Genomic DNA, 120,661 nt, shown 5'->3' with positions numbered 1-120,661 from the left:
CTCTGCCCCCCTGCTCACGGCGCCGTTTCCCCTCCCTCCAAGCGAACCGTGCGGCCGCCGGGTCCTCGCCCAACGGCACGGAGCCGCAGCGGCACGAGGAGCGGGAGCCCGGGAGCCGCGAGGGCGAGCCCGTGCCGGGTCCTGACTACGAGGAGGATGAGGAGGAGTACGAGGAGGCGCCGCCCGTCCACCAGTACATCGTGGACGACTTGATCCGAGGTGAGTCGGCGGCGCTGGGGCTGGGATCTCGCAACCTGCGAGCTCCAACTTACGCCTTTTCTTTCTTGTAAACGCTGCGGTGCTTAGCTCGTGGAGTACGGAGCGAAGACGTGCTTGTGCTTGAAGCTGCTGCCTTAGAAATAGCTCTTAGGGGTGGAAACCCGGCGTGAATGTGCCCAGGGCGTGTGGAAGCTACAGGCCAGCAGGTAGCTTGCTGTGCGTAGCTGTATTTCTTGATAAACCTCACCGGAGGGCTCTGGTCAGGTGGCGACCACCTGCTTAGTGTAGAAGCATCAGTGGAGATTTAGGTGCTGTTTGGCCCTTAAGGTTTCTTTTACATCAAATTGTCTGTCTCGCTGCAAGAATTTTCTGGGTAATTCCTGATGGTGGCTTATTTGGGTTTGAGTCAACTGAAGTTGTCTTGGGAAAGCAGGCACTTAAATCCCTTAAGTGGCCGCAGGAAAGTTTGTTAAGCGTCTTTAGGCCAATGCTTCACTGTCAGTAGCTGTTGTGTGTATTTATTGTAATTTGCCTGCTTGCTGAGCTGTGAGGAGATCTGAGCAGTCCGCCTTACTGTGGGAATGGGAGCATTTTGTTGGTTCTGGGCTGAGTGTAGTTGCAGCACAAGCCAGGTATCTACAAGTGATTTGAACCTCAGTAGGTGTGAGTAGGCTCGTCCTGTTGCCTCCGGGGTGGATCTGACTACTGATTTTCCTGCGGAAGCACCCCGAAACTTGAATGTGGCTGAAGGACCTCTTAATTTAAGTGGGACCACGCTCTCTGTGGTCACTTGAGGGAACTGGTGGACTTCTGCTTAAGTTCCCCGTGAAGGTCTCTGGGGGAAACGCGCCTGTTGGTGCTGTCGAGCAGTTCAGCCTGTCAAACTGCTGGCTTGGTGGCTGAAGTGCTGTCTTGACTGCACAGAAACCAGGCTTGTTACCTAAGGTGGTTGGTTTGTAGACCAGCTCTTCTGCTTGGCGTGAGGTTTATCTGTGGATAAACCTTGAAGCTGTTATGATTCAGCTGTGGATGGCTTTCCTGGCCGTGCAGCCTGCAGACAGGGACACAGAGATCGAGCTGACAAGCTGCGCCTGGGAGAGGGAGGAAGGGAAGCGGCCTCAATTATGAAAGCGCGAACCTAAAGATCAAGTCAGACGGGACAGAGCAGGGGCCTTTGACTGTCAGCAGTGAGCTCGCACTTCCAGGCTCAGGAAGCCTTGCTGCAGGAGCTGTGTACCTCGTTTACATATTAATATAGCTCGTACGGTTTTAATCAGACTTCTGGTTGCTGAAGGCATTTTTGCTTTTAAGTAACTTCAAGCCAGGCTTGTTGCTCTAGAAGTGAAAATGATCAGCTGTCTAGACAACGGCGAGCTACACCTTGTTTCTTTGAATGGGCTCTCAGCACCAGAAATACAGGGTTAGGAAGTAGTTAGATCCAGTTGTGCCCTATTGTGGCGATTGCCTGTATGCATAGAGCTGTGGGTAAAATATTAGTCGCCCAGAAGTGATTTTCATTAGCTCTTCAGAGCACAGGAGCAAAGCTGGAGCTCTTTGTAAATAGCTCAGCTGTTTCCTAGGGCAGATTTAAATCCCCCGGGGTAACTGTTACTCCTGAGCGGCAGTGTTGCACTGCCAGGGCCGGTTTAGGGCTAGCAGTGCAGGGGGCGGGTTCTGCCCCAAGTCGTGCTCCCCCAATTCAGTCCAAACTCGTGCTGTTGAGCTTGGATTGCTGCGTGGGGCAGCTCTGGAGCTTCTGGCCCTCCATCAGGGGCTGGTTTGTTCCCCTCAGCGAAAGGAACGTGATTGCCCTCGCTGAAATCCAAGGGCTGCTAAGTCACCGGGATTTTAAACCACACTCTTCTAGAGGTTTGTCTTAATTGAGATAATGAGGGGCAGCAGTAAGCGGCGCAGTAAATAGTCTGACTGTGGCGGACTCTTGCCTTCACTCCTTCCCTGTGCTCAGCATCTCTCACAAAGCAGGAGAACGGGAAAGGAGCTCTGTCCCTCTGCAGACAGCACTGCAGGTTGTTTAGGAGAAACAAGTATGCCAACCGGGATAGCAAGCTGCTTTGCCTCGGCAAGTGCCCAGGACTATATAGCGAGTCCCAGCGCCTTTCATCAGTGATGCAAATGGAGAGTTAGGAGACGTGGAGCTGTTAGCCTTGTACCTGAGTCCATGTAACACTAGGGGAGGGCTTGGCTCAGCATGAGCTCCCTGTTCTTTACAGGCCACTGCTTGAAACTGTGCTGTTGCTCTCAAGCATCTTATGCTGTGAAGTGCTGCAGTCCTGCATCTCTGCTGCTCTTCATTTTTGGTGGCTCTTGGCTCATCTGCTTCTACTGCCTCTGGTCTGCATGGCACAGGGCTTAAGGGTTGCAGAGCTGTGCTTCAATGAGCTGCTGAGCTTGCTGCCTTGGTGCTGGGTGTGAGATGCCCAGCAGCGTTCTCGCTTGCATCCTGTGCTTCCTGGTCTCAGACTCTCCTGCGGTGATGGTCCTCCTGGCTCTCATCAAATTCTTCAATGCAGTTTTCTCAGAACTGTGCTTTCTAGCACTTGTATACCAAGTCATCGTGTCCTTTTTTCAGTTGAACCTGTGGTTAAACCCAAGCCAGCAAAGAGAGGGGGAGAGAAGAATGCTGGCAAATCAAGAAGGAAGAAAAACAGGGGGAAAAACAAGAAGAAAGGGACTCCCTGTGAAATGGAATACAAAAACTTTTGCATCCATGGAGAATGCGTATACCTAGAACATCTCCAGATGGTGACCTGCAAGTAAGTTACTTGTAGCCTGTGAGTTAGGTGTCCTTGCCGCGAGCCGGTGGCGTACGAGGGCTCAGAGGAAAAATCGGGTATCCCTTTGGTATGGGTCCATCTCCTGCCGTATTTTGACTGAGAATCTTTCTGCCATGTAAATTGAGTGATGATGGAATCCGAGATGCATAACAAGCCACTGAACTCATCAGTTGGTCATAAACTCAAACCAAAAGAATGAAAAGGCGTGTCTTTCTGGAACATCACACCCAAACTAATCTCGACTTGTTGAAATGCTGACAAACCTTGTGCTAGAGCGGTGACTGCATTTCACGAACCTGCTCTGAAGTGAGCACCTTGAGATTCATGGGAAACTCGGAAGATGTCTAAGTCAGGTCTGAGTATGTGTGGGTGTCCTTGGCTCCAGACAGCACAAGCGCTGATAAGAACTTGTGTTAATATTTACTTGCAGGTGTCATCAGGATTTTTTTGGTGAGCGCTGTGGTGAACAGTTCATGAAGACTCAAAGGAAGAATGATGTGGCAGACTACTCAAAGACTGTGCTGGTAGTGGTAGCTGTGCTGCTCTCGAGCATCAGCTTCATTACTGTACTTATCATTGTGATAGTGCAGTAAGTATTATCCTCTTTGGTGTCTGTCTTCCCTAAGTGTGAGTGGGGCCTGTGCCCGATAACCCCAGAATGTGCGTGGCTCATGTGAATTGCCTTTGTGAAAAGCAGCTGCAAAGGATGAGTTCTTATCCCAGCTTGGATATGTCTAGATGGTAGAAGCAAGGTCCGTGACCCTTATATTGTAAACCAAGAGCCTTTCTGCTCTTGCTACAGCCTGGGTAGTTAGAGCGCTGCAGAACAACAGCAGGAAGCCCAGGAGGAGCATGAATGCTGCTGCAAGACTGCCTTCCCTAATCCTGGTGGAGAAACCTGTAAGCAGCTGTGTGGTAGCCTCCTGCATGGCTATGAGCCAACAGCTGCATGCACAGGTGGAGGGGTAGGGCTCTGGAGTCCATTTGGTAATGGATGTTGCTGGGCTTAAATGCCTACATTTGGAGGGGAAGCAAGTGGGGAGGCAAAAGCTGGTGGTCCCAAATTCTGCCTGCTGTTAATAGGAAGGGAGCACTATTTCAGCTGAACCAGCTCCTGCAGGTCAGTGTGGTGGGGTGTCGGAATCTGGAGTCCTGGTGAGAGTAAATTCCAAGAGCTTTTCTGGCGATGTGTTTCAAACCATACGCCGAACCGAATATTGAAGCAGTCCTGCAGTTCTGTCACTGCAGGTCCAGCACTGTAGGGCTTGGGATATTATAGGAATCCAAGGTTCAGTCTAATTTTGGATCGTGATGAAGCACATCATCCGAGTTGGGTACGTGCTGTACCTTTTCCTGCAATTCAGGAAACAAGGTGCGCTTTGTCATTTCAGTGTTGCTTCATATTTAACTCTGAACTGGAGGAATGCTGGGATGAACACTTGCTCTCTGAACACTGCCTCATTCCTTGCTGCTAGGAGAGAGAACCAGTTCTGTAGTGCTCTGAGAGCAAATGATTATTGGTAGTTGATGAAGTGCATTTGCTTTGGGTTCTGAACTCTGGCAAGGTGGGTGCATGCTGATCCGTACCCTCATCCAGAGAAGCTGCTTGGAATAGTCACTAAAAAACACTGGAGAAATTAGGGGGAAGTCAGTCAGGCACTTCCTTATTATGTATCCAAGGGATGGGGACTGGATTTGAAGCCTGCAGGGCCCTGCTGGGGAGAGGAGGAAGACAGTGTGGTGTCTGCAGCTGTAAGCTAAAGCTGCTAGGAAGTCTGTCACCCAGAAAGTCTCCTGGTGCTTTGCTCAGTCCCAGCAATAACCTCTTCCTCTTGCTCCCTAATCTGGTTCAAGTCAAGAAGCTCTATCTCTGCGAGGCACGAGTGTTGACGTCTAGTTCAGGGGTTCCTTGATTTTTATCAGCAGATACTGCTTGATGCTCAATGCTTAAAAACTGTCTTGCTTGGAACTCCCTGGTGCCAAGGAGTTGCTTGAGGATTCACAGAACATGAGTCTAAATGCTGCAGAGGATGGGGAAGCTGGTGACAACCGGATGTGCGTCAGGGTTCAAAATCACCTCTAATGTGCCGTAATTCCACAGGGTCAGGAAAAAGTGTCCTCAGTATGAAGAGAAAGAAGAAAGGAAAAAACTCCGACAAGAAAACAGAAATGGCAATGTCGGTGTGTAAATGGGGAGAAAGCAGGTATGAATGCTGACTTCAAACACCTTTCAGTCCTTCCAGGCTCTATGGCAATTGCACGCTTGTTTTGCAAAGCTAGTGTTTGCTTTTTGTGCTGCAAGTGTCTTGAAACACATGGGTTACATGTGAGCAGCTGGCTTGGTTTTCTGGTTTCTCAAAACCCCCTTGAGTTGTACAAGTTGTTCAACAGCTCTGTTCAATTTCTGGCTGTGTTCATGACCAAGTGAGGATGGGAAGCTGTATTGAGATAAGTGGAGCTGTGAAGGGCAAGTCCTGAATCTCTGGGCAGAGGCAGCTGTAGTGCAGGAAACGGTGGTAGAGTTCAGTCATGGAAGATGGTGCCACAGCATCATCACATCTTAGAAGAAAAGTACTGAGCATTTTGATATCTTTGCTGCAAGGAGAGTTTCGGGGAGTGTGTGGTGCTCAGAAGCTGTGCACCAAAAGGAAGCTGTGAGTTCTGTGAGCACCTCAGCCTTTCAGTCAAGTTTCATACTTTCACAGCAACTGGGGCCCAAAGCTCCTTGGCATGTGGATTGCTTCTGGGAGTAATCTAGTGGGTTTTACTGAGCAGGCAAGTTGGTCTTTTCTGAGGCCACACGTAAGTAACAGCAGACACAAGGACCATTACTAGAAAGGAGTTAGGCTACAAGCTGAGGAGGAAGCCATACAAGATAGTCCTGAAAAATTCCAGCAGACCTGTCAAGTTCTGCTTTGCCACCTGTCAGCTGTAGATATTTTCTAGCGTTGTCCAGTGACGAAAGGAGGGTTTTGCTCAAAGCTCACTTGAAGCTGAAGAGTATCTGTCAGTGTCCTCAGGTGTGTGCTCATCCTTAAGCTGCCTGCCTTGCTTGGTGCTTTGCCATGGTGCTAGCACAGGGTGCTTGTGTCTCGGGTGGTGATTAATGTGCCTGGTCTGCCCGTTACAGAGCAATTCTGAAGTGGCCATGGCCGAGCTGCGGGGTACCTCTGGCTACCTGACACATCCACCTGGACACTCTGGGCTGGAGCTGTTGCCACCAAGCCCTGATTCATCAAGAGAGAGGCTGCTGCAAGGAGATGTCAACAGGCCACTTGCTGCTGAATCACTTGCTGGGGAGACCAGTTATCACTGCATCTTGGCACAGCCATGTGGAAGGAGCTGGCTCGTTGTGGGGACAGTGCCTGTTTTCAAGACCTGCTGGAGACTACTGCTACTGAGCCTTCTCTCTCTGTGCTAGAGCTCCAGTCTCGGCTGTTGTGTGGATGGACTTTGTTCTCTTAGCAAGTCTCCTTTGGCAGCTCTAACTCTAAGGGGGAGAACCTGTTGCTGCTTTCAGGACTGGATGGAAGGGAGGAAATTCCCTTCCTTCCCTCTACAAAAGTGAGAAAGGGCAAGTGGTTGGGATGGCTTGTCTCCCTAGACCTCAGTGGATGAAAAACCTAATTCTGTTGTCACTGTGCTCCCTGTCCATATTGGCCTCCAAGAGCTTCATCTGTAGTTGTGACTTGCAGGGCGTTGGTGACAGATGCTTGTCAGCCACGCCTGGGCTCTGTTACTGTGTGTGTGGAGGGAATCCCTCCGAGTTCTGTAGGACTCGTGGTGTGAGTGGAGCTATCCATTTGCGTGTGTGCTAGCCCGAGTTAAATTTAGTCTGCTCAGGATGCTGAGACAGTGGATGCGAGACCTGAAGCTTTGCATCTAAAGGAAAAGATCCGTGCTCCAACCGACTGATAAGGCTGGACCCATCTCTTCTAAACACAAAACTACTTCTGTTAAACAGATACTTGTTGCTGCTTTAAGCAGTGCTTAAATATAGAACACGTCACATCAGATCTCAACAGTTTAACTTGACTAAGAACCTGTTCCTTTGAAGAATCTAATTCAGGCACTGATGCTTGGCAAGCAGTGGTCTCTTGTGCTCTACCTTCAGGTGTGAAGAACTTGTCTTACCTCAATCTTTTCTGACCCAGGTGTCCTTGGTTTCTTAACTGTCCATGCAGTCTTGAGCACAGAGTATTATTTGAGTTCAGTTTCTTCTTGGAAGAGTGGTTGTGTTCTGTGTAAACAGAGCAGAATTCTCCTGGTAGCAGAGAAAGAGCATTAATTGTCAAGTTCTATCTGTAAATGTGTAAATATTTATTGCTGTATTTAATATTTAATGTTTCCATAACAAACTTATTTATTTTATAATTAAACTTTTTACATAACCTAATCATGGTAAGATTTGTTTTTCTTGCTCTCAGGAGTACATGTAAACACTTGAAATTAGAGCTTGGTTTCTCCTCAAAGCAAGAATTTCAACACTTGGGAGCGCAAAGTACTGCTGTGAAGAACTGCAGCCGTGTGTCAGGCATGGGCTTGGTGCTCTTAGAAGAGTGCAAACTGTTTGTAAACAAAACGTACAAATGCAAGTACCTGTTGGGGTAAGAAATCCATTTCATTCAGCTACGACGGATCTCGCAGCTCCTGAATTAGGCCGAGGCTAAGTCAGCCATCTCATTGGCAGCAACGCTTCGAGCTGAGGTTTGAGCACATGTAGCCCTTTGCACTGGAGTCAAGAGTTGGGATATTGAATGGCAAGAGCCTTTGGCCTCTGAGCAGTCGGACAGAATTTGGACAGCAGCTTGAAACCTGGTCTTAAATAAATGAGGAAAAGCAGCATAGCCTCAGGCCAGTTACTCCCTAAGCAGAAAGGGAGCCTTGGCCTCCACTGTCCGCTTGGAATTTCTTCTCTTCTTTGGTAATTATTAGTCCGAGTAGGTATTAATGCTCCCTCTAAGCACTTGTAGCAGGCAGCTGGGGTCTAAGTTCAGAGTTGCCTAAAAAAAAAATATATTTTCAAGGTGGAGAGTTTGGCTTTATATGATTAAAAAGAAGGCGATGGAGAAGATGGTTTTGAGGCCCTTTTTTCATAAGCATCTTCAAGAGGTGTTGATGGCTGGGACTTAACTTGAAGCAGAGCTGAAGAAAAACCCCAGCCATCGGTTTTAATTGGGATGCAGGTTGTGTATCCAGTGTAGGACTAGAGCTCAGTCCTGCCTGGAGTTGCTGAGATGCCTTGGCCTCCTGAGCTCACCGGGGAGTTCTCAGGCTCTGAGAGCAGCCTGTATGGTATGTAGCTGAGGTACAGGTAAGGTGTTGCAACACCTCTTGGGAAGATTGCAAGACTTCATTCCAGGGAACTTGCTTCATTACCAAAGTAAACAGCATTTCTCCAAGTGGCTTTTCCACAGACATTTGCTATTAGAGCTCTGGCGAGCAAAGCTGTTTCTGTCAGTCATGCCAAGATTTTTGCTTTGGAGTAAACAAGCTTGGTCTCAGTGGTAACCAAGCCATGGCCTAGTGAGACTGGGGATGGATGATAATTCCCTTTTAGCAGCCATTAGACTCTTTTCCAGAAACTTTACTCTCTCTAGTCTGCATTTTGGGGAAAGCAACAAGCTTTTTACTTGTTAAGCTAAACCAACACTAGCATGGAAAACAGAGCTGGTCTCCCTCTTTCCTCCCCAGCTTCTAAGCCTGACAGGAGGGAAGCTACTGCTGTAAGCTGTAGATTGCATCTGTTGTGTCCTTTTAATACCCTGGTTACTGAGTGGGCTGGAAAGGTTTTTCCGAAAATAAGGAGTTGGGAACTGGGGAGGCAGCAGTGGAGGGCCGACTTCATAGGAGACTTGGTCCTCCATAAGGGTTTAGGTTACAGCCAGGTTTTCTGAGAGGTTGTGCAGGCAGCAGCTCGACTGCAGAGTTCTTCCTTGTGCTTGGCTCTTGGTCAGTCACCTGCAGCACTGCTGTAGCTCTTGCTGGCAGGGCTTTGCTGTGCCTGAGAGATGGTGCTGTCTCATGCAGGGCAGGGAGCTGCCAGTGTTCCCGGTGGTGGCTTGTTGAGCACTTGGGAATGTTTTCTGTGCTTGGCAAACTAAGTGCAGGGAACTGAGGGCAAATCTCCCTGTCCGTGAATGGCAAAGGTAATTACAAGTCCAGAACTGATGTATGTAAGAAAGTAAAAATTCCCTTCATTATGCTTTAATCAATTACAAGTTCTGGCAAGCAGTCATGTGTTTTTTCTGCTATGGCCCTGGCTAATAACAGCCTGCTCCAAGCTTCTGAACAGGAGTGTGATGCACAAGCACCATCTAGACCTACAGTGTCCAGTGGCTCGGTTGCTTAAAAGAACCCACAATAGATGGGTGGAGCTGTGTGTCTGGAAGTCGCTTGCTGTCCAAGGATGCTGTGCTTGTGTGACAAGTAAATCTGATTTGCTGCAAGGCAAGGGCAAAGATAATTTTTACTGTTGATCCTGCACAGCCAGGTCTGCTCTTCAGGACGTACATCATCTGGCTTTTGACCTTCTCCCCTCACCATGGAGTTAGCTTGGTTTCACTGGGCATGCCTGGATTTCTGGTCTCACATCTTATTAACAAGTTAAGCCTCAGGTTTTTCTTGGCCTTCCATTGACAGTGCTACTTTGAGAGGAGCGCATCTTTGTCCTTCTCACTTGCTTCAGGTAGGACCTGAGGGAGGAGCCTGACGTGCTTGCACAATTTTCTGCACACGGGGCTGATTTGGCAAGGTATTTTTGATATCCAGATCAGTATCCAGGGATAATGTGATGGTCATGCCTTCTTGCACAATTCCTTCGTCTCTCCTGAACGTTTTGTTCTCTGTGACTATTGTAGAAAGAATGATAGCCCATCACGGTGTTACCTATTGTGCACTTAAAGGAACTCCCAAGTGTTTGCAGTTGTCTGTGCCCGGGGAGCTTCCTGTCTGCTTCTGGGCTCTGCTTCCCTCCTCCTGCCCACCTCCCAGTATGCCCGTTTTCCCTCAGAGCAGTAGCAGATGTCAGTCTGAATTTAGGAAGTTTTCCTGGATAAATTCAGATGTACAGGGGCATCTGTGAAGGCCACAGTTTGCACTGTCAGCGATCCCAGGTAGCTGTGCAGTGGCTTGCTTCACCTGCATTTGAGTTGTTTGATGCCATTTCCAAAAACCGGTGTAAAGGTTTGAACTCTGAGAAGAGTTTGGGTGTTTTTGTAGCGATGTACTTACTAGCACTACTGATACTTGAGTGAACTCACTGAGCAAGCACGCCTGAAAGCAAGGCTGTGAACTGGGACAGAGGCTTGTCTGTCTTGGGAGGGGGTTTCTTGATGTGTAACAGTATGTTCTGCTTCAGAGAGCAATGCTCTTGAGGCCTTCTTGGATAGGGAGCCATGGCTGCGTGTCCTGGGTGACTGCTGAGTGCAGGGAGTGAGCGTGTGCAAGGAGCAAGGGCTGCTTTTTGCTGTCACTGTTGGACTGTTCTCATGGGACACATCAGTGGACAGAAGGGTCAGACAGTCCTCAGCAAGCAAACCCAGCTTCCTTCTCATTTTGTGAGTAAAGGTGTGCATTCCTATCGTTCCTCTGCTGGTTACGCCTTCCCTGAGCCAGTAATCCTCGTTTGCTGCAGGTCTGGCTTTGTCCGTGACTCGGGAGTCGCTCAGCTGAGGCAGCTCCAGCTGTGAGTGTCAGAGGGAAACAGCTATTGTTTGCTTTCTCTAGAGGCCCACAGCCCAGGAAGCAGGATTTGTGCCTTCTTCAGCCAAGTAAGACCTCTGAGGTAGCACATTTTAGGTCCAAAGCGGAGAAATTATTTCAAAATGCATTTTCCTAGTAAGGGCTGTCAGCGCATCTTTTTTAAGCAAGAACCAGTTTTCGTTTGAGGGCTTTTTGTGTCATTAATTGCATATGGCTCGGAAAACCAATTCTCAGCTCAGCATTTTTTGACTGCAATAATGCAGTGTGTTCTCCTTACATATTGGGACAAAAAGCAAAGCTAAATAGTCTGGGAGTCTGATCTAATCCAGCATTTCCAATATGGAAATCTGATCTAATCCAGCATTCCCAATATGTCTTGACCTGGATGTGATACCCTCATTCCAACACCATGCGCCTGAAGTCAGAGAACACTGTTCTAACTGCGTTTGGGATCCTGCCTTTTGATGCTTTGTTCCAGACCTTGGAATATAGTTTCCTTCTTTGGATTTTCTTTACACTGCTGCAGTGCATTTGTATTTGGGCATCAGACAGCAGTTGGAGGCTGGATTGGTTCGTGGGTGGTGCTGGAAACGTGCTGTTCTTCCAGAGGATGAAGAAGTGCTGCTGATGTTGAGCCGTTAGTTACATTCTTTTTGCTTAGGAAAGGAAATATTTTCAGCACTGCAGATAACCAGTTAAAAAAAAAAAGTGGAAACAGAAATTACTTATAGAAGTTTGAAGTGAGGAATATATTTAAAATCTCTTTATTAGAGTGTCCACAGCTCCTGTCAGGAGGGTCATAGCATCTCAGCAAAATCTCAGACAGGCCAATGTCTTGTCAGGTCTCCCTTCCTCTCCTTGCATCCCTGCTGGGATGGTAATGTGAATTGTTGGTGATTGAGCAGGGGCTGAGCCTGGTAGCTGTCCCAGGTTTTACCCGTAAGACTGCCCTTTTCTTGCAGTATTTGCCTTCATGGTTCTAAGTTTATGTTCAGAAATTATTGGAGGTGCACACAGCAAATGCAGGTGAAGAGTTTCAAATGAAACTTCTAAGTGTAGTTTGGGTCGGTACAGAGTGAGCATGGCTCCCATTGATAGTTGTCTGCATTGCCTTCAGAGCGTATCTGGCTCCTTGCAGTTAAAAGGCACTTGCCTGCCCTGTGCCTGGGGATGATTACTGTTGGGGATGAAAGGCAGACGCCTCCTGGGTGGAGCAGAGCACAGCCAAACCAAACCAGGGCTTAGGGCAACAAACCTTCTGTCAGGTCTCGGTCCCCCTCATTTGTGATGAAAGCTTTTCAAAGACATGCACAGCAGTGACGTGTGTCAGTCCTGTGAGATGTTCCAGGGAAGCGCAATAGCATGTTGCCCGGTGAAGACAGCAGCAGCTGGGATTTCAGCTGGAAAGAGGAATGAGGTGCAAGGATAGGGTAGCAGGGTGGAGCAGAGTGTACCAGAATCAGGACAGGGTTTGAACCACTTCTCTCCTAGCACAGGCATAGCAAGGAATACTAAGGCATATTGAGACGTATTAAGAAATGACCCCTGTGCTAAGTGCACATCACAGTGCCAGTGCATACCAGTTCCAGGGCCTTTGGCAGGCTCAGCAGGAAGCCTCTCTTCCCTTTCTGCACCAGGGGAGACACTAGAGGGAAAACTGATACAGACAGAGTGCTGTGTGCTGTGTCAGGGATGAAGCCAGAAAGCATTCACAGACCTTTGGGAAGCGTGCCTTAGCAGCAGTAGGAAGAAAAGGATCCCCTTAGCTTGGCTGCACACTTATTTTTCTTGAGTCTTAGAAGGTTATGAGACATCACATAGGAAAGATGTGGTGCTGTTAGCTATGTAGCCATGCCTTTAAAAGATAAAGTTAAGATTTGAAAGAAGACATGATGTCCACAGACAAAAATGCTCATGGGTTTTTCAAACCTCTAATTAGGCGCACAAAAACTGCTTTTATAGGTGCAGGCTTGGTGACAGTACCTGCACAAAGATAGGCGGTGGGATTTTGTCTTTGGGAAGGTCTTTCTGCAGTTGTGAGGGGATTTCTGCTTGTAGTAGAAGATTAGGCAATGGCTGATTTTGTCCTTGGTCCTCGGTTTTCTCTTAAAAAATAAAAAAGGGAAAGAAGAACATTAGCACTTCTCCTCCGTTCTATGTCCATGCCAGCAATGCAAACTGGAATTGAACTGGTTTTTCTCTGGGCTGACACCATTTACATAAGAAATCACTGCAATGCTCATGAGCAAGCAGTGCAAGACTCAGCCGTGTGTGTGTGTGAGCAAAACTATCACAGGAGAAGTTTGCACAGGGGTCAAACAGTGATGGTGAGGTGCTTGGTCATCATCAGCCCAATCTCACCAGGGTCCTAGGAACATCAGCCTGGGTTTTGTCATGGATTTAGCGGGAACTCAAGGAAAGCAGCATGTTCAGAAGATCCCATCTTTTTGCTGGGGTCTGAAAATTCTGCTTAAAGACGTGACTAAAGCATTTCGTAGTTGTTTTTGTTGAGATGATCTTGGCTTGTGCCAAAAGGACCTTTCATTCAGAAGGCATCCGTAGGTAACTGAGGCCTTGTCGGCACATCGAGAATATTGTTTGAACCCGTGGCTTGCATTTGCATCTTTCTCTCTGCTAAAACCTTGCTTCTGGTTTTATCTGGTTCTGAGTGTACTTAAGCAGTGTTCACTGTCAGGCTGTTTGATCTTCAGGATGTGTTTCAGTCCCTGCTCTGGTGCAGAGCATGTGACATAAAGCTGTTACACACTGGATCTTGAGTGGGAGTAGGGTGAGTGTTGCCACTGAAATAACTCCGTGCTTTTCCGTCTCACGCCAGTGTTGCACAAGAGTCTCTAAATGAATCCCACTCAGACATCCCGAGCGATTGCACTACGGTTCAGCACTGTGATTCAACATCCACAGCCGTGCCGGTGCTGGGGAGATGCTCCACAGAACGGTCAACTCACAGCAGAACAAAGCAGCTTGTGCTTTCTCGGGAGGAGCCAATTAATAGCAACATGATCTTCGTCAAGCATCCCCACCTTTAATGAAGGCCAAAAGCCTCTTGTCCCCTCGCTCAAATTTCATCACAGCCATCCACTGGGCTCAGTGTGCAAGCCCGTCTGGAGGGAGCTCTTTGGAAAGCAGCCAGCTGGTCCGCCAGGAGATTGGATCCAGTTGCATCAGCATGGGAGCAGGAATGCTCCCAGGGCTGGCGGGACCTGTCCTAACTGGTTTCCAAAGCTCCTCCCACAAGAGCTCCTGCAAGGACATCCACTTACCTCACCAAAACCTGGGTGATCTGACCATCCTGAAAGTAGAGCACCTGTTACCTGGCAAAAGCAGGGCAGGTTAACCTTTCTCTGGGCTCCAAAGTTGAGGACAGCATGAAGTGCTGTCAAGCACCAAACAGCACAAAAGTGCTGTCAAGCCATACTGCCTTTACTGTAGGACTATCACAGACTAGCATCAATCAAAACAAGGATGAGCCAGGCCCTTGTTTAGTAGAAGATTAGATCAATTGGTCTGTGATGATTAACAGCTGATGCTGCAGATAATTTTATGGAAAGCGCTCCAGCCTTTCAGAAGGGCTGTCTCGGACCGACGGCTTTGTGCAGGGTTATCAGTGCTCGTGACTGTACTGTGAACCTTTCTATCAGCTGTGGTGCTTCAGCAGGGAAACAGTTGTAGCTTTTGGTCTTTTATATGAACGGTGTTTTGGCGTGAAGCTTTGTGGGAGCTTGAAGTTTTGGGTTTTTTCACTTGTACTGGCGCACGTCAGGTCTGAGTGTGTACGGTTGCCTGGTACTGTGAGGCACTCCCTTCAGGGGCCAGGCCCTGGAGATGCTTATTTACACCGAGGACTGGCTTCTGGCGTGGAGGTATGGCCTGGGAACCTGAAGTTTTGTGTACTTATTTGGAGCAAGGGCGTTTATGGCCCCTAGGACCAGTAGGGATGGAGGCCATGGAGTTCAGTGTATGACCCAAATATTACTATAAAGACTTTAGAAAATAGCAAGACTTAGCTTTATTTCCTCTCCTAATTTTGAGTCAGCATCATGACTGGGGAGGTCTGTCTGCCAGCTGTAGCGCGGCTTAAGCTGGGAGCCAGAGACCATGGGTGAGAAGTCAGCAGCAGCAGCAAAGTTTCCATCTCTCATCCAGGCAGCACGGGAGCAGGATATGGGCTGACATTCCAGCCCAGCTGATCTCGTGTGCTCTGAAGGAAGTAGGACAGGCAGCAGACAAACCCTCAGGCCTGTTTATGAAATATTCCTGTACAGTAGCTCCCAAAGTGAAGTGCAGGGAGACTCACACTTACCAGGGGAGAGGGGAGCAGGAAGCAGGGCTGGAGGGGAGGCTGTTAACTCAAGCCACGACCTATGCAAAAAGAAGCCTGACAATTGCTTCTTCACCCCCCTACCTCACTAATGACTGCTGGAAAAGCTCTCTCCAATGCAAAGCATCTGGGATGACTTTGTAGCACAGAGAACAGTGATTAAACAGATGGTATCACCCACGAGCGCGGCTGAGCACGGCTTGTACATGTCTCGGGGAGAAACAGGATATGCCACACAAGAGAGTGCTTTGCATTGGGTTGCTGTGCCCACACACCTTCTGCATGACCTGGCGTGGCGTGTCTGCCTGGCCTCCCAAAGTGCTCTTGTTCTCCCTTGCTGTGTCTCTCTGTGGGCGCTGTGTGTGTGAATAGGTGTTCCCCCCAATACATGTGCCCTGTGTTTCCTAAGGAACCCTGACCTTCTGCTTTCCCTTCCCTCAGAAGCTGAGATTGGTGATACTTCACACTTTTCATCATCCTTTTTCTCAGTGCCCCTGTCAGATCTATGAAGTGTGCTATGCTCTCCCAGACAATCAGTGCAGCTGAGTGCGGAATTCATCCCTGGCGCAGAGACCTGACACTTGCAGGATATCCCGTGAGCCTCAGGTCTGTTTGCACATTGCTAACTGCCGTGATTAATTTGTGGCCATTGAGAGTCCTGTTAGTGTAACAGCACCGCTCTCGTGTCCTGGCTCAACTGCAGCGGGAAGATGATGTCCCTCCAGGACCTCTTTACTTCAGGATAGCGCTCTCTAAGCTATTCCTGGCTTTTTATCCAAAGCTGTGTGCTCTTGGCTGTTGTGGTGAGGGATGTTTGGCTGGAGGTTCCAGCAAGATGTAGGCAGAGTCTTGCAGTGTCTGAGGCATTGCTTCTCCCTGTGGAGCCTTTCTTGAAGAGGTTGGGCAACCAAGACCTGCAACAGGAATGCTTTGTGACCTCCTCTCAAAGCCGTAGGAAACCAGCAGCAGGGCAATGACCATTGCCTCGTGCTTCTGTCAGCCTGCACGGCTCCATGGTGCTCATGGAATTCATAACTTTCAGTGCATAAACCAGCACTAGTCTGTCCCCTCTAAGCAGTATTAGGCTGATCAACTATTGAGCATTAAAGGTTTTTCCAAAAGAATCAGAAAATACTAGGAGTACAGGAGTTAGTCTGGAGATTTGACCTGGCTCTGCACGGCCTCCCAGAAAGGTTTCTATCCTCCTTTGGCCAGGTGAGAGCCAAATTCTCCGTTAGTGCCATGCCTTCAATCCAGAACTGCTTCTTCTCCAGCTCCCAGCAGCTGAGGTGTGAGCTGCAGTGTACAAAGGAGGCACTGAGCCAGGCTTGGGAAGCCGACCTCCCTGTTCGTATCGTCTTCCTGACGCAATCCTTCCTCCCAGTGCCGCTGCAACCAGAGCGTGCCTGCCTGCTGATCTGAGCTGTGTTCGTCACAAAGGCCCAGCTGCCAGAGCTGAGCCCCCAGAAGAGAGAGCCCAGGTGAAGGTCTCAGTCAGCTCCCCTGCAGCCCTGTGGGATTTTTGGTGAGTCACTGGAAAATGGGAGGTAAAGAGAATTTGCTCTGAGAAATGCCATGCAGTCATCTATTCCTAGCCTACTGCTGTGGGTTTGTTTCTCTCTGTGCTACCAGGACAATGTGTAGAGGCTCTGCAACTGGTTCTCACCCATCCACTATTTCAGGATCTAGGTGTATCTACTTAGTAGCAAAAATTTATATAGGTTAATTCCCACACTCCCAATGAATGAATCATTAAGGGAACAAAGAAAGGTGCCTCCTTTAAAGTATCACTGCCACCTGCATTATGAACATACGCCCAGGTTTACCTGTATGCGTTTAACCCCTTATCAGAGCGAGTGAGTGACAGTCAGCTCTGGCACCGGCTGCCCCTCTGTCGTGGATGGCCAGGAGGAAACCTGTTCTTGCCCTTGGAAGTGGTGCGCAAAATGCAAAAGAAAGCTGAAAAAAATCCTCAAGCCCATGTAGGGAGGTTGAGGACCAAACTACACCTGGCCAGAGATACGTCCCACCTCCCAAACCCTTTCCAGACGTACTGAGGAGGAGGAGGGATACCCTGCATCTGCTTCGCATCTGGTGAAACTGAGCTGGAAAAGTGCTCATCCCACTAGGAAAGCCTGAAAGCCTCCTTGATAGTAACTGAAGAGTGCTTGCTGGGGTGTAGCTGATGGTCCAAGCCAAAGGATGCAGTAGCTTCCCAGTAGGGCAAATTGTTTCCTCCTGGATGCAAGCAAGAACAGCATCCCCTTCAGCTGAGAGGTGCGTTTTGGCTCGAGCTGCAAGGGGGAGGAAGGGGACTGCTCTATCTCCTGTGTGTTTTTCCCACTTGGTTGGGTTGTCAGTGTACAGTCTGAAAGAGGTGTGCCCCAAGGATCCGAAAGGAGATAAGCTACTGAACTATATTAGCACATGAAAGAAAAAACGGTGGGAGCTTCCAAAGGATGGCAAAGGTTCAAAACTTGCTCACAGAAGCACATAGTTGTGGATGATTACTGCAGCACACTCCTCCAGCTGGAGGCGTGGCAACGTAGCATGAGATGAGAACGGAGCACAAAGTGATTGATGCCGGTGCCATTCTTAGTAAGGAATCCTATTTTTAGTACAGATTGGCTTGGAGTATGCACGGCCTTAGAATCAAAGAGCCACTGAAAGGAGAACCCTGGAAAAAGGCACCGACTGCAAAGATGAAAGTACAGATGACCCTGAGACGCACAGTGGCAGACGCTGAATGGTGTAGGGCCTCTGGTCCAGTGCTCTGTGCTGGTGCTGTGCCATTCCCCTTCCTTTCAGGCACCATTAGGGGTGGGATCCTGGGCTTCTCTTTTGGCCTCGGTGCTGTGCTTCTAAGGGACTCCAGCGCTCAGATAATAGCCGCAAAGCTAAAACAGGTACTGCCTCTCGCAGTGACTCAGAAACTGATAGTTTGGCTGATGGCTTGTATGTGTGTTACAGACGTGGCTGTGATTTCTGAAGAGCTAGTGCCCTGACTCACCTGTAGGACATCGAGAAATCCTGGGCAAATATCCAGAGGCCTCAGATTCTGCGTGGACACCATTTTCCAGCAGAAGAGGAGGAACAAATTGTGGAAACCCTGGGAATCAGTGGCACCTACTGTGCGCTAGCTGCTCTGACTGTTTCACTTCGCTGCAGTTAACCTGGATGTGACTTTTCCTCTTCTGCTTTTCTTAGTCCTTTAGCATAAAAACCAAAAAAAATCTCTTTCCGTTGTCATGTTGAAGCATGTCTGAGATGCAGGGCACCTTTGAGAATGGCCTTTGCTGCAAGAGCAGCTGTTTGGATGCTGAAGGTAGAGGCATCCCAGAGGTGGTTGGGTACCGCTCTGGAAAGTCTGTGGTGGAGAGGGAAGGCCTTGGAGTCTTCTTGTTTGGTTTTCTCTTTGCTGTACAATATTAGAGGTACCATTTGGGTTTTACCTTCTTTTCTAGTTTTGGGACATGGCACCAAGTTAGAAGCGGCAGCCACAAGGCCTGTAGGCAGCACAGCCAGTGTGCTGTGCTGCTCAGGGTTAGCAGCAAGGACCCCAGGTGACCTCCCTGCTGTCAGCGCGTGCAGCTGTGGGAGACAGCGAAGTTCACGTGAGAAGGTTCAGGTATGTGAAACGATGGGTGTGATCCCAAGGCTTCTGTGTTTGCTTTAGAGGTAAAGAAAAGCAGCTTAATGTTTGCGTTGTTTGTCTTTGATTATGATTAACACATCATCTCACAGGAGAAACTCTGCCCTAGGATCAGCAGTGAGGGTTATTGGTGAAGTACCTGGCTTTAGTAAAGTACCAGTGGCTGCTGGTCTGACTGTGATTACAGATGAGAGGTTTTTTGGGGAGTATGCTGCTTTTCTTTCATTGCATCACAATGCCTGCCTAGCACATCTGTGAAATTAGTCTAAAAAAGAAATGGTGCAGTAAGGTCTAATTTCAGTCTTTTCAATACAAACTCTTGTGATTATTTTTTAAATTATCAGGTTTTAAATGTTGTTATTTTTCATTTCCTGTAAAATGAAAAAAAAAACAAACCACTCACAGAGTTATTTGTTCTGAACAAAAGGTAACATTTTGTTTGACCTGGAGTTTTGTGTTTGGGAGTGTTTTCACTTGGCTAAGGTCACAAGAGAATAACTGCTGTGAGGTGAGAGTTCTCCAGGCTGCCCGGTGGGGACAGTGCACCAACTCTGTGTAGGCAGGTACCTGCCTGCTCGTCCTCTCTGCTCTGCACGTTAATGAAGGTATCTTTGTTTGCAGTGAGGTGACTTCGGTGCCTGGCTTTGTCCTTGCTGCTTACCCACCCAAACACACCTCAAAGTACAACGCAAGTGACTATAAATAGTTTGGGATCCTTTAAGGCAAAGTACAGGTGCAGCGTAACCACATCGTTTGGTCCGAGTTTCACGGATGACAGCAGGAGTCCTACTGAAATCTGCACTTGGTTTTCCAAAGCCAGGAACACACCCTGAAGTCACTAATTGTGGTGTTTCCCCATTGATCTCCACAGGGCAGAGCTGGGCCCATGCTGAAGACTTGTGAAAATGCTGCTCTGCAGCTGTGGATCTGGTGCCATCACCTCCTGTGAACTCACCGATGTCTCACCACTGTAAGAGACAGCAAGCTCTGGCAGCTCTGCTCACCTCCAGTGTAAGTGCTTAACAGATACCCAGTGGGGAACAATTATACAGCGTGGCTGCAGAAGGGGCCGCTGCTCTTACTAGCAAATATTGGCAACATTTCATCAAGTTGTTGTTCTCTGTTGGGGATGCGGGGAATAAGTGCACTCACATTTGGGTTTACCTGGGCACTTTGCAGCCTGCTGCGTCCTGGTGTTTGTTTGTTCTTGGTTTCCCCTGTGGTTGTGTCTGTGTGCATATCCCTGGGGTTTTTAAGATGTACTCCAGGAATGTGGTGAGTGAGAGGACCAAGCCTGGCTGGGAGGACCGAAGAAGTTTTTAATGGGCTCTTGGTTTCAGCAGGAGACAGTGAGGACCTGCCATGAGTCTGGGTGTGGAGGAAATGTGTCAAGATTCTGAGCCAGGGCTGGGTGCCACTGAAAAGCAGGGAAAGCAGAAGCAGAGTTGGTATGGTCTCGGTGAAGCCACCTGACGAGTCCATCTGAGGTGGAGCAAAAACAAGCACTGTAAGGCCAGCCTGCAGAAAAGGATAAAGGTGGTGGAGACGGCAGAGATGGGCAGAGTTAGGAATGATGCCTGTGCCTGCCAGTGCAAGGCTGCTCTCATACAGCCCAGAAGCTGGGCTTTTGTGCTGGCTTGAACTTAGGAAGTGGAAGGAGAAGGTGTTTTGTGTGCAAGCAAGCTCCACCTGTATACGCCAAAGCATTCAGTTTATGCTGAACTAACCTGGATGGATGTGTCAGTGTTGCTGAGGTGCTGCCTGACCTTGCTCTGCTCTAAGGGTTAAACTGTGCAGCCAGGCTGTTTCTGACAGTGCTGCAAACAGACAGCTGTGAGTGGTCTGAATGTACTGCAAGAAGGACATCAAAGGCTCTGTGTCAGCCCAGCTACAGTTGAAATAAGGCCTTGGTCCTGGTCATGCAAAACCATTTGATTGGGCTCAAACTAACCCAGACAAATATTCTGGGAACATTAGCATATTGTGAGGCAGTGAAGCAGTTCTTTGACTTCCTTTTCTTCTCTCCCTCCCTTGTCTATTTGCAAAAGAAGGTCTTACTCAGAAGAAAGGAATGAGGAACGTGTAAGCCATGATCTCCTAATATTAATGACAGGGCCCATCCTATAGAAAGACTCATGCTTTTCCATTGGAGAGCTTGTGTGGGTCTTGGAAGAATAAGATGGGGCTAGGCCAAGAATGAGCTGTGAAACCCCCAGCCCCTTTCCACATGAATGGGAAGAACCCAAAGCCTTTCCTAAGTTAGTGAAACATGTTGTGAAGTGAGAGGCTGTTGGGAGTGTGGGTGATGGAGCAGGCAGGCTGTGGAATGCTGTTTTAATGCAGGTCTGTGTACAGGAATGAGGCCTCCCTGCGACCTACCTGAGCTGTGCAGGTAGGTGCACTTTGCTGAAGTTACTTGCAAGTAACGTGTGGGTTTTGTTGCTGTTTTACTTTCCCAAGCCCAGTACATTCTGTGTTGGCCAAGAACTCTGCAGTCGTCCAGGGTTTGGGCTGTTTTCTCTTTCTTCATGTGAAATGTGTCTGCAGGGTACTTGCATGCAGTAGCAGTATCTCAGGATGCCTGCCTGCCCTCTCCCTCACGTGTCTGCAGACAAGACTTGTCTGTGTCACAGGCTGAACCCGGGGATGGAAAGGCCCTGTGTGCCCCGTAACAATGTGGACACTTGCCTTGTCCTGTCATGGTTCCGCTCCTCTGCCAAGATGCTGGCCTTGCTAACAGAGAATGAGCAGGGAGGTGTGTGGAGACGGGCTGGCCTCACCCCTCCAGAAGAGCCCCCAGGAGCCTCACAGAGCTGTTGCTAGCTCCAGTGAACCAAGTCAGGAACAGGTCCCTCGGTTCCTTTATCCTGTCTTTAATGAGATATTTCAGGCATGCATGATATAATGACAGTGTGCTGCAGCCCAAAGGTGTGGTGGAAAATCTGGTTAAGCACGCTGGCTGAGCTGCTCCGTGGATCCTCGGCTGGGACATGCTGTAAGGCACAGCTCAGCACAGTTAGCACAGGAAAGACAAGAGCTGCTCCTCTCTCACTTCAGCCTGAAGAAACCGCATTTTTCCATTTTGATTTTTCCATCGGCTCTTGCATCACTACCTAAGTGCTTGCCCGTGTGTTTGTATTTCTAGCTGTTAGGTGCTATTTCATGTTTTTACTACGGTCATCTCTTGAAGGCCCGTTTGTACAGATCCACTTGTCTCCTTCAGGGGCAGCTTTTGGAGGCGAGTCATTCTCTCTCAGCTGGACTGCCTCCCTAGGCTCAGGCTGCTGTGTCTCACTCATACCAACCTGACACACTTGGGTGCAAATCAATAAATATTAACCAGGTTTTCCCACAGCAGTACCTTGCTTTATGCGCCTTGCTTGCCTCCTTGCTATCCTCTCTGACCCGAGGCACCTGACCACAGCAGTCATAAGGTCCTCAAAATCACATGTTCCCATGCTGTACCTTGCAGAGGGATTGGCAGGGCACAGTCACAAATGTTGCCCTCCGAGGTGTATTAGGGATGATGGAGTTCAGAGAGAGGATTGAGGACTTGCCATGTTATTCAATTAAGGCCAATTCCAGCAGGGAAAACCAGTGGTTTAGTTTGCTCCATTGGGTAAAAGTTCAGAAAGGGGAAAAAACCTGTTTTCATCAGTTTGTGATTTTTGTGAGAGAATGACCTGTGAATCTGCAGAAACTGCATTTGCAATGACCGCTGCTAACACTGAAGGATTTTACATTTATAACCACTGAGAATTTCTGAACAAAGGAGAATGAGCGAAACAGAGAGAAGCTGAACCTTACAGCCCTTGAGCCTTGCAGTCTGACTGGGCGACTCTGATGTTTCCTTTCATGATGGCCGCAAGTGCAGCGTGGTTTGGTGTTTGATTGGGCCGGGGAGCGAGGCCAGCTGTGCCAGACACACCTGCCCCCTTTGCTGCTGCCTGCCCTCCACTGTCTGGCAGCTGGGGGCTCGTTCCCGCGGGGCATGGCGGAGGCGCATGGCATCCCCGCAGACAGGGCTGTGTGGGGAGATCAGAGCGACTCCGATAAAGATCACAGATAGAGCTGACTCCATTAACTTCCTTAGGCTTCTTCTAAAGACTGCTGGGTCTCTGTGGCTCTGTGTTTTTGGGCTGCTCCACCGTCTGGGAGTGGGAAATCCAAGCATCCTCTCTCCTGGGACTTGGAAGGAGTGCTTCTTGTTCGTGCTTGTGATTTTCCATGTACAAAACCCTTCTGGAGGAGGGCAAGCGCTACTGCCAGGCCCACTGGCTGGCATGGGTTTTATTACTCCTTTCAGCTTCCTTGTTGCCTCAGTTTCTGTGCCTGCAAAAAGAGATTAATCATCTTTGTCCTGTAAGCTTTTTCCTGGAAGAGGAAAAGGATGAGAGTGCAGAGAGGCGTTGGTGCTGGAGTAACACACCTGCTGTGCAGCAAGGATGCAGTTACTGCCAGAGGCTGTGCTGGGACACAGCAGTAGATTCCCTGTGCTGCCAGGTGCTGGTTTCATATCCATACCCTGAGAACGACCCTTTTTGCTCTCTTGCCCTAGGAAGACTCTCTCCCCCTCTGTAAACACCCCTAAGTGCCTGCATGGGGGAGAATGGCCCCCATCAGCATTCCTTACTGTGTGATCTTTCTTTAGACGGGCCTTAATATTTCTTTACTTTCCTCTTCTTGAGAACTCGGGGCTCTTTCCACCTGGGCACTGTGAGCTGTTCATGCAGGAGTGTTCATGCCCTTTACTCTCGCTTGTCTTTGCTTAAGCCAGCAGACTGAACCCTTGCGTGGGTGACAGGAAAAGGGAAATGCAGTACCCGAGCCAGCAAAGGAGGCTTGGAGGAGGACAAATGGGCCCACTTGGTGTAGCTCTGAATGCACACAGGCTGATCTGTGTTAGGGCAGCGTTACCTGGTACTGGCAATCAAGTGTTGTTTGCATTCTCCTTGGCAGGTGGAGCACACCAAAGGCAAGCCTCAGGAAGCCTTGGGAAACCCTGTTTTAATCGAAGGGCTTTGGCTCAGGCCCGACTGCAGCGTGTGACAGGGACTTAGAGCAGGAAAGGCCAAGGCCAGCGGTGCTGTGCACAGCCCGAGATTTGCCTGTACTTGTAGCTGGGCAGAAGTTTCTGCTAACGTGAGCAGCAGAGAGGTGATTAGTGGTACCAGCCTTGGGCTAGAGTCAAATAGAACGAAACCCCAGGGTCTTCATATGGATTATGTGCAGACAGGGATGTTTTCCTTAGCTCAGGTATTTGGAGCTAGGAATGTGCTTGTAAATCACCTACTCAATACACGGACAATTCAGCAACTTCAGCTATAAGAACTTGATTGAGAACACTGAAACTGTGGTATAACTCTGAGAAATTTGCTTGTGTGATGATTACAGGAGTGGCCAGACTGATGGACATCTGCTCCTATGTATTCCATTCTGGAAGTCACAATTCTCCCGTCATGACAGCCATTTCCATGGCACTGCATAAATGAGAGCTCCTCGATTCATGTTAAAAGGGAAGGGTATGAACATGCAGGCTTTTTACAACAAATCCTGTGAAACAAGCCCTCTGAGCAGCCTCTGGTAGAGCAGACACGCAGAAGGGTGGTTTCACAGCCAGGAGCTGGAATTGTAGCGTAGGAGCAGATAAATTCTGATCTATTGAGATAGATTTTCACATCTATTGAGGCCTTTTGTGGGTCTGCCAAGCCAGATCATTGAAGTTACTCTCTAACCACAGGCTTGTGTCCTAGTGCTGATGATCTAGCTGTTCCAGGCATGGGAGTTGTTCAGAAAAAGGGCTCATTTTGGGTGGGTTTCTTTTAGTTGAAGTTTCATTGAGGGAACAATTTGTAGGTGACTCCATCTCACTTAACTCATCATACAATGCCCAGGTACAAGGGGAAGATGCATGTGCTGCTTGTGACAAGAGCTTCATTGTATTATTTGCAGATGGCCAGGCTCAGGAACTCCTCTGTTGTTTAATTCTAAACTTGGGATCACTGCTTCCTCTTGGTAATCTTTACTGGGCTTAGCAAACATCCTAAAATCACAGAATGGTTTCAGTTGGAAGGGGCCTTGAAGACCTTCCAGTTCCAATTCCCTGCCATGGACAGTGACACTCCCTCTTGCCCTGTCACTCCACACTCTCATCCAAAGTCCCTTTTCTCCTCTCTTGGAGCCTTTTTAGGTGCTGGAAGGTCTCCTTGCAGACTTAAATCCTGTATCACTAGGAGGAATAGCTATTAAATCAATAACTGGATTATTATAGCCTCAACAACATGAGTTACACTTGTGCATGCAACACCAGTGTCATATTTACATACAAATGAATTTATGTTGTTTATATTGTGTTGTTATTTACTGTGAGCAGTGATAATTGCTAGGCTGGGCTGAAGCTGTGTGGGTCATTTTGAGCCTGGATCCTGGAGGAGGTGAGCCTGCACGAGTGTATTATCTGTCTCATCATTTATCAGCCTCCTCTTAATAACTTTTGAAGGCATTGACTAATTTCATCAACATTTGACACAGGGGCAGAGGTTTTTGTGGTGGGGAGATTAAGGGACAAAGGACAGAGGTACTTGATGAGCTAGAACTCATTAATTCCTCTGCTCAAATAACAGCTTGTTTGGAATTAACCTCAGGAAATGCTCTTTCACTGGGCCTGAACCTTCCAGCAATTATATGGCGATTATCACAACGTTTTACTGAAATCCTAGGAATCTTTCAGCTTGCTGGACAGGGATGTTTGTATTTACCTTCCAAAGGATGTTTTGACTTAGATGTTTGTTAAGTTTTGAGAAGCCAAATCAGATCAAATTGATGAGCTGCTTCAGAGAGGAGAGTTATGAGAGTTGTGCTCAGAGGTATGAGAGGAGGAACATCAGGAAGGACTTGGAGTCTGGTCTTCAGGATAGCGCAGCCACACAAACTCAATTTTGTCTTTAGAAACTGCCGATCCTGACTGCTGTTTGTAGTTAGACAGAAGCTGTATGGGCCCCATCCCTCCAGATCAAATGCAGTATTCCTCTTTGTCAGTTTGGAAGGAGCAGGTACTGCCGGAGCAGTGCTCCAGAGCTGCTCCCTGCAGTGGCTGTTGTGGCTGAGCTGCGTGATGGTGCCGTCCATGCCCTGCCCTCCTGGGCGTGGCACCAGCCCTTCCCAAGGCTGGCACCTTGGCATGGACAGGCCAGCTGGAGTGAGATGCCCCTGGATGTGAGTGGAGTAGCCAGAATACAGCACTTCATGTACAATAAAAGGTTTCTTTCTGTGGCTCAAGGCTTCCTTCCAATAGCTTGCAGGCCCAAGGAGGAGGTTCAGACCACATTGCAGAGCAATTTCTCATTGCAGATGAAGGGGGATCTACACGGTCACTGCTTGCAAGCTTGCAAGCCTTTCATTTCTCACTCAAGTCCGTGTAGCCTCTTTTCCTCCCGCTGGGTGTGGAAACTGTAATCCTTCTGCAGAATCCTTTGTGTCTGTAGATGTGTCAGATAAATAAGATCATTTTGACCAGAATAACTGTAGTGCATACGGTAACATCTCTAACAAAAACACTTCTTTCAAGAAAACTTTGATGCACACACCTGACATAGGGCCAAATTGGTTTGTTAGAAGGCTCATGACAGTGCACTGAGTAGTTCAAGTTGATTTTGTTCTTTCAAATTCAAAACATAAACTCGCTGCACATTTTTCTTTATAGCTGAGTGTCCTTGTCTCAATTTCCAGTATAACAAGGAGTGTTCCTAGATGGAAATAGCAGAAGACCAGAAAAGATTAAAAACGAGGCCAAATGACATAAGAGGGGGAAACAATTAAAAAAGAAAAAAGCTTATTTTCTTTCCATAAAAATATTTCAATGAAATGCTTTTCCCCAACATTAATGTGTTCCCCATGATGTGAGGCTGAAAGAAATTTTACAGGTAAAAATTATGTAAAATCATTTTTATAAGTAAAATTTATGTAAAATAGTTCTTCTTTATTATCTCGCTGCTGCTATTTTTGTGGGCTTCTCAAAGATGAGATTTGAATGGGGACCTGTAACTAAATGAAATCCTCCCAGAAGTGAGCCTTTGCCGTGTACTTCTCATCTGCCTAATTCCAAGGAGTGTGAAGTCTGTTATTTGACATGGCCTTGAAGGCAAAGTTTTATGCCAAATTTGAAGTAAAAGGCTGTGATCTATATTTCCTCCTTTTCATTAGGAGCAGGGAATGTGCAAATGAAACAGACCTTCCTGTTTCCAGTCTTCCAGCAAGTGCACGTTTCAGTTTGTCTTCCTCTCCCATTGCAAGAGGGGGGGAAAAAAGGATGCACTTGAAAAAAGATGGATCCTTGCCTTCATATTATGTCTGCAAGAATAAGAATGAAACATGTCTGGACATGACAGGATCTCAGCAAGGGCTTTGATTCACAGGTGGGAGCACTGTGTATTGGGACAGCTGTTGTTATTCCTGCCCGAGCTCCCAACTCCAGCCCTCAGAGGATCCCGCCTCCGCTGCAGGGGTGTCTCGGTCACAGAGCAGCTGAACTGCCACAGTTTATGGCCAGACGGGTTAAAGTAGCACCCTGCTGCTTTCACTGACCTCACAGTGTGACCAGAGGCACAGGACCTTCGTTAGTGTCAGATCTGCAGCTCATGAATATCCCCCTCAGCCTTCCAGCAGACACAGCTATTCCAGTTACACCAGGTGAGTATCTGGTGCTGGGGGGCCCACCTGTGACACCTACCACGAGGAACTATGCAGAAATCAGTTGGTGTAACTCATAGTGCAAGATGAGATTGTGAGAGAGGCAGTGTTCTCAGCTGTCTGCTTCTTCTCCACTGTGGAAGGCACGCCGTCGTGCTTGGCCTTTATTTTAGAGGTGGCTTAATGGTTGTAGTTCTCTTGGGTAAGAGCGAAGTGCTTGGACACTCAAGGTCTAAGCTGAGCTGCCCGGTTTTTGGAGTGCACAGAGACAGAAACATGAAGCACAATGGAGGGGCCAAGCCTTGCAAGGGAAAATTAGCACCAAATGTGACCAGGCCTTGTGATTGTCACAGGCACAGAAGCAGTGGGGATCTCTGTAGAGAGTGTCCTGCAGCAGCAGAGGATCAGCAGGGGCTCTTGGTGCGTTCAGGAGGAACCACAACTGATGTGCTGCCTCTGGGTTTTATTTATACCCTTTGGCACAATCCTGAGCTGCAGAGTTTCTGAGGTGATGTAGCCAAGCCCTCTGGGGTCCCCGCCAGGCTCTGGCCTTGGTGGCACATCAAGTATCACCTCTCAGTGGGTCCCACTGCGGCGTGTCCCACATGCTGCTGTCCTCCACAGTGCCCTGGGGCAGGCATGCCAGAGGCTGCCAGGCGCGGGATCCCTGCTGCTGCTTTGGGCCCATCCCAAGCTCCAGTGGGACGTCTGAGCCGCCCAGCCAGCTCCCGTCAGGCCGTGCATTTCGGTGCAGCCATCAGCAGCAGCATGGCTAATAGGCTGCTGTTTAAATGGCTGTAATTAGGCTTCAAAGTAACCATTATGATGAAAGGGGGAAATCTCACATTCCTCTCCACTCTATCATTTCAGGGTGTCTGGCAGCACCCCAAAAAGACAAAAGTGCATCACTTGATACCACCAGAACTGCCCAAGGTTTGCAAGGTACATCTCACCTCTGCTTTGTGAAGACCTTTTTTTCCAGGAAAAAAAAATGCATTCACTTATGAACTCAGTACTCTATTCTCTCCATTCCTGTGGGTTTTTATCTACCCCATATGTAAGCACTTTGCAAATATTTGACTGGAAATTACGAGAGATAAGACAGGTCTGCCCTTGCTGCAGCAGGCAAGTGCCTACCAAGCAGAATAGGAACTGCAGGCATCTTTTTCAGCTTATCATATCCTAGAATGAGTACGGTGTTTACTGAGAGACTGCCTCTTCCATTTGCTCATTTATCCACTACAAATTGTATTGGAATATCTGCAATGCTGGCATTATTTCTTGCACTGGTCCTCTTTGTCCCGCTTTCCATGTTTCAGACCAACTGGGTTGCGCAGGAGGAACGATAAAGGTGATGCTGCTGATGTCAAATGCCAGCGTGGGCTCAGCACCGTCTTGTTCTGGAAAAGGACCTCTCCCTTGCTGAGCCTTTCTGATCTGGGAGGGGAGCAGGTTGGGGAATCCCAAGTGGAGTCCTCTGCCCTGTGCTCTTTGTTCCAACTCCGTTTTGGAGCATATTAGCAGTTTCCGTCGTCCTCCTAATTCCACTGCCATAAAACTTCCTTCTTACTCATGAAGCAGAATACCTAGATCCACCTTCTTGCCTCCTGGCTAATTACTGTCATTATCTGGCTAGACAAACTTGTCATGAGATTAGAATCTCCTCACAAAACAGGGTCATCTCAGGAAGTTCTTGCTATCCGGTTTTGTGTAAATCAGTCACCTCTGCAGCTGAACAGCAGCTTGGATTGTTGAGAATTCACACGCTCCCAGGAGGGGAGCAGAGGAGCATTTCCACACAGGAGATGCTTCAAAAGAAACTGGGCGTTCCTACTGACTTCAGTGGGGCAAAGCCTACGCCCACTCTCTTGCACCTGCTCAAGGAGTTATCCTTTAAAGATACTGAAAAGAACTAACCACTTGCAGTAATTTCATGGCCTGGTGGATCACTGCTGTAATAAAGTTGTTATATTCTACTTACTGTATCCTTCACCCCTCTGCGTTGGCAGCAGCAAGCTGCCAACTTAACTCCGCAGCACGCCTCAACATGGACAGAGTCCAGGAAGAAGCCACAAACCAGGCCGGTCATCTTCTTGTGTTTTTTAAGGCTTCAGGAAATTCCAGCTGAAGATCCCAAACTAAAATAAATTCAACTCTCCATTTAGAACAGAAACAGAGCTTAGTGCTGTAGGCACTGGGTGGTTTGCCCTCAGCTCTGCGGGGCTTTTCCGCAGAGGCTCTTGGGGCTGGCTGTTTCCATGTGTGGGGAATGTAGGTCTCCTTGTGCTTAGGCAACTGGCAGTCAAGCACCTCTTACCCAATGCCCTTCCTACGTAGGTGAGCACAGCAGGAATCCTTCCTCCCATAACCCTCTGGTGACTTCACTTCGCACACTAGCCCACATGGGGCCTGCCGTGCCAGAGAGCACTGTGTCACCAATGCACTAAATAACTGTACTGCATTTTAACAGGCCTGTGGCAGCAAGGAAACCTGTGTTACCCCAGCAGTGCTCCACAACGGAAACGCGTGCAGTTATAGGTGACTGTAACCCTGGCTACAGTTAAACAAAACACTCCCTTCCTCAGCTATTGTAGCAACCTAAATTGCAGGGGGATCTGGCTGTCTGTAGGCCTGTGATGCTCCAGTGATTCTCCTTCTCATTCTCTAGTGAGAAACACACAGCTGTACTGGAAGAAGGCTGCTCTGAGCCAACCTTTGGTGTAAGTTCTATCATTTTCCATGTGAGTGTGTCCTGAGGCCTTGCTGCAATCCACTCTTCAATCCGCTCCCCTGCAGACTAAACCAATGAGCTGGTTCTTGAGCTCTCTGAGCCCTGTGATACCTGTGTATTTGGTGAGCATTGTTGAAAAACTCAGAGAAACTGGTCCATGTAGTGTAGACTAAACTGAGGCTGGTGACACACTTAGCTTCAAACCAAACCCATTCCTTCCTTTTGGTGTCCCAGTTTGCTGCGTTTCTGCAGGACCAGTGCAAGGCTGTGCACGTGGACATTCAGAAAAGGGGTGTGTGCACACATTTCTAGTGAGGATCCCTCAACAATTCTGGTTCTTTCCTTTGCACAGCAGGGCAGGAGAGCAGCCAGATCCTCAGGGCAGCAATTGGCTGCCCTAATCCTTCCTCTTCCTGCACTTTCCTGCTTCTCTTACACACTGTTGTCCAATTTCAACAGATGTTGAAGCTGGGATGCTGCAGACAATAGTGTTCTCCTCTGATTCATCCTTGGAGCAGGCCCTGTCCTGTGTAGGAAAGGAGGCAAAAACACAGTATTATCTGTGTGTGTAATGAGTCTGTTTCATAATACATTCACACAGGACGGCCAATTGAGGGCTGTACAGACATGCTATTTCCAAAGGGTACCCAAATAAATGAAGCTTTCTTGTTGCTCCTTAAGGCCCCTATTTGGAGAGATTTGTGAACTAGCCAGCTCTGGGGTGAGTCTAGGGAATACTTGGCAGGCTGTACAGCTTGGGGATGAGCACTGTGGGTGAGGGTGCTTGTGTCAGACTGCTGAGCCATCCCTCAAGTAGTCACACCTTTGTATAGCAGCGCTGTGAATTGTCCCAGGGGGACAGAACTGGAAAAGCCTGGACACTAGTCAAAGGATGTGTCAGGATCAATTTGGTCAGCCCTAGAACAGACTTCTTCCAAACCACTGGTTCTTAAATCTATTCTGTGTGCCTGGATCATATCAGCTGTAGCAGATGTTCCTCTGGGTTAATCTCAGTTAATATCACTTTTTCATACTGCAGCGACTGGTCTCCAATGCACTACCAAGTGTGCTGGTAGAGCCGAGAGGGAGCCACACGTTTTAGGCATCAGGTGGTGGCTGCAAGGATTGCCAGTCAGCCCTCAAGAAGACATCCCTGGTGAGGTGCAGACTGAGGCTGAGCTGCCTCTTGTTCCTGCTGAGAACATGTTTATCTGCAGGTTGTTAAGGCAGCGGGAGCCACTTGCATATCTCCTTCTCTACCGTTGAAGTGCTTCTGCTTTGGTGTCAGCTGCTGTGTGAGATTTGAGAGAGGCTCAGGGTCACTCCCCAGGGGAACTTGTAAGAGCAAGCTGTGCCGTGTTCCCTCAAACCAGGGAACATGCATCTGAAGTGTTAGCTCAGCTCAGCATTAGTGGAGAGGAACAGTTAGACTGGGAGACAGTCCCCTGAGAACACCACGTTTGTGAAAGGAGCAGGTTGGTCCTATCCTGTAGTGAGTGGGGACCATGCTGGCTGTCCTGTTCCAGGCAGCTCCACTGGACTGAGGAGGCAGAGAGGGAAAATAGACCACTAAGCACCTATGGAGAAGGGCAGCTCCAGCAGAAGAGTCTGAGGGGAGAGAAAAAGACTCAGTTTACAGCCCATTGATCTGGGTGCCTGCCTGAGATAAAGCACTGCTTCCAAGTCTTGTTCTGCTGGTTTTGGGTCTCGAGTGTTTCATCTCTCCCAGAGCCACCTCTCAGTGTCATGGAGGGGCTGACCTCCCGGGCTGTGGTGCCCTTCCTCTGTGTGACCTCCAGCTCTTGTGTTGGTGCAGTGATACCATCAGAGGGACGAGGGTTTCAGTGCTGGCTTCTGCAGCATGTTGCAACTCCCAGCACCTGTGGGCTGTCGGGGCAGCAAGGGCAGGTATTTCCTCCTGACAGGGAGGGAAAGGCCCTTGAGCACTGCGCCCAGGGAATGACTGAACCAAGATTTGGGATCTCTGCTTAGCCATGAGGGGAGACAAACCGTGAAGTTTAGTCTCCCATCCTCCTTTAGACTTGTGCTAGCAGCATCTCTTATTCCCTCTGATGTAGCTTGGGATGGTGAAGGAGTAAGTGCCTGGTGCTCCAAGATGCTTCCAAGTGACCTTTGTCAGAAACCTCCGACCTGTCCAGCGGTTTCCATATTCTCTATGTTGTATCTCAGGATCCACACAGCTCTGTGACCATTTGGGAAGTCTGATTTGAATATATAGGATAAATTAGACATCAAACTTGTGGTGCTGGGTGCACACAATACCCAGGTTATCAATGAAGCTTCCTAGACACCCATAATAATCTTGGCTATGACATAGCAATTAAGAGAAAAAGAGATCTGGCATTACTTCATGTATGCTTGTTTGTGCAGAAATCTCTACTGGCTTTCCAGTGAAAACAAAGCAGTTTCTTTTGTTTGCACACCTCACATTTTGTGGATAAATGAATCCTTTCAGTGTTTGCTTGTTTTGTTCCACAAATGCAAAGTAAAAGCACCCTCTAATTCCCTCCTACCTTTCTGGCTAAGCAGGCTCATGCTCACCTGAGAGCCACGAGACCTTGGCAGGAAGGTTGCACCCTTCAGCTGCCTCTGCTCCTTCTCCACTGACTCTCGCCCAGGGATCGCTGCCTTCTGCCAGGACCTTTCGGATTTGTGCTGGGAAGCAGCGCCCCAGCACAGCCAGCCTGGTACTGCATCCGCTGCTTTTCTGGCTCATCCTCTGCCCCGAAGGACCTGCTTCCCCGCAGAAAAACCTCTGTGCGTGTTTTCTCTGCTGCCAGTGGGACCTCCTTGCCGCAGGAGTAAAGTGACTGCAGCGAGCTGAGTGCCGCAGGGCTGCAGGGGCCTCGTGGCCACGGCGCAGCCCCCTTGTGAACGTGCTGATTGTTTGTCCTTCAGCTGAGGGAAACGGCATCGAGTCTGCTCCTCTCACTGGTGAGGCTTCTCTGCTGCATCGAGCCGTTCAAGCAGGACAGGCGTTGCAGGTCCTTCACAAAGCTGCTGTGTCTGATTTGTGGCAGAAAGCTCTTCCCTCACCCCTGTTTCTCTTGTTGCTGCGGTAAAGAACAGCTTTGCTTTCCAGCACTGCCTCGGACAAAACACTTGAGGGTCTTACAAGGTTTTGTTGGTTTTGGTGTGCTACTTCCTTGTCCTGCCTGGAGGATTTAGAGTTTTGCCCTGGGGCAAGCAATCTCCCTGTGCCCTTTCCACCCTCTCTTATCACTTCCTAAAGCAGGGCCCATCTCTGCAAACCCACGGGAGGGTGATGGGGAGCATGGGATGGAGAAGAGTTAATGTCACTGACGTAAAACTGAAGTGTCTCTCAGTGTTTATTTAGTATTTCACAAACTATAAACTGCTCTGCAGGGGTGCTGGAAGCAGAGATAAATGAGTAACTTAACAAAGATCCTTGTTGGTTTTGGTGGTTGTGTGAGAGCCCTCTTCTGCACAGGAAGCCGTGTTGCCACACAGCAGATAGCAGCTCTCCCCTGGGCTGGACATGGGTGTCTTGTGTACCATGGACCATTTCTGGTAATGACCTCTTCAGTGCAGAGACAGTGGTCAAATGTTTATTAGTGTATGGATCCAGAACCAAGCACATTCCAATGACATGGTCACATGCCTTTCTAGTGATCTGCAGTACTTGAAATCCAAGACACAGTGATGCACTAAGTTGAAAAACAAAGGATGCAAAGAACAAAAAAAAACTTGGAACCCTTAGGAAACACTTCTGGGGCTGAGCCCACCTGTTTGGGACAATGTATTCTCTCTATTTGTTGTCAATCCATGGTCCTGCCAAGCTTTCTGGTACCTGGAAACCTGTTTTCTGGAGAAAAACATCTCATCACGTCCTAAAATCTCATGGTTAACTCGTAACTACAGTGAAATGCAGTTGCACCCTGTGGCTGAAAGACAAAGAAAAGGAGCCATCTCCTCAAGCCCAGGACGAATACAGAAAACTTCTGTGGCCCAGAAGATGGTGCATGGGTTTAAGAAAGGAAAATGGGAAGGCAGGAAAAGAATTAGGAACAAAGAGAAAACAGAAACAGTAGCATTACATTCACACCAGTATGTCCTCTAGACTTTGCTGATCTGTCTTACAATTCTTTCAGGTAGTTTTTGAACCAGTTTAGACTATTGACTTTCACTTTGGACAGTGGCAGTGAGTTCCGCAGGCCAATGGTGGACGAAGAGGGTGAAAAAATGCTGGCTCCAGTGACCTCATTCAGGCAGCAGCCTCAGGACACATCACTGGGTGAAACAGCTCTTCCATTTCACACCCGCAGGCTCATAAATACAATTATTTTTTGCCTACTTCTTGTATTACAGGACAAACTGAAAAATCATTCCCTCTTCACATTCTTTGCTTCACTGCAGATCCCCACTGCAGATCCTTCACTGCAGATCCCCTTCAGTTGCTTCTTTTCAAGTGAAAGGGGCCTCCTCTCTCCTGCTGCTACAGCCATTTAAAATGTGTCACCGTGGAGTTCCATAGTTCTGAAGGGAAAAAAGAGCAATGGGATGGGTGAGACTGCAAGTGGATTCAAGATAGTGCCACATTATCAAAGTATATTGTGGCACAACTGGGTTTTCTTAACACCTTCTATTATCCTCCTGGCCTTTTTGGCCTCTGCAGGACACTGTGTAGGAGGAGGGAGAGCTATGCTGCACCCAGGCTACACAGTTCTGGGGAGACCCTTGGGGTTTACTGCCACAGTCTGATGGAACTGTAAGGGAAGCTTTGGCAGCTTGGGGAGCAGCAGTGTCTAAGGGCACAGAGCATTCTGCTCTAGGAAGACATTTGGGTGAGATTCACAAAGGGAAGCAGTTAAATCCTGAATGAAGCCTCTTTGGTTTGGGCTAAGGTAGGGGCTGAACGCAAGAGCTTGGATGGGAATCAAAAGCTCAAGTGTACCTCAGGCTCCTCCAGAGGCCTTGAGTAAAAGCTGCCATCCCAAATTGTCCTGTCTAGACTATTGCTGCCACAGCACAGCTTGGGCCAAAGAGTAAGGAGTCAGGAGTCTCAAATCACAAGTTACATTTGCATTTCTTTGCTTGTAAATGAAGTGTATTTGATAGGAAATTTCTAGGACAACAAGCATGGCTGTCTTACAGCGCAGTGTAACTGAACCCTCATACTCAGAAATCACAAGTAGAGCCCTCAAAAAACTCTTAGGCTTGGTATAAACTTGATATAACATGGTATCTTAGACTACGTATTTTGCACTGCATTTATTTGCTAATCATCCTTCAGATTTCAGGGGTCAAGCAGTTCAATATCTTTCTGAAACCCTATGGGCTACCAAGGTATTTCCTTTTTCTTTCTTTCTTTCTTTAAAATGCAAAGTGGTAGTCTCATATAATTGCTGGAGTTGCAGCTGTAAAAGGGAAGAATTGCTCTAAGAGCACTGTCACCATAGCCAGTGATGCTACAGACTGTTTTCTGGGAAGTGCTGGACTAGGCCCCTCTTCATCCTTCTGGGAAACCCAACTTCTCTTCCCGATTTTGTTTCATGACACTTCTCTTTTGTGTCTGAGCCTGAGTTTTCCACCCACCCCTAAAGCTGGTGACAGTGTCAGCCTGAGAGGTGGGGAGCCGCAATAGGCTCCAAGCAGGTGAGCAGACACCCCAGTCTATGTTCCCTGGCTCTGTCTTCTCTGGCACGAGGATGGACCCTTTCCTAAGGCATCCCTTGAAGCTGCCACATGGCTGTACTTTAGCCAGTATCGCTCCTGTCATTATGATGTGACCCTTCAGCCCAATACCCAGGGCAAGCGTGCGTCTGTCCAGGGCTCCTTCTCTGGAGCAAATAGAGCTGCGGCTCCACCTCCATCCCAGGGAGAGATCACCCTCTGGGAAGGACAGCTGAAGCTTCCCTGGTCATTCAGACAGCTGTCCTACTGTTCCCAACCCCTCCCCAGCCCCACAGCATGAGGAGTTTGTTTCCAGTTCCTCTGTGTAGCAGAGAGACTGAGGAGCACGGTGGGATGTGTTCTGTGGTCACACATGCTCAGCATCCTCTGCAAAGGGGCAGAGTGAGAAACTCAGAACAAAACCAAGGGCTTGAGGCTGGTCTCTCTGCAGACAGACAGACAGACCTGCAGTCTTGCAGAACAAAACTCTTCTCCCTGTCCTCTCAGTCAAACCCGAGCTTCCTCGCTCAGCTCAAACTTTCCTTTATACAGTCAGAGTGACCTCTCACCCGGGGCTTGCCTGCCCAATTTGTAAGCCCTTTAATAATGGTAATCCTTTATCCTACTTTGCACATCAAAACACAGGCAGGCTCCTCCCAAACAAGAGAACTTGGCAGATGAGCCGTGGGTAAAAAGCCCAGTAATTTATACAAATTATGCTGTTCAAAGGTGTCATTTCTCTTTCTCCCTAGCAGAAGGAAAAGATTCCTTCCCATCCAAATGTTGCAGAAGCAGTGTTTATAATTAATCACTGCAGTATTAGGTTTATCTAGGCACAAGACCACTCTGCCGTGGATGTACCGTGTACTGAAGGTGCAGCTGGCAAAGCCTCAGTGTGTCCCAGTGCCTCTCCAAGACCAAGGCCTGGAGAGGGGGTCCGGGTCAACTTTTCCCTTGTTGCAGCGTTGCCCGTGGTTGTCTGCAGTGCATCACGGCCCTTTGTAAGTGCTGTGGTTTGTTGCTCTCCAAAGGGAGCTCGTGCTTGCTGTGATTATGGAGCATCTCACACGAGAAGTCTCTAATCTGAGCTGAGGATTATCTAAGTGTCTGTGGCAAATTCTTCACGGAGAAAATTAAATCATTGTACATCATTGTTCCAGCTTCTCTTGGAGGTGATGGCTTCTGGTGTTATTGTGGAGGGGTGCAGTGAGCTTGTACACTTCACAGTCCCTCATGAGCCACAAATAAATAATGTCTGTGAGGGCTCCTTCCCTCCTGGGGGTGGAGGAGATGCAGGCAGAGCACGCAGGGGATGTGCTGTACCCTGCCCAGGACTGGGAAGGATTGTCACTGCAAACACGTGGGCCCTGCTGCACCGTCCATTGACACAGCCCGTCACGGCCACAGAGAACCTGCTGGCATCTTTTAGACCTATGTAAATCCTGGCGTTAATGAATTCAGCAGCTTCCTCTTGAAAACCTTTATTGGGTGACTTTCACACTGCCCCCACAGAGCCCTGTTCCTTGAAGTCAATGGGAGATCTGGGTGTGGTGAGAAGTCAAGATCAGACCTGTAAATCAGATGATAAAGAGAAGTGAATCAGTAGGAAATGCTTTTGGGGAGCAACATATTCCTCTCCCATCAATTAAAAGTGCAGGGAATGGCCCAGAAGGAGCTTCCCTCTGACACATAAGGGACTGTATTTCAACAGCATAATGTTCTGATGGGGCTTTCTGGTAGGCTGGGGACATAAAAGCACATTTGTGCCAAATACGTTGTTCAGGCCATCTAATAAAATCCCTTTCTGAAGAAGGATGTACAGATCTGTGTGGTTCTGCCCAGGATTTATTGAGACCACTTGTGCAGTCTTCACATATCCTGTGGCAGAGCCCAGTCCCCAGCAAATTGACGTGCTGTGTGCCATGGCCCAAAAATGTTTGATGTGGCTATTTAGGCTCAGCTCTAGGGAACATATTCTGCTGTGTCCAAATCTCCTAGGTACTCTGAAAGCCTCCCTTATTCACCGGCTCTTCCTGAAACATCTGTGGCCGCTCACTGTGAAATTATGTGCCACTTCTGTCCTCTTGGTTGCTGAGTTTATTTAATTAATGTTATTCCAGCTTTCTTCCTGACTTTCTTCTTCCTTCATTGTTTCATAAGCCAGTGGTACCTAGCCTTCTGTGGGTCATAAGTCATCAAAAGGTTGCCTCTGACATCATTGCAAATACAATAAAAATGCATGAAAACAAGCCTGAGCATGTGGAGAGCCCAAGTGGAGAGACAGAAAGGGCAAAGGAACGTGCCAGCTTTCAGTGCTGGCAGCTGCAGCGCTCCTGGTGCCGCGCTCAGGTGAGCTGTGCTGGCACAGGGTGACCCTCGGGCTTTGTCCCCGGAGGATGAGGTGGGCTTCCACCAAAACACAGACTGGGAAATGCAGCTGCCAGCGCTGGACATGACCACTCCCACTGTCTGTGCTCATGGGTTTCCTGTGGTACTCCCTTGCCCCTGCACCGTGGCTCTGCTTCTGCCACCACCCCATGCTGGCACCTTCCGAGCTTCTGGGGCACTGCTGGGAGCCGAGTGCCTCTTCCTGAGCTGTTTTGTCCTGTTGCTTCAATCTCGAACAGCAGCGGAGCTAATAAAAGAACTTTTGAGTGCTCTGCAGATGGAACATGTCATACTGGGAAAATCAATCCACAGATCTGCTCTTTGATGGAATCTAGCTGCAGGCAGATGCTTTCATGTGAAGCAGCATCTTCCCAGACAGATTATTTCCTTGCTCACATTGTGTACAGACGTGCAACTCCTGGCATAAGCAGCTTTGCGCTGCAGCACTTTTCTAAGCACAGCTAGAGTTCCTTCCTCATGCAGGCCCTTCCCTTTGGGGGTCTTTTGGAACGGCCAAAGGAGAAAACAGGCTGGCAGTGCGTCTGACTAGGTAAATGTAGGCCCAGGAATAACAAGTGGCAACACAGCAGGGGATTGCAGGAGAGCTACAGGCCCCCCTCCAGCCGGCCTCAGCACAGTGCACAAATATCTGGCGCGTCCAGTTGTCAGAAGAAAAGGCAGGAAGTCGGTCTGTCAGCATTTCCATCTCATTTCCTCAACATTTCTAAAGTGGAAAAAAAAAGTACAGCCACCTCCACAAGGAGCAAAATTATAAGGATCGACTGGGAGCTCTCGTCAGACAGCTGTGCAGAAATGGTCTGGAGTTCTCAGCAGATGAGACACACATTGAAACATGTTGTGATACTTTGTTCTGTTACTCAGTATTGCTTTTGTACCTAGAAACAGCATGAAACTCCCAAGGGGCCAAGTGTGCCACATGGCAAACTCCAAAGAACCTCCATAAACATAGAAAAGGTTCCCTTTATCCATACACTTCTGGTATTGTACACTGAAACCACGATAAACCCAACCTGTGAACTTGTTACATTGTTACTTGTAACATTTTTACAGACCAGGCAGGTGTTTCTTTTTAGTGAGATTGTGTTTGGTGTCCAACAGCTGAAACTAGAAATAGTAAATTGCTCCCTAATCTAACCTTGCGTGACTCAGGTACTTTCTTCCAGGTCTATTTGGTTTTTATCTCAATGTCAATTATTGGCTGTTAACAGCTTTCCACCAGACACTTCTAGCCAGGTCCAGGGTGAGCACAGGAAAATGCAGCGCAGTGAGGGCTTGTGAACTTTGAGACCTGAACTGACACAACCTCTTGCAGCACCTCCCCACCCCTTCTGCTTTTGTAACCCCCTCCTTTCCACCCATAGTTGTCCTAAACAAACCTTGTGGCAATATGAGAAGTCATGTATTTGCATGGAAAAGCAACACTGGAATGGTGCCAGTGTGTTCTGCCTTTGGTAGGACAAGCAAGTGGGTTTTGTCCTGTTAAAAAATAAAAAGTAATTTATTTTTTAACTTTTCTGCACTATTTTACACCTCATCACATGTTTTTCTCTCTCCCTTGCAACCTGCAGTTTTAGAAGCTGGCTTCCATCAGGAGCGGCCACTGTGCCTTTCCTGAACTCTGGCTCTGCTACACATCATGCATGAGAAGGATGGCTAAAGAAGGACAGGCACAGTGAAATTTCACTCAAAGTAGTTCATTCAGCCATCCCCGGATTTCCCTGTAAGTCTTGCTAAAATTTACTATTTGGCAGTTCTGGCTGTGGGGCACAGCACTATCTATCTATCTATCTATCTATCTATCTATCTATCTATCTATCTATCTATCTAATAGTCTGTCCATTTTTTCTACACAGCACTTCAGTGACTTCCTCATAGCAGATTGGTCTCTTATTTGTTCTGCTGTTCATTCTTCCAAAGTGCAGAAAGGTCATTCTGCCTCAGATCTCAGAGTTAATGGCAGACAAAAGGAAGTGGGTGTGAAGTGGCTTATATGTACACCGTGAAAAGCTGGTGCCCTTTCTATTTATAGCCCTGCTTGAACTTTCATTCATTTAGTTGCTATTTTGGTATGGCAAACATTCCATCTCCTGTGGAAAGTACGTTAGCAGTGCACGTGAGCAGGAGGGAAAACACATTGGTCGTGCGGGCAAATATTGAAAGGCCTGGAAACCAGGGCCATTCCCAGAAAGCATATAGAACCCAAGTGATACTGGAGGGAAGCTCGCTCATTCAGCTAACAGGCACAGCAGTGCTTTGAGGTGAGCCCAAACCTCTTATTGACCTCATGTCTTTTATTCCATTTTAAATCAAAGGAATGGGTAATGTATCCCTTCTCGGTGGCAGAGGTTTGATTAAAGGAACACTCTTGGTCACTTATCCCATGCTTTCTGGGTAGAGAGCTGGCTGATGAACACTAAAAAACCTCAGTGGGGCTTTCTAGTGCTGGCCAAGGGAGTTTCCTTAGCTGGTCAGTGTCTCACATCTGTCTGTTACAGAACTTTTTTGTTCTCACCTCCTTTTCTGTTTTTTATCTAATATGAACTGTACCCACCAATACAGACTGTGCACAAAGCCAAATGAAGCCCTTTGTGGATTTCACTGATGTTCACCTGCTGAACGGGTAAACAGTCTGGCCACAATTAAAGCAAACTGATGAAGGAAAATTCTGGGCATGGCCAGGGGTAGCCTGTACTTTGAGATCTTCCATGAGGCACGTGTGCAAGGAGACAGAAGGAAGGTTCATTATGAATTGGGAGTGCTTGGTGTGACAGCCTTTTTGTGGAAGGCTGTTAATAGTCAATAATTGACATTGAGATAAAAACCAAGAAACAGCTATCCTGTCCTGTTGATACCAGCCTAGTCCTGATGGATGCTGAGGACGCAGATGAAAATGGTATTTACTTCAAGCTGTTGGGTGTTGAACAAAAAAAGAAGTTGGATACACTCCGTGGTTTTGGCCCAGAGGAGCTGCTTTCTATGTAGTACAGGGAGGGTATGCCAGTCATTCCATGGGACAGGATGGGTGCGCTCAGTTCCTGTGACCACTGGAAACAGTGAAGCCACGAGTCTCATTTTGAAGAAAATGGAGAACCCGTTACTTTGACCTCCCTCTAATTGCACATGAGTTTATCTAAGGAGGTGGAAGGTCTTCCAGTAGATGGAATAATAAAAGAGAATTTCCCTAATCCTTCTCTGAATTTGGTTTGCAGAAGCAAAGGATTTTGCAAGCTGGTTGTTCAACAGGCATGGTGCTTTGCCTCTGTTCTGGGGTTAAGATCTGAGGGCAGCAGCAAGCCTTGAGGAGAGTCCTGTGACTATGAAGGAAGATGTGTGTATTGATATTGACATCTCCTCTGGCTTGAGTAATCCTGGACGTGGGGCGAGGTCATTCACACTTTCATGTGCTAGCCAGCAAGTTGGATTCTCACACCCTTATCTATTATACTGGCTAAGGCGTCGCTCTGTTTTCTCTTCTATCTGCATAACCAGGTGTTGAGCAACTGGAATGTCATTCCAGAAATTCTGACTGGCTTGGGTGTGTGCTCCTCGCAGGAATAACTTCTGGGAATCACTTCAGAGGGCCAAACAAGATGGCTTTCAAAAATTATGTTACTGTTCAGTGTGAATTTCAATGAATCACATCATTTTCCAAGCACCATCCCACTATTGCAGAGCAGGCTTCTCTGCCTGCTGTTTCAGAGGGTGATCCAGCTCCCAGGATCTGGATATGATGAATATGTGTGCTATTCACATAGTTATAATGTTTATTCATACTGCCTATATGTGCCAGCAGGGAATTAAGATTTATTTCATGTTTTCTGTTGTTTCAAATTTGTAGCAGCATTCTTCATCCTCTCACAGCCCTACGTGTTCATAGTTCAGCCTCATCTTTCATTTCACTCGGTTACAATCAGGACACATTCCCAACGGAAGTGACTCTGCAGCAGGCACAGAATCTGGGGGGGAGCAACCTTCAACACAGCCGAACACTGTTTCCTATGGTTCTGGGCAAAACCCTGGCCTCCAGAGCAAAAGGATGATCAGAGTGAGAGCAGGAAGGCTTGGCAAGCTAGGGGGCCGCCTCCTGAGGAGCCCTGATCTCAGGGGCACACCTGTGGCAGAATCCCCTGCCGGGGCCACAGTGAGGGCAGGCTCTGCCAGAGTGCAGGGCAGGATAAAGCCCACATCCCTCTGGGCACCACAGTGGCATCAGAGCCCCCCAGACAGGGGCAAGGTAGGGAGCATCCTCGAGCAGCCGAGGCTGTGTTGTGTGTAGTTAGTTGCTGCATGGTGTCGAGCTGGCACAGTCAGCTCAAGGGTCAGGACACAGACAAGTGTCTCCTGACCCACTTCTGTGTCCCAGCCACACCTTTGCTGGCAGGGAGCAGGAGGTAGAAAGCTGCTATAGAAACTCAGGGCTAAGTCCTGCTCGTGCATCCGGAGCTCCAGCGGCTGTTACCTGATGGCCCTGGGATCCAGCCAGCCTTGGATTTGAAATACGGTGCAAAGCTCCTTTGTCTAAAGCCAGTCAAGGGCATTTCACTGAGGCTATGGCAGGAGAAGAGAAGCAGGCCCTTAAGAAGGCACAGTTATTGTTCTCACAGCGAGCCAGCTGTGGGTGAGAGAGCTGCTCTGAGTTGTGGGAACTGACCAGAGCTGAGAGAAGTCAGCTCTGCACCTGTGTGCAGCACGCCAGGCTATAGCAGTTTCGGTAAAGGTTGAGGATTCCATTGTATCTCCGTGCTTCAAGGCTCCCTGAGGGTTTGAAGACATATTGCCATCCTTGATGCTTGAGCTCCCTTTCAGTTAGATGCAGTGACTGACCAAGGCCCTTCTGGACATCTCCTGAGGCTTCGCTCCTGAGGTTTTGCACAGAGAGCAATGACAACGTGAGCTCACACCTCCTTCCAGAGCATGGCTATTCATGCAGTGTTTAAGCAGAGAATTATGCTAGAATTGCATATAGAATAGCACAGCTTTTTGGTTTCTGGAAATTTGGCCGCTCCAGAGCATTTATAATCAAAGATAAATTCAGCTGGGATGGTAAGGAAAGCTGCCCATTAGAAACTTTGCCTGGCAATTGTACCTTGTGTAGCTGGGATATGTTCTTAGCTCACTGTACAACCACATTTCAGCTGTGCATTATGCAACTGCTATTAGCATTAATGAGTTACAAGGCTCATATACTGATACTGTTCCTAGAAACAGCCTGCTCAGGGATGCACTCCATTGGATTAGTTTAGAGAGGCAGATGGAGCAGAGAGGCCCTGTGTGCTTTGGTCCTCTGGCGGATACCTGGATCCAAACCCAGATAAGGGTCTGGTCTTCAGCTCTGGATTTCAAAGTAAAAAATAAAGCTGCTTCTGGAGTCAAATTTGGATTCTGGTTAGGAATAATGCTTCCCAAATTCTTGTGGTTTGATATCCAGCCTGATATAAGGATTGAGGGGACAAAAGCAACTATTTAAAACCTACTAACTAAAAATCACAATAAGATTCATCCCCAGACTATGAAGATAATCTACTATGGATACCTCATTCAATTCTTATTTTGAGTAAAATGAAAATGACTGTCATATTCTAACATTTCTGATACTGGTATATAGGAAATACACTTAGAAGAAGGCAGAAGGATCTGCAGAGGCTGTGAGTGCAGCTTTACCCATCTCTAATAGATCACTCAAGTCAAGAAATTAGCATTGATATCTAGCGCCTGAATTTCTTACTTGTTTTTGGGCTAGCAGAGTAAACCCCAGTTTTCTGGGGTTGGCAGGCATGAGGTTTGGGTCTCAGGTTTGTGTTGTCTCTCTGGAGGCTGTGCTTGCTCTCACCAAGGACTGTGTGCGTGCCCAGACTAGGCAGCGATGCAGCCATGGACTTAGCACACAAACTGCTACTGACTGAGCTGTGCAAAACACAAACCCCCTCAGCTACCCATCGAAAATCCTGGCCAAGGCTTGAGATTTGTGATCTGCTTGGATGGGGCACTTGCCATCGTGTTCCCTGGCAGCTGCGCAGGGCTTCCTTGGGAGCCTGGAGGAGGGCAGGGAGAAGATGGTCGGTGCAGTTGAAAGGCAGCCGGATCAAAGGCGGGTGATTAGCATCAGGACAGAGTGTCTGAGCACAGCCTTCCCCGGGTGGCACCCAGAGGTGGGTCACTCCTCTGTTTGCACGCAGCTGAGGGGCAGCCTGCGCGTGGGACACGCAGCAAACAGGCACAGGCAGGAGCCCAGGCCAGCCACGTGGCTGGGACCAGCAAGATCCACCGGAGATTCCCAGGACGCTCTTGGCCAAACACGAGAGCGGGAAATAGGAGCTGGGCTTCTCAAGCATGTAAACAGCAGGAACCACAGAGCAGCCACCCTTGCTCTGGAAAATGGCACTGCATTTTTGGGGCCAACAGCTGGCCAGATGCTCAAGCTTGAAAGGCAGTGACTCAAAGCCAGTACCAGCCTGGGATCCGCTGCCTTGCGTCGAAAAGCCACGACATCCTCAAAGCTGCCAGAGAGAGGTGCTGAGGGGAAAATTGCCCCATTGTCTGCATGCCAGGCTGCAGTGCTGAGCCTAATGCTGATCTGTGCATATGGATCAGGAAGAGCTTGGGTAAACTATTATTCCAGAGTAAACTGGGAACAAGGAAGATGTCTGCAGACTTCGTTCACGCGTTCTCACGGTGTTTTGCAAGGCTGAGCATTCCTGTTCCATGGCTAGACAGCAGAAGCACATTTAGCTGCGTACACATAACTTGGTCTGTGCCACCCAAGGACCCTGGGCTGTTTTGGGGTGTCTGTAGAGATTTGAGGAAGAAGGAATAGCCAGGGGAGTCTTTGAAACACCACAGCAGGTTAGGCACTTGGGGGGTCATGAAGGGCTGTCTGCCACATCATGCTGTAGGAGATGGGGCTTAGAGGAGACTCCCTGAGTATATCCACTGCTTCTTGCCTGTTCCCCTTGGGTTAGGAGAAGCATCTTTCAACAGCCCTGCTGTCAGCATGGCCCCCCAGGTCTGCCTTTCTCCAATGACCTGCTTTAGGCCCTATAGTGATAGTAGTCCTTCTAGACAGATACTTTGCTGGTATTGTAAACATGTTGTCAGCCTTAGCCACATTCTGTCACTGTTGGTGTCACCAACTGCTCCGCTTTAGGGGGGTCAGGGCTGGACCACTGCAGGGATGGAGGGAACTCTGCCCTTCATCACCACCTTCCCCAAAGCTGACTGCCAAAGCATTTAGTGGATACCCCATGATTTCCATACCTGGCACTCAATGTGAGGAGCCTATTCTGAGATGCAGCTTTGAGTTTTTCAACCTGTGGTGGCAATAGAGGGATCCCAGGCAAGTCCTACCACCCCTGTTAACGTCAGGCAGCTCTTCACAGAAGTCTCTTCCCTAAACCTTGCCCATTTCTTGAGTGTATGGTCTGGTACTATCACCACTCTAGGGCCTGAGCAAGTGAGCAAATAAGCCACTTGCTTAAACAGCATATGCCCTGTGACTAAGCAATCAGCTGCAATTTTGGAGTGAAGGTGTTTTAAAGATTAGGACGTGTTTGACTACACTGAACAAAGACAAGTGTCTCCTCACTCATGGACTTAGCACTTACAGAGCTGCATGTGGCAAATTCTTTTGCTTTGTGTCTCTTGTTTTCTCTTTCATGGTGATAACTGGGCATGAGCTTGTGGGTTTCCTTGTTTGTTTTTAAAGGCAGTGGACGGAGCTGGCAAAAGCTTTCAGTTTAGGAGCTCTGAGCCTATTGGTTTAGCTCTGAATAAGGGGATTATAAGGTCAGAAACACGGGGAAACCCTGTTCTGGTAGATCTTGTACGCATTCTTTCAGACTTGTTTTGGCATCTCTCCAAAAACAATGGTAAATTATGTAAGACACTGTGAGAGAATGGCAGGAGCATGAGTATACATCTGCCTTTGGGTGAGAGGGGAAAATATGCTTGCTATTTCTTTCAAGCTCGCTCAGGGGGAGAAAAAAGGCAGGCGGGCGTAATGCCGAGTACTGAGGCAGGTGTTGTCAGTATCCGCTGAGGAACCAGGATGCTTTCTCCCATGAGCAGTGGCTCCTCCTCTCATTTTCAGCCTGGCACTGCCTGAAACTGTGAGAGCTCTGGGAAAGCAGTCCAGTGTCATAGCTCAAAACCACCATGCTTAGAAACACCTTGGGTTTGCAGGGATGCAAAGGCCGAGGCTAGGATCAGCTAGGCCATTCCTGCTGTACCACGTCAAGAGGCTTCTGCCCCCGTCACTCATCCCTGTCCTACTCAGGTGGAGGATCCTTGTCCTCACCAAGCTGTTCCCTTGGGGCTGGTCCCTGTTCTTGGCTCTAGGAGGAGGCAGGCTGAAATCAGCCATTTCCTTCAGAGTCAGCAGCCTGTCTCACCTCTTCTGTGGTCAGATCCCACTCCCCTAGTTTCTCCTTCCACCTTCCTCGAAGAGTGAATGTTGACTTGCATGGTGAAGGTGTTCCCCTCTTTGGGGGCTTGTGAGTTATATCCCACATAAAACTCTGCTGGGTTCTGGTTTATGCCCAACCTGTCTCTGTCCCAAAACACAACTCTCATGGGTTCCATTTTCATCCCTGTACCAAATTGGCCCCCTAAAAAATAGGGAAATACTAAACACTACACTGCTCCCTCTTCTTGCTTGCCTTATGAACGAGAAGTGATTCTGGTGATCCAAACCTCTTCCAAATCGCCAAGCCCGTTCGTTTTGTCTTTTAAATTGCATTGGTCGTGCATAAAGATCCTTTGGAGCACACTGGAGTCAGAGAGGCAGTACCTCCTGGGCTGTCAGCTGCAGCCAGCCCACCCCTCAGTCATCCAGGAGGTCAGTGTCCTCTGTGCCCAGTGATCCCCCAGCACCTTTCTCAGGGTGACAGATCTCTGCAAAGCCAAGGTGAAGACTGCCACCTACTGAGTCCCCAGAGCTGGCTCTGGGGACATCTGGCTGTGCCTTTGAGGTTTCCCAGCTGGCACACTGCAGGGGAGGGAACTGGAGGGGAGGATCTCAGGGTCCCTCGGGTCTGAAGTTTTCACAAGTGGCATCATTCTCTTTGTCTGTATTTGTATTTAGACATATTGTGTTTGGATAGCAGGACTTTGGGATGAGTTTGCTCCATGCAGTGTTTTCTTTTAAGGAAGAATCACCTTCAAAAGCAAGCCAAGGGTGTTTCTCTATATTACATTCTCTATATTATTTCCCTGTTAATAGCATGGGGCTCCCCCAGGAGATATTGAAAACTGCTGCTGCTGGGAACAACTAAATTGGGTTTGGTGCCTGTCCATTCAGTGGGTAAATGTGGGGTGGGCGAACATGGTGTTAATTTCTACAGATAATTCAGTACTTCAGAGCCCACTGAAATAAAAAAAGACTTCAAGGGATGGACTGACTGTGTTTAGCAGCAGAGATTTAGCAACAGAAGTCTCTAATAGGAGTGGTACTAGAGGCCAGATTTACTAGAATCACATTCTTAAAGCAATTAAGATCCGATTGTATAATGAATGAATTGGAGATCACCACAAAGCTGCCAGTTTCCCACCCTTGATTCAAGTTCCTAAGACCTGGGATCATCTCGTTTAGGCATCTGTTGCAAGTACAATTTATCGTGCTGTTGCTGGGAGGATTATGATAAGGGAACAAAGCTGCAGAGTTAATTAATTAATGGAAGTCGGCAGTGGGTGGGGAGGTTTGGAGGCCACAGGGTTCTCTGTCTACCTTTCGCAGGGCTCTTGCTGCTCTGGAATGTGCTCCTGGCTGCTGCTGTGAGGTGGGATCAGCTTTGATGTGCAGTCACAGGCCTGCTCACAGCCAGTGGGTGTGTTAGCGCTCCCCTGTCAGGCTTGGTGGCAGCAGCAATTAAACCCCATTTCTGTAGGAGAGAGCCTGGAAATGAGAGAAGCCAACACCCCAAAATCTGCGTGACATGGCCTGCACTGGGCTCGCAGGGTGGCTGGAAGGGTCTTGGTCTGCAGCTCGCATCCACTGGGGGAAACGCGCCAGTGCTCTTTGTATTAACACAGTGTTCAGGAAAAGATTGCTTTCCTTCTCTATCCAGTGCCTGTTTTTAATCACTGATTGAGTACACCCAGATGAGTTTTACATTCAGATGAATGGGAAGTTTAGTCTGACTACCTGCTGACACAGGAAAGGCTGCAGAGCTCCAAGTGACAGCCCTGAAAGGGACTGATAGTGAGGTGCTGCCTTCAAAAACTTCAAACGTGTCCCTTTATCACAGTGTGATCCAAGGCATCACTCAGCAAGTTGCTACAGGTGTAAGTTATCATTTGAATACCAAGCACATTCCAATAACTGCCTCTGAAACCAGGGGAATACATTTCTCAATACTGGTCAGTGTTACATCCTTCCCCTTTTGAACAGATGGGAGAACTTTTTTGCTTAGCAGAGATGATGGTCCTGGGATCCTCTGCAAGTTCAGGGAACTGGCAGCAGTGTCTAGCAAGGAGAGATCAGCATTTAAATATGTGCCTGGTTGTTTAGAAAAAGAAACATGGAATATTTGCAAAAGATCCTGCAGAGACCTGCTTCCTCGCGAGTGCATATGGACTGGTTTACTCCCTGCTCCCTTCCAGAGCAGTCTCCTTGGATTCAAAGCTGAACTGACCAGGGAGGAAGCTACGTTGGATGGAACTGCAAGAGGACTGCAAGCTCGCCTCAGAGAGCCTGCCTGCTCCAACTCTAGACACCAATCCAGAGGAGACCTGGAATCATGAGTTCCTGGGGAGCAAGTCCTTTAAACAGGCATGGAGGGGACAGACAGACAGTAGAGCAGATAAGAGAACTGTAGGATAAAGCCTTTCTAAAGCTCAGCCCATGCTTCCTTCATTCTTGCTGTGATCCCAGTGTTTATGCAAACAGTGTGATAAGCCTCAAGGGGCTGAACCGGTTGGCGCTGCCATGAGCAGCTGTCAGCCCTGTCTGAGGCCACCACTGCTGCGGCAGCAGGAAGGTCAGTGTGGAACCCAGGGCTGCTCTCTCACTCCTGGCCTGTGCCGGCAGCACAAACCAGAGGCAAAGCCAGTGGAACTTTTCTGGTCTCCTGTTTTATTTACAAAGGCCAGGCAGCTCATCTCAGCTGCAAAGCACGGCTGAAAGAGGTCAAGAGAGGCATTTAGCTACAGCTTTATGTTAGGGACCACACCAGGCATGTAAAAAAATAAATTACTCGAAATACTGTCAAACTAGCAACACCTGGAAGTTCTTAGTTTAATACCTTGGAAAAGTTTGTATGGATTGTGCATCCATGCAGTTAATGCTATGCCAAATACTTTATCTCCTGCACCTCTTAAAATGTAGCGATGCCTGGAATAAAGCTGCCTGCTCATCTCAGCTAGGCTGCTTCAAACGTGGCCAGCAAGTCCTGGGCACCCAAGGCCTGCAAAGCCCTGGCCAGCATCCTCCGGCTCTAGAGGCAGGTTGGTGTGAAGTACCTCAGCAAGCAGCATCAGCTCTCCAGTGCTTGTCTGGAGAAGGTACTGGAGCCTTGCTTGCTCCTGCTGACACACGTGGAAACCCTTGAATTCCTGGAGCTTGCCACTAGAGGCAGATTTTCTGGATCAAGGATCTTGTCTGTTCTTCTTCCGATTTATGAATAGCAGAAATCAGCAGCATTCCAACTATGCATTTGGTGGGCGTAAAGGAATGACTCATTAGCTTAATGGAGAGTTATCTGGGCAATAAATGCATGAATAAGGATTGTGACAGTGAGTCACTGATTGTATGCCTCGGTAGAACAGATGCAGGTACCATTTTGCTAGGGATTGGTGTAGGGCAGAGTTCAAGATGGGTTCTGGGGAGGTAGGATGCTGTTTTCAGAGCTTAGCTAAAGACTTACACTGTAAGAAGGTAGTCAAGCTTCACTGGACTCACACTTCCCCAGCAGGGTCAGTCTCGCTGGATGGAAGGCTCTTGGAGCTGCTTAGCTAGGTGTGCCCTGCAGGACTATCCTCAGGATCCCCCAGACAAAGCCCAGTCTTGTCCAAAGCATGTCCAAAACAGAACCGGCTTCCATCAGACCCTCAGTGTTCGACCCTCTGTGAGCTTCAGAGCCCGGCACGAAGCTGAGAGTGGCTGTGTTTTGGTGTTGCCATAAGCCTGTCAGCACTGCTGGGACTTGTGCCTCTGCCACAGCCCTTGAGCGTTCCTAGGCTGTGCCCCTCGTGCCTGTGGCACCGCTGCACATAAAGCTTGTATGTGGTCCTGTAGCTGAGGGAAGGGCGCATCCCTGAAGGGATCCTGGGCAGGGATCTTCATCTGCGGGTTAGAGCTGACGTTTTGGCTCAGGAGGACCTTTTGTGCCTCATCTTGAACAACTGTAAACTCCACATCACAGCCTCAGTAGGGCTTTTGGGGTGACCCACAGTTTTGATGTCTGTTCCGAGGAAGAGGTTTGGAGAGGAGGGCTCCGCACGCCTGCCGAGGTGCCTCAGTTGAGATGTTCAGCAGTCATAAGATCCTAAGTCATTAGTGGCTCTTTAAAGCTCTGGCCTGGAATTTCTGATGGATGGTAGATGCCAGAAAGTGAAATTGCTCTTTTGATCAAATGAGTCCTCCCAGTGTGTGAGGGAGTTACAAAACTTCATTGGCACCATTACACAACAAACAGTTGCAGCTGGTTTGGGGAGAAGAGTCTCCACCCTGAAGTATGGTCTGTACCACTGCTCTGCTCACGTTTTTTCTAAGGACAGAACTGGATTTGCAGGTGCCGCTCTATGGGAGGCTGTACAGTAGTAGGGGCTGCAGCTGACCTGGCTCAGTCTGTGGGCCTTCTGAAAAGAGGGCAACCACACCTGGTGATGCAGATGTGGATGTAGCACTTCACTCCTGTGAGGTTACATGGTATTTCTTCGCTGAAGCTCACAGCTGCCTTCTACCACCCCATGTGTGACCAGGCCGGGGGGCTGGGATGTCTCCTACCGTGGTGCTGTTACCCAGAATCACCGTGCTCCCCACATGAACCCCATATCATTTACGGACGTCCTTCCCATCGTTCTCATCGGTGCAGCGACATCGCCTTGGAGGCTGATCTTCCCCCGAAGCCCCGAGCTCCTTGAACGGCGGCAGGGAGCGAACAGGCAGCACAATCCCCGTGCGACTCCGAGCGCAGCCGTTTGATGTGGCTCGCGTCCCCAGCCAGCCAGACTCCCACCCGCCACAGCCTCGGAGTAACAGGACAAACAAGCAGTACCAACACGGCAGCCCTGCCAGGTGTTTTGACACCAGGGAGCTGGGGGAGTTCACAGTGGAAAAACAAACAGCACCCCTTGGATAAAATACTTTTGTCCTCTGTCTAACGCCTCTGGGAAAGGCAGCGGACTGTCAGTCCAAAGGGCCACGAGAGTGTGAGGCCTTGGGAAGTGCTTGAAATCATATGGCCTCCTGGTGACAGCACACAGCAGTCCAGAGGCACATTGCTCAACCCTCCTGGCATCTTTCTAGATCTGGAGCGGCTCCTTTTCTGGGGCAGACCTGCCAAGGGTATCTAGCAAGGAAATGGCCAAGCTAATATGGGTAATTGGAGTGAATGCCTTCAATCCAACCTCAAAGTTCAGGTCAGCGTCTACATACAGCAGTCCTGTAAGTTGTGATGTTAGTGTAAATATCTAAGGAGTAAACTTTGCATACAGGCAGTCTGATTCTTCCCCTCTGTGCCACATCCATGCAAAATCCAGGGAGATCAGGGAGCACTTTTCTTTAGAGGACTTAATAAGTATTTTTGTGTAGGAATACAGGACTGGAAAGTAATTCAGTGCATCAAGTCCAGGCACTTGCATGGCAAACTAACGCCTTATGTAATCCAGTTAATTCATTTATCACGCTCCAGTTTGCAGCACTTAGTTTCCTGCCCCAGCTTCCCTGGCTGAAGGATCACGTCAGGATGTCAGTGTGCATCCCTGTTGAGTGCCTGCACACCTCTTACTCTCTGTTGGACTGGGTTTGGACATAAGTGTGGTCCTTAACATATTTCACATCACCTCGCTGGTTTATTATGGACTCATAATAAACCTCAGAACCTCAGAAAATTTGAGCTTAAGAGTTTGGAAATCCCCTCAGAAAAAAAACCAAAGAAATGAAGAAAAAGTATACAGGCCACAACGGCCTGTAAAATGTGACACTCATGCTTATCAGAGATTGCATTCCAGTTCTTCATTCTGTTTTTGTATCAGCCTCATACTTCAGAAATTAAAAAAGACTCATAGCAAAAAATGAAAATCCTTAATTTCTACCAAGCCAATAGCTGGTGAAGGCGAAACAGTTTCTGGCTGTTGTGGTACTTTGCATGAGGCTGTGCCATAAACAGCTTTTAGTCTCTGGGTGACAGCAGCCACCAAACAAGAACCTGCAAAGAAACATATCATTAATGTAAAATAAGCTTTTCCTGGTCCCCTGGGACTGTAAGCCTGAAAGCTGGGTAAATGTGGTTCTCACTTAGAGTTTTGAGTATAAGAGTAATGATCCCCTGAACAGTCCTTTTCTCCTCTCCAGATCTGATTTTCTAGCTGCTTTACGTCTGTCTTTCATGATGGTCCTTCTCCCCTTTGTTTGACAGATCATGAGCTAATTGTCTGCTAGACTCTTGGGACTGAAAACACAAAGGACAGGCAATGCTCTTTTTTTGGCAATTATTTGGGAAGGTTTCTTTTTGTTGTTTTTCGGCGGTGGTGGTTTTTTTACGCGTCTTTGTGTACCACAAGAGACGTTGTGGTTTGTCATTGTAGGATCTTGTTGTTCCTCACTCCTCAAAGAAACAGCGATAACATCAGCAGACTGCTAGGGAGCAACAGCATTTGATGTCTGCCACAGGGCTGGTTGTGAGTCAGGGTACAGCTCTCCTGGAAGTCCCTACAGAGGTCCCCGCTCCTCCCCATGAGGATCAGAGCAGCTGTTTTGTTCTTTTCTGAGATCCCAGGACCAAGGAGTGTTTGGCGTGAGGAGCGAGCAGCGCAGGGACAAGTCATTTGTTTGTGCACACAGCTGCAGAGCCACGCCATGGCAGAGCTGATTACGGGTTCCCATCCAGCTGCTGGTCAAGTGCGCATTCTCCACTCAGGGTAAGGCTTCCTTGTGGGATCCAGAGTGAGTCCAGCAGACAGGCTCCCGTCCGCAGACAAGCCCATTTCATTCACCCCTCTGCCCTTTCTCATGTGCCACGGAGAAGCCAGGAGAAGGAGAGGGAGAGAACGAGAGAGAGGGAAAGCCACTGCTTGTGTTGTGAGCGTGTCCCAAAATTTGTAGCAAACCCCAAGAACTTCAGGCTTCTCTTGGAGTCAGTCAGGCTCCTCTCTACTGAGGTTGGTGGGCACACATCAGCCCTACAGTAGCAGATGTAAAATAAAAATCAGGGCCCAAGTCTGAGGATCAGCACCCTTCCCGGAGGGAAAAAAAAAAAAAAGAGCTCTCCCAATGCTACGCCCTTCCTCTCCAACCTCTCCCCTAAAACCAGGTTACCCAATTCCAACATGATTTACCTCACAGCTGCCACTTTGAAATGCTTTCCTCCTGTCATCCTTGTCTACCCCTCACTATTAACCGCTCTGTCACATGCCTTGCATTGCATGACTTAATCGTTTGAGACTTTGGACTCGATTTGCATATATAAACAAATAAAGAAATACACACCTGCAGTTGCCGTGGCCAGCTGGCAACTGCCTGAGCAGTACCTGCATTCCTAGATCATGACATTAAACAGGGACACAGATGGGACTTGCATGAAGTGCTCCTCACTGAGAGCCATTGGCAGCATCCAGTGCTTGCTCCCTGTGGGCCCACTCCCACGAAATCCAAATCCAGCCAGGTCTGTGCCTTCTTGTGCAAGAAGTTTGCATCTGCTCCAACACACAGCCCAGGAAATCCAGCCAGTGGTGAGGGAGTGGTTGGGAATCTCCATGCAGGAACTGAGATGCAGCTGTATCCTGTCATACACAGAGGTAGCACACCAGGCCTGGTCCTGAAACCTCTCTGTCTTGCAGTGGAAAAGGAGAATTGCAAGGGCACGATGAGGAAACAGATTGATGTCAATCCCTGACTTCCATGGAATAATCAGCAAACCTCCCTTTGCCTTCTGCATGTGAGCAAAAGATGGAAGCCCCCATACAGCTTGTCACCGCCGTGGGCACTGCAGAATGTCCTGGTAGTTTAGTTTCATGTGAAAATGTCAAAGCTTAGCTCCCATCTTGAAAATTTTGGCCAAAATAGTTCCTGATATTATAGACCCCAGCTGAAGGTGGCTCAGAGAAACCCAAAAATTCTGGATACCTATTGATATGACAGAATGCAGACAGTTCTTCCTTTATGTCCTACTGGAAAGGAAAATGTACTCAAAGCCCTGCTTTGTCTCAAGGGCACATTAAATGCTCAGCCCTCCCTGCTGAGGGATTTTGGATAGGACATGTGAGGAGCTAAGGTTAATAAATGGTCAAACATGGTTTTAACAGTTGACATTTCTTGGCATTGCGTGAAAGCCATTGGTAGCTCCTGCGCCAGGAGTGAGAATACCCACACGTTTTAAGTCAGGCATGTGTTTAAACACTTGAGTCAATTAAAACTCCAGGGCAGCGCAAGTTTCATTAATAATGATCCAGTGTTTCACCACAGGATACTCTAATTGTTCCTTGTGGGGATCCCAGGCACAGAAGATTAACCTTTTAAGAAGCTGAAATGATAACTTTCAAAGCACTACTCAAAATGATAATGAATTGCCTGTTCATCCTGTAGACTTTGATGACAGCAACCAGAACAATGCACTTGGGGTAGCTGGTTTGGGGGGCAGACTTCCCCTGGATCACAACAAATTTTTGGATAACAATTTATCACGGCCTAGTATGTCATGATACCTCACTTTTCCAATTCAATATTCATAAGACCCTTGGGAACTTTGCAACCCAATAATTAAGCCTCTCTTCTCTGTTGGGAAATAAGCAGGTAGGAGCAGCACAGCATCTCAGCATAAGCCAGGAAAAACCCAGATGATTGATGTGATTTGGGAAATCCCATGTTTAGATGGCCTTGGTGCCTAGTCCCAGGAGGCAGCTCGAAACTTTATCCAACGTGGGCCTCCATGCCACGTGCTAACTCTGCAGGAGGCACTGCCTGTGGAATCAAAACAGCAAATTAAAGCAACAGAGATCACCCAGAGAGATCAAGACCGTGTCAGAGACACCTGAGGAACACTCTGTAAGTCAGGATTCGTTCTCTTCACCTAACCCAGAGCCACCCTGGCCTTCTCTCCACACTCTGCCCCTTGTGACTCAAACACCTTTAGCCAGGAGCCATGCAGGACAGATGTCTGGAGCCAGTGTGCAACCACACAAGAGACCAGTGTGTGGAACCCATGGAGCGCTCACCGACCCATGGCACCCAGAGAACACTTGGTGTGGCGACAGCTGGAGCTTAGCATCTTAGCAAAGTAATTACCTCTTTCCAAAATTCAGGATAAACTCGTGATAGAAGCTGATAGGAGCCTGTGTGACAGAAAGCAGATGAGGAGACAGATGGAGCCTAGGTGAAGGGTGATTGTGGGATATACTCGGAGGGGTTGGCAAATGGTACCTTTCCATGTGCTGGTCCGCCCTGAATGAAGAGGCTTTCCTGGCCAGCCCTCTTTAGGATCTAGCTTTATGGCGGGCAAGGCCAGGAGCAGTTGAATCAGAAGCTGTCTCTGGAGCACTTGGGCTGCATCCAGCGGAGGAGCAGCTGCCTGCTGGGGTGCTCATAAAGGGAGGGGCAGCCCCTGGAAGCAGCACCAGCAGCACCTCGGCGTGTCAGCACAAAGCACTCGGGCACCTGGCTCTGTTGACTCAACTGTGACAGCAGACGTGCCCCTGTGCACTGAGAACCGCTGTGGGGATCAGGCCCCTAAGGCCAGGGGTTGCTGTCCCCAGGGCCACCCTGCCTGCTCCCATCCCTGCCAGGCAGGAGCCTGGATGGATGCCGGGTGCTGCACGGGGCTCCGCCTGGGACAGGGCTGCAGCACCGGAGCAGAGATGTTATCCCGGGGCAGGTTAAAGCCGGACAGAAAGTCAGCATTAAAGACAGATCCAAAGATAAAAAAGCTCAGATTTCCATCGATTTGCTTTGCCACATCATTCACAAAAGCACTTTGATCTTGACTCATCTGTTGCTATAATTACTGAGCCACGGTTGATGCAAACACACTTCCCACTGCGGCTGGGTCACTGCAGCGAGGGCTCTCTTGCTGCAGCACTGACCCAATCCTGTGTTCCCGTTCCTTCTCTCCTCAAAGGGCTCCACACTCAGGGATTTCTTTTCTTTGGCGGTCAGAACTTGCTGACTGGCAGTCAGTTAGCTCTCTGCCGTGTGCATGGAGCAGTCACCATGGGAAGAGGCTCTGGTACAAGGGCGGGCTGCAGAGAGAGCTCGTCGCGGGCAGACGAGATGCTGAGCCGTGCCTGGGGGTAGCTCAGGATCAGACAGTTGGGGTGCTTATCTGTGGGTGATCACTTCTACCTTTTGATGTTCCCCGGCTGCTGTTTGGACAAGCCCATTCGGGAGCTGTTCCAGAAAAGCAGCTCCGCTTTACGGTTTTAGCAGAGTAAGGCAGGATCTGATCCTTGATGTAAACACGTCTTCAATAAAACAGGTGCATTTTATCTTCTGCAGTTCCCTGCCTCCAGCAGCCAGGTCAGTCCTGTGCACCTCCCGCTGCTCCCTCTGCTCCCTCTGCCTGTGTATGGCATTCCCAGGGACAGGCCACAGCTTGCCAAAGGTTCCTTTGATGCTGCGTGCGCAGGCTGCAGAGGATGAGTCGATGCTGAGGACAAAGTGCTGCTTCATGGAAAAGGGAAATCACTGGGAGCAGGCGTGACAAGAGAAGAAGCCCCTAACTTCCTGGGGACAAGAGGGAAAAGAGGGACTTTAAAGATGGTGTCTCCCCTGAACTTGCTTGCAGACATGCAGGGGCAGTTGGGATGCCACTGCCTTCCTCCAGTCTGGTGGGTGACATCCCACCCGTTTTAAGTGAGAAGCTGCCTTGGTCCTACGTGAGCTTTCTACCCTTTCTTTCTTTTCAAGCCAGTAGCAGGAATGACCTCAGAGGCCCTGAGTCATGGACAGCCACATCAGCCCAAACCTGTGCCCTCTGGTCTTTAAAAAACTCTTCCTAGAGCAGGTCTCTCTTCCATATTTAAAGGCCCATTGAACCAAGTAAGCCATTGCCAGTTGGACAGGACTTTTTATTCCTTTACCAGTTTGCACTTTGCCATATCAGTGATTTCCATTTTCACTTACCTGTCCTTCTCATGCACGGAGTTCCTCTTGCTCCTGGGGCAGTTACAGTCAGCTTCCATATCTTAGCAGTTGCCACACGGTGATTTGACTTACACAACGTAACAAGTAGCACACAGGAAATGAGAGGAGAAAATATTTATGGGAAATGGAATTTTTGAGGAGCAGGCCACTTAGTGAAGTTTGCCTCAGATGCTCTGCTTGGAGGTTCTTTTGCTTATACGCCACATAATTTCTTAGGCAGGGGATGGAGTCATTTCCCTGTATATGTAACTGTAAGTTCTTTACGATAGAACCACAGAAGGGGGTCAAATAGAAATGCTGACTTGAAAGGCTAAGATTTCAGGAGCTGAAGATCAGCGTGGGAAGTTCTAAGTTAAGCATTGCTCTTGCAGTGGTGATACAAATTTAAACAAGAGGAGCCTTTTCCAGGTTTCTTTTGCAATGGATCAAAATCTGACTGGCTCGTTCCAGTAGGTCACAGTCCAGAAAGCCTGCAGCTTGTCCCAGGCCTCCGGACACCCTTGACATCCTCAGCCCTGAGCACCAGCGGTGCCCAGGCTGGGTGCATCTGCTCATCAGCCAGCCTTTTGGCTTCCCAACCACACCCTTGTGCAGGGCATTCTCCCTCTTTCTCGCCTTCAAGCTTCCTTCACAGAGGGACTGCTCCCCTTCCCTTATCATAACTCCAAAGGATATACTTGTAATTTTTATTGATTTCTTTGTGTTGAGATTTGCTTTCAGAGTTATGTTTATTACCATCTCATATCCTTTATGCAATACATCACTACTTTTTTGACAAAAAAGGTATTGTCACCAGTGTCAAATTGAAACACACTTCTGTTATGGCAACAAAGCAATTGCATTGTTGAGACAGCAAGTTCATGTTCTTTAGGATTCCTGTTCCATTGGAAATTGACAGCTCTGGAGTCTTGCTCCTGCCCAACCATGGAAAAAGCTACAAAGTACTGCTGATTGATGATGTGACTATTGATACAAATCATTCCCTAGATAATGGGAGGTGCTTTCTGGAGACCTCTCATACCTGAGCATAACTGAGTGTTAGCATCACTGATCTACTGAGGCGTTCCAAGGTACATCTGACCTCTGTCCCATCAGCCTGGTTACCAGCTCCTGGGTGGGAATGCAAGTGGAAAAGTACTGCCGAGGTGGACTTCCCTCGCCTCCACCTCAACAGCCAATGACATGGCATAGCATGCCTGGTATCCTGCATTTCCCAAGCATCCTCTGTGCTAGGGAGGGAGCTCTGCGCTGGCTGCAATAGATGGAGCTGATAAGGTGTGCCCACGGCACCTACTGGGAGTAGGTCACACGAGGCATGGCTCAAGATGGCAGCACCAGGAATTCCGTCATGTCTGGTTGATCCGCCTTGATTGCAGAGACGATCAAAGCATCCATAAATAGTTTAAGTCACCTGTCCCCTTGTGAAGGACTGGCAGGAATACTGGGGTTTAGGTCACAAAACAAGCAATTATGTGCCAAGAGGAAATTGCCCAAATATTCGCAGTGCATTGTTGCTTTTCTTCAGTTCAGCTTCGTGGTGCGTCAGTTTCAAAGGGTCAGTCATATTTCCAGAAGACACACGTTTCTGAACTGCACTGTGTGTCCCGTTAAACCAGGGTGTGCCCTGAAATCCTGCAATCTGAGCCTGACCCTGGGGAATGTGGTGGGTGTGGGGACAGCAGGCCAGGAGCCCCTGGGTGCCCTCCCTAACGCCTGACTTTCCTCGCATGTGGTCGCTGCTCTGCCCTGGGAAGCAGCCCAGCTTTCTCAGGCTGCCGAGGAGCCAAGCCCCCTGCAGCCCGCAGTAGTCCTGCTTCTGAAACAAGTCATACTGACTGCGAGAGAGGTGAGAAGCAGCCCGCTCTGAGCCCCCTCCCCGCAGCTTTCTTGTGTTTCATGAGGCTTTTCTGGTAGGAAACAAAGGAAAGAGAAGCCCACCCGTGGGGAGAGTCCTGATGTCAGGAAGGAAGTGATTAGATGGTGACATTCAGAGCTCCAGTAGCCAGCCTTTCCCTACCAAAAGGAAGTGCTCCTGCTTTGAAGTTTATTTGGAAAGCTTTAAAAATACTTACTAATTGAGGAACACTTTGCAATGTAAATATGCTCCCTTGGTACACTAAGAATTAGATAACAAGCTCATAGCTCTTTTAGGAGCACAGCTTGTCACCGCCAGAGCCTCTCTCGAAGGCCTTGGGTTATCCTTTTCCCCTCATTCACAGTGAGTGGTTTCTGAGCTGAAACAATGCCACGTGCAAGTGTGTATGCTGGGTGTCTCTCTGACCAGTCTAGTGTCCCATCTGCAGCAACAAAGAGCTCCAAAGGGGCCTGAGGGAGTTGGTGCTGATCTGGAGCTGGGAGCCGTGGCAGTGTCTCCATGAGGACACGCAGGTCACGTAGCACACCAAACCGTGTTGGAGCCACGTGCCAGACGGGAGAAGGTCCCACAAAGTGTAAGCGATGGATTGTTTCTGCGAGATAAATGTGTGTAGAGTTGGCTGGAGCCAGTGTGACCTAACGGGGGCATGCTCGGGCAGGGGAGGGGTGGGAATAGGGAAATCAAAAATTGACTGCTCAAAGTGATGGGTGGGGGTTGAGAAAGGGTGTGCTGCTCAAGCAGAGATTCAGGCCTAGAGAAAGGCATGCCAGGGAGTAAAGTATGGGCCTGTTGTCCCAGCCAGCTTCCTCCTTGTGAGCCTTGTCCGTATTTGCCTTATCTGTAAAATACCCACCTCTAGGTGTTGCCCTGTAATCTTTCCAGCTTTTGGATAGCTGTGGAGGAATAGTAAAGGTGGGAGCAAACATGTTTTATGTAAGCCGCAGTCCTAGAGGCATCCCGGTCTGGTTCTAGCAATAAATTTAGTGTTCCTTGCAGCTCACAGACCTAATTTCCTTTGCACATCCCTCAGCCAGCCCTGAGTGCCCCGTGTCAGGCTGTGACCCAGCTGTACGGAGAGACTGGCTGGCAGCAGTGCTCCTTTGACACTTGCATCATGCTGCAGTGATTCAGGGGGGTCAGGAGCAGGTCTGCAGCATGCAGAGAACCTACTCCTCAGAGGAAACCAGTCACAGGAGATAGCAAGGGCTGGTTTTCGCTCATTTGATAATGCCACTGTAGAACTAAGAATGAACGTCATGCACAGCCAGTCATTTGCAAATAATCAATCTAAAGTAAATCATCCAGTTGCTTTTCCTTCAGGTGTAGACAACTTCCAGGTCCTGGCTGGGTGGGGGATTTCCTGTCTGCGTTTGGTTTGTACCTTTTCCAAGGCCTGCGGTTTGCCAGCTGGTTCATGCCTCCCATTAACACCTGCTGCATGTTTAACTCATTCCTAATTTTATGGCTGGGGCCTGCCTTCTGCAACTGGCAGAATCTATCCTGGCAGCTGAGTCTGTCTGTGCCTTCCTCTGCCTGCTGTGAAGCCAGAGGGTTTGCTCAGTTTTGTTTTGCCAAAATTTACCTTGAGAATATAGAAAGGGAAACCAAATAGGAAGAAGGGGAGCAACACGGAAGCACAGCTTCCAAGTTTTCTCTGTTCAGCTGCCAGCAGGCCATGCAGAGCCGCGCATTCCTCTTGAGTTTTCTTTGCCCCTTGGTCTCTTGGTCTGACACCGTTTTGAGAGAGAAGCCATCTGAAATGGGGATTTTCACCGCTTTCTTTCTTTCCTGAGGAATCTCAAACTTGGGGGGTTCTTTGGGGGCCTAGAGAGGTGCAAGACATACACACGCACCCGTGGAAATCTGCCCGGAAAGCCACCGAGATGCAGGGAGAACCTGAGTGTGGGCTCCTCTGGCAGGTCCGGGTTACAGGCCCCAGCTGTGAGCAGAGAGCTGAGGCAGCTGCAGGGCTCCAGCCAGCTCACACGCGTTGCTGGAGGTCGGGCACAGCAGGCACCTGCAGCACGTGTTTGCCAGCAGCCTCCAAGGAAAGCAGTACTGCTTTCCACTGCTGGCAGAGGCGACTGCACCTTAGGAGGGGCTTTGGGAAACAGCTGCTGTCCATCTGTCATCTTCTCAGAAGTGGGCAGGTGTGCTACATCATCCATCCTGTTATCCTGACACTTCATTTGGGACATTCTTCAGGGTAATACAGTAAAAAGAAATGTAAAAATCTGCAACTAACAGGTATTTGTAGGCAGGTTAAACGGTGTGTACCTGAGAAGCACATATTTTGGCTAATGTCCTGTTGCATTCCCAAGCAACAGGGAAGAAGGAATATGACAGTCACGTTATCTGCTGAATCAGAAGTCTGCTCCTCTGATGAGGAGCTGGGAGCACCACCAGGAACATTCAAACAGGAGCTGAAGGTTGAAGAAAATTTCCTCATAGCCACCCCATTGTAAAAGCTGCGTTGCAAGGGTAAAAGCAGAAATGGAGGGGAAATTTCTCCCTTGTTCCTTTCTGCCCTCTGTTGGGGTCAAAGCAGGAGATTTCTAGAGCAAAGGGCAGAGTGACTCAAGTGTACATGAAACTTTGCCGGGAAATGGTCTCAAGTCCCTCAATACTGACATCAGAGCACTTCACCCCGAGCACCGGGCCCCGCTCACGCCCTCACGCGCTCTGTGTGCAGGGCAGGGGCACTCGACTTTGGGTGGCCAGGTCAGATTGGAGGGATGATGCAACCAGCCCCAGAGTGCACAGCCAGTACTCAGCTTCAGCTAAAGGGCACCTGACAGAGCTGCACACAGTGCAGACGCTGCTGTGGACTTGCAGAGCACATGATCAATGAGGGCCAGTGGCAGCCTCTGGGGCTGCCTCTTTCCCTCTCACAGGAAGGGGAGCCTCTTGCTGGGTGCTGCCAGCGTGAGCAGGGAGCAGAGGGGTACCTGCAGCTGAGGGTGCTCAGAGCAGAAGCCTTGCATCACTTGCCCAACAGTTGCCCCTGTCGTTCCCAGCGGAGCTCATAGCGTGTGAGATAACATCGGCTGCAGACAGCTGATGACAAGGTGAGTGTAGGTGTCTAAGAGGTTTTAAAGAAAACAACAGAGAAAGTTTGTTCTTATCCAAGCGGATTTCCTGGAGAGATGAGTGAGCCTGGCATGTTTCCACTCTGCCTTTGGCATATGCCTGTACATCTGGCAGGCTGACACAACCTCATTCATTTCTACTGAGAAAGGAGCAGTTGCCCTTAAAAGTACCGTGTTAGAGCCTGCTGCGTCCCTGCCTCTGCTGCAGCAGCTCCTGGTCTTGTGCCCCCTCTGGGGCAGCTCAGTGGGACGGAGCAGGGAAGAACTAACTTCCATGGAGAGCATCTTGCTGCCGTCACCTTGGCATGCCCTGCCTGCTGTCTTCACTCGCTGCTTTGTGCCAAAACTGTCTCCTACCACGAGCAGATCCCGTAAGTCAGACCCTTGGTAACTCCTCGTATTCCTGTGCTCGTTTGTGGTTGTGACAGGCCACACAAGCCCTTTGCCCTTTTGCTCATCACCAGGCATCCAGATAGGTCTTCTTTGCTTTAGCCACCTCAGGAAATGTTTTTCCTTTGTTTTAAATAAACTTATGTCCTGACACTGAGCCAGCTGCTGGAACTATTTTAGGATGAAGATTACCAGGATTAGATAGCAGGAGAGTAAGTTGTATTATAGCTGTTTCTGACAGGCCTGTTGAAAACCAAAAGCAGCCGCCTAGTTCGCTTGGAAACCATTCCCCTGATGTAAACGGCTGCATCCCGAGGCGTTCATTCCAGCCTGCAGCCGGCTGGGTTTGGTCCATCCGTGAGTAAACCCTGACATCTGGTGGCCACACTAGAGCTTGGCAAGCTTGGACACCTGGATCCCAGCTTCCCAGGATCAGTGTGGCGCGTGGTGATGGACACAGAAATATGCCGGGGTATAAACAAGGGCTAAATGATTACCTTGGCAGCTTTCTCCCTCCCGGCTGCACACATGTCCCCGAGCCACCGGGAGAAGAATGCAGCCTGGGGCAAACCTGCTGGTCTGGTCTCCGTTTAGGAAATCTGGGATCAGCATGATTGAGAAGGACATAAGCACCAGCTCTGTCTTTGGCCCCAGCGTGGCTCCAGTGCAAGCCAAGAAGCCCAAGAGCAAGCTGGTTTCCTGATGTGGATGCTGAACTTGCCTTCCTCGGGCTCACCACATGGCTCCCTGGTGAAAGACAGGGTATTCAGAATTTCCTGCCTTGCCTATAGCCCTGCTGCACCTGACAGCTCAGGAGCTGTCAGGGAAGCTCTAGGAGTCCCTCTGTGGAGGTGAAACTCAGATGAGAGCCTTCTCACTCTTGTCTTAGATGCTCTCAAGCATCCCTTAGTTGTAGGAGTGCAGAGCCAGGCACACACCTGTGCTGCTTTGCTCGTTTTCATGGGGACATTTTGAGACACAGCCAGGGGCTCACATAAAAGCCAGGCTGTTCTGCCCTTGTCTAAATGGAGGCCCAGCAAGAGAGGAGTCAGCCGTGGCTCACCGCTGCAGCGTGGGGCTGGTGCTGTGAGCAGTGTGCTCAGTGCCAGCCGCTGAGAAGCACGTCTGTCTCTGCCCCGTGTGTCACGTAGCCTGGCCATCCCGTCCCACAGAGATGGGATCTGGCTGCAGGGGCTGCCCTGCTGACACGGGCTGGGGGGTCCCCCTGCGCTGTGCCTCAGGTCTCACCATCAGCAGGGCTAAGTCAGTTTTCTTGCTGCTGAGCTCATCTGTCACTTGCTGTCCCAGGGTTGCTCTGAGGCCACTCTGTAACACCAACCCCGGAGCACATTTTTTCTCAAGCCCCTTCCCGTGTGCAGAGGCAGCAGCCCGAAGAGCCACATCCCTTCTTGATTGGCACTACTGATTGCAGTGTTTCCCTGCAGGCAGGACGGCTGGCTGCCCTGGGGTCTGCTACAACACGTGCTGCCTGCCAGCAGCGTTAATGACCCCTGACTGTCCCCTCCGTGCCCAGCAGGACACTTGAGCCTGAAGGCACAACACTGCACCAATGGTATTTTCAGCCTTGGCCTGACCTTCACATCAGCCTCAGCTGATGCCATTGCATCACCACGTGCTCCCGGTAGGATGTCCTTTATCGAGAACAGTGTCATAAGGTTATTGGTTTCTTATAGAGGTGATAGGACACGATCACAAGCTTGTTCAGACCCAATTCTTGTTTCTGAAATGTCATTTCAAACAAATATCATGTTCTAGCCCCTGCCTCATGGAGAAAAGGAGCTGGATATGTACTGTAAAATCCAGAGCCTGCACAGCAGAGCTACAAAATTAGCAAAGAGCAGCTTGGAAGTACTACAACTACATGTCTAGTGACAGATTCACCACCTGCCTCCACAGACAGGGCCTGTGGGTTTTCAAAAGTCATTTCAGCTGGATCAGCATAGCAGGTGAGCACGGGGACTCGAGCTGTAGGAGCCCCTTCCCTGCAGCCATTTCTGCAGAGCTACGCTTTGGGGCTGTTCCGTGCCTGTGTTCCAGCGGTGCCACGCGGCTGTGAGGTACCAATGGGCCAAGTGGCACGCCAGTCACACCTTCAGCAGCAGCTGAGAGGGGCAGGGAGCTAATTAGCAACCTATTGCGCTTCTCTTCCCACAGCAGAGTTTGGCTTTAGAAGCCAAGCGCAAACCTGGCCCCTCACAGGGGCTCTGCCCTTGTTTGATGGCAGCTGTCCTTCTGCTGCTGTCCATGTGCACATAAATGCACAAAGCTGGGGTAGCCCAGTCAGCATGCTATTTAAAGGAGGCACTGCCTGCTGAACACTTGGGCACTCGTGAGGAACAGGAGGAAAGGTCCTGATTCTCCTCCAGGCCTCTTAGGGGCTAAGCGAGGAAGCCTGCAATAGCACAATAGCAAATGACACTGCAGGTGGCATGGGGGCCCCTCACCTATCCCAAGGGGTGTTTGCCAGTATTAAATCCCCCTCAACCACCACTCATGGCACTCACCTGAGTGCCACACGTGCTGGGGCTGATTGGCTGGCAACCAGTTTCCCCCTCAATTAGTCCCCAGTCTCTCCCCATTCAACCTTCTCCTCATTGCTATGGTTTAAAGAAAGGGAGACAATCTTTCTAGTCAAGTATTCACAAAAAGAACTGTCTCTTAGGCTTGTATGCACTGCTGAACCCTTTGTTGAAAATAAATCCTAGGAAAAACTTCACACAAATAAAGAGAGCTTGGCAGTTTTTGAGCTTGCAGGAGACCAGCAGCTGGCAGAAGCTAGTAACACAGGTCATGCTGCTTTTGCTTCCCTGAAACCCCTATTTGGCAGACAGCTAGTCCGGAAAACGGTATAGCACCTGTCTTAAAGAAATGACAAAGCCCTCCTGTGCTCAGACCGAGCAGCACAGCACTGCTCCTGGAAACACATCATGGAAAGGGTGGATGGGAAGGGACTGCCTGCCTGGTCTGGATGTGCTGTGTAAGGCCCAAGAAACCCATCATGGAAAGGGTGGATGGGAAGGGACTGCCTGCCTGGTCTGGATGTGCTGTGTAAGGCCCAAGAAACCCATCATGGAAAGGGTGGATGGGAAGGGACTGCCTGCCTGGTCTGGATGTGCTGTGTAAGGCCCAAGAAACCCATCATGGAAAGGGTGGATGGGAAGGGACTGCCTGCCTGGTCTGGATGTGCTGTGTAAGGCCCAAGAAACCCATCATGGAAAGGGTGGATGGGAAGGGACTGCCTGCCTGGTCTGGATGTGCTGTGTAAGGCCCAAGAAACCCATCATGGAAAGGGTGGATGGGAAGGGACTGCCTTGCCTGGTCTGGATGTGCTGTGTAAGGCCCCAGCTCTGCTGCTGGCACATCCTCATCAGGGTTACTTGCTCCTGCTCTTCTCTCCTGGTGCTCTCTGCTCAGCACCTCCTTCTGTTTCTCTGTATGTGAGCACATGCAACAAGCAAAGGAGAAATCTGTGATGCATTTCCCTTCTTGCTGGCAGCAGCTGCTTGCTTTGACAGAAACCCTGTGCAAGGGATCCGTGTGGAAAAGGCCCGTGTTCACAATATCCCAGTCACAACAGGACAAGAAAAGACTCCAAGGAACTAAGAATAAATCTGGTTTTCATGACACAGCCAAGAATGCAGACCGGTTAATACTTCAATTTGACAGCAGCACAGTTATCACCAGACACGTCTACAACCAGCAGGAAGACAGACCGCTAGGATGGTGCAATCAAATAATCCACAAAACAGGTTTCCTAATTGGCAAAGACACTGGGAACAGGCTTTTTTACAACCTGTTCCAAACCAGTTTGTCTGTCTCCTGCACTCCCTACCCCCATCCCCTTATCTCTTCCTTCCTTTCTGCAATTTTAAACACTTTCAAGTGGCATCCTCAAGGAAGAATTTCCTACGCATAACACAGCAAAGGATGGCAACAAAAAATTCGTTGAAGAGTCCCATCCTTTGGGAGGAGCAGCACAGGCCAGGTCTGGCTGCCAGATGAACCAGGGCCCTTCAGGTAAGGCCAGAGCAGCACTCACATGCCTTTTGCCTTTGGAAAGAGTATGTGGTGTATTATTACTTTAATCCACCAGAGCAGACTGATTGTAGATGCTCTTGTGCATATAAAAATGTATGCTTTAAAGTTAGGACAAGAGAATTAAATGAGGACAAAGTAGACACATTCTCTTTATTACCAAAAAAAAAAAAAAGAATTTGATGCATTTACCATTCTGTTTTCTTTTAAAATTTTATCTTTTATTTACTCGTAAAGAGCCAATAAGTTATATAAATCAGAGTAGTTTTCATTTCCTTACTGAAGTAGTCAATAAGATTTTAACTTGGATTTATGCTGACTCAGTAGCACTTTAGCTCTTTGAGTGTACTGGTCTTTGTTTTCCACAGCAATTCCTCACCCCAAGGCTACATCTCTTGCACAGCTTCCAAAGAAAACTCTGCCACGGTGTTAGCAGAGCCCTGTGGCTCCCCAGGAGGGTCCAAGTGCAGCCAGGGCAGCGTCCAGGCACACACAGGGCCCCTGGCACCCCCAGAGCCAGAGCCTGGCCTGGCAGAGGCCACCCCAACCCTTCTGCCTCCCAGTGCTGCTGAGAGGAAGCCACAAACTACACTGAAGCTCCATGCTGAAGGCAGGGGGAATGACTCCATGTGAGAGATGTTAAACCAAATACTTTTGTATTTAATTATGTTAAGAGCTCAAGGAAGTTTTAAAACCGTAGACAAACGCACAGAACCGTCAATGACAATGAACCAAGGCAGCAACATTGTCATTCCCTGCTTGAAACAGTGTCTGAAGCAACTTCTAAACAAGTACAACCTGGCATATTCATGTAGAACTGAAACTGTGATTTTTGTTTGCTTTACCTAGTACAAAGGATTTTCCAACACTTGAGTAACTTATAACGAGGCCCATGGTTGTCATTTCCCCATCTGCTTCCCATAAGCAGATGTTTTCCTTTGTACACCAGTAAGAGATTTTTCCCCAAAAACAATGCAATCTAGTTGTCATGGTAAGACACAACAGCATTCTCATCTTGTTCCTCTTCATCTCCATCCTCATCTTCATCCCCCTGATCTCCAGATTCAGTATCATCTTCATCTTCAACCTGAAATACAAGATCTATTGTGAGCAGTAATATCCCTTACTCCGACCCAACCTTCTGAAGGCAAGACAAACGCTGAGTGCAAATTAACTTAAAGATAAGTTAAAACAACTATGCCACATCAATTAATGCTTATTAAACGCAACTGTCACCTTGCCATGTCCACAGTTCTTTACTTCTCTGCTGAGGAGACAAGTGGCTGACCACTGGGGACAACAGGCAGTGGTCAGCTTTCTCTGATGGCTGCCAGTTGTTGAAAAGGTAACTGATAGATGGAACTTCCCTCTATAGGAAGGGGCCTCACCAGCCCTTCTGGATCAAGGATTGCCATGCCCAGGCCTGTGTCGGACCCAAGAACTCCCTGGATCCATTCCTTCGCTTACCGCTACACCAAAGTCCTTCAGTTTCATCTTCTGGGCAGATATTTTCTGATCCTGGTCAGCCAAAAGCACCAGGAGATCATCCTGTTCTTTCTTGGATTCTGCAACTTCTCGCTCCAGTCTACTGTTCTTATCTTGCAATATAGCAATCGTGCTAGTGGATGAGTCCAGCTGCTGCTTCAGTGATTCCTTCTCCTCAGAAAGGGCCTTGACTTGACTCTGGCAACAGGGAAATCCCACATCAAATTACAATGCAAGCACAGGTAAAGCTGAAGCGCTGTATCCTTCAAACACACCCTGTACACAACCTTTAGCAGCTCCAGCCCACTGCTGGTTCCTGTGGCCTTGTTCCCGCACACACTTACACATCCTTACACAAACTATTACAGTTGGATAAAGCAGGAATAAATATTAACAACGATGACCTTCCTCCCAGTCACCCTGGACTGTCTGGGTCATGGTAAAGCTACACCCTAGACTGTCCTTACCAAGGCCTTGAAGACAGACAAATTTTGATTTCCCAGGTGAAAAATTAAGGAGACATCCAGCTTCCCTCCCAGAGCCTGAAACACTGAGGATGCTGAGGAAGCAAACCACTTCCCCCAGCCCTGGCTACTGTAGAGGCCTCCTAATTGAAGGCTGGGCATCCAATGGCTTCGTTTGGTGCTCACCCACTACCCACCTTCAGCTCTTTTATTTCTTGCTCCAGTCGTGCCTCCAATTCTGAGCTCGTTGCTGCTGTTGCACCACTGTCTCCTAACATGGGATCTGTAGCTGTACTCTGTGGACAAGGAATTCCCCCTCAGTGTTGCACACACTAAGACAGCAAGCTGAGACGTTACAGTCATTTTCTTAAAGCATATTCTCTTTTTACAGCATAGCCAAGGTATGGTGATGACATACACCCCACGCTGCAAGGCATCAGCAAACAGATCTGTGCTTCCTCGGGTCTCAGATTCGTACACACATGTACACACCAACAAGAAGACAAAGCAAAACCTTTATTTCGTAGCAGCTGCACTTGAAAGACTTGTAGTTTTTTTCCTGGGCAGATCCTATTACAGGCAATCCACCTTTGCTCTGGTACTTTTGAAGCACCACAGAAGTCTTTTTACCAGGCTAAAGATGCAATTTATTAGGCTCAAGTTCCAATTCTTTGCATAAGGCTTGTAAAAATAGCATCAGTTTGATCTCAGTCAGCCCTACACCAAGTTATTTCCAAAATGTGGCAGCTGCCTATCAGCTACAACTGCCACATGGCACAAATTGGAGACCAATGCCTGTCAGCTGGAGCACACTTAAGCCCGTCCTCCAAGGAAGAGAGGCAGTAGGATATAGGATGGCTGTGAGGTGGCCTGACAGCTGGAGGGACACCAGGACACACCTCCAAAGGCATCATCACAAGCACACATGGCCAGCACGTGTGCAATGGCATCTTGCCTCCCAGCAGCTGAGTCTGCCTCTCGCAGACCATGTGTACACTGAACACTTGTTTGTCAGCTGCTTGTGGGCCCCTCTTCCTGCAGCATGATTTATCTGTTAGCTCTGCTGTGGAAGCGTCTGGAACATTTTCAGACAACTTGTTCAGGCTCTGCAGCCCAACAATGCCTTCCTAAAGTAGTTAGTTTTAAAGACAGTCACATTGATACAGCCACAAGGCTTGACTGCCTCATCGGTTCAGTACACAGCCAAAAACACCTCTGCAGCTTTTGGAGGCCTGCACGGACAGATGCCCCTATCATTTGCCCTTCAACTAGATATCAACTTGGAAATTAGTATCCTCAAGGGCTGGTAAGAACAATGATCTCTCTCATGTGTGTGATATCACGCAGTTGTGTATCACAAAGGCTACTGACTTTAATTAGAGCATAAGCCTGGAACAGCCAGTAGTTTATAATTGTTTAAAAATGCCAAGGACCGGTGCCATCAGCGAGAACTAACTTGACTCAAAGTCCCCTCTATGCTCATCAAGGATTTGTCTGGGTGACTCATGACTTAATTTGAAACCCTGCTGCAATCACTTGCTGATGTGTGCACTTAAAAGGAGCTCAGTTTAGGAAAGCAGCTACAGACAGCAGCAGGAAGGCAAGTCTTAAGATTTAGTTCCCATAGACAGAAGAAAGAACTAATTCACCAGTACCATCACTTGGAGCTTTTGATTCTCCATCTGAAGCTTAGAGATTTCTGCAGACTGTAGTTGTATCTGACTCCTGAGCATTTCTAACTCCTTTGGGAAACAGAGACAGAACTTGTCAGGTCATTTGATAAAACAACATATTCACATGAAATTTTCCTGTGGTTAAATGCTCCCAGACTACCTGCTTCATACCAGCAAATGGAACAGCTAAGGTGCCTCTCAGTGAGACCACAACAGCTCTTTCCTTAAACGACAAGGCTGGACAGCAACACACACCATGGTGCACCCTGCTCTTACAACCCCTCCTGTGTGGAATGCCCAGCCAAGGCAGCTGTCTGAGCCTCAGCCACTGGTATCCAAGTGTTTCACACCACTGGCACTCCCACTGGCATCCTCTGCATTGCCCCTCTCGGTGCACAAACCCACGGTGACTTACTAATCCAGGCACCACTAGTTCTCCAAACAGAGGAGCTCCAGCAGTATTTCTTGAGCAACAGCTACCTTAAAGAACTGAATCTGCAGTTCTTTATTCTGTGCTGTACATCTAATACCTGCAAACTCTCCTATCAACATGTAAGCATACATTCTGCACTGGATAAACACATTTTGTAAAGCAGTGCAAGCACCTTCTGCTGGCTCAAGCCTGCTCAGAGAAAACAGCCAATTCATTTTTAGATGCACAAACTTGATGCTCCAAGATTAGGACCATCATCACAAAGATGCCTGATGAAAAACAGCAACACTTTGAGGAATCCATGCTCCTCCCTAAAGAGTAAAGCTCTCTACCCCCATTCAGCTGCACTGAAATACCACAGGTTCACCTTCTGTAGCTCATGACTGTGCTCCAAGCCACCAAATCTGCTGGTCTGTAAAGACTGCTCTGTAGATCCCATCTCCAACTGGGAAGAATTCTGAAAGAAAAATGGGGAGAAATCAGCTTTAGTACTAGAATTCTAAACGTAGTCATGTAGTCAAAAAAGTCTAGCTGTTCTTGTATTAGCAAACTGCCAGCGAGAAGCCACAAGCAGGCTGAGCAATGCACATCAAAGCTCTCTAAGGAGAGCAGCTGGTTGTGTCCTCTGAGGCGAGTGCAGAAGGACCTCTCACCAGTGCAAATGCAGCACTTACCAATTTTTCTATCAGAGAATCCTTTTCCTTCAACTGTCCTTGCAGCAGCTCATGCTTGTTTTTCCACTCCTCCAGTTCCTCTTTCAGCTTGCTCACTTCTTCTGTCTGAATGCCATTCATCTGCAACGTGTCACCATGGGAATTATGATGCTGGGTGTCCTTTCCTAAACAGCAAGAGGTTACAACCAAGGTCAAAGAAGCAGTTCTACAACTTAGCTTCCAGCAGACCAATCAAAGTACTTGTTACCCATCCTGCTCCTGCCCCACAAGCCCTTCTCATTCCAACTAAAGGAGCAAAGCACAGTACTGAAGAATTCTCTGCATATAAAACAGAATAAACAATGAACAGCTCTCATTTGCCATTCCTTCAGGTATGTGTGCTGCCTGCTGCTTCAGCCACTCTGTTCATCAAAAATAATGGCATGGACAAATTCAGAAGGTAATTGATTTTAATCATGTAATTAATCATAAGTAAACATGTTTTTAATCATAAGTAATCACGAAGGCACTTTGGGGATTTTTAATCATGTCATGTATACCTTATCAGGCATTTTGACCCTGGGATAAGGAGAACATACTGCCCTGATGTGCACACTAAATTAGCAATTTCTCTAGTGACACTAACAGGCTTCACCTTGCACATCAGCCAGACCATCTTCCCCAACTCACACCTGCCTTCCAGACCCCAACTTCAGCCCACTCCAGGGCCCATCTGGTCATGTTCTGAACCCGGATAGGCAGTAATTGTTTTGGACTGACTTGACCCAAGGCAGAGGCAGCCTGTCCCAGCAGCTCCCTGGCAGCCAGCAGTCCCCACAGCAAGGGTCAGCTCATACACCAGCCAGGCTGTCTCTGCTGGAGCTCTGCTGCAGCTCGCCAGAAGCCACAACATCTCTGCACAAGCATGATTTTCTATTGTCACTCCTGAAGCCCACCTAGCTGTACTTTCAGGAGATTGTACTGGTCCTTATGCTGCTGGATCTGAGACACTTGCTGTGTGACTGTAGCCTGGAGCTGTTCATTTTGAGACGTTAAAGTGTTGATGCGCTGTTTCAGCTCTTCAAGCTCCTGGTCCTGTGAAAGAAAAAAGAGGCACCATACTGCACACATACAGTAGTCATATCTAGAGTTATACTAGTAACTCCTGAACACAATCCTGTCAGGAAGGTGAAGGAAAGCAGCCAAACCTGAGCTCCACCACCCTGTGCTGCCCAGGACAGATGAGCAGCAAAGCCCTCTGCAAACCTAGCTAACTATGCCTAGGAAAAACACCTGGCAAAGACAGCAGCAGCCTGTCCCACCAATAACAGGAGGAAAAATGGACAAGTGGCAAACTGGCTGATTGTAATTTTTATCTAGCATACTAAAGCCTGCATTTCTTTTGTCTACTACTTCAGGAGTCTTTAAAGAAATCACGGTAACTACACACATGACATGTTCGGTAAAGTCTCTGGCAGTTCCCAAGCATCCCTAAAGCCTCATGTGCCCCATGCTTTGATCTCTGAACACAGAGCAGCTGCTTCAGTTTCCCATTTGCAGTTTAAATTAATTACCTTTGTTCCTCTACTTCTCCACCTAAGCTGCAGCAGCCATACAAGTTAACTACCCCTGGAAAAAGGTTTTCAGAGTCCAATCCCAGCAGGTATAGCCAAACTTCACCAACAAACCATTTTTTCATTCAGCCCCATTTCATGTGACCAAGCGAGAGCCCAGAAGTAAGAATTGTATCTCTGAAGGGCTGCAAGTTCTCCAGTTCCTCGTTTGAAACAAAAATACTCCAACACAGGTAAGAGCAAGGGAAAAAAAAAGGACCTTAACCAGTGTTCCAAACACTGACATTTCAGCTGAACCTTGCCGTGAGTGTTGTTAGAAGCATTTCTGCATTGCTAGATTCCCTGTTACTTGTTATGGAACAAGGGGGATCAAAGTGCACTGCAATGCCTCCAAAAGACAAAACTGACAGCTTTTAGAGGCACATGTATGTGCTCCCTCTTACCTGCTCCCTAATGACTTTTTTGTAGTGAGTCACAATGTTGTCATGCTGTTCCAATGTCTTCTTGACCTCCTCTTCCTTTTTATCTTCCTCACTGGACTTGTAAATTGCTTTACTTATGACACCTGTCAAAAACAGTTTCTGTCAGCTAGAGCCCAGTTCACATCTTTGTCCCCAAAACAGTCTCACAGCTTGAGTTCGCTGCATTACAAACTCAACCTGCACATTAAAACAGGGATTGTCACAAAGGCTTAACAGAAACGGTGACTGGATTGCAGTTTGCACATGTACTGCTTTTCTCTGTCCCAGGTACGTAAACAGGTGTTTTGAGTTAATTCCTAGGAAAAAAGCTGTGTTCTTACTTGCACTATGGCTCCATACAGCTGCAGCCCAAATCATGCTGCAAGTTAAAGGCTTAGGATTGCAAGAGCAACATGCAGATGAAACTGCTTGGGCAAACCCATCTTTACCATTGCTGCTTTAAGGATTTTTCCTTGTGTAGACTGATTTAAGTTTAGAGCAATATTAACAAGCAGGACACCAGTCGGTTGTTAGATTGATGACAACCCAGGAAGCACACACTAAAGCAAGTGTCCACTTCCTAACAAGGCAAGAATTGCAGCATTCACCTTTTTTAACTTATCAATTAGAAACAACTATCTGGATTATGTGCTTCAACAAATGAAGCTTCTATGACCATTGTATGTGCTCAGTACTTGAGTTTCTGTGTGAGCACAGGTAAACACCTCCTGGCCAGTGTGATAACTCACAAAACCTATTGATCATCAATTCACCTAAGAGTACCAGGTAATCCACTTAGAGGATTTTTACTTAACACTTGAACTGCAACTTGGGTATATGATTACTTACAGCTATTACCATAACCTTTAGTGTCATCACACTCCTTTCCAGAGTAACACATCATGTTGGGTAGCTCATCCATCAATTCATGACAAAACCTAGAGAAAGGGGCATAACATCTCACCTTCCAATTCCTTTACCAGCTTTGTAAATTCATGGTCAAACATCATGTGGTCTGGACTAGAGAAACTGGGCTGTGGTTTCTGAGCAGCTCTGGAATAAAGTTCATGTTTGCTAATGAAGCCAAGCTTCTCAATGAAGTTCTCCCTGCCAATCCTCTTCTCAATCAGCTGCTTCAGCTTCTCTCTACAAGGAAGAGACAAATCAATGCCAGGGCAACAACAGGACAAGAGAACCCACTGCTACGTCAAGATGGGTTCTGCAAACAACTCATTATCTGTCTCAAGTCTTAATCCCACTGCTGTCCCACTTCAAAGCCTCTTGAACCACCATCTGCCTTTCACAAAAGCTTGCCCTGCAGTCCTGGTATTTCTGCATCATACTTACTTCCTATAATTCTCAAGGGAATTGTCATTGTAGTAGATGGAAATGCCAAGCAAAAGTGCACACAGGCCTTGGACAAGCTGCTCCTCTTCTCCAAGGTTTTCAGCTATCTGCCCTGTGAGCTAGAACTCTTGATAAGGATATTGAAGATATTTCATAATCACAACACATGTAACACTTCCCCCTGTACACATTCCCTTGTATTTACACACCAACCCAAGCTTTGTTAGGAAGCAAGACAAAAGAGCTGACAAAACCCTTGCAAAGTTAACTCCTGTTTGGAAGGGCTCAGGTGATCCTGTACATCTCTCAGTAGCTGTCTGTTTAACCTGAGACATTTACTTGTTCCAGAGCACACCTGCAGTGTAGGTGAAGGTGCCCGTTTAGCTTTATGTGCTCATGCACTTGACTAGTTTTTGCCTGAAAAGCGAGCAGAGAAGTCAAGGTAAGTACAAAGCATTCTTCTTGCCTCTTGAGTGTAAGTCTAATTCACACTAAAAACACCAACAGGCTTGTTGCACTGAGAGCTCCCCTAGCTGGCAGACTGGGGCAGTTTTCCACACCACTTTGGTACGTGCATCTCACACACGAGTCAGCGGACACCGAGCACTGGCAACTAAGGGCTGATTCATCCCTTGGCCCAGTGCACTGCCTGCTTTGCAGAACCCCCACACAGTGATCTAGACAAGCCTGAACCTGAACACGAGTTACCCAGCTCGTGGCTAAGCAGGGGGTCACACTCTGCAAGCAGGCCAAAGGATACAAAAGGCACATTGGCTGGGTTGTGAAGGAAGTGGGTGACAGCAATGGAGCAGTTGCTCAGCCACGTACAAAGCAACATCAGTAGTCCAACTCTGGTCTGGACCTTGCTGCCCTGTGAAGAATAAACACCCCCATCATTACCTTCCCACAGAGAGGACTAAAATACAAACCCAAGCTGTATTGGATCAGAACTCACCTACTTGCACCTTATTTTCTCATTAACTGCAAGTCATGTCTGTCCAAACACCCGTTTGTTAGTTATACTGAACAGCTTGAATGCTTGGATAAAACAAGGATCAAACCACTGATGGAGAACTGTTCTCAGAGCAAACCAGCAAGCCACACAGGTGTGAAATATTACTCAATGCAAATCAGCACCAATATAAAACCATAACGTGTTAGTTCTGCATTTTTAATACAAGGGTGACACGAAGGAATGTACACAAAACCCCTTTAAAAGAAGGAACAAGGTGTACATTTAGTCACATGAGGATTCCCTGGAAAAGATGCACCACCAAGACCTAGCCTGCTGACAAAACTGCCAGGTGTTCCTAGTATGATTTTCTGAGTAAAAGAACATTAATCCTGTAATGGCTTTTGGTACAGACAGTATGTACATTAAGCCAGCACAGCAAATGCTAACTGCAGCCTTTTATTTATCCTAGACAGACAAAATTAGTTTTCATCTCCATATCAGCTGTCAGCAATTGTGTCTCAGCTGCAGGTATTTGGGCCCAGCTGAGCTAAGACAAGCACCCATCTCTTCCCGCAGCCAACATTCAGATGGTGATCCAGGAAAGTGTTCCCTCCCCCACTTACCCACACTGGCTCTAATTGCCCCAGCAGGATGTGCCAGCCCAGGCACACTGGGAATAACCCCCGTAACTGTCAGTGGCCCTATGGCACATGGCTGTACCTCAACCTTCTCCAGCCTTGCTACTTGTGGCCTTTCCCCTCCTGAGAAGCAGGCTTCTGCTTTTGCAGCCCAACACTGGAGCACTCCCATATGCTGGAAGCAGCTGCAAACCACATTTCTTCTCAAGCACTGTTTGTTGTTCAGAGTCAAACTGATGTGCTCTGCCTAAGGATTTTCACACAGCCCAGAGCATCCTCTCTAAAAACCGGCTGTGTTCTAGACATACCATGATAATAACTCCTACTCTGACAGATGACAGCTCCCCATGGCTGCTGTTCCACAGCTCAGAGCTGGTAACAACACTGAGCTGTGATCAACAGGCTAAAACAACACAATTCCACGGCAGAAACACATTTTTTTGTGCCACAAATAATCAACTCAGCTGTGTTTTAAGTAGCAGCCTGGAAATCAAACAGCTCTGCAGGGATCACCCGCTCATAACGAGATCCCTGCGATCCACAATTAGGCAGGCTAAATGGTTTTTCCTCTAGCAGTCAGGACATCAGCAGCATATCCCCACTTCTGATGGTACCAGTGTTTGCCACAGGCCCTTCAGAAAATACTGTTCCTAACAGTTGTAGTTCTCCTTAGAAGAAACCCCACCTATTATGTGAGCAGATGGTCCATTAGTCTGCCCCCCGAGAAAGAAAGCACCAGTGCTGCCCAAGATACACATCCCATAGTTTTGGGGGCGCCCCCAGAGATTCCCCTGGAGGCACCAAGAGTTTGTTATGCCAGGGAAAACCCAAACCACTGCAACACAAAGCTGTAAGTGGAAACACATCAAAAAGCAGTTAAAGAAATTCTCCCCAGCAGACCCCAGACAAGAGGGAAAGGCCTGCTTTTGGCAGGAAAACGCACAAGCTGTGCCAAAAAATACATACCCGTCTGTCGATCTTATCACCCTGCAAGTTACACACAGATTACTTGAGAACCTTCAAGTGCAACATTTCAGACACATCCCCCCCATATCTGAGTCCCCTTTGTCTGTAGTGCTGAAGCTTCACAAGCATTTCTACTGACTCCAATTTACCTTAGACAGAAACTCCAGGAACAGGATAAAAAAAATGAATACTGGCTATGTTTAGCTAAAGCAGGAGAAAAGTCATAGGACCAAGTTCAAAATTCCAGCCATTATTTTCACTTGCAACAAAGTCTAATTGCCACCAGAGTTAACCAGCTCCCTACTAGCAGGCTTTTTCCCTGAGTGGTTCTAACACAGCTTCATGTCACAAGGAGGCACAGGCCAGGAGGTGAACTTCCCTCACTTGACATTTGCCAAGCCAAGTATTAACATGCTGAATAATCTCAGAAAAGTTTTATCTTTGCATAGCAAAGCCACTTCTTCAGCAAAAAGCATGTGTGGGGATTCTGCCAGTTGGCCTTGTCCTTTCAACCTAGCCTAAGACCTGGATGCTTTGGAGCCACCTGAGAACAGGCAGCATCAAGGAGCAACCTGATGGAAAACCAAGATTTGCTGCTACTCTCCTCCCCTCGAAGGAGCTTTAAACAAAGCTTAAAAAACAGCCTGCAAAAGACAATCCTCCTCCTCATCAAGCCAACACTCGTGTCACCACAGTGCCCTACTGTCCCTCCTACCCCAGGAGGGACACTGTCCCTGCCACCTGGAGCTGCGTCCCCGCCGTGCCCTGCCCAGGAGGGACACTGTCCCTGCCACCTGGAGCTGTGTCCCTGCCGTGCCCTGCCCAGGAGGGACACTGTCCCTGCCACCTGGAGCTGTGTCCCCGCCGTGCCCTGCCCAGGAGGGACACTGCCAGGGCGAGCGGCAGCGGCGCCGTACCTGCGAGAGGATGTTGGTGCACTGCTGCAGCAGCGACACGGGCGGGTTGCCGATGCTGGTGGCCAGCTGGACGCGCAGCAGCTGCTCCTTGAGCGTGGCGTTCTCCTGCAGGGCGTGGGCCAGGGCCACGGCGGCACACCAGTTGGACAGCGAGTCCGTGGAGAAGAGGCCCCCGCAGAGCAGCTGGCCCGCCGACACCGAGTTACCTGTAGCTAGCGGAGCGGCCGAGAGGTACGAGGGACATTAACACAAGCCACAGAGATGGCAAAACATTTCAGACAACATGGCTAAAACACAGAAAAACCATACTGGCGACATTTGAGACAAATCTAAGCCGAGTCACCCTGCCAGACCAGTCACTGAAGAGCAGGGAAATAACCCCTGAGGAGACACCAGGCGGTGCACTGCACAGGTGCTAGCTCACAGCCCGCTGCCCCGGCCTACCGTCAATCGTGGAGGGCAGGAGCGTGGAGACGATTTCTCCCTGGCCTTTTTGGTTTTTGTACAGAAAGCACTGGAAACAGTAGAGAACGGCACAGCGCAGCACGAAGGGCTGCCTCTCGTTCACCATGGACATCAGCAGCACTACGATGGCAGGCCTGTTGGGAAAGCAAGGAAAAGCTGAGAACTAAGCAAGGAAAAGCTGAGAACTGAACTGTGAATGCAAACAGCTGCAGGTACATATAATATGGATCTGTTTCATGGCTAAGGAAAGCTACTGTGGCCTAGCACTGCATTTATTACCCTTATTTCAAACAAGGGTATTAAACCCAAGGTGTTACAAGTTTTTCAGTTATTTATATACAAAATAAGAGATTGATTATCCACCTCCCTTGCCTCCAAGTCCTCTTTGGACTACCCTCTGGCTGACAGCAACAGCAGCTCATCCCGATGAAGGAATTTTTCAGTCATTGTTCATTTGTTTTTCAGGTGACACACAACACCAGTTCTAGGCCTCATCTCTCTGCAAACACACCTGACACCTTAATGCTCCAGCCAACACACCCTACATGAACTTGAAACTGTTAGTCCAGATCATAATTCCCAGTGTGGAATAACAAAAATCTTTTGGATTGTCCATACCACTACCTTACCACTAACAGAGTTGAAACACTTTTCTTCCTCTACCTTGGTGGATTAGAAGGTGCATTTACAGAGGCAAAGTAGTCTTGATTCGTCTGGCATCCTCGGATGACCTCCGACACAGTATTAATGGTCTAGGGAAAGGGCAGAGAAGAAAGTTAAATTGATGTTGAAATCTGAGCCATGGTCTGCCACCTAGAGCTTTCAGAACTGTTCCAGTTTACCTTGACAGTTCAGTTCTGAGAAGCACACACAGCTCAGAGACTTAAGTAAAACCAGTGTGCATGAGATCAAGGCATTTAACAGCTGTAAAAGATGCTGAGCAAAGCCTAAGGGACACAAAGCTCAGTCACCTCCAGATGAATTTTGCATGCCAGATCAGTTTTTCTATGACAGCAAAGTAACAGCTAAACTGCACATCTTTGAAAAGTGAAAAGGTGAAAGCTTTTAAGAAATTAACAACTGGAATAGAGGAGTCCACACCCAATCCAAGCACATGGTTTTGTCAAGGGTAAAATGCCTCATCCTACGTTGCTGGCAGGGCTTTGTAGAAACTAAAATCCCTCATCACTGGTAACCTATCAAACTAGAATATCTGTAGACTCTCCCAAAAAATTACAACATAATAAACCCACCCCCAAACCAGGAAAAGTCGTTAATCAATTCAGCTGCTCTGGGATATGGTGAAACCTAAAGGAAAAAAACAGGCAAATCCAAATCCTTTCTGGTTGCAGAACACCAGAAATTCACCAACGTAGATGACTCTTCCATTTACTCTGCCCACAGAGCAAGCTGACACCTCTGGCACCTGAAAGAGGTGCTCAGCAAATACCGAGTGAGTCTCTGCAGCAGCTGGGCATCCCTGCGGACTGCCGCTGTTAGCTCCCGCTGGTCACTGCCCCCCTTACCTCCGTGAGGATATCAGCAGGAACGCCGGTGGCCATGAGGATGGTGCAGAGCTGCTGCAGGAGCCCACAGTGGAACATGGCCTTCTGACAGCTGCTGGTGGCACCAGGGGGGTTCGTGGGGGACACCAGCACCCGCACAAGCTACAGAGGAGGAAACACGGCCATGTGAACAGAGCCTGGGGCCTTCTGAACGCAAACCCAAACTCATCTGAGGTTGCACTGTAAAACAGAACTGCTTCTAAAAATGGACACAGGAGACAACGAACAGAATGTTTATCTCATTGCTACATAGGGCCGCTTGGTTTTCAGTTTGATACCAGAGAGGCTTTTCACAGAACACCCCTAATTATGTCCTTAGTTTAAGTCTGTTACATCTCAGGTGACACGATGTCATGCGATGTGCCAGCCACCACACTCACCTGTGACAGGGCTTGTGCTGAAAGCAGCACAGCTCAAGAGCACTGGCAGCTAATTCTGAGCTGAAGAGCTGCATTTGACAGTTGTGACACGACACTTGGCACTGCACAAGAGCTGACATCTGGGTAATGAGCAGCTGTACCTGCAGCATCAGGTGAAGATTGGTTACTTTCTGCGCAGACCACCCACAGTTGTCATCTCCAACCTCAAACCAAGGCTTCATACGCTGAATGTAGGAACCTTCCTTGAAGAAATTCTGATTGGAATTATTGTTCTTCAACAAGTTCTGCAACAGGAGGAGACAGTCTTCCACCACAATGCCTGAGGAGACAAAGTATCATGTGGTGAATCAAAACACACCACACGGAAACAAATTAGCCTGTCCATACACTGAGGATGTTCTAGACAGAACAGGACAGGCATTTCTGAACTCCTCACTCTTAACACACGTTAGGCTTAGACCAATAACCAGGACCCTTGTGAAACCATAGCTGTTTTTCTTCCACAAGTCCAAAGCAGATTCCCAAAGCATGTACAGCTCATAGCAGTTAAGTGGGAAAATGGGAAAAACTGCCAAGGAAACCTCACCATCACTGTGTATCCCAAAGTTCACCTGTTCCAGAATCAGACTACACTGTCCCTATGAAATGCACTCCAAGTTCCTCCTGAACTCCACTGTGATTCCAAGGCAGCACCTCCTCCTGGCTCACATACTCATTCTCTACAATTACTGCTACCATCTTCAACTTATTTCTAATCTACTTGTCGGTTTTCTAATGACACTCAGATAAAGGCTCCTCCTGACAGTGAAACAGATAAGCAGCAGAGGGGAAAGCAGAGAAGTCTCAGCACGTAGGAATTTACATAACAACTCTCCTAAAAATATTAGCTGCCTAAAAATAGCAGCTTTAAATCAAAGGTTTGCTGAATACTTCCATGCCAACATCCCTGGAATAATACAGCTGGGAGAGAAGCAGTAACTGCTCCTGCAGCCCACAGAAAGGTCATGGAACAGCAACCTGGCATGCTACTGAAATAGACTGTAGTAAACACATCACATATTGCTAGTAAAAAAACAAGCCCTCAAGTGCTGGATTGTTTTTTGCTCCTTTTTGAAATTTTTTTCTCCTCCCAACAGGTGACTGACCCCTCAAGAAGCTGAAGTTGTTGGTGCAGCTGAAGGAACTCAGCCAGCTGTTACTTCCAGCCACTCCAAGCATCCAAGGATCTCGTGGGAAGAATGCAGATGCTTAACTCGGTGAGTGACAAATGTAGCACACACATCTGACACTGCCATTCCAGGCACAGGCCTAGGTCAAGCAAGAACCCACTGACTCCTGCACACACCCTCAGAGGGGTGACCTGATGTTTTAACTAAGTACACCAGCTTTTCAAAAGACACTGAAGCACAGCTACCTGCTCAGTCTGGTTTTGCTTATTTTGTCACAACCGGTCTGTAAACTGTGATCCTTTTGCCCACTGACCAAGCTGCAACCACCCACTAAGGTAAGCCTGCAAACATCAGCTCGCATTGCAGAAGCACAAGGCTAGGTGTAAGACTCCACTGTACCTCCATCGCTGTTTCCTTCCTCTGTTATGATATCCAGAAGCCTCTCAAAGGCATTCTCAAAGGCAACAATCTTCTGTATGGCTGCATTGCTTTTGGTCAGCTGCTGTAACAACAGGACTCCCTTGACAGGCAGAGGAGAAAAGAAACCAAACCTGGGTTTTAGTAGAACTCCATTGCTTTTGACCAGTCCCAGCTCTTGGGAGGATGCTCAGCCAGCAGCATCCTCCTCAGCCAGGCTCACAGGCACGCCCCACGGCCTGCAGCTCAGCACGTGCACACCCCCGTGCACAGCAGGCTCCTCAGGCACTGAGCCAGAGGATGCCAAGGGGCCGGCAGCAGCCTGCACTTACATCATTGCGGATCACCTCCCTGGAGTCTGCCAGCAAGTCCATGAGGCGGGAAACACCTGCAAGAAACCTCCTCTGAGTACACACTGGAAAAGGTGCAGCTTGTTCATGCTGGAGCTCTTGAGAACATCTTGCTCGAGACCCCTCTAGGCCTCTGCCATGTGTGCTGAGCATCAAGCTCCAAGTGAAGCAGCAGTGGGTTCAAGCACTCACCCATGGGGCTGACCAGAATGATCTGCTGCACCTGAGGCCCCTGCTGCTTTAAGAGAGATGTCAGCAGCTTCACTCCAGGCCAGCGAACATGGAAATCAAACTCCTGAAAGGATGGAAAGGAGCACGTTAGGCAACGAACTCCTCAGTATTTAACTCAGATACAGTGACACTTCCTTAATCCTGCTCAAAGCATGACATAGGTTCCACATAGGAAAAGTAGAATATCATGTTTTTTACTGAAGTTGGACTACAAAGCCAAGGAAAAAGAGAGTATTGTATTGTTCTCTCTCTCGAGCACAATCATATTCTTAGTTTGGGGAGAAAAATTTTAACAGCTCCAAGTAAAAAGGCAGTCCATGAGGACAAAACCATAGGAAAATAAGTATCATGCTGCTGGAAAGCAGTCATCCTTTCACTTGAACTGCATCTCAGACGTAACTGTCTGCTGATGATTTAATCATCGTCTGAAAAGTAATCCTTGTGCAAGGGACAACCACTGCTGTTTGGGGAGCAATCATTTTTATTCCTTCTAATTAAGTAACTAAACCCCTTTCTCAAGTAACAGGATGAGAGAACACGGCCACAAGGTGCACCAGGGGAAGTTTAGATTAGCTATTGAGGGAAATTTCAAAAGGTGGTTGGGCATTCCAAAGACTCCCCAGAGCAGCAGAGGAGTCATCCCTGGAAGTGTTCAGGAATCGTGGATGTGGCACTTTGGGACATAGCTTAGCAGTGAACCTAGTGGTGCTGGGTTAGCAGCTGGACTCTATGAACCTGGAGGCATTTTCCAGCCTAAATGGCTCTGTGATTCTCTTCCATGTTCCCCTGCTTTAAAAGCTGCACCAGCGGTGTTCATCCAGGTCAGTCCTGACTCAGCTCCAGCCCCACCTTCACTGGATGCTGGCACACCTCACCCCTGACACCAGCTTCACCAGGGCAAAACCATGGCTCACTCCATCAGGTGAAGCACCACCCATCTCTCAGCAGCCTCAACACGCCTCAGTTACTCACCTCCACCAGAGTCAACAGCAAAGTGACATTTTCTTGCTGTTTAATGAAAATCTCTGTGAACTGACTCCCCAAATCATCCACTTGTTTTGCTGAGTTTTCTTCTGTAACAGCAAAAAACAACATATTGCAACACAACTGGAACAGCTTCAGCAACTGTGATTTTTATTCTTACTAAAATAAGGCCAGGGGTGACCATAAAAGTTACAGTCACTGTTATAAATGTTAATTGAATTATTCTCAAAACAAAGACCAAAACAGGCTTTTCACAAAACAAAACCCCTACATGATTCTAAACGTAACTTCTGAATCTCAGCAGTTGCATCCCCATGTAGCTCCACTAATCCAAGAAAGCAGCCTTGCATGAGTACCTACACTGATGGGCAACAGCAAAGGACACGTCACAGCAAGAGCCTTGAAGGGTAAGGAACTTCAATCACCTAAAGCTAATTGGCCCAAACATCTTCATTATTCTATTGGGTTTAGCAACAGAAAGAGACCTCAACATCAGCAAGGGAAAAGAGTCACAGACACAAGCATGACAACCTCTCACTCTTGCAATCTGAATTGATTTCAAATGTGCCCCAATTGAGTGCCATCCCATTCTCCACCCTAAGTTACACAGAACTGGGCTAGCACATCAGTTGTCTTACAGATTTCTTTCATGCAACAAAAAACAAAGGCTAAAGTGTGCCACAGAATGAACAAGCCCCATGCAAGCAACATCTCTGCACCACTGCTACTTTTCTAGGCTGAGTGACAATTTACGTAACTGTTCCACAAAACAGGGGCATGTAGGTACTACTGGCTGACATAATTAAGGAATGGCAGCTGGAAAACTGAGCAGGAGCAACTCCAACTCAAAGGGAAAGTGTTGGTTTTAATAGAAATTAACAGTAAAGCAAGTCTGTTTCTGACTTGGGATTTTCTCCTCCAAAAACCTCTCTGCTCTAAATGTCTAGCTGCAGAAATTACGATACAACACAAAAAACATCAAAAGGGGAAACTGACTATGTGCAAAAATAGCTCTAGTTCAGGCACCCAGCACCTAACAGGACAGAGTCCTACTGTGACCTCTCTGAAGCTGAGGGTCTTATCAAGTCTAGGCCACTCCTGAACTGACACATATTCATTTACAGAAGTGAAGATTAACAACTCCACACAGGTTCAGCTCCTGTACTTGCTGCTGTAGAATAAAAGGCAACTCAGCTGGGAATCAATGACAAAAGGATTGCACATCCTGTAGCTGGCTGCAGGGCAAGGGGAGAGCCCAGAAAACCTAAACATTTTAATGTCAAAATTCAGTCAAGTACTTGGCTTGGACGTTTCCATGAGCTGAACATCCTTGTCCCACCCTCAGCTGCAAACAGCAAGTGTTTGAACTCTTGCTGCCAACTGTTGCCCTTGCACAAGCTCCAGGTGCTAAGGCAATACCCGAGCAGCAAAAACAACCTGCACAGCCTCTCTCTGCAGTTGGTTTCTCTTACTCTATCTCAGGATTCTTCCATCAAAGGGCCAAAACACATTTCTTCTGTTCAAGTATTTCTTCTAGTACATTTAATAAAAAACTAAACTGCAAAGGGAAACTGTATTTTCCACTTACACCAGAGATGTTGCATCCAGCCTTCTACCCACAATTGTTCCTTAAATCTACACATTCCCAGGGCTATCTCAAATCAAGCCAGCAGCTGCCATCCAGTAAGAGCAGCTGAATTCACTACCAAGCAGCACTGCAGACTAGAATTTAGTTTAAAAGATAAAATCTGTTTCAAAAAGAGAACATGCAAAGCATTAGTGCTAACCTAGGGTAGGAGTGAATATGGTGAATATTTTAACATGCACTGCTTAAAAGAGACACTGTGAAGGATGCTCCCTTGCAGCTGATGCACTGGTGTCCAGCTCCGGGGCAAACAGAAAGTCTGTTCACAAGCTTTGGTCCCTTGGAATCCTACCAGTTTGGGGCTGCACACCTTGGACGTCCTTACCAAGAATTTACCATCGCTGCAGCCTCTGGGGATCTGCTGGCACTCAACATGCCAAACCACAGCAGAAGTCAAATGGGAAACACACTTGAGCTCCAAAGAGTAAGGAGAGAGCAGAAGGCAAAACGCCTTCCCTGAGCTCCAGAGCAAGTTCCTCCAGTGTCCTTTTTAAACAGCAGCAAGTGTTACCAGCAGGAGCAGTGACTAGGGCTACAACCAAGTGCCATATTTATACAAGTAAAGGTTCTTTTACCTTCAGAGTCATCTGTCAGTGCAGATAAAATAAAAAGAAACAAGAGACAGGTTTACCAGTTGAACAGCTTTCCACACAGCACAACCAATTACAGCATAAGCTCGGGTTTGCAAAGCAGCCATCCCAGCTTCCTACAGCAGCTGGACTCCTGTGGGAAGTTCTTATGGAAGGGGTCAGACTGAGGCACCCCATAACCCTTACAAACCCTGGTCATCTCTCACACACAAGCTGGACAATTCCTGGCTCTTGGGAAAAACCTGCCAACACTTTTCTCCAGTCCATGATCAAGGCCTCTACCACAAACGTGAATTCACCAGCACTATCAAACTCTGATCTTGTTCTAAACCTTTTTAATCAAGACGGGGAACTGGAGGAACGTGGAAAAGAAAGCCAAGCACAACTTGAAACATGGTTTAGACTAACGTTCATTGGCCTTGGAGACAAGTTTAATGGCCTTCAAAAAATCAAACAGGTAGGAGTGGCATGGATTTTCACAGCCCAGCTGTACAAAGACAAGCAGAATCTTTTTAAGTCTCTTTATCCGCTGCCACAGCAGGGTTGAAAAAGGTTTTCACGCTTACATGTGGCACCTTATAGCAGCTACCTTAGACCTTACATCTCAAAATCCTTGTTACATCAGGAGATGGTAATGTCTCATTTGGCAGTAACAGCCAGACCTATCCTTTCCCAATAGCAAATAAGGACTTGATTCTTGACTTACAAACTAGAACAAAAAAGTTATCCCATTCCAACCTGGCTCCTGTTCAGAGAACTAAGTTTTTTTCATTAATAAGCAAGAGATGCAGTGTTACTTTAATGCAAGCTGCATACAAAATCTTTAGCATTATCCTAAGAGCTATACACAACACCAGAGCAGGTCTAGGCGAGCATTAGTAAATCACAGTATCACAGCTGATAACTTGAACAAAGCACACGGAAAGCAATGCCACAGTTAACACAGCTATTATTACCAAGGGCTTACCTTGCTCCTCCTCTTCTAGGTCATTCGATATAACATTGTAGAGTGTGTCCAAAGCATAGCCAATTATTTCAGAATCTGAACTGCAAATGAGAGAACCACTTGTCTTTAATGACTTATTTCCATCTACTCTTACAACACTGCTCTTATGCCCAGGCAGTTCCCCTTGCAGCACCAGGCCAAGTAAGAAGCACAGATTTATTGCAGCACCACATAACCATGAGCTATCTGCTCCCTGAGGAGGGTCAAGCTCCTTTTCCCAGTTCCATTCCCTCAGGAGAGCCTCAGGAAGTCTGGTGAAACCAGACGACCACAGGACTCTTCAGTATAGGTTCATCTTTAATTTTCCAACTCAATCCCTCCAACCTGCTGTTAATTACATCAGAAATCCCTAGGAATATTTCAAACTTGCCAGAAGAACACCCAGTGAAGATGCAGACAAGCTTCAGCGTTTCCCAGGTGGAACCCTCCCTGCTGCACTATCAGAACAGAGCCAGACCTCAGAGCTCCGGGGGAATGCAGCAGCTGTGGACACTGACAAACAGGTGGCCTCTGTGTCACCAAACCCACTAAACCTAACTATGACAGGGTTTGGAGCTCCAGCATCCCCAGGAAGCTGCAGGGAAGCCCCAAGCATTTAGTGCACCTGCTCACACCCAGACCCTTCTCTCAGGAAAGACCTGTTCTTTCTGCATTAGGAAGGCTGAGCCATCTGTAAAGCCTATGCTACAGCCAAGACAGCACAAAACTTTATGGGGCAAAATACAACTAGATCATCATTTCTGCTACTTGCAACAAAAGAGAAGGAAAGCAGTTGGTTAAAAAAGGTAAAATCAAGCCTAAAATCACAGTGAAAGGTGCATCCAAGTGCAGAAGGACACACCTCACAGCATTTTCATGACTCTATCAAGCATCTGAAAAGAAGACTGTCAAAAAAAGTCTCTCACTCCAGCTTCTAAATACTTACTCTCACTGATCTGCAAGGCATTTCAACTAAGGCCTCCCCACCAGAGATCAATTAGCATTTCATGAGGCTGCTAGGCCAGTTTAGAGCAGAGGCCTGAGCAACCACCTAACCTTTTAGTCTGTGGAAGCAGCCTCATCCAGCTGGTATGACCACATCTCCAGCCTGCTCATGCTTTCCCTTCACTGCCATTTTAGTTCTTCAACACACTTCCCCAAAGTCTACACATCCCTTTCCATAGAAATGAAATAGATCCACATCTAAAAACACCCAGAGAGTTTTCCTTGGAAACTTGAAAAGCAAGGCTGCAGCTTTGTGGGTTCTTTAACATCTCTTGATAGGGAAACGACAGCAGCTCCAAAAGAATAAGCACATTTAACTTACACATGATTAAAAGCAGGCCTTGTTTCTCTGGCTGAAAGACAAGACATCACAAAATGAGGACAGCAGCATCCCACCTCTGCTGTTCGCTGCCTTGCCACCATCTGCTGCTCAGCACATCCCACATCTCATTGATTATTCTGTTTGTGCTGAGCTGCCCAGCTTCTACTGTACAGTAAAACCACTCAAGAAACAAGACTCGTCAGGCATCCACGAGAGGCAGCCTTTGTGCAAGGCAACATTCCAGCACAAGGCACCTCAGCCAACCTGCCTCTGCCAGTGGTGATGTCCCACAGCACCCAGACGAGGCGTCAGGGCCCCCAGGTTCACCAGAAAGAGCAGAGCAGAACCATGTGGAACTGAGGGCACCTGTGCAGGGACTGTCCTGCACATGGAGAAGCCAGGCTGGTGCCTCAGGGAAACACAGGCCATCGCTCAGGGCCACAAATTGAGCTCCAAATGCTTCCAACTCCTGCAACTGTCACACTGAAACTCAAAAACCTTTTAGTCTATGTACAAACAAAGCAGGTAAGGAGAAAGTTGACTCCTCACTCCAGTGCCTTGTCTCACACCAACAGCTGAGTGGTATTACACCATTTTACAGCCACATGCCAAATTTTATTCCAGGTAGTCCCTGGTGGGATGTAGCAACATCGCAACAAGACAGGAGAACTCCTCTACCAGATCACTATTTACTATTCCTAAATAAACACATGGCATGACAGTTCTAGTCTGCCTAAGTCTGGAATATGTAAGAGCTGACTCAGGCTCCGGGATGCCCAATTCACACAACTGGAAAACTTAAATAAATCAGTTTGCTATAGAAAAAGTTTTAAGCACTTGAGCAGGAGACAGAGCTTCAGATAAGCTACAAGTGAACGGTGTAACAAGGGGAAAGCTGTCTTCCACTTCAGAAGTGGGACGCTGCTGTTTCAGGGTAAAGGCTGCAACTAATCCACATGAAGACCCCAGGAGCTGAGGAACTGAGAACAGGACACAGGCAGCCCTTAGATTTCTCTAATAAAATTAACCCTGCTGTCATCTCAAACTTCACAGCAACACAACCAATGGGCCACAAGGCAGCACGTGCCCATGATTTACATGAATACAGTGACATGTGAAAAGACAACTTCAGTCAGTCACTGATCTCTGTTCTTGAGCAGCTGCAGGGCAAAAAAAAACCAAAAAAAACCCAAAAAAACCCAAAAAACCCACAAAAACCCCCCAAAAAACCCCAAAAAAACCCCAAACAACCCAACAGGGTGACAAGAACATTTTCCCCTTCTGCAGAAAGCTTCAGGGCACCTCAGGTGGACACTGGAAAGGTGCAAAGATCAGACCTATGGGTACACACCAAAACAGCAGCCTCTGTCACAGCAGCAGCCTCCCACCACACTAGGCCCTGGGGACAGCTGAGCCTGTGACTCATTAACCACTGAATCAGTCCAACTGGTTAGGATTCCCATTGCAAGAGGCTGGGCAATCCCATCTCTACCATTACTGACAACTAACAGTGCCAGGAACCCCAACATGTAACACTGCACTGATCACACACAGACTACAACTCTGTCTCCAGGAAGCCACAGCAAGCAACACCCGGCCCAGCTCACATGCTGGAGCATCAAACATGCAACAGCAAACGACTCCAGCAAGATCTCAAAGCCAGCATTTCTTCAGCTGAAGACCCAAAAAATCCCCCATGGATTTATTATTTTCTTTACACTGCAGCCTGAGTCACACAAAATATGTGTGCAGAACCCCAGCACACAATTTCCAAAGGATCAACTGGAGCCCCAAAAGCTCTGGAAAGCCTCAAGTTCCTGCCCTTCTCAACAGGATCAGCAGAGCCCCGCCTCCCTTCTCAAAGTTCAAATCTGCCCTCAGAGCAGATAAGTGGATGAAAGCAGGCTCCTTAACCTAGTTTTTATAAGGGCTTCCCCTCCACATCCACGACAGTTACTCCTACCACCTTGCCTTCCACTGTTTGCACCCGGTCAGACACTCAATTTCACCTGCTCAGCCCACAGATCAGGAATAACATGGACTTGCCTAGACAGCAGCCTCAGACCTTCCTCCCAGCTGGCATAACTGGCCAGGCAAGAAAGGCCTCCATTAGCAGAGCTTCACATCCTACATCCACAACTGGGGCAGGAGGCCTCCTTGCAGACACTCAACTGCAGCTTTCCTCACTCTCCTCAGCACTGCCATCAAAGGACACGCTCCTCCCTCCAGGGGATGCACATCCAGGTATTCCACAGGCTCACGACTGTCTCATGTAAATTGCCCAGCCTGCTGTTCAAATCCACACTGAATCATTATTATCCCCGTGCATTTGCCTACCTAAATACCAACTATGTGCAGTACTGGAAGCTTAAATCCAAGGACTGCAAAAAGGTTCCACAGTACAACATGTGGGCACTGCCAGGTACAGCAGTGACTGCAAGTATGGATAACAAAGACATTCCAAACACTGGATTGCATAAGTATTAAATTCCAGTCCACACAGAGCACTCAGACTCGTGCCGTCTGTCTTAGCAGCAGCCCCAGAACCTCCCTCTCTTGTTGAACCCAGCTGGTTTTTTAACACACATGAGGAAAAACACACCTCTGCTGACTTGATTCTTTTTCTCCTAATTCTGTCTAGCTCACCTTTTGCCAATAACAGCTTGATCTGGGTTATTCCAAGCAGTGCATTTAGTTAACAGGATCAGTTTGGACTCACCTCTCTACAGCAGAACAAAGACAGTCCTAAGAAGCATTAAGACATACTTGGATAGGACCCTCACTGGAGAGCTAGTCTTTCTGTCCCTCATCTCGGTTCCCAGAACTGTGTTTTTGCCTCCGAACAGGCAATGAGGACGTCTACCAGCGTAAAAAGCAAGGCGGCACAGGAGTCCTCAGCAACCCAGCTGCCCTCGCAGCTTTGTCAGCACAGGGCACCAGGGCTGCATCTGCTGTGTCAGCAGCACTGCAGGGTCGGGCCAGCAGCCCAGAGCGGCGGCAGGACGCTTACCGGTCTGTCTGGAGAACGTGGATGAGGTGTTCCATGGCCTGTATGCCCACCTCCAGCCGGTATTTCTGTTGGGAGAACAGACAAACGCTTAACGGTCGAGCCCAAACACCGAACACAGACCCCTGAACGGTACCTGGCAAAGCCACTTCAGACCCACGCCGCTGCTCGGGAAGTTGGCCACGTACCTTGGATAAGGACTTGAGAGCACGTACAGCATCCCGCCGGTCATCCAGCAACGTGGACGAAGCGACGCGGTCACAGAGCTTCTGGATCTGGAAGGGCACGCACAACAAACAGGCGGGATAAGCCGCGGGGGACACCGCCGACACACGACAGCGGCTCCCTGCCCGCCCCGGCCCCGGCCGCCACCCGGGCCTGTCACCGCCAGCGCCGCCGCCGCCGCCGCGCCGGCCCCGTCCCGGCCGCCCGGCCCCGCCGCCGCCCGGCCGCGTCCCCCGCTCACCGTGTCGGCTCCCGAGGGCTGCGGGCCGGCGCTGGGGCCGCCCATGACGCCCCGCAAGAAGTTCATGGCGGCTGGGCCGGCCGGCGCTGGCGCTCCCCCCGCGGAAGCGGCCGCCGCGCCTGCGCCGCCACGTGGCACGGCCGGGCCGGGCGGGGCCGCAGCTCCGCGGGCAGCGCGGCCCGGGCTGCTCGGGCACAGCGCTCCGCCCCGCCGCCCCGGGCTGCTCGGGCACAGCGCACCGCCCCGCCGCCCCGGGCTGCTCGGGCACGGCGCACCGCCCCGCCGCCCCGGGCTGCTCGGGCACGGCGCACCGCCCCGCCGCCCCGCGCTGCTCGGGGCACAGCGCACCGCCCCGCCGCCCCGGGCTGCTCGGGCACGGCGCACCGCCCCGCCGCCCCGGGCTGCTCGGGCACGGCGCACCGCCCCGCCGTCCCAAACGGCCCCGCAGCGAGCCCCAGAGCCGCGCGGGCCGGGGCATGAACCGGGCTGGTGAGCAGGCAAGCGCTCGGGCTTGGAATTCAGAAATTGCTTTCGCTGCTAATGAAAAGGAGCAAGGTGATGGGTACCCTTAGGTACCAGCGGAAAACGTCCCAACGCTTTTGAAACTAAGTCACCTCGGTGAGAACCAGAAGCTTACCTAGGTAAGACTGGTGGTTCAAGTCCAAGAGCACGACCAAGTTGATAAATTGCTTCCAGATGCTGAATGCCCCCACTGGATGCTCCTGTGACATGTTTGGGATTCCCGATGCTGCTCCCGATGAGGATGAGCAGCAACAGCCAAGAATCAGAACCTCAAACGCTTCAGGCACTGCACCCACACCCTGACGCTGCCTTCCTGATGGTTACCGGTAGGGTTTGGCAGTGTTCAGCTTATTCTATGTATCCAATCAAAGCGATTTTCATGCCAACCACAGCACATGGACACAGGAAGTGTCAATGCCATCAGTTCCAAAAATGAGTTGACTTCCAGGGAGACAACCCCTCTCCCATGACAGTTTACATCAAGAGCTTGGAGGATTGTATTTTCCCTATCAACTACAGAATGAAACTAACCACCCAGCATGTGGCCCAGATGGTTTTTACCCTGTCGGGCAACAGAGTGCCCTTCAGTCAGGTTTGGTCACCAAATAACGAGGTGGTTCTAACAACTATGGCCATGACAGCAGTTCCCTGATGCACAGGAGGGCCACTCCAGCCTGCAGCCACCAGGCAGCCCCAGCTGTGCTGAGCACAGTCATGCATTCCTGGGCTGCTTCTGCCCTCAGCCTGCCCAGCAGCACCAAAACCCAGCTGGAGCTCACTCACAATAGCCCAGCCCTTGCACAGATCCTCCCACACCTCACCGCCCACCAGCGGCAAAACAAGTCAGAGAAAGAAAAAAAATATTTTTACTAAAGCAAAGATGTTGAGATATTCAGTGGTTAGGAAAGCTCCCCCCCTTTCCCCACAGTGATGATTCAAGGCCCATTCTGTGCAGACCCACACCAGAACTCAGCTGATATGTTCCAGTTGCCATAACAAGATCCTAGTACTTAGCAAGAAAACAACGACCAACACCAGGTTCTTTCACATAGCAAAATTTATTTCAGTACTTCCATCCTCACACACACAACCCCAAGAAACAAAGTGAGCTGCTTCCAAAAGAGATGCCTGCCACACCCGAACTGTCCTCTTGGAAAGGCAATATACTCCAAGGGGCAAATTCTGCCACCCGGTCAAGGAGTTACCTGGTATTCGACCAGCAACCGTGGACGGTTTTTTATTTCAGCATAACTTAAACGTGACCCCCATCTGCCGCATCCCAACACTGACCGCCCCGTGCCCCTCCAGGCTAGAGGCCTCCGTGCAAGCCACACAGCCCCGGTGAGCAGCGCCAATGGCAACCAAACACGCCGGGCCCCGTTCCACCAGGGACACCGGCGCCTCGAGGCCACGGTACGGGCCGGACCCTGGACGAGACCGAGCACAAAGAAAGGAAGAGCAGAGCGGAACCGGCCCGGGCACCACCGCACGGCACCGAGCCGCCATCCCGGCCGCTGCTCAATGCGCGCCCGCCCCTGACGTCATCGCGCCAGCCCGCTGCTGATTGGCGGAGCGCGCCCGCCCTTCCCCTGGCTGCCCCGCCCGCCCCCGCGGCTGTGCGCAGGCGCGCGCGCGCACGCAGGCACGCACGGGAGCCGCGGCCGCCCGCCCTCCCCCGCCCGCCCGCCCGGCTGTGACACCGCCGCCGCCGCCGCCGCCGCCGCCGCGCCCCGCCCGCCCTGTGCCGCCCGCGCCGCGGGACGCGCCGCCCCACGCACACGCTCGCCGCGCCCGGCTCCGCGCAGCTCCCGGCGGCCTGGGCGAAAACGCGCCCCGGCCCCGCGCACCGAGACTTTTGTCCCCTAGGTGAGCGGCGTGGGGGGGGGCGGGGGGCAGGGTAGGCCCCGGCAGCGCGGGCTGGGTGTGTGTGGGGGGGGCGGCTGCTGTACGGCTGCTGAGGGCAGCGGCGGGAACGGCGCTGAGCGGGGCAGCGCCCCGGGGCCCGGCTTTGCCCTTCGCTGCCCGCCCCGGCCGCTGGCTCCCGGCTCGGCTCCCGGAGCCGAGGGGAGGTGGGGGGGGGGGGCGGCTTTTGTTCGCCGTCACCTTGGCGGCTCTTCCGCCTCGCCCCGGGCGGCGCGGGGAGGCCGGGGAAAAGCGCCCCCAAGCCCCGCGCTGCTCGATGCCGGCTGCGATGTTGGGCCCTGCGGTCGCCGCTTCCTGTCTCGCTTCGTGGATCGATCCCTGTGCAGGGGCCTCCAGAGGTACGTGGGATTTGGCAGAGGCAGGGTGCCGCTGCGCCGGCCTCGGTCGTGCTGCTGAAGCTCGCTGAGCTCCCCATCGGTACAGCGGGCCCCGCTGCTCTCCTGCAAGTTAGCGCAGCCGTGGCAACCTGGCTGTAAGGGCTGCCCCAGCTCTGCGGACCTCACCTTGCTGTGCTTCCCCTTTCCTCAGCGGTAACCCGGGCTGCTCTCTTTGCACGCGGAGTGATGTTGCAGAAGTTGTTGTGAGCTCCTTTTATTCTGCAGGGCTGGATACCTTGAGTAGATCTTTTCTGAGCTGCTCTCGTTTGTCACCTGAGTTGACCTCATTGGGTTCTGCCTCCCTTCACCCCGGAGGTCACTGCAGTTGCAGCGTGGGTGCCCAGGAGCATCTCCACAACAAATCTTTTAAATCCCTTGGGTAGCTGGGTGAGCCTGGATCTTGATCTTGGTTCCAGGTACCACTGCATAAAAGGACTGTCACAGGAGGGAATGAGACGATATGACATGATTGTTTAATTTCAACCAGAAAGTCTTAGTCAGTCGTATGGATATTCTTATTGTGGCCTTCGTGCTGGTTTGGCAGCTCCGAAGCCCTCTGCATGTTCTTCAGTTCAGTGTGCAAATGATCTGCTTTCCTGCAGAAAGAAGTGTAAAGATGCCCAAGGTACTTTGGAAGAGTTGAGAAGTATGGCAAGTTGTATCAATCCATACCCAAGTTTCTGAATGTAACGTGGCTCTGTTACTGTAGCACTGCGAGTGAGTGCAGGATCTGTCAGCTTGGATTCTGAGCTGAGGAGTGGTTGCTGGCAAACTGTTTTTGGTGTTGCTTTACCCGCAGCGTTGACTTCTCTCATGCAGGAGGTATTTCTGTGTCCATTGTGATCGTGGGTGTGGGTCCAGGGCCGTGCCTCTCCTAGGAAAGCTTCTCATTCTGAAGGATTCCTTCTTCTTGTGCACCCTGGTTGCTTGCATGTCAGGAACATCATCTTGGTTTGCCATTGGAGGTGTTCCTACAATCGTCTGCTTGGCAGGTGTGGGGCTGCTGTGTGAGAATGTGATCTGTATTTGGTGATTTCTTCATTAGGAGTGGGAAATCTTTTCTCTGAAAACTAGCTTTAACTGAAGAGAAAACCAAATGTCCATCATTCACGTAACTGCTGATGTCAAGATGAGTGTTTTCCTTTATGGAACTGAGGATTCAAATGAAGCATCTCTTCTCACACTTAGGATTATTTCAGAGCACTGATAATACAGTGAGGAACCACCGTACCTTAAGGCACAGCGTGGGGTTTGAGTCTCTGCTGTAGCAGTTTTGGTGCTGGATGCCACTGCTTTGGAGAGCATGTAGCACATAAAGAATGCGACTCAAGTGATATGAAAAGGTGGATATGTCAGAGTGAAAGATCTATCTGATGAGGCACTAGGAGAAAGGCACTGAACCTGGTCTTGGGTGATGACACAGAGGTGGAAAGGCTCCCCCAGAGCAGGTCACTGTTGCTCTTGCTCTTTGCGTGGGTGTTGGTCCTTTTGGACTGCGCAGCCAAATTGCCCAGACGGTGCTCAACCGTGGCAGCTGTGTGCCTAAGATACGGGGCGCTGTTAACTCCTCCCAAAAAGCCCCAGCCACAAACCAAAACTAAAGCAGCCTCTGGGCAGAGCTTGCTCTGACAGAACTGTGTGCTGTGCCTTCCAGCTCAGCCAGTTCAGAGTGCAGCACACAGGCAAAGGAGATCATGAAGTCAAGGGACTCTGGTAGGTTCCGCACTGTTCCTGGTCCTGGCTGCAGGTGGAGGATGCTCTGAGTGCTGCCCTTGCGGAGCATGCAGAGGGATGGCGCTGGCCATACTGGGCTGTTGTCTGGGACTTGTGATTGCCCTTTCAGGATTTGCTCCTTGTGCTTTGTGCTGCTTTGCCTCCCCATGGGTACCCGCCAGGCTCTGCAGGGCTGTGATGCCCTGCTGGGCTATCAGTGTGGAATTTCAGCTTTATTCCAGGTGTGGCGCTCATGGAGTGCAGGAGCAAGTGCGCCCTGCCAGGCGTTATTTTTCGCTTGTCTCCTGTAAGAAGCACAGATTAAAACTGATCATGTGGGATCAGGACAAACGTGTCCAAGATGGTGAAAGCTGCTCTCCCCTTCCCTTCTGTTGTCCTTCAGCTCCAGAGGCGTGCGAGGTGGCACTGAGTCCCTTGTGGCTTTGCTGAGTGTGCCCGCTCTGTGGGGAACATCTTCCTGATTCGCAAGAGCATCTTTCTCAAATTTATTTTCGTTTTAAGTGGTGTTCCTTTTAATTCAAATCTGATTAACCACTTGGACAAGAGTTGCACACTCGTGGATGTGCAAACAAGCCACGCTGTTGCAGATTTATGTGAAATGACAGCTTGATGTCTGTGTGCCTGTAGTTATGAAAAAATTGTTCTATGGATGTCTAGTTCAGAGGATGAATTTGCTTGCCAATAAAACAAAATTTTTCTTGCTTGTAATTTTTTTATTAAAACAACTGGTGAGGCCCACAGCTCCCTTGCAAAGCTTAGAAGTTCCTCTTGATGGAGGTTATGTTCAAGTTGAGGTGATGCTTTCTTCAGCTGCTGTCAAAATTCAGTTCAGCTTTGTTCTGGTTTGTTTGGGTTTTGTTTCTTTTTTCCCAAGTAGAATTGATGAAACGTCCAAGCGACTTGACTACTGTTGGTCTGTCTTGAAACAGGATAAAAGTGGTTTTGGAATACTTCTTTGGGCACAACCAAAGACTTTGTGCCAAAGTTTATTCTCTGGATACCTCAATTTGAGTGTGTAGGCCACCATTCTGCTGCTCAGTCATGGCCTCGGGTAACAGTGCTTTGCCACAGATGACGAGTCATATTTGTGCTTTCTACAGGGCAAGGGAAGTAATAGTAATAATAATAACAATAGTAATAATAATAATGTTTACATATACTGTAGGGGAAAAAAGCTTTGCAAATGTCAGAGCTGCTTATTGAGCAAAATGCATGCCAAGGAACATTTCACTGCTCCACACGTAGCAGCCTTCACTACTTGTTCAGAAACTAATTGCTGCTGCCCTCGTGTGCAAACTGAGGGTGATGATTTGGGTTTGGTTTCTCCTTGGGTTTCTTTTCATTGAGTTAAACAAGAGACAAACACAGATTAATAAAGCTTTGTGTATGCAGATGATTGCAGGCTGAGTGATTCTGCATGCTCTTCCTGGAGGGAGGACTTGAGCAATGATTGTAGCTGACTCTCACGTACCTCAACACCCTTGTCTCCGTGTGGGCTGTTCCTCATCCCGTTAGCCCCCAGCAGTTTCACCTCGCTGCAAAGGCTGATTCCTTGCGTTATTTGTCATGGCCTTTGGAAGGCGTTAGCTGAACTTCAGTACCGTGCAGTTGCTCTTTGGAGGAAATTATCTTTTCTGCTTTTGTTTGTTTGCTTATTTTCCCCTGCACATAGCAAATAATTCCTTTCTGTGCCGGTTCTCTCATTGTTTTTGTTCTCTTGAAAGAAGTCCTGCCTGGAGGCTGAGGTTATTGTTACAAACTTGAGTCACACCAGTTGAAGTTGCAAGGAATATTTCTCTGGCATGCACGCATGTTCTTTAATTTTGGAATCGGGCTTCTCACCTCTGAATCTTGGGAAAAAAGAGATTCCATGTCGCATTGTGCCTTTCAGCTTGTGTGTGTACTGCAAAGTATTTCGTGTGGCTCCTGATTCTCCTTGGTTGAGGAAAGCACTGGAAATCCAATGTGCCTCCTTGATAACAGAGGAATCAGAAGCAGCGGATAAGGTGGAAATGAAATCTTGTCCACGAGTTGTTACTGTGTCAGCTGGATGTGGGTAGCAGTGCCTGTGGATGAGCAGCAGCTGCAAGGCTGCTCCTGTTACCCTGTCCGTGTGGCCATGGGTTTTGGCCATTGTGCGCGGTGCAGGGATTATTTTAACAGTGCAGTTGTAGCGTAAAGGAGCCAGCAGGTGAGTGTGTTTGATTGCTGGTGGTTGCTGAGATCTCAGACTGACAGCAGTGTTTTGTTTCTGGCTAGCGTGTACCTGAGTGTCTTGAGCCATAAGTTCTCATTTCTCAATGGCTGCTCAGGCTGATCTGAGAGCGTGGCTCATTACGTTTGGCTGAGAAGAGCACTCAGAGTCTTCTTTCTCAGTTTGTTATTCACTGACTCTTGAGTGTGTGCTGGTGGAAACTGCAAGCAGAGCTTTCATAGAGTGTTGGTATTGATGGGGCTTCCCTTGGTGCCTGGTAAACTGTGGACATGCTGTTCTTTGTAAACTTGCCCTGTTTAAATTGTTGATGCTCATGCCCTGACTTCTGGCTTAAATTTCCTTGGTGTCTTTACCTCCAAACCCCTTGGGCCTGCTAAGGCTCGGGTCCTTGACTTTAGGGAGGTGCAATACTAATTGGGACACGTGGAGATGTTAATCTTTTGAAAACCTGGTTTTGTGGCACCCATGTTGCTAGCAAGGAGTACCTCTGATTTTATTTCACAGCCTTTACTGACCTGGGAGACCCAAACAGTTCATTAAGGCTCTGCTATCCCTATTGAGATCGTTGAGGCAATAATGAAAGGAAATAACACTGAGACAGGTGAGGAATTGTACTGAGACATCTTCTAAAATTATGTGATGGTGTCATGTGTGTCAAGTACCGTGGTGCTGTCACGTGAAATGCAGAAGAGGTGCCCGGTGAGGAAACAGGACAGCTTCTGATGAAGGAAAGATGTAGTGGGATACAGATCTCCTGTAGTGTAATGACTTAACACAGATTGTTATGTTTTGTACCCAGAGACATTTTCAGTCTTCGTTGAGGAATGCCTGAAATTTGTTAACAAGTGTACTTTGCTTCTTGCTGGAGTCCTAAGAACGTGTGGTGGCCATCATCTGCTTTTTAACAGGTTCTTCAAAATACCCTGGTGAGGCTCCATCTTAGTGTGTTCTCCCAGGTGCTCATGGTGCAGGTCCTGTCACCAGTTTTGTGTTCATCCTCTGCCTGTGAGGCAGGGGAACAAAAAAAGGACAGTCTCACCTGTAGAAACTGAGATGCCCTTGTTCTTTTAAGGCTGGTTTCTAAGTAAAATTCCTAGTGCCTGCCATTGCTGTAGTCTGAGTTGTGTTGGGAAGATCCTCAAATTGCTCATGTTTTGTTTTCTTTCCTTTACTCCTGCTTTGAGCGTGCACAGGGCTCAAATCTTTGATGTCCCGTAGTATTTTGACATTTGGTTTTGCGTCTCATTAGTATGATTGCTTCCTCTGGGGCTTCCTGTGAGGCAAAACTAATACTGTGTTCCAGAGTCTTGGTGAGTTATATCAAAGGGTTTATTTAAAACCCCTATATTTTGATAGGATTTTGGATAACCCTACCATAAGTTTGCTGATTTCTTATCTGCAGGTTCAAGACTTATCTTTCAGGCCCTGCCTTCTGCCTTACCTGCACGTTTTGAGACTGTTGTTTCAGGCGTGGTTCCTGACTAACTGTATTTGGGGGCACGTCTTGGTATTGTCGTGTGGCTTGGATTGCTGCCTTGAGAGAATTTGGGTTGCCCATGAAGTGTAAAGTATTTGAGCCAAGTATGTGGGCTTTTTTCTTCGGCGTTCGGTTTTGATGCAGGATCTGACATGTTCATGGCGTTGTTCCTGTGTGTTCTGCCTTTATTGGAGGCCCTTCTTAAGCTGAGGTTTATCTCCCAGTTTCACTTCATGTGCCTCATGTGCTGTCTGCCTGTCATTGCAAACAGTCTTTTGTTTGGCCCTTGGTTTAGATTGATGGGTCAAGGTTGTTTTGGTAAAAAACCAAATATCTTTCTCTAGGATTATCTCCCAAGGTGGAAACTTGGATTTTTGACTTGATTTTCTTTGCCTGTTTCCTTGCATACACATTAATTTTTGGAGAGAGAAAGCAGATGAAGCATCTGTGTGAGAACTGGAGGGAATTTCATGATCACAGACAGTGGTAGTCTTAAGTGAGCTGGCAAAAGCAACATGCTGGGTACTGGCAAGCCATCAAAAAGTGTACTCAGGATTATTTTGTGACATGGATGATCTGCAGGAGAGTATGGATAGGTAGAGCAGAGCAGGTGGAAGCAGGTGACCCCCTCGAAGTCCTTTCCAGCTTAGGAGATGCTATGACAGAAGTGGAATGCGGTTAGGTTGGACAACTAGTACCTAAGACTTGGTCACCTGTGAGACACTAAGGTTTCCCTTCCCTGTCCTCATGGAATGTGAATCCAGCCCACATGGTTAGTTCATATTGGTGCTCTGGCTTTGTCTTACAGATATGACAGTAAGCTTTTGAAGCAGAGCTGCCAGCCTCCTTAAGGAAGTGTATTCCTGTTTGCTTTGCAGGGCTCTTGAACTGGGCTTTTAAAATATTCATCAGCCAAAGGGAGAAGTAAACGGTGCAGAGATTTTTAACAGGGTTTCTGTTTGTTCATTTCAGGGTGGTTTTTTATGCCTTTCAAAGCACCTGTTCTGTAAGGGACTTTGTATCCGTTGTTCCCTTTTCATCGAAGTAATACATGAACAGACTGAAATTTTCTTATTTCCTCCAAAGAGGTGGGAGAGGGTGTCCTGAATTGGTTGAGTATTTTCTAGTGAATTAAGGCCCTGCATGCATAATTGTTTAATTTCAAATATCAACGTTTATCCTTTTATGGGGAAGTGATTCGTACGGGTGCCCTCCAAGTAACATGAATATTTTCAATTGCAGCGTTTGACACTGAGTACCAAAGAAATGGTGATGGAGAAGCCAAGTCCCCTGCTCGTAGGGCGGGAGTTCGTGAGACAGTACTACACCCTGCTAAACAAAGCTCCTGACTTCTTGCACAGGTAACGCTTGCACTCGCCAAGGGAGAACGTGTGTGAACGAAAGCGTGTCCTGTTTGTTGTAAATCAGACATTTGTTTCTGAGTATGGGAGAAAATGGACCTGGCTAATTCTGGGCTGTTGGAAAAACTGCTTCATCTCAGTGCTAACTCCCTAGGCTCTAGAACCAAGTCACATCATGTGGATGTATGGCACGTTATCAAGGTGCTTCTTCTGTGGAAAAGTGTGCTGCTTCTAAGGCGATGCAGTGGTGATGTGGGCAGATTGCAGAAATGCCTGCTGAGCCTGGGGAGGCTGGACAGACGCTCTTGAGCAAGCTGCCCTTCTGCAGGTGTTACTCTCTGCTCAAGAACATTCTCTGTCCACTTGAAAGGTGGCACAAGTGTCACCAACAACAGCATCTGTGGAATTTCTCTTAACTGCCTCTGCAGAGAAGAGTCCAAGAGGGTTGGTTTGGTTTGGTTTAATCTTACCCTATTCTGGAGCTGCTTGTATGACATGTTTTGTAGCCCCTTGCAGTCTCTGCCACCGCTGCCCCTTTCTTCTGGCCAGGCTCAGATATGGAGGACATTGGCCTTTGTGTTCTTTGGCTGCACCTTTCTTCCAAGTTATGTTCTCCAGGGAGGGCGTCTAACCCTAACCCTCTTTATCTTGCTGTTAGTCTCAACAGCAGCGTGCTCTCCGCCACAGAAAGATTTGGGTTTCCCTTGTGTCCTGGTGCTTGATGTGCCCTTTGCAGCAGTGAGGGAGTGAGGACAAGTGTTGTTGTTTCGTCCCACTAAAAGCTTGAGACGAGCGCGGAGGATTCTGTCGCTGCTCGTTATCTAAAGCTTGCCCAGGCCTTAGGAGCAGCAGAGATCGGTTTGCCCTCTAGAGAGGTGTTACTCAGTATGAGTGAATGCCTGTTGCATTTCAGATGAATTCGTAAGGCTTTTCTGGCCCCTTAACCAAAAGCCTTTAATTCCATTTACTTGGGGGCTCTACCACCCAGAGACTTTGAGCAGTTCCTTAAAAACAAGTTAAAACTCTTGGTCACCTGTGAAGGCCCTTGGTAAGAACTGCTGACTTTCAGAGAGATTGTTTTGGAATTTAGAGGGAATGTTTTAGAGGAAAGAGGTTTCCTATCTGCTTGTGCTCTGCTTCAGCTAAGTTTCTGTATTTCCTTGCTGATAGGAAGTGCTGGACCATGTTCAAAATCATGATTATGTGATTGGTACCAAAGAAAACAATCTAATTTTTTTCTGAACATAGTCAAGGGAGTAAAAGTCTTGGGCTTGTGTTTCCACAAAAGTAAAACTAAGAAGAGTTTCTAAGTTCAGTGGAATAAACCAAGAAATAACAAATGTGGAAGTTGTAGGGTTTAATTCTGTATGCTGACCCTCTACACTGGCTTGTTCAATTAAGGAGAAATATTCCCTGTTCTTGCACTCTTGTGTGACACTGAGTTCAGAGAAGTACTTCGTGACAACTTGATTTCATATATGCCATACAAGGGTGGATAATAAAGGTACATATTGGCATCTGCACCTCATGGCTATCACCCCCAAGGCAAAGCATGCTCCTAAATAAAAACACAGGGTGATACAATGTTTCTTTCTATTAATGTAAATGTGCTGAAAAGATAAAACATTTGTCACATGCTTTATAAGCTGACAGTAACAATCCAAATCAAATCAGACTATTTTAGGCTCAAAATGTGGAAATGGAATGAAAGTGCCTAAGGATCTCTGAAACGTCTTAAAAATACCGGAAGCGAGTGTACGTGGTTAAATAGCAAACCCACACCCTCAGGGCTGGCCAAGGCTGGGAAGAGAACAGCTCTCAGTGGAGTGGCGGGAGGCTGGTACCTTGCTGGCCAGGTACAGAGGCAGAGGCAGGGGATTCTGAGGGTGAGGAACCTTCCAGCCAAAGTGGCCACCTTCCTCAAAGGAAGCAAGCAGGAAGGGTAGGAGTTTGATGCAACACCTCGGGCAAACTGCCCCTCTGAATATTAGGTTTGTTTGTTCTGGTATTCTTGGAGCCTCGTGAATCTGAAATTTGTGAAGCACTGAGCTCTACAGCTTTTGGATTGGGTTCTGTTTTTTTCACGTCTGTGATTTTTACATCTCATTGCTTGCAGGTTTTATGGCAGGAATTCTTCTTATGTTCATGGAGGACTGGATGCCAGTGGGAAACCGCAAGAAGCAGTGTATGGTCAAGCTGTGAGTATTAAAATTTGTCCTGTAATCCTTGTTAATGTTTACCAGTGACATTGACTTTCTTACCTGGCGAGTAATGGATTGTGATACTACTACCTGTTCAGAGACAAATAAGAATTTGTTTGCTCCAGGGGTTTTGTTTGCTTATTTCTGCTTTCATTGACAGTTGTGTTTGATTCTTCAGTTTTGCATCTGGGCTGCAGAAAATACCTTTAGGATGGGAAGCAAAACCGAGAGGTCCTGATAGATTTAGGCTACAGATGTAACTTGTTTCAGTTAGAAGTAGTTCCTCAGGAGAGGGCTGATCTTTGTGAGTTTCATGATATTCTTGTGTGAGTTTAACTTCTTCAGTTTTGTTGAAGTGGAACATAACTATCTGAAGAAATGAATGAAGGGAATTGAGGATTGCTTTGGTTGTACTGCATATCAGAATTGTCTGTCACCTAGGACATCTCTTCACGGGCAGCCACATCTTTCAGCAGTGTGGCTTTTTGTCCAGGGCAGGCTTGGTTTCTTCTCCCTTCACTGGCAGAATGTCACTTGTGGCACACAAATCTTGGCAGTGCAGATGTTCCCCGCTCCTGTGATGACTGGCACTTCAGTGATGTGTAAAGGGTTGGTCTGGGGTTTTTTGTTTTGGTTTGGGGGTTTTTTGGGTTGGTTTTTTTTTTTTTTTTGTTTGTTTGTTTTGGGGCTGGTGGTTTTTTGGGTATTTTTGAAGGTTTTCTTTATTTTTATAACACAAGCGAAATCCTCTCCTTTTCACAAGCCCTTAAAAAAAATTAAAGCCTTAAAGTAGGTCATAGATTTTAAAGCAGCTGGAAAACTTGGATAGCAAGTCTCTGTTGTATGCTGTTGGGCTACTCTGAGAAATAGTTGAATCCTGGTAAAAAACTTCTGATTAAAAGTGAAGAGAGCTCAGGAAGACTGTTCTGAGTGCAAGACACTTCTTGGTTCCTGTGTTTCTCTTGTGAGCCTCAGGGGAGTGGCCTTTTGCGGTTAGTTGAGGCTCAGGGAGGCAAGAGGTGTAAAGCTCCGTACAGAGCTCACTGCAGCTGAAACGTCTCTGTGTCTTTCTAGGAGATACACAAGAAGGTGATGTCTCTGCAGTTCAGTGAGTGCCACACCAAGATCCGTCACGTGGACGCCCACGCCACTCTGAGCGATGGGGTGGTGGTGCAAGTCATGGGAGAGCTGTCCAACAACGGGCAGCCCATGAGGAAGTTCATGCAGACTTTTGTGCTTGCTCCAGAGGTAAGTCTATGCGAGATTGTGTCAAACGTCAAATAATGATGGAAAAAACTGACCACCTGCAGCTACAATTTGTCATACTGGGACAAAAAATAGGATAGGCTTTAAAACTTGCTCTGGAGGGTATCATTATATGCATCACAGGGTGTGAGTGCAGAGAAACTGGTGTATTAGACCCATCCTGAGCTGCTTTATTTCCTTGGCCTCAAGGTGTTGGAGCAGTGTTACAAAGAAAATTGAAGTTTGCATTTGGGAGCTGCCATTGGCACAAACAATTCTTTTTGGAAAACAAGGTTCAGCTCTGTAGATCAAACCTCTGCTGTGGTTGTGTAGTTTCAAGTCTAATGGCAAAGGGGAGTATGGGATGCACAAGTTACTGCTCAAATGTAGCTCTTGGTGAGAGCAAAGCTGTGTACAGGTAGAGAAGGTGTCTTGTCTTCTTTCTGCTTCTTTCCCCTGCTGCATCACGAATTAATGTGTGGCTGGAGATGAATGTTTTAGGCTCCTGTTGAATTTCTTCAGTGTTTCCCTGCACAGTGCTGTAAGCATACGGCCACCCCATGGAAGTTCAGGGTTCTCATTGTAAAGTTTTTGTCGTACAGAAAATTGAAATTCCTCAATGAAACTCAGGGGCTGTAGGCTTAGTTAAAACCTGTGATTGCTGTGACTTAGCAAAATTAGCAGATTTTATTCTGCTTGAAACTTCCTTTTTCAGCTGGGCAGAAGCTATTGTTCAATTGTTTGCCTAGAGAAAAAGAAAATAACTCAGAAAATAACTTTGGTGACGTAGTGCTATTGCAAAGTGTCAGTGTGTACCCTGAAACTTAGGTCTGTGGTCCATCCTTTGGTACCATCCTGCCAATCCTTCATATGTGCTAAACACTGCATCTTCCTCTTTTACAGGGATCTGTTCCAAACAAGTTCTATGTCCATAATGATATCTTCAGATACGAAGATGAAGTATTTGGGGATTCAGAAGGAGAACTTGATGAAGGTGAGAAGGAGTGTGTGTGTAGGGTTTGTGTCATTCTTGTTCCTCTCTCCTGTGTGCAGAGCTGCCAGAAGTGTTTGTGGAGATGTTGGAATGCAAACTGTGTTGCCTTGTCATGGGGCGCAGAGCTGCTGATACTGAAGCTCTGCTGGTCCAAAATGTTCTGGGAAATGAAGGTCCTGTAGCAGTGCCCTGTTCCCTGAACTGGCTCACAGAGAGTGAGCGTTGACAGAGAATGGAAGCAGTGAGCAACACAACTTCTGCTGCTATAGCTGCAGCAGGCACACTTGTGTTCTGTGGTCAGTCAGATCTGTGTGCAATTTGAAGAAAAGTCTTAACTGGTTTTCAAATATGACACTTAGTTCACTTTCACATCATTGCCACACTCAGCAATTCATTGCTCTCGAGGGCTGAAATGGACCTGAGTTGGGCTTTTCCCGCTCTGTTCAGTGAGACACAGCAAATCAGAGTGTAGCCAGAACAGATGCACATGTGTTCACTGGGTGGTTCTGGAATTTGTTCATCTCAGTTCTTTGGAACAGAGCATTTTAGGCAATCATCCCTATATTTGAGGTTCATCTTCTTAGTCTGAGGCACTGAGATTTTTGAGGTAATAGTGCAGTCTTTCACTGCCACCATATGAAAAGCACCTGCTGCTTTAAAAGAGCCTCAAAACCTTCTCCCAGAACTTCCTAGCAGTGCTATGTCCCTGGCTCCCTCTTTTTGTGAAAATCATAAACAGCCCAGCCTCTTGACTGAGAGGCAGCCTCTTCCATCTCTTTTTGCAGCTTGTTTTACCATGTTTTATTGGTGAAGCTTTATTTTGATTGCTGGTAATTTAATGTGCTTTTATTTTAACTGTGGCTTGTGTACACTTGGGGAGATCTATAAGAGATGACAAGTTGGGGTTTTTTTTGGTGTCAGAATCTGAGGAAGAGGTGGAAGAGGAGCAGGAGGAAAGACAACCATCACCTGAACCTGTGCAAGAGAATGCAAGCAGTACTTATTATGAGAACCATCCTGTAACGTAAGAAGTCCTTTTTGTTATATGAAGTTGCTTTGGCTTTAGGTTCTGGATGTGATTTAACAGGTAGTTCAGGAAAATACGCTTAGCTTGATAGGGATCTGTGTTAAGTTAACATTACATTATTTTGAGACATTGCTTTTTTATTGAAGAGAAGAAGTTGTGTGTTTTTTAAATATTTGTTAGTTATTTTCACTTCTGGTCTCAAAAGTGAGATGAAAAGGGAGCGACCCCCGTGTATGTACACACTTGATGGAATCTGTGTAATCCAGACTTGGAGCAGTAGGTTTGGTATGATGTGACTCAGGTCACAGGCACATTATCAAAAGGATGGGTGGTCACAGAATAGTTGGAGTTGGAAGGGACCTTTTAAAGGTCATCTAGTCCAACCCCCTGCGCTGAGCAGGGACAGCTAGGTATGTCACTCAAATTTGGGTATCACTTGGAGCTGAGAGAAGTATGTACTTTTTGAGAGCCTGCTGTACATCTTTCTTGGAAAAAATAGGTCTCTGTCCTGAGTGTCTGCAAATCTAAGCAAGATTAAAGAAAAAGATATATTTATGATTTTGTAAGAAAAATACAAAAACCAACCAAATAACCCCCCACAAATACAAAGAAACAAACAAACACCAAGCCCTGTGCTTTTTTTGAAACATAGGAGTGGTGTAATGAGGCCCAGAACTGACTTCCTGGTTCCTCTGTTAGAAAAAACATGTATGACATCACTAGACAATACCTGCTGAGTGCATCAGCAGCAATACTAAACACAAGTCACTTAGTGCTTCTCATGAGAAATCTGATGGAAAAGTGGCATCTGCTGCAATTCTGGCAGGGGCTTGCTCAAGATAATGCAGTAGGTTTTGGACGCCTGAGAGCACGAAGTCAGGTCTTGTTTTGGGGTTACCGTGTCATTTGAAAGAGGCTGTAAAGGCACTGTTCATCCCAGAGTCCCTTGGGCGTGTGGTGGCCTGCGGCAGGAGCTGTACAGACAGAGGTGACTGCAGGTAAGGTAGGATTCTGGGGTGGCTGGAGAGAGGAGATGTTCAGATCCCCTGCCTTTCAACCACACAGAGCAGAGAAGAAGTTGCATGTGATTTTCTGTAAATGGGACTCACTGCTTTGGTAAGGAAGCTGTTTAGCATTTTGGCAAAGGTACAGTAGGTTTCATTCCAGAATTGCCTTTGTTTATGTGTGTAGCTTAATCATCCGTTGGTCCTCACTGTGTTCGTGTTCTTTTAGAAGCAGCAGTTCTTGAGTTGAGCCCTCTTCTGCAGGCTTAAAAGGCTGTGTGATTCTCTGCAGAGAACTGTAGAAATGTCTTTGCTTCAGCAGAAGTAAAATCTGGTTTTGTACCCAGCAGGGGAGTACAGCTTCACTTCTCACACTGTATTGTATACGTACAGACCCCACTGTAGCAAATGGAGATGCAAGGATCTTTTTCATAGCAGAGCTGTTGCCATAGCACAGCTTACAAAATGTGAGAAAATGCAAAGCAATTGATAAGCTCATCAAATGCATTTGACTATTGTAGCAATGGGATAGAGGAGGCGCTGGAAGAATCTTCTCATGAACCTGAGCCAGAATTGGAATCTGAAACAAAAGCGGAGGAGCTGAAAGCTGAAGTGGAAGAAAAGACCCTTGAGGAGCTAGAAGAGAAATCTCCATCTCCACCTCCTGTAGAACCTGTTTCGCTGCCGCAAGAACCACCAAAGGTTAGTTACAAATCACATCAGTGCTACTAAGTGCGGATGGAAACTGGATTGGCCTTTACACTTTGCCTTTTTGGGTGCCCAAACTGGTACCTCTCTTTAGTGTCATGCTGTATGAACAGCTAGGCTTGGCCTTTGAACTTCTAAAAATGCAAAGTTTCACTGAAATAGAAAAAAAAAGTTATTTTTAAGTGCTGCTCATCACCTATGGTAGATTTTAAGCTCTTCTTGTAAAGTGTGTGTGTGGGTATATGCACGTGTAGACATTTTTAACTGTGCAGTTAACATGTTAAGAAAACACCTGTGGCTACCACTGCCAAAAATCTCATACAATGGGAACCGCTGCTCTTTCCTTGGAAAGACATGGAGCACACTGACGCTCGTAGAATTGCTGCAGCCTAGGTTCAAAGCCCGTGTGGGGCATTGAGTGTCTCCTGGAGGCAGGATGCCTAATCCTAGAAACCAGAGTGCACACGGCGTGTCCTCTGGTGTGGTTACGCCCGCGGGCCTGCAAAGTGCGTCGAGCAGCCAGGGAGAGCTGGAGCAAGGTCATTTTCCAGCTCCAGTGTGTCTCCCGTATTTTTTCCCAACCCTTTTTCTCTTCTCCATTTTTGATTGTAACTTCAGGCATCTGCTTCCTTTCTTCACGCAAAAGACGCTTAACGCCGCAGGGTTTTCAGTCCTAGGGTTGGTTACATCACGGAAAGCAGTTACCTGGGAATGCTGAGGGCACTGGGCTCACTCCAGTAGCGGCAGTGGGCACTGTACACGCTGCTTCCATGCCCTTGGAATCCACAGACGGCTGGAAGTGCAGACCCTTCTGCACCTCCATTGTAATGCTTGCACAACCGTTATTTAATAGTCAGATGTGAACCAAAAGTGTATTTTTAGCAGACGAGTTTCCCTGTAAGAATGTCAGTGGTTTGCCGTGATTTGTAGCCTAGGTTTGTTGCATTTCCTGCAGGCTTTCTCTTGGGCTTCAGTGACCAGTAAAAACCTGCCTCCTAGTGGTACTGTTTCTTCCTCTGGAATTCCACCCCATGTTAAAGCACCAGTCTCACAGGTAACCCATCTGTGAACACCTTGGATTGTCTCATTACTTCTGCAAACTGCTTCAGTTTTTTAAATTAACAGATCAACTTGTTTGACTTGAATTGCACAAATTAATTGTGTCTTAAATGTTAATGCACTCACCTCCTTGTCGCAAGTAAAGGCACAAACGTGTAACTGGTGAAACTCTGGGTGATGGTAATGTTAAAATCTGGTCTTGTGGAAACAGGAAATCACTCCCTCCTGGGGTCTTTTACCTAACTTAATGGTTTGGCTTGAAGGGGAAACACCAACTCCCCACAAAATGTTACTTTTCTGAAGTGTGTTTGAAAAGGGCATTGGTGGAAGTGGCCCAGCAGTAAAAAGAGAGTGCGCCATTTCTGAGGTGCAAGATTGCCTTGTAAGGCTAACATGCACAGGACTGTGCTGGATTTCATTATCCATGGATAATCAGCTTATCACAGAACCCTGTACCAACTTATGACTGTGTGAGGAATGGAAGGATTCACATTTCCTTGCCTGGACAATGCTATCTTCCCATTCCTAGGCTGACTGGGTGAGGAGGGAAAAGAGGAGAGCAAGTTTGACCCGGTGACAGCTCATGTGCTGCTCACGCCAAGGTGGTGTGACACCTTCTGAGACTCTCAATTCAGCTTCCTCCATCTGCATAAAAGTGCTCAAAGCAGAAAACGTGTCCTTTACCCCGTGCATGGATAGGGTGTGCTGGAGCGCTGTGCCTTGAGTTGCTCCTGCCCAGCCTTTGTGAAAGGCTGCTGTTTTCGGTAGAATAGCTGCCTTGCTGCAGCTCTTGGTCTTGCACTGGTTTCTTCTCAATTTTGTGGTAGCAGAGAGATCTCTGTCTAGGACTAGCCTTCAGCCAAATGCATGTTAAAAAGGAAACAGGGAAGAAAAAGAGAAAAATGAAAGAAAACTAACCAAGCAAACCCCACCACCTTACATGGTGTTGCTTCTGGTCTGCTGGGACTGTCATGGACATCAAATAAAGGCTATGAAAGGAGTTGGGAAGTCTGTCTGTCTTCATCAGCTTAAACAGGGCTTGGAACACTTAGGTGGTGTTTAACCTGTAGAAACTGGGGTTTCTAGCGCAGGATAGATTTTCCTTACGCAAAGACAAAATTGGTTTTAATTTATTTGCCACAGAAAAGGTGGATGGTTGTAATGTGGCTGCAAAAATCATTTCAGATGATCTGTCCAAGAGAGCAGGAGGTAGTTTATAGATGTCCCCTTAAACTCCTCTGTGTTGCCTTTGTTGCTTGTTGTGCTTTGTGCCTTTTGATTCCTTTTGCTTTGACTTTATATTTTAAGTAATGGTGTGTGGAAGTTTCTGAACAATACTGACACGGCAGGAATTTCAACTCTCAGCTCTTCTGCAGCTGGAATTAGTCAGTTCTGAGCTCCTTTTCTTGAAAGTATTTTAGACGCGGTGTGTAGAGGTGGGGTAGAAAAGGCACCTGAACAAGGAGCTGCAAATCAGTAGCAGCTTTTTCCTCTTTTCATGGATCCATTAGTGCCAGATACTTGCATGTAAACAAGGACAGAAGATGCCCTGGTGGGCGGGTGGGTGGCTCCTTTGAGATGCTCTTCTAGCTGGTGTCAGTGATGTCACAGAGAAACAACTGCCCTGCTCACTCTTTTCTCTGCATCCACCCATCCCCTCAGTCAAGTTACAAATACAGCCCCTGTAGTGTTAACTCCTGAAAGGACTGCACACGGGCTGTTCTGCCTACAGACTGGTTCTGGGCTGTTTCCTTACAGCTCTGGAGTGAAACAGGTCAGCATTTCTTGCTCTTTTTCTAGTTGTAGATGATTAGAAATCAGCCTGCCTACATTGATAAGCTAGGACTTTTCTTTATAGCCTTTTCAGTTACTTCCCGTTTTATTGCTGCATTGTTTGTCATAGGGCTGCAGAGGGGCAGGCGTAGGCAGGGGCTGATTCTTGTCTTTTGGGGTGAGTCCCTTTCCCTCCCCACGTGAACTCCTGAAGAGAAGAGACAGTGCCACCTTTTCCTTAATGGCTGTCAAAGCTCTGCCAGGCTGAGGTTTTGTGGCATTCTTGGCTCCTGTGGTAGTTTGGGTTTCTTGACCTCCTTACTCTGTGTCCTTCCATCCACTCTGTGCTTGCTGGGACATGCTGGAAGATGTGAGTTGCAATCAGCTGCTGCTTGGGCTGTAAATGGCAGCCCTGATCCGGAGTGGTGCTACCAGTCGTGGCAGCGTTTTGGGGAGCAGAGTCCTGTACAAGGGCTTTCCTCTTGAGGCACTCAGGCAGCCTTTTTCTATGGAAAAGGATGGTACTCCTCAGAAAACAACCAGAGAGATCAGCTGTTTGTGTGCGGGGTGAGAAGATCAGCGACACACAAGGCTGCTGTTTCTTGGGATTTAACAGCAGGACATCAGTGACTTAGCAGGTCTTGGCTGGGGCTGACAGAAGGAGGCAGGTTAAGCCTGATAGCCGTGACTATCTAAGAAATGGGGGTCTGAAGGTATCAAGTTTTCCCTTTGAGATGTAATTTATGATGTGCTCAAGATATGTGAGTGAAAGATGGCAGAGGAGCTCCAGTGACTCACAAAGTACAAGGGAACAAGATTTAACAGGAAGGCTGATTTTCCAAGCGTCTTCTTGGGACTGAAAAAGTGGTCCTAGAAGTGTTGTAGGGACAGACTAATGCCTAGCTGCATGGAGCACAAGTCATAGGAGGGCTAAAACATTCATTCTGTGTGTAACACTTGCATGTTGCATGTAAAATTGAGGGTTTTTTTTTTCCCTGGCAAGTGCTCTGTCTGGAACTGCCAGTTGTCCTGAGTCCTTAAAGGAAAATAAGGGAGATGTTTAATATAAACTGCTTCTCCCCAGCAGTCTGGGCCTATAGCTGTTCACCCTGTGCTTAATCTTACTTGCAGCCTACTTGTGTATTTTTTGTGCTCCTAAGGATAATTTTGTTTTTCTAAGATAAGAGCCCAGCACACCAGCAGCTGCTTAACTGTTGTACAGAAAGTGGAATTTAAAAAATGTTGGGAATTGCTTCGGTGACCAGCAGTCTGCATAGAAACATTTCTATTGTTCTGTTTGTTTCTCATGAAGTAAATTTTTAGCTTGCAAAAAATTGGAATGGGTGTTCTAGTACCCGAAAATGAAGGGTGTACTTTGAGCATCATGGTCCTGACATCAGGAAAGTTGAAGCATATCCTAAGAGGTAGTCTGCAGAAACTCATTTCAGGAAATACTTACTATGCTTCCGAGGGCTTTTGTTCTCCTCTTTCTTTTTGTGAGTTTTTGTACAGCTGTTCTGCACTGGAGGAAAATAATTCCGTGGGGACATGGACAGAACTTTGATTTGTCTGTCTCGTGTTTATCTTGGACTGCCTCCTAATCCATGAAGTTTGAGCTTGGCCTGAGGAAGCTTTATGCCCCCTACGATTTAAGTCAGGCTGAGGGATTTGTGAATAATGGAATGTTGGGGTCTCAATGCCTGGTCAAACATGGAAAATTCACCTTAGCCATGTTTTGGGGAGATGCTCTGATTGAGAGACGTTTGCTTTGCACCTTTTAACAGTGATAAATGAACACTGCAGTCCTGGATTGGTACAGAGGAATTTAGACAGTGAAAAAACCACTCCCAAACTCATTGACACCGATGTCTATCTTCCGGAGTTTGTTTTGTGCATGCCACTTACCCATGTCTTGTGTTGTGGGGCTTTTTGTTTTGGTGAGTTGGGGGTTTGGTTTTTTGGGGTTTTTTTTACCAGGCCAGTGTTAAATAATGCACGTTCTCCTCTTTTAGCCAAGAGTGGAAACTAAACCTGAAGCTCAGTCTCAACCTCCTCGCGTTCGTGAGCAGCGTCCCAGGGAAAGACCGGGTTTTCCACCACGAGGACCTCGGCCAGGTAAGGTGGATGGGCTTGCGTGACCGCTTGGGAAGGGCTGATGAGAGGTGTCTGCTGAGGCCTTGCCTGTACCCGTGTCGTGCCTGGCTGATCGTGACCTGCCTGTGCCTGCTGCCTTCAGCCAGAAATGAGGGAGTATGATTTGGAGTCCAGGCTGGCTGCAGTGAATATGCCTGATGCTGCCCCTCGATGTGTTCGCGCCGGTTTGCACGCATCTTTTAACCTCAGTGGTTCTACCTTCCTCTTCGTGTTGACGCTAGGAAGGGGAGACATGGAGCAGAACGAGTCGGATAACCGTCGGATAATTCGCTATCCGGACAGCCACCAGCTCTTTGTTGGGAACTTGCCGCACGACATTGATGAGAGTGAACTGAAAGAGTTCTTCATGAGTAAGTAGTGATTCCAGCTGCAGGGACTAAGATGGAAAACTGTGTTGAAAAGTCAGGTAACGCTGATTTGGACCACACGGGTAAGCTTTTACACACTGCAGATGTCTGGAACAAGCAGAGGGTAGAGCTGGCACTGCGGGTTTTCATAAAGTGTCTCTTCCCTTGTGTTTCTCCAGGCTTTGGAAATGTGGTAGAGCTTCGCATAAATACCAAGGGAGTGGGAGGAAAACTGCCTAACTTTGGGTTCGTGGTGTTTGACGATTCTGAGCCGGTCCAGCGAATTTTAGTTGCAAAAGTAAGTATTGGCATTGGGTACTCAGTATCGCCTTGCAGGGATGGACCGAAAGCCCTAAACCACAAGTACTGCGGGCCATCCTAGTTTGCATTCCAAAAAACAGCTCAAAGAAAAACAGTTTTGGCATAGCCATTCTGTCGGGAGTGCTGTGTAGCTTTAAGAGCTTTGCCAGCGTTCCTCAAACTGCACCATGTGGAATTTGGGTTTTTTGCCTCTACACAAGTGCTCCACACACAGTTCAGAAGTTATTTTTAGAGATCCTTTAGCTGAAAGTGGAACAGGTAACCTTTCAAAGAGCATCACATGGATCTCTGAATTCTGCACCCTGGGGTCGAGAGGAGGGAGCAGGGTTATCTGCAGTTTTGCTTCGAGGAGCTGGAGGGGAGAAAGCAGCGGTTTTCATTTCCGGGGTGTGGGAGCGAGGCCTAGTAGAGCGATTCTTCAGGAACTTGCACCCTGAAGAGAAAAGACTAAAGCTGGCAGTGAAGAGGCTAAGGACAACGCTGCTTTTGCTTGGGACAAACGCTTTAATTCCTTGCGTGCCCGAGTGAGTGTAACTGTGGCGTTCCACAGGGCTAAGGTTGCATGCTGCAGGGAACCCCTGACGGGTCCCCTTCGGGCACGCACGTGAAGGAAGGCTGGGGCCCGCGTGCCCCGCGTGGAACGGGCCGCGTGCCGCGGTGACTAACGTGTGCCCCGCCCGCTTTTCCCCATAAGCCCATAATGTTCCGCGGGGAGGTGCGCCTGAACGTGGAAGAGAAAAAAACCCGAGCCGCCCGCGAGCGAGAGACGCGCGGCGGCGGCGACGAGCGCAGGGACCTCCGCCGCAACGAGAGAGGCCCGGGGGGGCCCCGCGGCATAGTGGGTGGCGGCATGATGCGGGACCGGGACGGACGAGGACCTCCTCCGCGAGGCGGCATGGCACAGAAACTCGGCTCCGGACGAGGAACCGGGCAGATGGAGGGCCGTTTCACTGGACAGCGTCGCTGAGATCTCCGCTGTGGGCAGACAGTCTCGGCAGTGGTACATTATCCATCGTGTTTGCATTCTTGTTAATTTTTTTTTTTAGCTTTGGAATGTGACACAGCCCTTCTGATCGTTTCTTTGATGTGAAAACATCCTTTGGTTTCCGGTTTAAATTGAGGTGGACGTTTTTCCCCCAGTTTCGCAACAGGAGTCACACTCTTAATTTATAAATGTGTACGTGGAGAATTGAAGACTAAAAATAAAGAAAAAAGAAAAAGAAACAAAAGAAAAGACCAGTTAACTATCTGCAACAGAAGCTGAACTAAAGGACATGCCCAGTAGAAATCAGGTCCTTTCAGTCAAAAACCCTCTGCTGCACATTTTGTGTAAGTGTTACCGTTCCTGCCTACTACTGTTGGAAACACAAATAGTGCGATTTGTGCAATTGGAGAAGCTTGCCTTTTTTTTTGTTCCTTCTTAGAACACTCGGCTCCAAACAAACTCGTGTTTACGCACTCATCAAAATGCACTAATGGGTCCTCTGAACTCATTTATACTGACAGCTGCAGGAGGCATCGGAGGGAAAACCTTCATCCTCTTACTCAGACAGAATAGCTTGGGGAACGATGCGGGCATCTGCTCTGCTTGCTGTGACCAACCTCTGTACACACACAAACCTTAATAAGACTACACCTTTGTTCCGGAAGGAATCCAGTTAGCTGTAACCAGAACCCAGAGTTTCCGAGTCGTAGCCCTGAGTATGCAACAAGTTGGATAGCTCACGTCAGATTTTTCTATCCGCCCCTCTTCAGTGCAGGGATGGCTGCTCAACACACTCCTCCTTCCCCTTCCCCCTTCGAGAAGCGTTGTACAGTGAAACTTGTCTTGACTGTATTTGAGTTCTCTGGTAATGTAATAAGCATGATGGTGCCTTCTATGAATACATCATTCCAGTCTTGCTGGTGATTTTGTACAGTATAGTGTATGAAGTACTGTGCTGCGAAGCCAAGCGGCTGCAAAGCATTTAAATAATTGGAAAATTGTATTTAAAAAATTGCAGTATCTTTCAATGAGTAAACGTTGCGAAAGTGATCATCCACCTTGCTCTTCAATTAACAAGTTTGCCTGTTTTTTTTGCAGTGGGGGGGAAGGGAGGATGAAGGCATCCGAGTAGTCTCCAGGTTGTCTCTTTTCTTTAATCAGTGTCAGAGTTACAGAAAGTGGAGTTCTAATCTCTCTTGGACCTGAATGTCAGAAGTCAGTCCAGAATGCTGGATGCTTCTGGCCAGCTGGTAATGGGTAGACCTAAGCATCCTTTGTGAAGGTGAGCTTATCAAACGGGGATACTGCAATTTTCAGAGAACTAAACAGCAGCTCTCCAGTTCTTGCATTTTCCAGTTGCACTTTTTAAAAAACTTGTACTCATTTTGCACATAACTCTCAGCTGATGTTGACACCGGCGCGGCTCTGGCCCGACGGATAGAAAGGAGGCATCCTCTTGTGCGGTGTGACTGGCGGGCTCTCGTGGAGAGGTGTGTGTGGATGGTGTCCCGGAGCTCATTCCCCCGCAGCGCGGGCGGGCCCGCTGCCGGGAGCGCAGGGGGTGCTCGTGCTGCGTCCCTGCAGAGGCGTGACCGCCAGCAGCTGCCTCCGAACCTGGAAGACTTCAAGTTAAACAAGGGCAAGGGCAAGCACAAGCAGGGAGGGCATCCTGGCAGCCTGGCTCTGCATTATGCAATCGTTTGTGTGTTTGGAGTAGCGCGGAGGATGTTGCTCGTCTTTTCTGATACGCTAGGCAAGGGGAAGTGGCGCCTGTGCCTGTTCTCTCCCAGACTTGAGGTCTTCTGTGTTCCATGGTAAGTCTTGCACTATTTTCATATGCTTTTTTTTTGGGACACATTTCTAGCAATTGGCATTTTCATATTTCAGTTTTTTTGTTGAAGGTCTTGCCATTTCAGCTGCTACCTGGAAATCTGTAGTACTTGAACTGCTCGCCACACAACTCCGCTCCTTAGGTTTGAAGCCCTCGGACAAATTGCTGTCATCAGTTAGCAGTTTGCCACCAGTGTGGTTTGTGTAGCCCGGAGGTTGTTTTTTCCTTCTGTAGTGCTGTGGTGTTCTGCTGCCACCTAATTCGTTTGTATGGCAAATGGCACTGGAAATAATTGACAACAGAAACGGAGTAGTAAAAAGAGCTCCTGAGCCATTCTGCTTTTTGGCTTGCTTCTTGTTTAAGTGACACGAACCCTTGGAACATCATCCAGAGAAGTTTACATGGTGATAGCTCACCTGCTGTACTGTGGACTCTTGCGTGTTCTTGACCCTCTTAATAGTACATGTACCTCTTAGAGCAAAGGAAGGGATTCACTGACCATTACTGTTAGTCGCTGATTTGTGAATGGTGGGAGTATTTCGTCATTACGGTTCTACTTCAACAAACTTGGCTGACCATCCTGACTTTAGTAGGTATTTGAGACAGTGGATTACCATCTTTATTGCTGTAACTTGTCGAGCATTATATGCTAGTAGATTCTAGTTTAATTGTTGCAGGTGGAAAGTATTTTTACTTTTGAGTTTCCATTCTGAATGTGTTTTGACTAAACATGCCAATAAACTACTGATGTCTGCAGCATTTATCCATGTCCCTAATTCTCTTGCATGCAGGTGGCTGTAGAGAAAAAGAAAAGATTGTAAGAGCACAGAAAAGATTGTAAGGACATCGTTGCTGACCTGGCCGGTGACAGTGGCGAGCTGCAGCAGCACAGCACCACGTGCTTTGAAGCGTTTGACTTTGGGGGCTTCTCTCACCCTGGGGGGTGTGTGTGTGTGGCCCAGGGAGGATGTGAGCTCCTCTGGGACTCCTCTCCGTCGTGTCCCAGCTGGGATTCCTCCAGACCCTGCCAGGCTGCAGCATCTGGCTGCGGGATACAGCTCAAATGGTTATCGCAGTGGTGCTGGGAGGAATGTGAGCCGAGCTGTCTTTAAAAAAAGCAGACTAGGGTTGCTTACTCTCCAGTGTAGTGTCACTGAGTTTTGATGGTGCACACGTGATTGCCCCCAATTTCCTGATTTTTTTACTTCTTGTGTTTGTTGGCAGTTACCCAAACAGGTTGGTAAAAGGGTTATTCTAGCACTGCTTATAGATCAGATGTGGCCAAATCATGGAATCTCTGAAGTTCCTGTTAGCTGCTGTTGGCTGTGTCTTGTTGAGGGCATGTCTTGCCTGTAATATTTCCTGATAAAAGGCAGTTAGGAAGGTGACTGAAAAGTAATACAGTCATGTGAGCTGCAATACTGGAATGAAAAGACTGGATCCTGTAGAAGTCCCAAAGCCAGAGTCGCCAAAAACTCCTCAGAGGAGCACCCTCCACAGCTACAAGATGTGCTGATCTCCAGAGGTCTCCAGAGAAACACGATCCCCTGTGCCAGCGATGAGGGCCTGCAGCGTTCAGACCGGGGTGCCCTGAGTTGTGAGGTGAATTGTGCTGGTTCGTGTTATCTGGGGCTGAGGGCAAGGGCGGGAGATACCGGTGTCTGAAACTCCACAGGGTCAGCCAGGACCTGGTTTCACTTGTGCCACCAAGTCTTGCACATGTCAGACAGTTCAGGAGCACCTTCTCTCAGCATCGGAGCTGACACACGGCCTGCGGTGCAGGTGAGAGAGGAAATCCAGGCCAGCTGAGGGATGTCCCAGAGCAGTGAGCTGCTGGGCGCTGCAGAGGCCTCGCCCGCTCCCTGGCAGTGCCACGCTCGGGTGCCTTCACGAAGCCCCGTGCTTGTACAGAAGCCTCTGCGGTGACCCCAGTGACTGCTGGGGTGTTGTATGTCATGTGGAGAACTCCAGCTTGCAGTGGCAATTTCTTGGACATGGTAGAAGAAGATAGCGGGCTGCCTGATAATCCTTGGGAAGGCCATTGATGTCTGCTTACAGCTTGGCTTCTTGCAAGGGGAAGAAAAGCAGATTAGGAAGTCACTGTCCCTTTGGTTGTGCTCTGCCCGGTGTTCCCTGGGCCTGAGCTGAAAGGAGACAGTTTGGTAATGGTGCTGCAGCACTTGCAGTTCTCAGAAGGGTGGGAACTGTGGCAAGGGCAGTGTCTGTGTGTAGGAATTACAGCTGAGAGCAGCTCTTGCTGGTGCTGGCACTATGTCCCTCTTGGCTGCCTTGTGGCAGCGCAGGCTTCATTGCATGCCTGTGGCTAACTCTGGAGTCCCTGAGTGGCCTGAGAGGTGACAGTGAGTAGTTAAACCAGAACCGGTACAACGGGGCACCGAGGACCAGGAGTTCCCTGCCCACAGGAGCCCATATTGCCCCGCAGCCCTCACAGCCAGCGAGTCCCAAAGTGCCGCTACACAAGCGCTGCTCTGGGCAGTGTCACCACATTGTCCTAAGGGACCAAGCACACACATTCGGCTCTTTTGTGACCTCCTGGCCGCTGTGCCCTGCCAGAAGCCGGTGAGGAGTGGGTGTGCTCTGCCTGGAGCAGACGTGAGGGGGTGTCTGTCTGGGATACAGTGGGTCATTGTTTGCGTGATCAGGACCAAGTCCCCTCACTGGCTCAGGTCCCCTCCTCAGCAAAGAGAAGAAACACACGCCTGTCAGGGCAGGGGCTGAGCACAGCAGCTCTGCCACAGCCTCTCCTGGAGCATCGCAGGGACAGCAAGAGCTGCTGATGTTTCCCGAGAAGGAGCACTTGGACTTTCCCTGGCATGTCGTCCTCTGCTGAGCTGCTCCTGCAGTCTGCACACAGGCATTGCTGTGCTGGGGGCAGAGGAGGGCTGGTCTGTCCAAGGCTGGCTCAGTCCCCCCGTGCTGCAGCAGGCCTCTGACTCCAACGAACTGCTTACAGGAAAGAATAAAGACTGGAGGTGAGCATTGACCCAGGTTCGTGTTCCTGTGTAATAAAACATGCTGCAGAAATGAGCCTCTTCATCCCGAGGGCTGCAGTGTGTGACACCCGTGTGTTGCTGCCGGCCTGCAGGCCCATGGAGGGCAGTTCTGGAGGGGAGCTGGGCTCGTGTGAAGCGCAGCCGGGCTGCCTCCTCTCCACACCGGGCCCCTCTGGCAGCAGCGGCCGTTGGGGAACGGGGAAGAGCTGGGATCACTTCTCCCCGGGAACGATCAGGGACCAAACCTGGCTGCCACCGGGGGTGACACGGGTCCCGTCCCGGGAGCGGGCAGGGACCTACCAGGGACACAGGGGTTGAAAGGGGCCGTCGTGTCGGGCCCGTCCCCGC

General features: G+C 48.5%; 3 protein-coding genes across 10 annotated transcripts in view; 2 read left to right on the top strand and 1 right to left on the bottom strand.

Annotated features, from left to right (window-relative positions):
• Nucleotides 1-7,410, top strand: part of AREG (amphiregulin) — a 7,852-nt gene extending 442 nt beyond the window's left edge. The window contains exons 2-6 of the mRNA XM_038136466.1: nucleotides 43-219; nucleotides 2,810-2,993; nucleotides 3,445-3,603; nucleotides 5,116-5,218; nucleotides 6,145-7,410. Coding sequence (XP_037992394.1) covers nucleotides 43-219; nucleotides 2,810-2,993; nucleotides 3,445-3,603; nucleotides 5,116-5,203 — 608 coding nt within the window. The 3' untranslated portion in view covers nucleotides 5,204-5,218; nucleotides 6,145-7,410. The remainder of the gene's footprint in view (nucleotides 1-42; nucleotides 220-2,809; nucleotides 2,994-3,444; nucleotides 3,604-5,115; nucleotides 5,219-6,144) is intronic.
• Nucleotides 7,411-67,022: 59,612 nt separating this feature from the next.
• USO1 (USO1 vesicle transport factor) lies at nucleotides 67,023-92,197 on the bottom strand. Of its 7 annotated transcripts, none has more exons than XM_038135948.1 (26): nucleotides 92,042-92,197; nucleotides 91,764-91,850; nucleotides 91,579-91,643; nucleotides 87,224-87,303; nucleotides 86,242-86,253; nucleotides 84,010-84,110; nucleotides 82,999-83,101; nucleotides 82,789-82,844; nucleotides 82,439-82,559; nucleotides 81,011-81,189; nucleotides 80,452-80,592; nucleotides 79,589-79,677; nucleotides 78,905-79,059; nucleotides 78,461-78,672; nucleotides 77,544-77,564; nucleotides 75,745-75,855; nucleotides 74,985-75,103; nucleotides 74,602-74,783; nucleotides 73,620-73,741; nucleotides 72,559-72,697; nucleotides 71,624-71,787; nucleotides 71,317-71,406; nucleotides 70,499-70,585; nucleotides 69,041-69,139; nucleotides 68,362-68,577; nucleotides 67,023-67,981 (listed from the first exon to the last, which is right to left on the bottom strand). In XM_038135948.1, exons 1-26 carry the CDS (start codon nucleotides 92,105-92,107, stop codon nucleotides 67,874-67,876), a joined length of 2,925 nt encoding a protein of 974 aa, XP_037991876.1. In that variant the 5' UTR covers nucleotides 92,108-92,197; the 3' UTR covers nucleotides 67,023-67,873. The 7 variants fall into 7 exon arrangements, with proteins under 7 accessions (XP_037991876.1, XP_037991877.1, XP_037991879.1 ...); XM_038135949.1 differs by having other exon boundaries at nucleotides 78,461-78,666; XM_038135951.1 differs by lacking the exon at nucleotides 77,544-77,564.
• A 2,080-nt stretch (nucleotides 92,198-94,277) lies between these two features.
• G3BP2 (G3BP stress granule assembly factor 2) lies at nucleotides 94,278-118,062 on the top strand. 2 transcript variants are annotated; one of them, XM_038135961.1, is made up of 12 exons: nucleotides 94,278-94,429; nucleotides 101,532-101,650; nucleotides 103,767-103,848; nucleotides 104,926-105,099; nucleotides 106,000-106,090; nucleotides 107,012-107,114; nucleotides 108,643-108,823; nucleotides 109,785-109,883; nucleotides 113,674-113,776; nucleotides 114,037-114,165; nucleotides 114,342-114,460; nucleotides 115,178-118,062. In XM_038135961.1, exons 2-12 carry the CDS (start codon nucleotides 101,556-101,558, stop codon nucleotides 115,448-115,450), a joined length of 1,449 nt encoding a protein of 482 aa, XP_037991889.1. In that variant the 5' UTR covers nucleotides 94,278-94,429; nucleotides 101,532-101,555; the 3' UTR covers nucleotides 115,451-118,062. The 2 variants fall into 2 exon arrangements, with proteins under 2 accessions (XP_037991889.1, XP_037991891.1); XM_038135963.1 differs by lacking the exon at nucleotides 109,785-109,883.
• The last annotated feature ends 2,599 nt before the right edge of the window (nucleotides 118,063-120,661 follow it).

Source organism: Motacilla alba, chromosome 4 (genome assembly GCF_015832195.1).
Source record: "Motacilla alba alba isolate MOTALB_02 chromosome 4, Motacilla_alba_V1.0_pri, whole genome shotgun sequence".
In the NCBI taxonomy this organism is placed as follows: domain Eukaryota; kingdom Metazoa; phylum Chordata; class Aves; order Passeriformes; family Motacillidae; genus Motacilla; species Motacilla alba.
This window is presented reverse-complemented; position numbering and strand designations above follow the sequence as displayed.

Coding starts and splice junctions, on each gene's coding strand:
- USO1 (XM_038135948.1), bottom strand. CDS start 92,107: ATGAACTTCTTGCGGGGCGTCATGGGCGGCCCCAGCGCCGGCCCGCAG. Junction 81,190..82,438: donor GGAAGGAAACAGCGATGGAG/GTACAGTGGAGT, acceptor TTGTCTCCTCAG/GCATTGTGGTGGAAGACTGT. Junction 71,407..71,623: donor ATTCTCTGATAGAAAAATTG/GTAAGTGCTGCA, acceptor TTTTTCTTTCAG/AATTCTTCCCAGTTGGAGAT.
- G3BP2 (XM_038135961.1), top strand. CDS start 101,556: ATGGTGATGGAGAAGCCAAGTCCCCTGCTCGTAGGGCGGGAGTTCGTG. Junction 107,115..108,642: donor TATGAGAACCATCCTGTAAC/GTAAGAAGTCCT, acceptor TGACTATTGTAG/CAATGGGATAGAGGAGGCGC. Junction 113,777..114,036: donor ACCACGAGGACCTCGGCCAG/GTAAGGTGGATG, acceptor TGTTGACGCTAG/GAAGGGGAGACATGGAGCAG.